At 39.9% G+C, this 127,047-nt stretch overlaps 8 protein-coding genes across 12 annotated transcripts; 6 read left to right on the top strand and 2 right to left on the bottom strand.

The window, feature by feature from the left end:
• The first annotated feature begins 7,177 nt into the window (after positions 1-7,177).
• On the top strand, positions 7,178-10,499 carry LOC113023328 (microfibril-associated glycoprotein 4-like). The gene is made up of 5 exons (XM_026169347.1): positions 7,178-7,358; positions 8,152-8,349; positions 8,683-8,779; positions 8,950-9,117; positions 9,592-10,499. Exons 1-5 carry the CDS (start codon positions 7,350-7,352, stop codon positions 9,861-9,863), a joined length of 744 nt encoding a protein of 247 aa, XP_026025132.1. The 5' UTR covers positions 7,178-7,349; the 3' UTR covers positions 9,864-10,499.
• Positions 10,500-11,884: 1,385 nt separating this feature from the next.
• Positions 11,885-32,481, top strand: trip10b (thyroid hormone receptor interactor 10b). Its single transcript, XM_026171625.1, has 14 exons — positions 11,885-12,214; positions 18,358-18,473; positions 18,581-18,634; positions 19,504-19,651; positions 19,816-19,878; positions 20,237-20,341; positions 20,617-20,745; positions 20,924-21,070; positions 21,825-21,986; positions 28,829-28,938; positions 29,407-29,539; positions 29,635-29,702; positions 30,214-30,335; positions 30,424-32,481. The coding sequence occupies exons 1-14, from the start codon at positions 12,191-12,193 to the stop codon at positions 30,567-30,569; spliced, it is 1,527 nt and encodes a 508-aa protein (XP_026027410.1). The 5' UTR covers positions 11,885-12,190; the 3' UTR covers positions 30,570-32,481.
• A 105-nt stretch (positions 32,482-32,586) lies between these two features.
• On the bottom strand, positions 32,587-50,745 carry sh2d3a (SH2 domain containing 3A). Its single transcript, XM_026171624.1, has 20 exons — positions 50,535-50,745; positions 50,231-50,322; positions 49,993-50,110; positions 48,757-48,786; positions 48,606-48,667; positions 48,339-48,487; positions 41,768-41,807; positions 41,505-41,621; positions 40,737-40,880; positions 40,065-40,354; positions 39,891-39,976; positions 39,081-39,200; positions 38,846-39,003; positions 38,512-38,712; positions 37,457-37,618; positions 37,180-37,295; positions 36,680-36,851; positions 36,455-36,566; positions 33,725-33,910; positions 32,587-33,217 (listed from the first exon to the last, which is right to left on the bottom strand). Exons 2-20 carry the CDS (start codon positions 50,318-50,320, stop codon positions 33,042-33,044), a joined length of 2,529 nt encoding a protein of 842 aa, XP_026027409.1. The 5' UTR covers positions 50,321-50,322; positions 50,535-50,745; the 3' UTR covers positions 32,587-33,041.
• vav1 (vav guanine nucleotide exchange factor 1) lies at positions 46,002-75,264 on the top strand. Of its 4 annotated transcripts, XM_026171621.1 has the most exons (30): positions 46,002-46,270; positions 55,976-56,187; positions 56,442-56,537; positions 56,632-56,748; positions 60,151-60,267; positions 62,337-62,395; positions 64,018-64,083; positions 64,543-64,651; positions 65,268-65,363; positions 65,766-65,834; positions 66,002-66,105; positions 66,202-66,301; positions 66,417-66,512; positions 66,613-66,681; positions 66,771-66,857; positions 66,952-67,037; positions 67,125-67,260; positions 67,363-67,472; positions 68,012-68,113; positions 68,243-68,337; positions 68,425-68,447; positions 68,613-68,649; positions 70,713-70,849; positions 71,626-71,712; positions 71,951-71,982; positions 73,153-73,263; positions 73,998-74,085; positions 74,269-74,398; positions 74,795-74,946; positions 75,033-75,264. In XM_026171621.1, exons 3-30 carry the CDS (start codon positions 56,451-56,453, stop codon positions 75,084-75,086), a joined length of 2,556 nt encoding a protein of 851 aa, XP_026027406.1. In that variant the 5' UTR covers positions 46,002-46,270; positions 55,976-56,187; positions 56,442-56,450; the 3' UTR covers positions 75,087-75,264. The 4 variants fall into 4 exon arrangements, with proteins under 4 accessions (XP_026027406.1, XP_026027407.1, XP_026027408.1 ...); XM_026171622.1 differs by lacking the exon at positions 46,002-46,270 and having other exon boundaries at positions 55,955-56,187; positions 65,271-65,363; XM_026171623.1 differs by lacking the exon at positions 46,002-46,270 and having other exon boundaries at positions 55,955-56,187; positions 71,626-71,691.
• Positions 75,265-77,772: 2,508 nt separating this feature from the next.
• On the bottom strand, positions 77,773-79,943 carry ubl5 (ubiquitin like 5). Of its 2 annotated transcripts, none has more exons than XM_026171618.1 (5): positions 79,884-79,943; positions 79,448-79,511; positions 78,425-78,508; positions 78,303-78,340; positions 77,773-78,049 (listed from the first exon to the last, which is right to left on the bottom strand). In XM_026171618.1, exons 2-5 carry the CDS (start codon positions 79,501-79,503, stop codon positions 78,006-78,008), a joined length of 222 nt encoding a protein of 73 aa, XP_026027403.1. In that variant the 5' UTR covers positions 79,504-79,511; positions 79,884-79,943; the 3' UTR covers positions 77,773-78,005. The 2 variants fall into 2 exon arrangements, with proteins under 2 accessions (XP_026027403.1, XP_026027402.1); XM_026171617.1 differs by having other exon boundaries at positions 79,811-79,887.
• Positions 79,944-80,037: 94 nt separating this feature from the next.
• LOC113024484 (peptidyl-prolyl cis-trans isomerase NIMA-interacting 1-like) lies at positions 80,038-87,750 on the top strand. The gene is made up of 5 exons (XM_026171616.1): positions 80,038-80,180; positions 83,845-83,927; positions 84,709-84,817; positions 84,893-85,003; positions 86,969-87,750. Exons 1-5 carry the CDS (start codon positions 80,123-80,125, stop codon positions 87,076-87,078), a joined length of 471 nt encoding a protein of 156 aa, XP_026027401.1. The 5' UTR covers positions 80,038-80,122; the 3' UTR covers positions 87,079-87,750.
• Positions 87,751-97,210: 9,460 nt separating this feature from the next.
• Positions 97,211-106,609, top strand: LOC113023441 (peptidyl-prolyl cis-trans isomerase NIMA-interacting 1-like). Its single transcript, XM_026169436.1, has 6 exons — positions 97,211-97,230; positions 101,694-101,746; positions 102,711-102,793; positions 103,571-103,679; positions 103,755-103,865; positions 105,828-106,609. Exons 1-6 carry the CDS (start codon positions 97,211-97,213, stop codon positions 105,935-105,937), a joined length of 486 nt encoding a protein of 161 aa, XP_026025221.1. The 3' UTR covers positions 105,938-106,609.
• Positions 106,610-112,521: 5,912 nt separating this feature from the next.
• LOC113024483 (perforin-1-like) lies at positions 112,522-125,775 on the top strand. The gene is made up of 10 exons (XM_026171615.1): positions 112,522-112,586; positions 113,840-114,118; positions 114,208-114,287; positions 114,584-114,596; positions 114,924-115,081; positions 115,160-115,298; positions 115,397-115,477; positions 116,143-116,636; positions 120,052-120,145; positions 125,065-125,775. The coding sequence occupies exons 2-10, from the start codon at positions 113,855-113,857 to the stop codon at positions 125,272-125,274; spliced, it is 1,533 nt and encodes a 510-aa protein (XP_026027400.1). The 5' UTR covers positions 112,522-112,586; positions 113,840-113,854; the 3' UTR covers positions 125,275-125,775.
• The last annotated feature ends 1,272 nt before the right edge of the window (positions 125,776-127,047 follow it).

Raw genomic sequence — 127,047 nt, 5'->3', positions numbered from 1 at the left:
TTATTTTTTTTCTTGAGCGAAGACAAAATCACAGCTTCCGTGGCAAATCCTGTGCGCTTACATTTCCCACAGGGGTGCAGCTTAGTTAGTGTTCAAGTGACCGCTCTGCAAAAGAACGCTGACTGGCTGACTACATGTAGTTATTCAGCCAGAGTGTTGATGTCCCCACATCCACACACGTCCCCACACACTCTCTGCCACACAAACATTAGAGACCACATTACGCACCCATAACAAATACAGTACTTTAGAGCCCGAGCATTTACACTGGCATCAGTCACTACTTTTGCCACTGCAGACCTGAGGGACAGCCTCTGCAGTTCACTTTGTCATTTTACAGCTTTTTAAAGATCACTTGTTAAACAAGGTCAAGGAACTTGATATAACGTGATTTCACACAGATGAGTTATGGGTGGACTCAAGCAAAAGAGGACTCGAGTGTGACTTAGAAAGAATAAAAAAGTACTGTATAATACAATACAGTGGTGTACACTTGGAAAAGCACCAAGGTCACTGCAGTTAAATAACACTAAAATAACTTCTGAAATTAACTGTGGAAAAAACTATTTAGTTTGCTGGCACAAAAACTTGCACAAAAATATATCTGAAACAACACTGTGTGTCAAAATAACTCAAAAAGCATACAGGAAATGTGTCTTCACTTTGAATTTTGCTCATTTTTGTCACATTTGTTAACACAACACTTAGTGCTGCATATGTTTACTTAGAGTGGAGCTATCTGTGTGAATGGTATATTTCAGTCACATTGCTGCCTCCAGTTTCACTCATTTGCATCTTCAGTTGTAAGCTACATGTATGTTACCTGCCCAGCTAACACAGTCAAAGACTAGCTGGTGAACCTATTGGAGCATTAAGTCGGTCTATATTCAGATATTACCATTAAAAGTTGACAGAGTTTAAAAACAGAAGTAAAAAGAGAATTTGTATTGATCTGCAGGCTTGAAACTCCAGATGAATTGTAATGCTGCTCCACATCTACTGAATGCATAATTAAGCAGCTGCTTGCTCGACATTCCACCATGACAGTTTTATAAGGTAATGGGTTTTGGCCACTAAAGTTAAAATGTAAAGTGCAGCCATCATCAGATCATTCGCTCTGAGAATGAATTCCTAGACCTGAATATCAGCATTGCTTAGGAGGTGAGACTACATGCAGGGTCCAGGTACTACCTGGAGGTACCTGGAACTCCTGGAAATACCTGGAAGTGTGCTGCTGATTAACCCCAACCACACTTTACTATTGCAGCTGCCTCAAGTGTGTTTTCTGATGCTAAAAAAGAGGCCCAGTTATAGAAAAAGGGATCAACATAAGGATTTTTTTATTATACTGTCTGCAAAATCAACATAAATCATCATAGGACATAAAACATAACTAACATTGATATAGAACATTTAAAACATTAACAGTGACAAAAGGCAGGTTGCTTACCATATTTGCACTACCTTTTACCTTTTTATCACAGAGCTAAGTCATCCTGAGTGATAACAACCCTTACATGTGTGTTTTTTGTTTGTTTTGTTGGGGTTTTTTTGGACAAGCTGGACTATTTTGAGATGAGTTTTTTAAAGGGTTTTCGATATGTGGGTAATTCCATGTTATGCAGCCAATTTTTAGGACATTTTCAGCTCAAATATCTTCAATTTGCAATATGGTATAAGGTCTGAACATATACAAAGAGTCCTGTGAGATTTTAGCTTCATATATCAAATAGTTTTCAAAATATATATTTCTGAAAAATGATCCTTTGACCCACTTGCAAATTATTTTTTACACTTTGAAATCTGTGGCAACGTTTGAACATGAATATGTCAACAACTATTAAAGATGAAAGCTGATATTTTCACTGGTCTTTTGTGCCATCACAATGATTTACGATCTGTAATTTTGGACAGATACATCACAAAACTTCTGAGCGTTGGCTAATACTGTCTATGGATATAACTTTCTGAAGTGTTTAACTGAGAACTATGGTCATGTTCCAGTAACTCTCAAGACTTTGAAAAACCGAAAAACACAAATATTTTAGAAATCTGTCAAAAACTTGTTTAAAACTAAAAATTATGGAATATTCACAGAACTCACATTTTTATGCTCAAATCTGAGCCGCCACACTGGACTAACAGAAACTAATCAAGCATAACATCCAATCACTGAAATGATTTTTCCTCTCCAGTAAGTAAATAACTATAATTTTTCATCTCAATCAAAATAATAATAATTTACTTTACTATTTTTTCTGCTTTTGGACAACAACAGTTTTAGCAATTAGATTTAATAGCTTGAACAAACTAGATGATTAGCCATTATATAAACATAAATTAAACTGAATTACCAATGCTGGCTTAAACCTTACTTTAGGTGGTGGTGTGATAAATTTCTTTTAAGCACTCTATGTATTCTGAAAGTACAGGTTGGGGTCATCAGAGGTGATGACTCGGATCTCACTGGGTTAAACCTGGAAAAGTGTTGCGTTATCAACTAAGAATGGAAATAAAGAACTTGTTTGCTCACAGTATGTCACGGTTCTGGGTCCGTTGGACCCAGTATTTTGAGTTTATTATGTTTTGGTTTATTTTTGCATTATGGATTGTTTTCTGATGTTCTGGTGCTTTGTTTATTATTATCATTATGGATCTGTTTCTGTTATTCTTGGTGAGGGATCAGTTCTTGGGTTTTGGGTTCTCATGTGTGTTGCAGTTTCTGTTCAGTGTCTAGTCTGTCTCTCAGTGTCATGTCTGCATCTGGTTTAGTAATTCTTGTTTCCTGTCTTATTGTGAAAGTCTTTGTCTTATGTTAGTGTGTGCAGCTTAGCTCCCCCGTCTCGTTAGCCCTGATCTCCCCCAACTGTGTCTCCCTTCTGTTGCCCATTCCCTCATTACTACCCTGTGTATTTAAGCCCTGTGTTTTCCCATGCTCGGTGTCGTGTCGTACCATCAGATTATGCCTGTGTGTTTCTGTTCTCCATAGTCCGTGTTCACTTCATGTTTTGTTTTCGTACCAGCAATAAAGCCGAGGTTTTTGAGTTTCAAGTTAGTGTCTGAGTCCTGCGTTTGGATCCTCCTTTCCGTCTGCCCGCACACAGAGCCCTGACACAGTAGCTTACTTAAGTTGCTTACTAAACAGCAACAAGGAAATACTGTATGTGCTCCACCTGAAACATGCCTCTGTATAAACTACAACAGTTACTCAAAGAGCAAACAGGTAATGGGAATCCCTCAAAATCTTGTGGAGCTCAAACTTAAAGGCTCTTTTAGGTGCACTTTCAACCAATATCTCTAGCTGGATACAACATTTTGGACAATATGTGAACACTCTTAATTTAACACAAACACTCCTTTTCTTCCTTCCTTTCTATCTCCCCTTTTCCTCCAGCCGCATTTGACATCCTCAAGGGCCATTTATTAACATGGATTATTTGTCGAAACGAACAAAACCTGGCAGGAAAATAGCAGCCTCTCTACCGACCCCTCATCCCCACCCCTTTTCTCTGAGCCAATACACCATCAGAAGCCCCGCAGCAAGACTGAGATAAAATGAAAGAAAGACAGAGAGACATGTGAGAACAGCAGAAAGAATCCACTTTTTCATTGACCTTTTCTTGGAACATCATTCACAAGGCCCTGGGTTTGATTGCATCTCTGTGTTTGAGATTAGCCATCAATAACTGTGTCGTTAATGTCAAGCCACCGCTGACCTGACTTCCTCTGGTAGGCAGATAGGAAGGAAAAAAGAGAGAGCAGCTAGCTGTCTAGTAACCCAAGCACCACAAAAGCTGGATCACAACTCCAGTGTTTGAACTGTGCAGGAAATCAAATAAAAAGGAGCCACATCCAGAAAGCACTGGCATTTGTACAGTATAAGACAATATCGATCCCTTTATTCACCACACCTGCTGCTGTACGTCCTACGAGTGATGTAACAGTTTCAGTTCCACTGCAGTTGATTTTGGTCAGAAAATTAGGAATGTTGCCAGGGAAACAGGACTGTAAAATCAGTCAGTAAACGTGACAACATGACACACTGGTACATTACATGCCCAACATTTTTTACATATAATCAGTTACAGTTACATTTTTGTCACTATAACAAGGCTATGTGAGGAATAATAATATTCACATTTACTACTGTACATTCCATGAAATATATTACATGAAATTTTAACATCCTGTTTCCTGCAAATATTTTAGAAATGTTTGTTAATGTAATGTTAAGCTGTTTTGTTTTATAAGCAGTTAATTTGTTTTACTTTACTATTATAAATAAATAGATATTTATTAGCATTACTACATTATCTGTATTTGAAACCACAATATTGTAAATGAAAGAATAATGTATAAATGTTTATGTATGGTATGACGTTGATAAGTTTGATAATACATTTAAAAATTACATTTCTTTACCATATTCCCACAGACATGCATTTGTAGCTAACTGGTATGAATGTGAGAGTGAATGATTGTCTTTCTCTCTGTGTGTTAGCCTTGCATTAGACTGAACAGCTGTTAAAACCATGGTGTAACTAGCCTTTCTCCCTATGACAGCTGGAATAGGCTCCAGCCCCATTGCAAACTTGAATTAGACGAGCAGAAGAAAACGAATGGATGATTTATATATTTTCAATTGTATGATTGGAAGATATATTTGTACAAATTATTCTCAGGTTGAACTGGGTCCTGAAAACCTTGCAGACAGTGAAGTAGATGAGACAGATGTTCTGTAGATATTTTGTATATAAAGCACCAGGTGTTTCTGTGTGACCAGTCACTGCTTCAGGGAGCAGATCAGGGAGACTGGGATATGCTGGAAGGTAATATGTTAAGATTTTGCAGAACTGGGTGAGCTGACTTCAGATCATGACGTTGGGGATCAAAGGTTGCCAGGTTTGCCTCTTTGGAGCAGGAAAGAAAAAACAAGTTTACTGTACAGATGATGTGCGCGCCCTGCACTGTCTGCAGGATGTGAATTCCAAAAAGGCTGACAATCTTGAGAAACCTTAATAATAACATGGAATTTGATCAAGTGTGTTTATTTTTATCATTTTCATCATGTGGATTTTATTTATTAATTAATTTTTATTTTTTATTTATATTAGGGGAAAATCCCAGACCAGTACAAATTTACACTTACACAGTGTGACACTGCTGCCTACCTGTAAGCAAGGATGCAGACCGGGAACACCATGCTAGCGTGATGAGGAGGAAGGCCGAGGCACCAAAGCTACGGTCGAATATGGGGATAGCAACAGAGCTGTTGGCAAAATTGGTATTATACATAAGGAGACAGACGCAGAGGAAATCAACGGCTGCCAGGTCCTTCAGGTAGATCCCAATCCTCCTGGAAGCCTGCTGATGAGCTTGGCAGAAGTGAAACGCCTTGCCAGCGAAGAGAACAGAAGCCGAGGGAGCAGATTTACAACTGAAGGAAAAAGTTTCAACAGTTTGAGATTGGTTTAATTACTCGTGAAATTCTGCAAAGGAAAATAAATTAGGTCCCTGTGTCTGTGATCCTTTTCCTTTAGTCAATTAAAACATAAAACTAATGAGCAATGCTCTGCTGAGCCACATGTGACACACTCTACTGTTTATGAAATACCCAAGATCCAACAACATCGCTAAACATCAACATGAGAATGATGGACTCAAATGTCAAGCTGTGCACAGATCACAGCCGAGAAAATACGAGTCCAACAGAAGAGCCAGACCATCCGGTCCAATTCAAGTTCATTTTTAGAGCAATTTAGAATAAATAAAACTAAAAAAGTCTGAAAAAAAGATTATTAAGTGTCAAATAACTGAGTAGAAGCTAACTCTAATCCCGTGGAGAACATGTTTGTTTTCAAAAGGGATTTTAAAATGTCAAGTGTAGGAGCCAGCTTAATATAGAGAGGCAGTTCATTCCATTATTTGTAACCACAACAGGAAACGCTCGTCCCGTGGGTGCTTCAGTCTTCACAACAAGAAATGACCGGACAGAGGATCCGAGAGATATGTGCAGAAGATGTGCCAGGTAGGCAGGAGCCAGACCGTTTCAAAATTTAATGAAAAGCGGTTCAGGGCACTTTCCCAAAGTGATGGAACTGTTTCCTACATAGCTAATGTGACTTTGTTTTTTGTTTCTCACTAATCTTAGTTACTTTCACATTAACACTTGGTAAAAACTTAACTTTTAATTTCACAGAGGTGAAAATTTGCTTTGCATTCAGAAGTCAATTAAGAAAGCTCATGTTAGTGTCTTAAAAGTTTGAGTTAGGTTTCCCCAAACTTTTACTTACAAGCTCTCAGTTCTGAAAAAGCAACTGAAAATTGCAAAATCTAATTTTTCAAGGGCAGCATTTTTTTCCAGTGGCAGAAGCAAGCTTCTATAGTCAGCAGTATAGCCTGTAGAAAAACTAGGATTGTAACGTATTCCTCTGCCTTTGTTTGCCTGCACAGTGAAGGTTTGTCATTTTTCACTTACAAATAACCTTCTTCCTTTCTAGCTTTGATGGCTAAAAGACTTCACACAAGGCTGATTGGATGCCTGTTTGAGTCGAGTTTTTCAAATTACACTATAAAAAGAGTTTTTTCCTTCAGCGAGTAAAAGAGAAAGCTCTCTGGGCATCTTCAGGGCAAAGAGTCAAAATTCAGTAAAAATCCTTGGATCTTTTTCTTCCTACATTTTCAAATGGTCTTAGTAACGTCTTCATAGTATAAGGGACACATTTCAGAATATTGATTTGATAATGTCAAATATCTGTTTAATAATTCAGAGTATTAAACATAATATTTACATATTTTCTTTAAACTAAAGCAGAATGCTGGGAGCCAAAGGTATAATTTAAGCACTATAGTATAGTAATACTATCCAAGTATGCTAAAACATCAGCATTGTTGCTACTATTACTAACTGGTTTTGCCTTGTTACCAAATCTTTATTTTCACATTATCACCCCCAGTTTCTGGCCACATTTCAGTGGAGTCAACTGTAATCACTGTTCCTACCATGTTATTACCGATAATTAATTAATAATTTAGAAATTTCCACATTATTTCCTTCTTGATTCTAACTTGTTACCGTGCTATTACCACTTTTTAACAATTGTGCTGTGCTGAAAAAAAAGTGCTACCCAGAATGTTTTGGTTTGTCTCATTAAAAAAATAAATCAGAGTTAGATATGTATGTAACAAAAATTGACCAGTATATTTTATCAGACTGTGGGTGTCTACAGACAAACGCCCATGTCACATGACTCCACAGACAGACCCTGCTTGGACTATTTAAAACTGTCCCTCCTCTGAGATCCTTTACCATAGACTGACCTGAACAGGAGACCCACCTCCACATTACGATGATGCAGGTAAGAATAATGCAAGCTACACATTAACGACCCCCCCCCCCCCCCAAAAAAAAAATGTTAAATTTAAAATGATATGATGATAGGGTATGCTATATTCTGCATCTGACAGAATATACCATATATACTTCAATATTGGGGTTGAAGGCTGCAGACATCAACAAAAATGCCAGACTACCTCGTCCTAACAGACAACCTACGTGTGCTGCCTGTAATCTCTTTCTACTGTTGACTTTATCCTGTTACCTGATATTTTTAGTTAACCATTAGCAGGCACTCCCAGTTCCGCTGACAACGTGTCATCAGTTTACAGACGCCTGACCTGTGACCTCACTCTCTGTGACGCATGCACAGAACAAATGTGGGGGAATAAAACAGATTTTGCTTCACTGAGCCCGTGTAACACCCTGTTCTCCAGAGAAGTTACACAAATAATTGCAAAACTTTATGGCAAACATCAGAGTCATCCTGCAGGGAAACCCCAAATGTCATCACTGCTGGATACTGGTGGTATCATAGCAGAGGTGGCAAAATTACACACATTGCTTACTGAAGTAGAAGTACAGGAACATGTGTTAAAAAATATACCAGTAAAAGCTGGTAAGTACTGAAGGATCTTCTTTTCTCAGGTACAAGTGAAAAAGTACAGACTCTGAAATATAAGTATTTTTAAGAGGCGATCAAAAGAACAAAATATCTGCATGATTTTCCGTGATAAATAAGACAAACATTTTTCTAGGGTACAGGAAACCAGTGTAGATACTGGAGGTGCTATAATCTCTTTCCTCTCCTCTAGGAGACATTCCTCGTAGCTCTGCTCGTTCTTGTGGCCTCAGTCCACTCCAGCTCCCAGTTTTACCTTCCCATTGACTGTGATGACATATATCGCAATGACAACACAAGCTCCAGTGGAGTCTACAAAATCTACCCAGGAGGTCCCACTACTCCCCTGCATGTCTACTGCGACATGGACACTGATGGAGGGAGATGGACTGTCAGTATCAAATCCTATCATCATATTTTCAAATAAATGTCAAAGTTTTTTGGGGGGGGGGGGGGTGTCACCGTGCTGCAGAATAAAACATGTATTTTTGTGCTGACAAACATGTCTGTTTGTCAGCACAAAAATACCGAGCTGAATTTCACGAAACCCTCTGGAGTGGTGGCACCTGGGCAAAAATGAAAAATTACATCTTTAATTATGATATATGTTTTTGGCATCAGTGGAGAATGCAGATGTGACCAACTAATAATGTTAGATAAATATATAGCATTTAATGTTAGTAAACATTAAAGGTCTCAGTTTGTTTCGTATTCTCCCTCTCAGGTATTTCAGAGGAGGATCGATGGGACAGAAAGCTTCTTCAGGCCCTGGAGGCACTATAAGACAGGGTTTGGGAATGTGGCTGGAGAATATTGGCTGGGTGAGTGCAGGAAGGAGAAGTGCATTAAATACAAGGCGCTTGTGCTGCTTTTAATCTAAACTTGGTGTGGCGAGATGAAATGATGGAGCCTGGGAAAGAAACAGTGTCAGAAATAGGATGCTGGTGCACGATGCAAAGTGAAACAGAGCTGTGTGTGTGTGTCTTTCCAGGTCTGGAAAACATCTTCCTGCTGACTATGAGGAAGGAGAACGAGCTGCGGGTCGACATGGAGGACTGGAACGGAGAAAGGAGGTCCGCACAGTACTCCTCTTTCTCAATTGAGTCTGAGACTGTTGGGTATCAGCTTCACCTGGGCAGCTTCACTGGCGGTGCAGCAGGTGAGGAGTGTGTCGAGCACAAGAGACTGTGGATCATTTTTAAACCTGGCCAAAAATAAAATTATAATAATGAAAGAACATACTGATTTTTAAAATTTTGTTTAAGTGGAAAAATCCTATTAAAGAGATATGCCAGTGTAGCTTATTAATTTGAATAATGTTTTTTTTTTTTTATCTTAATGGTTTGCAAAGTGCAGTATTTGGTCTGTACAGAGTCATTCTCTTCCTTTGAAAGGAAAAACAGCTAAAGAGACAATTGTTAAGATAATAATTAGGAATTAACTGCTGAAAATAAAGGCTGAGGAAAAGTTCCAAACTATTTTCCTCTACATATTATCTCCAAGTAAATTAACTACTTCTGTCAAACACAAAAAGCCAAATAACAAATACAAACCCGTGTGAGAAAAGTAAAAAAGACCATAGAACCTTCTTAGTCTTGACTGCACTCACATTTTCCCTGTTTTCTTCTTCTAGGGGACAGTTTATCTGAACACAACTCCATGAAGTTCACCACGTACGACAAAGATCAGGATCTGTGGGATAAAAACTGCGCTCAGCATTATTTGGGTGGGTTCTGGTACAATCAGTGTCACATCACTAACCCAAACGGCATGTATGCGCCTCATGGTGCCATTGGGTATGATAACGTCCACGTGATTTGGCATACATGGAAGGGCTGGAACTACTCCCTCAAGACCATTGCCATGAAAATTCGATTAAGACCTAAGTGTTCATGCAGAAATTAACCTGATTTTCTAAAGATAAACAAGATTATGATAGTACCCACCCTCCATTGCACGAGAAGAGCTGGGATGTGTGGGGACACCATCTCTAACACCCAAGTTGTTCTTGCTGAAATTAATTTACAAGCAATAAAGAAACAGTTAAAACACCCATTTATTTCCTTTTTTTTTTAGTTTAGTGCCTTGTTTCAAAAATACAAACTGTAATAATAGTTTAAATCTGCATACATCTACTTTTGAAATTTCTTATTACAATATTATGTTATTTAATAACATATCGACCCAAATATCAGTAGTATTGATACTAACGCTGGTAATGGCATCTGATCGATACTAGCGCTACAGGACTGGTGCTTTCTCTCTATCCTCTAAGATAGAGTAGACTAAGTTTAAAAGTTGCAGTTAGTAGGAGGAGGAGGAGGAGGTGCCATTCAGCTCCTATTAGAAACCCAATGATATGCTACTGGAAAAGGTGAAAGGCATTTTCATTGTGCTAGCTCTTTCATAAATATAATAAATGGTGTTTTTTTTTTAACTATCTCTGTTCTTGACTTCTGTCATTTTTCAAAGAGTCTACATGATTGCCAGGAGACTAACATCAGGGGCAGCAGAGCTTTGAGCTTAAAGCTAATTTCATCTGGCTAACTAGCTAACAGGGATAATGCTAGCATGTTCGTCGATGGCTTTCTGATGGTTTTTTAATTCTTATTTTGATATTCGCTGTTTTCACACTCATTTAAAGTCCATACCTTGTACTTCACCATTTTCATTTACTTACTATTAGTAGCGGCCTCTCACAAAGCACATTATATGTTCCCAATTTTTAGTTGAATCTGCCAAAGATAACCCAGTTAGACAGGTATTAAATATTATATTAGCAATATTTATTAATATTCCCAAGTGTAAATTGCCCTATGGAGTTACAAATCAAAGTTAAAAATTTTGGGGACAAACGGGGAAGTTTGGGAGAGAGGTAGACATCTGTTAAACATGGTGGACGCTCTGTCATGGTTTAGGGCGAAATTTCAGCCTGTGGTATTAGAGAGATCTCCAAAATTTATGGAATTATGAACTCAGAAAAGTACCGTCAGGTTTTGGTCCATTAAGCAATATTATTTAGAAAGCATCTGAATGGCAAATGCTTCACTTTCATCATGACAATGATCCCAAACTGACTGCCAATGCAGTGAAAGCATACCTGGATGTAACACTATCAGTCATGTATGTCAGGAAGAGTTCAGGCTGTGTTGAAGAATAAAGGTGGTCATACTAGATTTGACTCTGAAGCTCATTAGAATTGCACAAACTCTGTTTGTGCCTTATATGGTGCATTTCCATGTTCATTTACATATTTCGGTAAATCACTGCACCTATTTTGCGTTTTCATAGCAAAACATAGAGGAATGTCTAAAGACTTTTGCAGTGGTATAAAAAGAAGAGCCCGAGTGACACTGCCCACTAGTTAGTGAAGTGACTCTTATTTTTTAAAAAAAAACCCAGAAGTCACAGGTTTAGACTGCTATATCATCTGTTTTTCTTTAAATTTGACTATAATTTACAAAATTAACACCACGTTACATTATCAGAAACTAGTGAGATCATAAACACATCTGGAACGTGTGCACTGATGTCATAGAACAACACAGCTGGAGAATTTTTTCCCCAAAATGGGCTATACAAGGGCGCTCCTTGAGGTCGCCCCCTGCTGGCCATTAAAAAACTTTTATACTTTTTAAACACAAAAAAGGGCCCCACAAGGAAGGTGCTGTTTTATGTTACAACGAGGGTTAAAAAAAAAAAGTTTTAAGTAGCTTAAAGAATGTTCTTACTTCCTCTATCAGTGCTGTGGGGGAAAAAGTTAATTAGTTTATTTGGTTTAATCTTATGTGTAATGTTGTGAGTTATCTGACGAGCACTGGATACATCATTGGGTTAAAGTTTGGAGCCCAACACCAGCTTTTATTATGAAAAAAACAACAACCTCAAGCTGCTTCTTTAAGATAAAACAAACAGAAAGGCCGCTTCCTCCTCCTCCTCCCTCTCTCGGACCCAGAGTTGTTTCAGGAACACTTTTTTTTTTGCGCTCGCTGCCTGCTGGAAGAAACAGGACAGTCGCGTCCGTGCCAAGGAGAAGGCGTAGACTTCCTTCAAACATTTCCTCTACCATCTCCGCTTTCGTGCCTCAAAGTTTTGTTACGAGAAGAGTTTTACTTTAAAGAACATACTAATAATTAAAAAAACAATCTCTGCCTGATCGCCTTTTGCCTTTGCTTTAACACACCGAAGAGTCCTGCTCTGCGAATCTTCTCGCATCTGAACTTTTTTGCGACATGGACTGGGGAACACAGCTCTGGGTAAGTTGACAGCTGGCTCAGAAGAAGCGGAGGAGCCTTCTGGGATAAGTCCTTAGAGGACAGCGTTCCGCCTTTTCACTGTTTCTTTAAGTGCGGTGCCCTCTTAATTGTTTTCGTCGATATTCACCGTAGCACACGGTTGTTTTTCAGTAGCTGGCCTTGGCTAAGCAAGACAACAGCGGGAGTCTATCTGTAAAGCCTGCAGCGACAGGATTTCGCAACTCCTGCTGCATACCTTATCATAAGCAGAGGGGAAAGGAGAGGTTTATTACTCTTTTCTGGTGCACTTTTGTGTACACACAGTGAGCTTAGGGTGTGCTCCACCACACACACTGTTTTATCCTCTTCTTTCATATGAGCTCAAACCTGAAATTTTCCTTTGTGACAGGAAGTGTCCTGGCTGCAGATACAAACAGTGCAATGTTTAGGAAAGTATAACCTCCTTGCTCTTGCCCGTGTCTCAGTTGTTGAATCATCAGTACAGTCAGCTCCCTCATCAGTCACGGCACACCAACACCAGCGCCTTCAGTTGGGTGACAGGGCATTTAAGGGACTGTGGCTACAAGCCACAAGATCTAAGGCACTGACTGATAAAGATCTCTCTCAGCGTTTGGCTCTAAAGATCAGAAATCCTCTTCCCCAAAATCCTAAAGCAAAGTTCTGTCCTGCCCGGTGTCACAGAACGACAGGAAATCCTCCCATCTGGAAAGCTCCAGATAGAGATCGTTCACCATCTCTGCTTCTTGAACAGTTCATTGATTATCAGAGTAGTTCCTAGTTAATCAGATGAGTGAAGGTGGCTGCATGTGCCTTTGACTACACATTGTTGTATTTTAGGTCAAAGAAAATGAAAACATTTGGGCACAGCGATCTGAAATGATTGCACAGATAGAGTTAGACTTAGTGAGGCTGATGGCCTGAATCTAATGTGTGTCTGTTCCAAAAGAGTTGAAAGTCATTCAACTGCATTCAATTGCTTGCAGTGGGTTTGGCTGCATACCATAAACTTGGGTGTATGAGGCTTCATTGATACTGGAGCAAGAGTTAGAGGCCTAGACCTGAAACGATGAGAAAAGCGTTATTTATTTATTAGTTTAGTGAGTAAATGTCTTGTAGACAAAAGCATGATGTGACATTTGAGAATTCTTTCCAAAATCAGAAGATATTTGGTTTTTCATGGAACATAGAAACAGGTATGATTCTCACGTTCGAGGATTTGAAACCATAGCTTTTTTGCATTAAAATTGAGATAAGCGGTACTGAAATATGAAATTGAGCCTGCACAGTGCAGTGGTTAGCACTGCTGACTCATAGCAAGAAGTGTCCTGAGCCTTTCTGGGTGGAGTTTGCATGCTCTCCCTGTAGCAGTATGCTTTCTGTCCAGGTGTCCCAGCTTCCTCCCACAGTCCAAAGACATGCTGGTGATTCTAAATTGGCTCTTGGTGTGAATGTGAGCATCAGTAGATATCTGTCTCTCTGTGTGTTATCTCTGCAATAGACTGGGGACTTTTCCATGGTGTACCTCACCTCTTGCCCTATGATAGCTTGGAGAGGTTGAAGCCCTCCCCCTGATTTGGATAAACAAGAGAAGATAGATGGATTGATCCAGTTTTAGGTTAACATGCTCTCTCTCTGTTTGTGTAAACTGAATATCTTGGGGATGAGGAGAGACAAACCCTGGAAACATGTCATGCATTTCTTTTTCAGCTGATTTAATAGTGCTGTTTTAATTCTGGAAGAACTTTCAGCTGTTCCGGCTTCTTGGTTGTGCATCGTCACTATCTCATCAAATTAAATCATAAAAGATTTATTGGGCCTGATTTCAGACACATGCCCTCTAAAATACGCTCAGACATATTAATTGTCTTTGGTGAGCGTTCGACTCTGTGCTTGATGTCAAAATAAAGTCCTGTGGGTTTAGACAATATTTTGTTGCACGGCATAGCTTTGTAATGACCGACTTACTGGCTGCTTAGTTAAAACCACCACCAGTTCTTATTAAATATGACGCAGTCCAGAAGGTGTCGAATCACCGCGGAGCCAAGTCAATCGCATGTTGTTCAAAAGAGAAAAAAATCTTGCAATTTGTAACAAGAACGCATGATGTAAGCAGCGTACTTTGTGCAGAAGGTTCAGCATTTCTATTGTCCTATCAAAGATTTTGATTATTTAAAGCATGAGTTATCCCATTAATAGAAGTGAAACATCTCAGGTCATGTGGATTTAAACTCTTGCTTGAGGACATGCAGCTCTGTCACATTGAAAACCATCTACTTCGCAATCAGGATGATTGTGTGTCCGTGTACGTGCGTTTTGCTTTTTGCCAGTTCAGTTGGAAGAAATCTCCCTGATCACATGATGACACTAAAACAAGCTAGCTGTGGAAAATAGTGGAAACTGACTCGTTCATTTAGGTCATTTTGATAACAAATATTGTACATGTTTGCACAGAGCAGGTAATCAAACTTAAAGAATGATGTTGCTGTGGAATAGTCTCTCTTTGTTGACCTGCCTGCATCCTGCTGATATGTAATTCAGGGACCTAGATATAAATCAGCTACATCACTGCTTCCTCCATTGTGCCCAATTTCTCCTTTATCTTGATCCCAAGTTGTATTGGCATGTAAAGCAATGGTGGTTGTATAAGAAATATTAATTGTATGTTATGCATTTCTGGAAATTACGGCATGTTTATTGATGTAACGCCTATTTTGCACACAGAGCAGTGTAGTACAGTGTTTTAGGACACCACTCATTTCTTTATATTCTACTATGAAAGTTGCAAATGGGTGCAGCGATTTATTAATGTGCAAACATGAATGGAAATACAGTATATAAAGCAAAAGCAGAGTTTGTACAATTCTAACAAGCTTGAAAGTCAATATGTGGTTTGACTACATTTTTTTTAACACCGCCTGAACGGATACACACAAGTATGAAGGCGTAGTAGAGAAGGTATTGCAGGCAGCTTTCTTGTCATTTCTTTCAGCAGTTTTCAGGAATAGTTCTCCAGGCTTCTTAAAGGACTTTCAAAGCTGTTCTTTGGTATTCTGGCTCTCTTTTATTCTGCTCTCTGTCAGGATGAGCCCACACTGCTGGTTGAGGTCTCTGGCGAGGCCAATCCATCACTGATAGTGTTTCATTGTGTGTTTTCTCTATCCTGATATGATTTTAGTGCCTTGGCTGTGTGTTTGAGATTTGACAAATTAAGCATTTGGCAATAAGATGCTTTCCAGATGGTATTGCATGGTCAATCAAAATCTCACTATACTTTTTTGTGTTCATAATTCCATCACTTTTGGAGTTTTGGAAGATGCCCAACACCACTGGCTGAAATGCAGCCCCGAACCATGACATGCTTGACCAATTTTACACCTGTCAAAGTAGGTTATCTTTCAACTAACGAAATGGGAACAAATTCGTTGCAAAGCAAAGTCTAAGTTTTAAATGGTTTCTTTGGTTGAGTTGCCTGTTATATGTAAACACAGCACTGGTTCATCTTTTGAGTTAGGGGCCTTTTTTTTTAATCTTTGAATGATTTAGAGAACAGTATTTAAGTGGCTTAACAAACGAAAAAGATTCCTCTGCAAATGCTCAGTTACATTGACTGCAATTTGCTAAAATATTTAACTTAACTTATTTAACTGTGCATTACGTTTTCCAGTAAATACACAGAATCCCACACTGCATATCTTTAAAGGGTGATTTCTATAAGTCATGCTTTAAGTGACAGATTTCCACTTTGGCAAAATTGACATCCACTAAGCTTTCAGCTTTTTCTTTAATTCTTTGCTGTCCATATTCTAAATTTACATTTATCGTATTTTGTAAAAATAACAACAAAAACAATTCTAAAAGAGCCTCTTTGAAAATCTTTGACTCCAATATGTCAATTAAATTCAACATGTATCTAATATTTCAGTGACAGTGTATTCAGTTTTCTGAAAATGGGTATAACATTTAGATAATTAGCTTTATTTGCACGGACAATTTAACATGAAATTCACATTCAAAAGTTGTATGATTTAAAAAAAAAAAAAATTGCAAAGTAAGTAATAGAATTCATAGTAATGCGTAGTAAACCTGCCTGGACGTGGTCTTTAAACACGAGTCGTACAACCCATTTGAGTAAATTACCACTCTGACAAAAGCTATTAATAACTTAGAAGCTGACTTACAAGTAGTTATTACAGTAAATGTTGTTGGGTGGCTTTTATGAGTAGATGAGGTAAAAACCTGACACCAGATCAGCTGCAGTCAGGAAGCACGGCTGCTGCTGGCAGTACTGTGAGGGCAGGACCAGTCAGACTGGTTCCAGGGTTTAGATAGGCCCCTGGGAGCGTCAGTCACAGGGCGGAGGTTCACGCTGAGCTAATCATTATCTCATTCTTGAACGCTCTTTGTCTTACAATCAGTTTCCTTTTGTCACACAAGCATGCACATGTATTCCAGTAAAAGTGAGGTAGTGCAACAGAAGTGGGAAATGCACGCATTAATCTGTGTCAAGAACTCGTCATACACTCTTTAATCTCTTGCATCGAAACCTGCATTAAATAATTCAATCTGATTTCCACGGTCATTTTACTTCCTGGCATAAACTATGTTGCTTTATCATACTTTCCTATTTTCTTATCCCGTTCGCCTCCTTCATGGCCTCTCATATCAAACTGTGTTACTGTGTGATCTCCATTTAGATTCCCCCTCCTCTGAGGACTCTGTATCTGTGTCTCTGGTCCCAGAAGGCCCTCCAGCACCAACGCATGCACTTAACCACACACACACACCACAACAAAGAAAAAGGTGGAGCCCTCCTTTGTGCTTCACAAGAGACACAACAAGGGACCCACCCGTGGGGCTTTATTACGTGTCCCAGACACTCATGTTTCCATGTAATCAGATTGTTTTCTCCTCCAAGCTGCTTCTCACTGTATGTCATTAAACAGTGTAAATAAAAGCCAGCAGGGCTCCCTTACCGGTCCAACAGGTTTTTGTGTGTGTGTGGATTGATTTGCACAGATGTGTCTAAAGCGAGGGAGGAATGCTGACAGGAGAGTACTGTTGGAGCGCTTTTATTCTCTACTACACCTTCATACTTGTGTGTATCCGTGTGCAGTGAGTTATTCTTAGGCCTCCATTTTCTATTTGTGGCAGATCGACAGCCTGATTAAATGAGTTGCGAAAAGCAATTTAATTAAAGCTCAAACGATTAGCTGAGCCACAGGAAATTAATCAGTGTTCGTCTTAATAAGGGATCAATTTTTGTTGTTTTAATTATTTTTTTAATGCAAAATGGCACAAGTGAATGTTTTCTGCTTATTGTTTTATGAAGGAAATAATTTTGTTGTTTTTAAAAATTTTAATGGGCAAAAAATGAGTTACATGAAGGCATGTTGGACTGTGGGAACTTACAGCCCAACTTACATTGAGAAAAAGACCTAATATTAGCTTGATAGAAGAAGAAAAATTAAGAAGAACAATCAATAATGAGAATATTAAGTTAACTGCAACCCTAAATTAAATGCAGAATATGCGCCTTGTGAAATACATCCCGGGTTGAGCAATGAGTCTCATTTTGTGAACTAATTGTGTAAGTCAAGCAAAAAGGCCAAATATTCTCCAATGTCTGCGCTGTGAGAACTTTTGCTTCCTTTTGTGATTGCAAACTGTGTATTCTGGGCTTTCGTGACCTTGTGTCAGACAAAAGAAACAATTTCATAACATCTGTTATGGCTTCAGAAAATTCTCGTGGGCATTTAAAAGTATTTCCTGACATTTTCAAGACCAAGTCGTCTCACTGAGAAAATACTCAGCAGCAATGATAAAAACAATAATTTTTTGCAGCCCTGCAGCACACGGCGCTGTGGATGTTTGCTTTATCAGAGTGGCTGTTGGTGAAAAACTCTTTTAAGTCCTGTGTCATAGTTTGCTGAAGCCGTGTTTTTGCTTGTGCATGGTCAGCTTACAGAGTTTTAAAAGGCAATCTGACCTACTGACATGCTATGGCATTTGTATAGTTAGGGAAGTAACAGGATGAGGAAGGAAGGACAATTTCAATGGAAGGAGAAGTTTCCATTGAAATTGTCCAGAAACCAAAGGTGATATTTTGATATAAAACATGTTTCTCTGTGCTGTTCTTCTTTCAGGATCAGTATGATGTCATCGACAAGCATACACAGTCGGGCCTTGACCTGCTGGACCGCTACATCAAATTTGTGAAGGAGCGCTCGGAGATAGAACAAAATTACGCCAAGCAGCTCAGGTGTGGTCCTTCTGAATGTTTATTCATTTTTATATGAAATGGGATCTTGAATTTATTTTTGCCCTATGCATGCTAGTCAAGTGGATGTTTTTACACTTTTCCAACAGAAATCTCACAAAGAAATATGCCAAACGAGGAAACAGGGAAGATCAAGACTGCAAGTAAGAAAACAAAAACTCGTTTCCAGCTCCAGTTTGAGTTGCATTGTTACATTTCTCCATTTCAGCTCTTATTTTTTTATTTGTATATAACATTTTCTTGGTTTTTGAGGTTTTTCTGATATAACCTTTAACTATATACTTTAATGACTGCAGATAAGTTGCAAATGGTGCAAAGTTTTTGCAGAAATGACTGAAGATTGTATGTAAGAGAATGCTGTGATCATGTGGGCTAACATTTTCAAGTTTCACGTTTAGCATCTTTTTTTCTTCTTTGCATTCACACATTCGGATAAAAAGCTTGAGCTAGTGGAGTAGCATGGCACATAATTATATATGATACTAAAAATTGTGCTAACTGTGGTTTGGAGGCTTAAAAGATTTTGAACAGATGGTCCAAAACTATGCTAATCAGTAGATAGCTATAGCTTGGTAGCATGGTAGTTAGCTTGAAGTAATAAAGGCTGCATGTCAAACATAGAGAATATGCAAACCATATACGAAACTATATCATTCTGAGTCTGAAAAACAAAGCAAATGAAGAAGTGCCTTATACCTGAAACTATGATGTCCATTATAACCTCACTCATTAGCATGTAGCGCAACTCAGTTTCTCAGTCAGACGTGCTGCTCGCCACGTCTGGTTTAAAAACACACAGACGGCAATGCAAAAACACTCCAACAGGACTTCAGTAACCAGTATGTGACATGTGATGCTATGATCACTATGTCCATTTTTTAATAGTTTGTTTATTACTTTTTTTTTTTACAACTGCTGTTCAGAGTAGGGTTTGTTTTGTTTTTTTACCAAATAGTACGTTAAATCTTGACCTTTGGAGCCAACACTTTATCCCTTTGCCATCTTCTCGCAGGTTCAGCAACCATGCTTCATTCCAGGAGATCCTCAACGAGCTCAACGATTACGCCGGGCAACGTGAGCTCATTGCTGAAAACTTGATAACTGGCATCTGTGTTGATCTCTTGAAGAAGCTTCAGGATTTTAAACAAGAACGGAAAACGGTGAGAGAAGGAGGAAGCGAGTGTGAGAGGGAGATAGGGAGGGAGGGGGAGAAAAAGAAAGGAAGAACTGACGGGAAAGTTTGGCAGGTTAAAGACTGATTTGCACACTTTGCTGTCATCATCTTGAACCGCCTGACATTTATTGCATCCTCTTCCTTCCTCAGCACCTGGCTGATGTCAAGAAGGCCCAGCAGAATTTAGAGAGCAGCTTTAAGCACCTAGAAAATGTGAGTCTTGTGTTGTTCGCGGTTTTAGTTTGTTACTGAGCAGATCACTCAAGTGGTACCTCAAGATGAAGATATTCTTGGTAGTAATTCTTATTCTACAGATGTTACAGCAATATCTCAATGACATCATTGGAGTTTACGTTATTATGATTTTTGCTGTCATACTGTTAATAATTTATTGGTAACTCTTCAGGTGACAGATTACCCGAGGGGCAGTAAAATATGGCCATGACTTTACTCTTAGTATCTCAAGTGGAACTCAGTTCTTTCATTTTTAAATTGTTAATACTACTAGGGCTGAAATTATTAAAAATAAAGTTTGTGTTTAAGTTTAATATGTGTGTGTTTATGCCTACAGACGAAGAAGCGCTATGCCAAGGAGTGGGCGGAGGCGGAAAAAGCCTCACAACAAGCAGAGAAAGCGGAGTGCGAGGTCTATGCCACCAAAGTCGATGTCGAAAAAGTAAACACACACATGCACGCGCTAGCTTTACTTGAGCAGTGTTTCGTTTTTAGTTTGTTTTTACCACTTTTGGATTTTGTGATATTTTCCCTCCATGAACTTTTACTTTCTGTCTCCCGCTCACCTCCTTGTGTATCCTCCCATCACCTCCGTGCATCTATTCCTGCATTCCACTTTGCATTTTGTTTTGTCTCTCTTCATTTCTTTTTCTTGCTGAACCCTTTTATCCTCCCATCTCTTGTTTCTGTTGTTCCATCTGCCCTTCACTCTGAAAGGCCAAGCAGCATGCCCATGCTCGCACTCACACGGCAGAGGAGTGCAGGAATGACTATGCAGCAGAACTCCAGAAATACAACAAGGAACAGAACAACCACTATTACACCGACATACCGCAGCTCCTCAATGTAAGGCAAACGTATTCATAAAAACACTGTGATGATGTAGCACAAGTGGACAAAGCTAATATGACATATGTCAATATAAACAAAACAATTCAGTGAGTTCATACATTGATGAGTGGCCATTGTAGAAATCAGCAAGTCTGATTGTGAAAGGAGGCCCTTTAATTTGTGCTGTGAACAGAAATTGCAAGGCATGGATGAGCGGAGGATCCGGAGCCTTGCGGATGGCTACTGCAAGTTTTCAGATATTGAGAAGAAGGTGCTGCCCATCATCTCGAAGTGTCTAGAAGGAATTTCTGCTGCTGGGACAAAAGTTAATGAGAAACAGGCAAGTGTGAAATGTTTGTCATATTTTTTTTCTGTCAGGTTTAGAGTCATCTCCACGAAAACACAACTTTAAGCAAAACTTGGAGATGTCACTGTTAACATTTTCCTGCAGAGTTTATGGGCTCAGTCACTTGTTTTTGGGTGATTTTGATTAAAAAATTAAACAGTTTTATTAGTTTTTCTCATACTGTATTCCAAAATACAGGATTATCTGTGGTATGAAACTGCATCGATATTGGTTAGTGGATTGGCCAATCGCAAGCCATTAGCCACTGAGTGTGTTTGGGGTCATGACATCAAGGCTGCAGCCATCTTTTATACTGTCTGACTGTCACACAGATAACGGCTAATTATTAAGCTACAGAATTTCTCTTAACGTCTGGAAAATCCAGATCTGTCATGTAAAACGTTAAGTGGAAAAAAAAAAAAAAAACTCTCAGGCTACAAATTGGAAATGAGTCACTTATACAGAAATTCACCTCTTCACTGTTTTTACAGAGGGGTAAAAATGTACCTAAATGCATTTACTTCTGACCAGCGTATGTAGACAGCATCTAGTGGAAGGAATGGTGGTTTTTGACTTTGATGTTGCTTTTTAGCTGTAAAATTTGTAAAATAAAATAAATAATTAAATAAAAAGATTAAACGCCTCTAATTGCTGCACTTAAAAATCCAGTGTCACTGCCAACCCTTTTAAGGTCTCCGTTTGTTGCTTTGATGTGACTGAGTCTATTTCTTTGTTTTGTTCTCTGGAGGACTCTATTCTGGTCATCGAGCAGCACAAATCTGGTTTCGAGCCACCTGCAGATGTGGACTTTGAAGACTACTCCCAGGGCATTAAATCGGCAACCTCAGAGTCCAGCCTCAACCCGCCAAAAGTGCGCGGCCTGATCTGGCCGTTCAGCAAGAAACACAAGGTGAACTTGTACCGCACTCTCCTCTTCTGCATGTAAAAACCTGAATATCATTTCTAATCTGGGCTAAGATGATCCCAACATTTTTAAAAAGATGTGTAGCTAACTTAGTTAGTTTTGTTAGTCTTTCCTAAAATAGTACATGTTTTTACATTATTTTGAAATGAAGACACAGAGTTGATTTCACGATTGGGCATGCTAATCAACTTACAAAGACACTCTTTTTCTTTTGCCTTGAGTTATTTAAATATGGAGCTTGAAATTACAAATCTCATCAGGATGTAACATAAACCTTGTTGTTAGTATTATAGAGAGAATTTTAACCTGACAGGCAGTTTGTTTTTGTGTTGCAAGTCTCTGAAATTGTGATGAAAGACCTTTTTTTCTCTACAGACCTTTATGACCTTTTATACTGTAATACAGAAAGCACAGCCCATTTCCTTTCAGTGTCCCATTAAGCCACTGCATGGAACAAAAGCAGGACCTCCCTTAAGTGGAATGCAGCCATCATTAAGGCATCTGTGTTTTCCCTGCTGTGACGTGTCAAGTTATGAAAAAGGTCTATTATCCAGCAGACTGCAGGAAGAGCTTCATTCTGTATTTTCTTTTCATCAGCAGGTCCCATTCAAAGTCCATTTACAATACAGTGTTAGTCAGTCTCTCAACACTTTTACAGAGTTAATCTCCAAACTCTAGAAACAGAAAACCTGCAGGTGCTCGATGCAGTGTGGGACTCTGGCTCCTGTCAACCTTATCGAGAATTGCAAATACGGTCCTGTCATAGTCTTATAACAGCAGTTTCGAACAAACGCACACACGCATACATCAGACTCAGCTCACATTCCACTCATGTCGTACCCCACTACCCCATTGCCTAGGGGGCCGATTCTGATTCCAGGCTGCTGCACAGACATGCCCCAAACATATTTCTCACTGTCCCTCTTTACACACATTATTTCAAGCTGTGCACCTCTTTCACCCGCTCTCTCCCCTTTCTTCTTTTCTCATTACCATTGTTATTTTATCCCTCCTATTCTCCGCTCCCTTGCTCCTCCACCTTGTCTTGTTCTGTTCTCCATCTTCCCCTCCTTCTTTATTCCACCCCAACCCTCAGCCTCTGTCAAACTCAGGATTTCCACCTTAAAGACATTAAACAAATGTTGCTTGGTGAGTGACGCCCCCGTCTTGGTTCACGTCTGACCTCCATCCCCTCGCTTGCTGTCGTGTTCACGCCCTTGTTTTGCTGTCCTAATCTGTTTCATGTACACAAGCTTTGGTTGATATTGTATCTGTGCGTTCCATGCCATGTGTTTGATGTGTACCTGCCTCTTTGTTTCTTTCTGTCTAGATAATGCAAGCTCAAAAGCAAATGGTAACAATTATGATCACTACATAGAGGGTATACCGGTAGAACTTGATCTGGTGCTGGATTCTTTTCAAGGGGAAGTGATATATAAGGAGTAACTCCACACTAATTAATGCTGCACTGACCTTTGTGGGTAGAAAGCACAGACACCCTTGCTGTCAAGTTATCCCAGTAGCCACTCAGTAAAAAATGTCCCCTATAGACCACCACAATAATAAAAGAGACAGAGAACTGTTAAGAGGACATAATCAATTGCAAAGAAGTTTAGTTTTTACTATTTTGATCGCTCATCGCAGCTGAGGGGCATATCTGTTTCCGTTTGACAGCTTCTGTTCGTGACTGACCCCACTTTCTTGCGCTTAGCTACAGTTCAGTTGGCTTTCAGTACCTTTGACCCCTACAAAGCAAGGAATTTACTTCCTGCTTGACTTTAGATTCCTGACACAGGGAGGCATCTGCTCCAAGTCATGTCATTCAGGAAATAAATGTCACCGGATAGCTGGTTGATGTTGTACTTCCTCCAACTCTTCCAGTCACTGCTTGCAGGGGGATGCTGCAACACATTACACTGCTCATAATTAAGGAACACTTTGAAAATACATCATATCTCAATGGGGGGGAAAGTCATACTGGATATCTATACTGTAATGGACTAGGTAATGTGTTAGGACTGAAAGGTGGCCACATTGTGTGATGGAAATAAAAAATTATCAATCTACAGTGGGCTGAAAAAATGAGGTGGCAGGCGAGTCCATTTTAATTGCAATTTCATTTAATTACAAGAGCTCAGAATGGCACTCAGTAGTTCGTTTGTATGCCTGACAACATCCTAATGATGGGTTATTACCTGGGGGATCTCCTCCACGATCTGGTCCAAGGCATCGCTGAGCTCCTGGACAGTCTGAGATGCAACCCAGCACCACTGGATGGACTGAAACATAATGTCCCAGTTCTGTTGGATTTAGGTCAGGTGAGCTTGGAAGTCAGTTAATGGTATGAAGTCTTTCAACTTCTAGGAACTGCCTGCATGCTCTCACACATGAAGCCGGGCATGGTCTCGCACCAGGAGGACCCCAGCACCCACTGCACTGATGTAGGGTCTGCCAGGTGATCCAAGGATATCTAATAGCAGTCAGGGTGTTGTTGCTTAGCCTGTATGGGTCTTTGTGTCCCTCCATGGATATGCCTGTCCAGACCACCAAATCGGTCATCCTTAACAATATTATGGGCAGCATAACACTGTCATGGCCTTTCCAGTCCAATGGCCTCCTCCTCCTGTTCCTCCTTGCAAAAAGGAGCAGACACTGGTCCTGCTGATGGGTTAAGGACCTTCTACAGCCCTGTCCAGCTCTCCTAGAGTAACTGCCTGTCTGCCGAAATCTCCTTCATGCTTGTGAGACAGTGGTTGGAAACACAGCAAACCTTCACGCAATGGCACATACCGATGAGCTATCGTGAGACTACTTGAGCAACCTCTGTAGCGTCCAGGTATCACCTCGTGGTACCAGTAGTGACACTGACCTTAGCCAAATGCAAAACTAGTTAAAAAAGCAGTCAGAAAAGATGAGGGGAAAATATCAGTGTCCTCCACCTGTGAAACAATTCCTGTTTTTGTAGTATCTCATCGTTGCCCCTCTAGTGCACCTGTTGTTACCTTCTTTAAAAACAGAACAGCTGAAACTGATTAAACCCCCCCCCCACCACCACCACCACCACCCCCCGCTAGTTAACTGAGCACGTCATTAGCCAAGAAGTTTAAATGACTTGATGCTTTTCTCTCATTTAAAAAGTGTTCCTTAAATATTTTGACCAGTATAGATGTAAACTAGAGCTCCTTCCACAGATGGGAACTATTTCCTCCAGTCATATGTGTATATAAACTACAGTTAGGTCCATAACTATTTGCACAGTGACTAAATTGTTGTCATTTTTCTTGATACATCGCAGCTGAGGATTTAAATTAAAAAAAAAAAATCAAGATGTGATTGAAATGCAGACTTAATTAATCCCCTACTTTAACAAAAGTATGGCATTAAGTGTTTTCGAATTACAGACATTTCTTTTTTCCCAAAGCTCAAAAGCAATTGTTGAGTGACAAGCATAGCCACAGGAGGGCAGTTTCCTCTTTATCTTACGATTTAAAAATAAATTGAGTTGATCACAAACATTGAACTTGTGTTCAGTTGTTTACTGGAGCTCTCGGTTCAAAACCAAAAGAGATGTGATGGAACATCATTAGGTTTATTTTGTTTTTTCAGCCTATCAGAGAGACCAGAAAAAAATCACTGACAAACCTATCAGCACATAAAGCCCTGAAAGACCACAGAAGACCACTGAAATGGATGATTAAATAATTTTTTTAATGGGTAAGAATAACTTCTCAATATCTAACCAAGTCACGAACATTCAGAATCCCAGGTGTTCTCAAATGTGTTAGATATGCTTCAGAGTAGCCTTATCTAAGTCAAGAACAAGAGACGCCTTCGTGAATAAAATACGGGGCATTTACAACATAGCGCAAACTACTAGTTACATTCAACAACAGAAAGGCAAGATTTAACTTAAAAATCATTAGACAGATAAAACCAAGATTACCGGAGAGAAATCGCTCATGATCTGAAGCATACACATTATCTCTCAAACATGTTGGGGGCAGTGTTATGGTATGGGCATGCAAGGCTGCCAGCGGAACTGGGAAACTAGTGTTTATTGATGTTGTGCCTGCCGACAGAAGTGGCAGCATGAATTCTGAAGTATACAGAGCCATACTTTGCTCAGATTCAGCAGGTTCACTGAGCAGATAGCTAATAACCAACAACACACTGCAAAAGCAAACCAAGAATTTCTCAAGACAAAAAAATTGGATATTTCTAAATACACAAGTCAGGTACGTGATCTCAAAGCAACAGAGAACGCATTTGAGTTACGGAAGACAAAACTGAATGCACAGAGACCCACAAACAAACAGCAACTGAGTGTGGCTGCACTAAAGAGCATCTCAAGGGAGGAAACAGGGTTTCAGACTCCAGGCAATCATTGACTGCAAAAATAACTACATGGAAAAACACTATATGACTAAAATTTCTAAACATCTAATAGAATACATTTGTTAAACCCCTTTGAATTAAAACTGAAAGCCTGCACTTCAATCACATCTTGATTGTTTGATTGTAAAATCCACTGTGGTGGCGTGCAGAGGAGAAATTACAAATGTTGTCATTGTCCAGATGCTTGGAACGGCCGTACCTTTATAATTGTGTGAGCATGTAGCCTGTTTGAAGAAGAGAAGAAAGGTGCTGTTAGCATAATAGAAACGTGTCTTTTGAATCCTTTGGTAGCTCCAGGCAGTATCCAGGTACAGAGAGGGCGAGACAGCGCGAGTGCAGCTTTCATTTATCACTGACCGTGGGAAAGGAAGCTTCGCTTTGTGGGGTAATTTTCAAACAACACCAGTTCCCCGCGCTCCTAAAGCCACATGCCATTTAATTTACGCTATTATAAAGACGTTCTTATTATATAATTAATAAGCACACTTGTTTTAAAATGAAAGCGCAAGTAAGGAAGTGATGAAATAACTAATTGCCACAACAAAGAGCTCTGTAAAGGTCGGGCTGCATTGTGGGAGTTGGGCTGGTAGTGAAGCTTGTTTCTGGGCTCCCGTCTCATCAGTTCAATAAAATATTTCTCAGTTTTATTAGAACGCCTCTGATGGTGGAATGGCTGTTTTATTGCCAATATTGTAAATGTATTCATGTGTCATTTGCTTCCACCCAGCGCTGACGGATGCACATTTGAACAGCACATCATGTCATAATTTTATATAAACCAGAAAATGCTGTGTAACCTGCAGATCCCAGTCGTCTTCTACACCTGCTGGTGCATTTCTAGATGCTCCACCCTAAATGAGATTTAGCTTTTGTAGGCGATTCTCCAAGAGCAGCAGCTCGCTGCGTTTACTGTCCATTTACTGTTTCTGGACATGGAAAGTTTTGAAACACAGTCGCTGTTATCAGCATTAGTACTGGTGGCACCAGCGTGGGTTATGCTAGATAAGAGATCTGAAAGGAAATAAGTGATATGGCATTACACCTGTAATCACAGTCGGGTGTGGTGTGTGGAAAAAGGCCTAGTGGGCAGTGCACGCAGGGTTCTCAGTGTGGTTGCAGTTACTCTTTAATTCCCCCGATCAAATGCTGTTATCTCATGGGAAAATCGACTGTTTTTGTTCTATTGAGGACGTCCTCTGAATTTTCTCTCTCTGTGATGACATACAGGTATGTAACATTTAAGGTGAAACATTGAAGTAAATTCAGATCAATTTAATTTAAAGATTTATTTTACATACTATTTACAGTATATGTATATTATAGCTTGACCATCCAATCCAGGAAAAAGCTTAATAAAAAGTTACAAAATATGACATTTTAACCTGGAGGTTCACTTCACAAATATATTAAAAACAACAGTGAAGACAGCCAAAGTGGCTTTTATTAACTATCATGTATAACGAGTGCGCATAAAGCAGTAAAGACCCAACATTGATTGTTGCTGCTCCAGCTGTTTCCAAAAATAGATTGGACTAGATTATTGAGTCCAAAGTCCAGATTAACATTTGTTTAATGTTAAATGCTTGTGCATGTAGGCATAAGGAGCTCCTTACCTTTTCTAACTACGCTCCTTCTCCTACTTTTTAGTAGTTTAAAACATATTTCTTTTAAACTGGTGTGCCAATATTATTATTATTATTATTGTCTTACTGTAGAATCAGTAGTGCTGGCACTTTACCTTCCAGTGTAGCTTAACACAACACCTGCTACCTTCACAGAAGTCCTCGCTCTTCGTGTAAAACACTTTTTGATTCGTAAACTAAGAACCAAAACCAGCAAGAAAGTCCCAATATCATAAATCATACAGGGTCATATTTTTCCCAATTAGGCACATTCCTAAAAACGTATAATATAAAACAGTATTCTGTAGTTTGCATTTGCATTGTGTGTCATATTTTACTTGTTTGCTGTGCCTCTTTGTTATATTGTCTTTTAAAATTTACTATGTGTAATGAATTGAATCTTTTCTGCTACTTAAATGCGTACTTGTATACCATCACAGGAGAGAGAGTCGGCCTTGTTCTGTCTGTAAACTGTTCATCCAGTATAAACTGTAAATGCATTATTACTTACTGGGTTTTTACTATAAATGTCTCTCCCTCGTTTCTGTTTCCTTAACTAACAACCTGCATTTGCTGCATTAACCTGTGTGTGTGTGTGTGTGTGTGTGTGTGTGTGTGTGTGTGTGTGTGTGTGTGTGTGTGTGTGTGTGTGTGTGTGTGTGTGTGTGAAGATGTCTGTCTAGAGGTGGGAAAGATGAAGACAGCCGGTGGTCAGAATTCATATGATTGTTGTATACGTGATGCTCAGGAGATTTAACTGTTTGCGTGTGCGTTTCCGTTGTTGTTGGTGTCGTGTGTGTGTTTGTGTAGCAAACTCCTGCAGAAGATTACTCTCACCTTCCTCCGGAGCAGAGGAAGAAGAGGCTGCAGACGAAGATTGACGATATCCACAAAGATCTGCAGAAGGCACAGGACCAAAGGTGAAAGCGTCGGCAACACTATGACAGACGTCTCTGAAAAATGCTTTTGACTGTGACAGACAGCCGAGTGCGAGCTCCTTTGTGCATGAACTAACTTTGAAATGAAACGCGGCTGCCCGAGGCTATATCTCCCACACATGCTTCTTGTTTAAACCAAAACAGCAGCAAATATATAAGAGAGATAGAAATGCAAAGTCATCATTTCATATCTTAAATAAATGTGTACTTCTAACTTTGTGGAAGCTTAAAAAGGTTATTTTCTGTTTGAACGTAATAGTACCTAGAGCTCATGTCAGCTCCATTAATAGATAACAAAATAACTTCACCAAGCTCTGACCCCGACCCCATTCAACAGCTTTGCAGTGATTTAAAACAGCAGCTCAACAAGTGTTCTCAAAAAGACTTCCTTAAACATCACATTCCCCAAACATTAACACCTCTCTCTTCTTGTTTCATCACTTTTGTCAGTGAAGCCCTGGAGAAGATGAAGGGTGTGTATGAGCAGAATCCACAGATGGGAGACCCCTCCAGTCTGGAACCTCGGATCCTGGAAATGACCAAGGACATGGGCCGCCTGAGGGGAGAGCTCGCCAAATACGAGGTTATCGCGCACATACATATGCACACGCAAGCTAATACCGTACTGTATTTTGGGGCAATTTTCATAAACATTTCAAATCTTCATGTTCTTGACAGACGTGGCTCTCAGAAGCTCTGGGAGGAGAGGAATCTCCATTTCCTGTCAACAACAACACAGAGTATGGGTAAGTTTAAAGGAAACGTACGAGGAGACTTCCAGTTTGCTTAGCTTAGCTTAGCTTGATGTAAATAGCACAGTACTAAAGAAATGTAGACCACCTGTCATAAAAAGAGAAGAAACTGTCCAAAACACGTTTAAAACTGAAATCACATATTTATGCTTATAGAAAATCATAATTTTCTAGTTCGGTGATCAGATTTGTAACAAAAAAGTTTGGCTGGGCCACTGAAGATGTTCACATTTTAAACTTGGCTGTGGTGGTCTGACGTTTATGTGACTTTTTTCCCCTCTCAAAAAAGCAAGGCACCTCCTTAGGAGCTATTGCTTGATGTAATTTTAAAAAGTCACATGGCCATCACATGACAGTTGTCTGAATCAGGGGTGCCTTGTGTCCTGAGTCAACTGACTGCTGGCTGTAGCTTGATGTCTGCCTTTTAGACACTGATACCAGTTACCTTAGCGTGTGAACATTTAAAGTGAAACAGAATGAGTAATCTTTTTTTTTTCCATCTGAGGACGAGCATGTCCAGCAGGGTAACACATGATCCTGATGCGAACATCTACGCAGAGTTCGATGAAGAGTTTGATGAAATAGAAAGTCCTATTGGCCAGTGCACGGCTCTGTACAGCTTTGAAGGTGAATTTTATGACTGACATGAAACTTGTTAATAAATAGGTCTCCATTTAGCCTATTATACATCTCTTACTTGGGTGTTTATGTGCAGGCAACAGCGAGGGCACCGTTTCCATTAAAGAGGGAGAGCTATTGAGCATAATGGAAGAGGATAAAGGCGACGGATGGATGAGAGTCCTTAGAGCCAGTGGAGACGAGGGCTATATACCTTCATCCTATGTCAAACTCGCATCCTAACTTCCATCACAGAGCTTGTGATGGAAGTTAACAGCCAAAGGTGAACACAAAGTCATTCCAGATAATTGGAGCTGCTCTCTACATCTTTTATCTCAGCTAGTGATGTGTATGGAGAGATGAAAGTGAGTGATTATAAAGCTTGTTATCGAGGCGGATCGCAATATCATACACTCCATCTCTGCTCGCCGTGGCAGACGTTGCCTCTAAACGCAGACGGACGACACTTTGACTTTTATAGATCTCAGCTCTTTTAAAACAAAAAACCCCAAAACTTTTGAATGTATGCCTGAACATTTTGTCACGTGTGAAGTGACCACTCCTGTAACATACTTTGATATGTTTATGGCAATGTTTGTATCCATCCACTTGACTTTCCCACTAATGATTTGAATTAACCTGCTGAACCTTTTCTTGTTTTAACACCAACTATTTACCCAATTCCTTCATGTGAGAGGATAATGTGAGGGTTTTTTATTATTATTGTTATTATTATTATTTAGAAATGTGATGTTTAATTATTTTAACTGAAAACCACTACTCAGTAGGGAGTGCACAATGACCCTCCCAGTAGACGGTGAGAGGAAAGGATAGGTTTACGTGTGTTTATGGTCTGTTTGGAACAGAACTCGGGCTCCATGTGAAGATTAGTCATTTTTCTCCATGGCTTCACCAACCGGTTATTCAAACACTTTCACTTTGTTGCTGACTCCTCCTGACCTGATTCAGACATGCCGCGACAATGATGGAGACAGTCACGCTATGGAAGTGTAACTATACTTTTGAACATTTAGATCTCGCAGCGATTGTCATGCAGAGCACAGCGTCTCTGTCTGCACGGTGCCTCTCAGAGACCTGTAGCTTGCCCGTCACATGCAGGCCCTGACAGCGAGCGAGATTTCTCTTCTAGATTGGGAATGGGGAAACTGCAGAGGTCTGTCTTAATCTTATTGGAAATTAATAACTGACTTGGCCAGATAACGAAAGCACAATGGTTGTTGCTGTCTGGGGCATTTTCTGGTGAGTCAAGCAACTCACAAAGAGCCTGTGCGCGGTCTAATCCGGCGCACGCTCCTCGGTTAACCCGTGGCATGCGTTCAGGCTCGTGTCGCGTAAAAAGTGATGTTACACATTCTAACATAGTGACGTTTACAGAAGTGTCCATGAAGCTGTCAGAATAAAGGAAGGTGGCTGAAAGGGGGCTTATGCAGGATCTGAGTACTGTGAAGACAGACTTTTTAAACCATGTGAACCTATCCTTTGTCTTCACACCAGACATTGTAGTTTCTCTGTGACAGAGGGTTGGAAGGGAACTTGCTTTGCGGTGCTTTTTGTGAATTAAAGGTTTGTCCGAAGCGAAAGGAAAAGTGCTGGCAATGAAAGATCAAAGTTGTGAAAAAAAAATGCAGAGTTTATTAATTTTTGATCCCTGTGAATTGCTTGTGTTTGAGGGTGCAGCTTCACTGGCTTTATCATATCTGTTAATACAAATGTGGTCTACAGGCAGTTTTTGGCGGTGGTCGGACTCACGCTGGAAGGGTTACAGCTCTCATGGTCAGCTGTTTGCTTTCTGTTTCTCATATTCTCAAATTGTTTAAACTGCATGTTTCCTGAATGTTTGCCTGGTCAGATTGTCTAAAATGAGGTCCTTTAAAAAGCAAAACTCTTTCCTTTTCTTTTTTTCTTTAAACTTGAAATGCCGATGGCCCCGTTCAGCCAATATTATGAAGAATCACGGCATCAGTGGAAAGGAAATGAGTTTTATGATTCACCTCCTCACTGGAATCCCTCCCAACAGCTATCAAATATTTCTAAGATCAAATCTGAAACGTTTAAAGATGAGCCACATAAGGTTTACGCACGTCTTCTCCAGCACTCTGACCCGCACGAGTAAATGTTTTCTCAACATTCAAAAGGAATCATTGTCATTTTTTAAAAGAAAATGTTTGTATTTACTTGTATCATAAAAAAGGAAAAACATTTGTCTCGTTTTATTGCAGTGTTACTCATAAGAAACAAATGGCAAAGGAAAACTTTTATTTATGCTTCGAAACACTGAAGTGAAAAATAGAGTATCCAGTCAGGCTTCTTTAAACAATGATTTTTAAAAAAAGGATCAGAAATGTACATTTTGTAAACACATTCCAGTTTTTGGAAAAGCAATTTTGAAATCTGGCGCAGGCCTATTTCACAATAAAGGTCTGTGCACACATTCCTGTTTAAAAAAAAGAAAAGAAAAAGAAAGTTGTTAAGCTGTTGTTTGACGAGCTCGACATACAGTCTTTTCTCAGCAAGTACAGGAAGAAAAAAACAAAACAAAACATTTTTTTCTCTATTTTATCTCCCAGTAGAAATGTCTCTTCCTTTACCTCCACAGCACGCAGAGGCTCGGCTGAAACCTTTTCTCGTTTTCCTCAAGTGAAGAAAGTGCCGATTTCGCTCTCTGCTCAGAGAAACGGAGGGCTGAGGCTCAGGTTAAAGGTTCGGGTTGTCTTTAGATTCCAGTTTTTTTGAGAGGACACAAAGAACCTTATCAAACTTCTCATATCGCTCCTTCCTCTCTGCTCTTGCGCCCAGCTGACCCCAGAACAGCCGCAGGGCGAACTCTGTGCGGAAAGCCTCGAGCAGTTCGGGGATCGGCTCCCAGCCTCCTGTTGGAACAGTGCGTTGGACACTTAGTCAGATCAGATACCACCAAGATACAAGTTTCACAATGTACACAGTTTTTGAGCATAATGCTTTTTACTTTTCCACTTCCTGTCTCAGCCAGTGTTTATTTTATATTACAATGGGCTCGGTGCAAAAGCTACTCAGATGAACCAATTATCTGTAGCCTGTGGGAGCAATCCACTTCATTTCCATATTTCACAAAACACTCTCTCGACTTACTTAATAAAGCTGAAGGAAATTGATGCACAGTGAATATTCTGCTCACCATATCACCAGGTTGCCAGTTTTGGCTTCAACATTTTCTCGACTTGAATTTCAGCTCAGTAACACAGCTGCCTCCCAGCATCTTTACACAAGCTGTATTTGCCTTAAACGTTTTACTGAATATTATTTCCCCCCTCATTTGAACTCACGTGCACTGACATTTTTGTTTCCTTAATAACACTAATGATAATGTTGTACTGTATTGTGTGGATGAACGTGCATACCTGAGAGCAGAGCGTGTGCGTGCTCCTGATAATCATGGGCATGCAACGCAGCGCTGCGAGCAGATTGGAGGACATCATAGAGTAGCTGACAGCCTCTTTCACTGTCCTCTACTGGGTCCTCACCCTCCATTAGCATCAGCAGTGGAACCAGATGTGGCAAGGCTATGGGGCCCTGGACCACAGAGCCTGCAAACAAAAGCACTGCACCCATTAATCTCACAGGGGTAATGCAAAGATTTTACACATCAGTGTTTGCTTACACATTTCAGGGAATACTACATCAACTGCATATTCATAAGAGCTTAACATATATAATTAAAGCCTGACTGATGTATCAGCCAATATTAGATATTTGCCAATATTTGTATTAGCTGGCAACTGAAAATTTAGTAAAGGGGAAAAAAAAGGAAAGCGATTGACCATGCTATTCATGTTGATGTTGCATAGTTTGTCTGTGAGACGGCATTCTGCAACTTGATGTTTTTGGGACACCACAAACAGCCAGCTGATGCAAGGAGAACTGTGCAGATTGTAAATGACTAATTCACAAATTGTTGCGACAATAAAGGAAAAACTGCATTGTCACATTATCTAAGAAAGGACTGATAAATGATTACATATGTCAAATTTTAGTGAAAGTTATGTTTTGTGTGTTTGCCAAAATACATCAAATCGCCAAATATTAGTATTGGTCTTGATTGTGATTGTTGATTTGATTGTGCTCTATATGTAATTTCACTAGTTGGGACCACATTGTCATTTAGGTTTGACAGCTTGTCCAGTAGATGATGGCAGACGGCTTGACCATGAATTGAGGCTGCGGTTTAGGGAAGGCCGGGCAGATCCTCATGTAGTAATGAGGAGTGGCTGCATTGAGAAAGGGAGGGAGAGTGAGTGGGGCCTGAAAATGAGAATGCACAGCTTTCACACAGGGTCATAGACAGAGAACAGGAAGTGTATGGAGGCGTGGTCCTGCTCCTGAAATCCAGATAAACTATTTCCAATTATATTAAAGTTTAACCAAATGTGCACAGTACTGAGCAGAGTTACATAAAGTTCATTTTCTTGGTAGGCTTTCAAACTTAAGACTGTCCAGAGAAGAGAATGAATGATGCTGCAGGGCTTCTAGACAGGTCTTCATTATCCAGCTGCATGAAGTTATTTCATTTCTTTTTCTAACCTATACATGCTTAGCAACAATAATGAGAAAGTCTTGTTATTAATAAACCTATACATTCAAGAGGACATATTATACTTTCTTTGAATAATTAAAAAAAATATATTATTACTAAATTAGAAAAGCTTTAAATGGGGGAAAAATCCCATGCTGGTTCAGGCAGAGAAAAGCCCTCAGCTCCAGTCTCTTTCTCTCTCTGAGAGACTTTCTTCTAATTAGCTGGACCTCACCAAGCAGAACCTCCTTAGAGTTATATATGAGGAGCATAACAAGCATAACTGGACCTTAAATGAATTTGAATATTACACAGAAATCCTTGTGTTGTGAATTTACAGTGCTGTGCAAAAGTCTTGAGCCACCACTCATTTCTTTATATTTTGCCTCTAAGGAGCCAGACATCATTAATCGTTCTCCAGGTTTTTCTGATGCTCTTTCAAAGTTTCGGGCGTTGGTAGCTTTTTCACTCATTTTCGGTCCAGGCCTTGTACCTGACCACTTTCAGATGAATGGGAGTTTTTGTTTGTTTGTCAATGTTAAGATTCATCACCTAACTCATGTGATGAATCAGTGTTGTATCTGCATGTAACAGACAACTTAGCAAAGATGCACTTTAAAATTGTATCTTTAGGCACTTTGTACAGCTTGTGGGGGAAAAGTAGATAATTGTTCCTATTTCTTTAGCCGAATCTATGAAAAATGCCAAAGATAACAGTTTGACAGGCACAGAGTAGTATTTTTGCACCAGCAAGTTTTTTCCCAAAGAGCTGTTAGCTGTAAACTTGCCATATCTCAGCATTTTCTGCAGTCTCTCCTTAAAAAAGAAAGGAGGAAGGAAAGAAGGAAAACTATGCAAGTGGAGGACAAAAGAAGAAGTGGGAGGCATAAAAAAACTGTCTACAGCAGATAAACAGTCTGATATTCATGTCCTTAAGAAACAGAAAAAATACAGCAGAGGACTGAGACAGGACCTGAGTGATGAATTGATCCATTTACTGTTTGCTGAAGCCTCCTCAGAAATAAGTTAGCTGTCAAGAAGCCATTCTTACGCAAGGGAAATGAGGAGAAAGGGCTGAGGTGTGCCAAATTACACTAGAGGTAGACTGAAAATCACTGCCAACTGCTAGTATAAGGAGAAGGGATACTGCAGCAAAATCATGACAGAGAGAAGAAAAGAGGGACCAAAAAGCTTCCAAAGAAGAGCTTTGATTGTTCTTCAAGAAGCCTGGAGAACTGTTCCTGAAGACTACTTAAAGAAGTTACAAGAAAACCTGCCTAAGAGAGTCTAGGCCAGGTTGAAGAATACGCTCATTAGAAATCTACAAATTCTGTTTTTGCCTTACATACTGTATTTCCGTGCATGTTTGCACAAGTTTCAATAAATTGCTGCACCTATTTCCCCATTTTACAAGCCAAATCTAAAGAAATGAAGGGTGCTCGAGACTTTTGCACAGTACTGTATCTTTGTAACGCCTGATCAAACCACAAGAAACAAATATTTCTAACCGCGCTGAACAAAAGTAACTTGCATAGACGATGTAAACACAGCCACTCACCATCTCCCTCATTCAGCGACTTCATGAACGGTTTGAGATTCTTCTCAAATAAAACTGCGCTCTCTGTGTACTCCCTCCTCAGCTCTTTCCATGTCGCCTCCAGTCGCGTTATCTGCACATTTGTATGTAAACAAATATTCAATATATGCAAGAAAACTTGAACCGCATTTTACTTTGAATAATTTTACATCCAGCAATCACAGTCCTCTGTCATAAATACTCCACCTGAGGCATCTCCAGAGCCTTCATCACAGCTGAGAAAGAGTACAAGTTGTGGGTGTGCTCTTTCAGGGCCTGAGCCAATAAGATTACTTTGTGTAAAACAGATGCTCTCTGTTCCACCCTCCCTGTGCAGCCCAGGATATCCACTGCGACTCCCAGTGCTATTAGATGATGCCTAAAAAATTCACATTGAGTGGATTAGAGGCGTCTGAGTGGACAGAAGATTGAATGCAGTAACTGGTAAGGGACATTTTTCATTTCTGAACACTGGCTTTCACCCAACCAGAGTCCAAGCAAATACAGTTGAGGTGAAACGAATTTTGTGGTACCCAGAGAATTAAAAAAAAAAAAGATGTGCAAAAAACCCCAAACAAAGAAACAAATAAAAACTGATCCTTTTACAGTTTCTGTGTACAGCCACGAGATAAACCAACACCTCCAAGGATGACTGACAAAGTGTAACATTGGATTGATTTTTAAAATAGTGTGCAGGCTGCGTGTACCTCTCTAATAAATCCTGTCTTAACTGGTGTCCATGTGGCAGAGTGACAAGCTCCAGCCCTGAGCCAACTCCCATTAGCCTCTTCTGCTCATCGGTCACCCCGATGATGCGTGCAACCTGCACAATGAGCGATAAATGGCCAGTCAGATTCCTGATCCAAGAATTTCAACAGCTCATGTGTACATAAAGTGTTTATCAAACTACTCAAGATTAGAAACTACTGTTAAATTCAACACAGCTAAAGTTTTAAATGAGAAAAGAGTAAAAACCAGGGACACCTGGCAGTCAATGCTGAGCATGTGCAAAGCCATGGTTTTAGGGTCTGATCGGGTAAAGAGCTCTTTCAGCGTCACCAGGACGCTGTTCTCCAGAGGTCGGTTATTCTCAGGTAGGAGCAGCGACTTAAACTGATCCAACTGAAAACACGACTGTGACTCCATCTGTAATGAAGGCAGAAGAATATCATATACACACATGATACACATCATGCACATTAGTGTGCAGTTCTATATAACTGCACACTAATGTGCATGGATTGAATTTATTGTGAATATGAAGTTAAGACGGCAGAGTCAGGCTTTACAAACTGGCAAATACAATATGATTCTGACACCTGGTGGCAAAAAGGTAGTAAGTCAGTAATTAAAACTGCAGTAGAGAAACAACAGGAAATATGCATGCAATAGTGCAAAAAAAGTGTCACCTTTAATAACAGTCAAGGTCAATGTTGACATGATCTTAGGAACAATGGAAAACTTCCTCTTACGTCTGGGGTGGGGATCTCCAGGCCTCAAGGGCCGGTGTCCTGCAGGTTTTAGATGTGTCCTTGATCCAACACAGCTGATTCAAATGGCTAAATTTCCCCCTCAACATGTCTTCAAGTTCTCCAGAGGCCTGGTAATGAACTAATCATTTGATTCAGGTGTGTTGACCCAGGGTGCGATCTAAAACCTGCAGGACACCGGCCCTCGAGGCCTGGAGTTCCCTATTACTTTTAACTGGCAAGACTGGTACAGATACAGTTTCTGACACTGTCAGCTCTGTGTAGCTGACCAAACACTGATGTGGAAGTTGGAGCTGCTGTGCCTGTAGACGTATGCAACTATATCTAAGGTAAAGCAGATTTGATAGCACTGTGATGGATTACACAACTCCAACAATTTAAAGAGTACTCTTTTCATAAATCATAATCAAATAATTGGAAATCAACAGCCTCCCAGGGGAGCATAAAATAGATTTATGTACAGATAAGAACTTAATAGTTCCAGAAGCCTCAGAACCAATGGGAAATGTGAAAACTACAAACTGGAAGGTAATTATTATGTATACAAACATGTGGTCGTTCAAAGCACCAGTCCTCCACTTCCTTCTCTGCCTTTTTCTGGAACTGTTTGTCAAACAGCAGCTGTGAGGAGGCTTTTCTTTTCTCAGCCTCCAAAAAGCCAAAGGAAGTCTCTGTGAGGCGGGCACGGCTCTGCCACTTTTCTTCCGCACGCAGCTGATCCACATGACCTTTCCGCCGGCTCTGTGGCACCTAAACAGAACAAGAGGAGGGCTTAAGTCTCCACGGAGGATTTAGTTGTAGCTTGAAAGGCCTTCCTCATTTCTGCAAACATAAACAGTTACAACAGAAAGATGACATCAGCTGTGAAATTTTTTTCTTTTACCCGGATGACCAGCTCATTGTAGAAAGAAGAAGGGTCTTCATCCTGGTCTCTGGGTGGGGGAGGTACAGTATTGGAGAAAACAGTAGAAACCCTGAGAGGCTTAGGAGGAGCTCTGGGGTGTAGCTGCCCATCTGAACCTCTTAAAGTTGCACCACCACCTGCATCAGAGAGAGGGAAGCATGAGCTTTGTTTGTTAGATAAAGAAGTTCTCCATGCGCGTGGCTCTCCACGTTACCTGGATGGGAAGGTCGTGCGTGTCGTGGCTGTGGGCTCAGAAGGGGCTCGCTGCCTGTCCGAAACACTGGGGAGATTTGGGCAGGGCTAGTGTCCTCAGACTGAAGGTTCTGTGGAACACCTGTATGAAGAAGGTGACAGAGCACTGAAGATGGAGCGTGGATGAGTCTCCAAGCATGACAGTGACCCAAAACATATCCAAGGCAACAAAGAAGTGGCTAAAGAAGAAGCACATTAAGGCCATGGAGTGATGGAGGGGCTGAAGCTTCGAGTTGGCCTAAAGGATTTAGAGTGTTTCTGTACAGAGGAGGGGGTCAAGATCCCTCCTGAGGTGTGTCCAAATGTATGGTGACCAACTACATGGAACCTCTTACCTTTGAGCTTGCCATCAAATACTAAGTCATGTCGGGGATCAAATACTTATTTCACTTAACGTAAATTCATCAAATCAATTCATAACTTTTATATAATGTGTTCTTTCTGGATTTGTGGATAAAATCCCCCTCTCTCCATAAAACTACCATAAATACAAGAGACTGTTCATTTCTTTGGAAGCACACTTACAGCTTCAGCAGGGGATTAAATAATCATTTCCCCACCACTGTATGTGTATAATGATCTTTGAAACCCTTATCACAATCCAACACAGAAAAACAAAAACATATCAAATGTTTAAATTCCAAAAAAGAATTTAAACATATTCCTTTTTTCTGAGGGGGTCAGAACTGGTTTGGCAGCACGAGTGGTACATCAAGCAGCTGACATTAATGTTGCTGTTCTGCAAATACGCTGCATGTTTGCAATACTGTACCAGTTCGTAGGTTGCTGTCAGACTGTGCAGTCTGAAGTGAAGGCCTCCGTCCCACGTTCTCCAAGTTAGCAGGATGACTTCCACTTCTGCCACACATCAAACAACGCTCAGTAACTTTGCTTTAAATCTCAGTTCTGTGTATGAATGTGCACCACACCAATTACGTTCTCGCACCTCAGCAGCGGATTGGCAACTTCCAGTGTGTCGGCATGTGTGGAGCTGAGGCTGCGTCTTTTGCCGTGCTCGGTCTGTTTTTCTCCACCTGCAACTTTATTACAGCTGCTTTTGGACGTGGCCTGTCGCTCGGTGATGACACGCAGAGGAAGGGTCCGTGTGATTGGGTGAAAGATGACAGCGCCCGAACCCTGGGAGATGGGCCGGCGCCCGCCCACGTGGAAACGAACGAGAGCGGGAACGCTGTCAAAGCGATCCTCCTCAAACTGGAACAGCTCCCGAGAGTAGCCCTGTCACACAGATGGAGGCACAGTCACACACACAAACTTACACACAACGTGTCAAGCAAAGGCAGTAAAGACGTATTGTTAACAACAACAAAAAATGGCTAGTGTAGCTTGCAGCTGTGGTGACCCAGAATCATTACTGTTACTTTTAAGTTGGTATTGATTAAAAAATAATAATAATAATTACAATTTATATGTGTATATATATACAAACATCACACAAGATCTCAAACTTCTTTAGCAGCATTAATATTTTTATGAATTATTTTTATTTATATTTGTTTTTTCTATTGATCTACGGCCAGACATATGGTATGTGCTGTGTGTGTTGTTTGAGACATGGATTGTTGTCAGGTTAGCATGAGCACACGTAGCACAGACACACCTTTTTTGGTCGGAGGACCACTCGTATGACTTTAAAGTGCATGGGGCTGTTCTTCCAAAAGCAGGTCAAAACATAGTCGCCCGCGGAGGAGCTCGATTCTCGGACCAGAAAGTCCCCATCCCTCTCCAGCAGAGACTCGGCAGCCTGGAGAAGAGTCAGCAGGTTAGCTTTGACAGCCAGACAATTACCACACACACTCTCATGTCTGTGTGATAGATACAATGAGTTGCCAGTCAGCTAAAGATAAGTGTTTTAGATGTTCAAGAATGATGTATGATTACTGTAAAGGATATTTATGGTGAGCTATGCTGTTAAACTTAGCCTTCATTTACTTATTCACCTGTTTTTAAACAGGAAGTGGCACTTGAATGAAAACTGGCAATAAGTCTGTATACTGAAGAAAACGTCAATGCTACCTTTATCCAAATGTAATAACAGTAGCAGCTACACTCATTATATCCTGTTTGCTTGTTTGATCTGCAAAATCCAAAAACTGCGAGAACAAGAAACAACTTCCTTGAGGTTTCACTGAATGCCTGACAACCCCAGATGAAGTCACAACTGCAGGAAGTTGGTTTTTTGTGTCTATTTCTGCACTGTCTGTTTACAGTCTTCATGCTAGGCTGACACACAATAACGAGCTACTAGGTGTAACTTGATATTTATTTTGTACAAACATGAAAGTCTAACTTTTCACAGTACAGCAAATAACCATATTTCCAGAGGGGAAGTAAATCTGTTGCTTAAACGTGTAGATCTGATGTGCACCTCTCGGTTCAGCGGTCCGTGGTACCACGCGTGGCTCCTTGGGTCGTCAGTGCTAAGCTTCAGCTCTTCTTCCAGCTCCTTCTTCAGTGAGTCCATCTCTTTTCGACCTCCAAACACCTACAGCACAAAACACAGCAGCCCCCGCAGAGGCCAGAGATACACTGCTGATTTCGTGCTCATATTCTGCATGAACGAGGATTTAAAGGGAAATTTATAGAATGAAAAAGAAAACAGCCAGAAAGGCCATTTGCTTAAGCTCTTACCTTCAGCTGGCTGAAGTATGCAGCGACACTTCTCCTCTTGCTGAAAAACAAGAAGTGATTCGGAGTTACTCGTCTGAACCCCAGAGAGCCACAGATGATGGTGCCATGTTTTTCCTCTGAACAAAAGCAGCACGAGGATGGAAGGTCCAAGGTCTGGGTGTGCGATTAACACCAGAAAATCTGAACAACTTTTAACAGCCTGCCTTCATTTTCTTCCTTCCTTCCTCCCCAAGCTTCCACCTTCCTGCCTCTGTATACACAAGGCTTGCAGATGAAGAGGTCAGACAACTTATAACAGGGCTGGAAAAAGATACCTCCCACAGATTATATTAACTATTCCATAAAAGGTCCATCTGTGTCACTGGAACAAATGATCTGTTTAGGGATTGCTTGTGCACAAACAGTGATGGAAGGTGATTTGAGCCTGGACATCACCACTATCAACATCTAAACAAAACCCGCCAGATTTTTTATGGTTTTCTTTGGTTTATGCAGAGAAGTATATTCTGATTACAAAAACAAATTTAGGATCCTCAAATCATACGAGTGCAATTGTTCTGATGAGTCCTGTTTTGTGTCTTTTAATTGTTTGTTCAGTTTACTGTTAAATTAACCTCATCAAACTGAGTCTTTATTTTCAGATCTATACCTTTGCAAAAACCTTTGCAAACAAGTCATAATTTTATATCCCCAAATCACCAAAAATGTTCTTTTCAGACATATAATCTAAAAAACTAGAATATGCATATTTTTAAATGACAACTAAGTCTTTAACACGAGAGTTATTCAACGGTTGTTAAAAAAAAGTCCACCAACCTTCCAGAAAAAAAAATCATATGACCTCCATGACCTCATCCTACCTGCTTTCACTAGCAATGAAGCCTGACAGCAGCTTTCTCTTCCATGTTTGTCCTCACTGAATTCAAGAGCAGGCGTCCACCAGACTGACAGCAGCCCTTGAAAACTTGCTCCCTGAACAATTTTGTAACATCAGAAATCTTCATCCTGTATGCCTTTTAAATATTCCACTCAGGAGTTTTCTTCTTATTAACTAATCCACCTGTCATTTGATCTATAAATTTTACAAAATGGCAAAATAATAATAATAGTAATCACACTTTCCTAAAGCCAAAAATCCAACTTCCACATAACACAAAGCAAAACAGCAAATCCCCCAAACTGAGAAGCTGCAAAGATCTAAAAACAATTAATTAACTGGGTATGAAGCTCAATCCAAAACACAGGCCAGAGAAATAGCCTTTAATTGTGCTAAGAGGTAGTTTCAGTCTGTGTCTAAACCCTGTGGCAGTGGATAAGTACACTTTAAAAAAAAATGAAAGGAAACACTTAAATCTCCCACATGTTTGCACTGAGGAGGAGACGCTCTGTATCTCATTGCACATCTGGATGGTGACAATAAAAGCATTCTGTTCTCTATTGTAAATCACACATCAGCGTTTGATGAAGGAAATACTCAAACTGAAAATCTTTACTGACATACACTGAGTAATTCAAAGAGAACAAAATGATGTCACAGTGGTCAGTTGGGACGATTAATCATTAACCCCTTGAAGGTTGGAACCACAATCAAACCAAAAATCTGAGATAAAAACTGAAACCACAGGCTGACACACTACAGGGAGTGCAGAATTATTAGGCAAATGAGTATTTTGTCCACATCATCCTCTTCGTGCATGTTGTCTTACTCCAAGCTGTATAGGCTCAAAAGCCTACTACCAATTAAGCATATTAGGTGATGTGCATCTCTGTAATGAGAAGGGGTGTGGTCTAATGACATCAACACCCTATATCAGGTGTGCATAATTATTAGGCAACGTCCTTTCCTTTGGCAAAATGGGTCAAAAGAAGGACTTGACAGGCTCAGAAAAGTCAAAAATAGTGAGATATCTTGCAGAGGGATGCAGCAGTCTCAAAATTGCAAAGCTTCTGAAGCGTGATCATCGAACAATCAAGCGTTTCATTCAAAATAGTCAACAGGGTCGCAAGAAGCGTGTGGAAAAACCAAGGCGCAAAATAACTGCCCATGAACTGAGAAAAGTCAAGCGTGCAGCTGCCAAGATGCCACTTGCCACCAGTTTGGCCATATTTCAGAGCTGCAACATCACTGGAGTGCCCAAAAGCACAAGGTGTGCAATACTCAGAGACATGGCCAAGGTAAGAAAGGCTGAAAGACGACCACCACTGAACAAGACACACAAGCTGAAACGTCAAGACTGGGCCAAGAAATATCTCAAGACTGGTTTTTCTAAGGTTTTATGGACTGATGAAATGAGAGTGAGTCTTGATGGGCCAGATGGATGGGCCCGTGGCTGGATTGGTAAAGGGCAGAGAGCTCCAGTCCCACTCAGACGCCAGCAAGGTGGAGGTGGAGTACTGGTTTGGGCTGGTATCATCAAAGATGAGCTTGTGGGGCCTTTTCGGGTTGAGGATGGAGTCAAGTTCAACTCCCAGTCCTACTGCCAGTTTCTGGAAGACACCTTCTTCAAGCAGTGGTACAGGAAGAAGTCTGCATCCTTCAAGAAAAACATGATTTTCATGCAGGACAATGCTCCATCACACGCGTCCAAGTACTCCACAGCGTGGCTGGCAAGAAAGGGTATAAAAGAAGTAAAACTAATGACATGGCCTCCTTGTTCACCTGATCTGAACCCCATTGAGAACCTGTGGTCCATCATCAAATGTGAGATTTACAAGGAGGGAAAACAGTACACCTCTCTGAACAGTGTCTGGGAGGCTGTGGTTGCTGCTGCACGCAATGTTGATGGTGAACAGATCAAAACACTGACAGAATCCATGGATGGCAGGCTTTTGAGTGTCCTTGCAAAGAAAGGTGGCTATATTGGTCGCTGATTTGTTTTTGTTTTGTTTTTGAATGTCAGAAATGTATATTTGTGAATGTGGAGATGTTATATTGGTGTCACTGGTAAAAATAAATAATTGAAATGGGTATATATTTGTTTTTTGTTAAGTTGCCTAATAATTATGCACAGTAATAGTCACCTGCACACACAGATATCCCCCTAAAATAGCTGAAACTAAAAACAAACTAAAAACTACTTCCAAAAACATTCAGCTTTGATATTAATGAGTTTTTTGGGTTCATTGAGAACATGGTTGTTGTTCAATAATAAAATTATTCCTCAAAAATACAACTTGCCTAATAATTCTGCACTCCCTGTATTGTCGTAATGTGTCACGGTAGTGTGTATTGGCTGTGCAAACCCACAACAACCTCGGTGTGTGGGTCTATTCGGTGGAGTCACCGATACATGACATCCCAGAGGCTTTCAAATGGATTCAGGTCAGGGAAGCATCAGAACCATAACACCATCACAGCCTTCGTACAGGTAGCAGGTTTAGTGTAATATACGAGTTATGTTGAGGGGTGTCCCATGTTGATAATAAAAACAACAACAGCAACAATAATAATAATAATGGACATTTTGAACAGAGTGAAGGAGGTTTCTTCCTGTTATAAGGGAGTTTTTCCTTTCCACTGTCGCCAAGTGCTTGTTCATAGGGGGGTTTTCTGGGGTTTTCTCTTTGTTATTGCAAGGTCCTTACCTCACAATATAAAGTGCTTTGAGATGACTGCTATTGCGATTTGGCGCTATATAAATAAAACCGGGGGGTAAAAAACTAAAATTGAAGGACATCCGAATAAATCACAGTTGTAAGATTTTCTGTGTGGTTCTTAGTTCAACATCCGGTCTGAGGGGCGTTGGTCTGGGCAGAAACACCTGTACAACGCGCTGGACAGCCAGCTATTGAGAAATGTAACCTGACACCACATATTTCTATGTTTGATACAATTTTATTAAAGTTCTCTGGAAATTTGGCACACCAGAGGAGACAGCTGCCATTATATCCTCTAACAGCTCTTGTTGTCAACCTGAACATTCTTCGACAGCGTCTAAACTTGCCAGTGCCTTAAAATTGTGCAACAGGTCGTTAGTTCGCTGGCAGAGGTACAGGTAACAACAACCCAAAAGTAACCACTCTCGACTTTTTGGTTCTAGCTTTACCACTTCGTGTGCTGAGTTCTGAGTACTGCATGTTCAGAAAATGTCCAGAAAGCCTTGCACAATCCGCAATAAAAGGTAAATTAACTGTTGAGAAAACACCCGTCTTAACCTCCAACATCTCGCGTTAGTTAAAGTTGTTCGTTGTTTAAAAAAAACGGCACTGACGGCGGTCAGCGGTCCGTCCTACCTGTCAGCCCGACTCACAGCTCACTCTCCGCGGACATGTTTTACTGTTTGCGGTCCGAGTTCACACCAACAAACAACAGCTGGGAAGTTTAACGTTGTGTCCGTCTGTGCTGCGGTCCCTCCCAGCTCCCCCCTCCTCTCTTCTCCCTCCTGCCTGAGTCGTGCTCAGTACGAGTTCCCACAAGTTGCCCTCAGCTCTCCTCCTCCCCGCCCCTGGCCCCGGTGCTGAAACGCCGCTATCTGTCTGGCATTCCTCGGATACCGACGCAAGGTGAGCTGACACAGCAGCACCTGGGACGACAGGAAGGTGGGGAGCTGTATGGGGGTATATCCTACATGTGGAGCTGGTTTAGATGTCAACTTGGCCAACATTTTATTTTATCACACAAACTGAAGGTCGGTATTGGGCAAAACACGGTCAAGGGCGAGCATAGGATTTAAAAACAAAAGAAGCAGTTGAAGGCTGGGGGGTTACCATGAATAGAAATTTAAAAAAAAATTAAAGTAGAAAATAGATATTATTGTTATTATCATCATTATTATTATTATTATTATTATTGTTAGAAGAAGAAGAAGAAGAAACAAATGGAAATTTGCTAATAGTATTGCATGAAAAATGACCTAAGCAATAATTTGGAATTGGGGTGAAAGAAGTGTTAAGATGATTTACCAAAACATACACATTACTGCACTACAGTCTGTAATATTTGCACAAGTAAAAGTCCCTGCATAGAAAAGCAATACCATCCAATTATGGCCTAAACATAGTTAGTATAAAGAACAGAGCAGTTCACAATGTTGCAGCTGCTGTTTGTTTTATTTACTTTATATACTGCTGAGTAGCTGGTACCTTTTACAATCTGGCATGATTACTAAGTTTATATTTTATATGAATAATCTAAGCAGTATTTAGTAACCAGTGTTACGTGGAGTAACTAGATTTGCCTCTTTATGTGGGAGTGGACAACATGTTTGTCCCTAGTCCTAGGAACATCATGAAGCATTGTCCCACATTTTGACTTGTTTTTGCAGGTCATGCACTTTTCTAGTCAGAAGAAGCTTATCCTGTCTAGTACCATCAGGGAACGCTACAAGTCACCAAAAAGCTTTTTTGTTGAATATGATGGGAAAAAAATAACGTAAACGTAGTATATGTGTTCATTCTTGGATGAAAATGGTTAAAACTGTCAGATATTGCTCAAAACAAGGTATGCTAGTCTATGGATAGATAGAGTAGCATACCTTGTCTATGTACCTGTCTGTCTCTCAGCATTGTTGACATGTCCCACTTTGTCCCACACAGACACAGTGTTTGCCCCACATTCAGTTTATTGGAAACCGATCACCCTGCTATTGTAGCACTCCTGCACATGCTTTCCTCATCAACAGATTTTACTAAGTCTTTCTTAAGCACAACAAATGCTGTTTGTTTTATGCCTCTTTATACTTTAACAGATGTTGATAATAGAAAGATAAATTGCTCCTGACCTGTCACATCCACTGAGGAGGAGCAACAGAAATCTTACACACAGGCATCTCAAAATTTAAAAAGTAAGTGCATGACTGGATGTTATATATTGGATATAAATAGCCTTTGGATCAGTAAAACTGATTACAGGTGAGGTGATGAGCAGACCTATAGAAAGGAGGTGATATGCTAATATGTAAACGGTCACTTCACACATTATAAAACTATCTTTTCACACACACTTGAAGCTGTATTTAGCCGTGCAGGTGGGTTTGGTTTTCCGTGCTCAAATGTTCAAATATCCACATCTACAGCTGCCCTCAGACATAGGATGCTAAACTATTGTTTGTCCATCTCAGATCTGCTGAAAAACTCCATCGCTGCCTGTTTTGAGAGAAAATAACAGTTAACTGATTCTTTTATGGAGATCTTCTTCATAAGGTCTCTGGATGATTCAAACAAACTGGAACAATGGGTTTAGGAAGGACATGACTTGGGTCAAGGTTGCCACTTACCAGGAATAGAGTGAAAATACATGCTTTTTGTAATTTGAATGAACTGGATTTTGTTGCTGGAGATAGTCTGGAGCTAAATCTTCTTCTTTGTAATTGTTTGGACTGTAAGGATTGAACACTTGCAGACGCGTACTTTCACTTTGTCACTGAGTTCTTGACCTTCGTCAGTGGGAGGTGGGACTCAGTGCAGCGTAACATCCTGTCATTTAATATTCATAAAGGCTTTTCATTCGTAATGTCTTTTCAGGCCCATTTATGGATAACTGATTGTTTGCCCCGCCTTACAAACTCTGAGTTAGACTTTGTGAGGTCAAATGTAATCATTAGCCAGAAGGTGGAGGCGGGGGTCACTTTACCTGTGTTTGCTGTCCTGACAGGTGTTGTTACTGATGTTGTCCTCGTCCAGGGGGCGGAGCTGCGAGCAGGAGGCCGACAGGCGATGTTTCTTGTCAGCGCGCTGGAGGCGGGGCAGAACACTCTGACGAAACAGATCCTTCGGCCTCTCCTGCACGCAAAGGCAAATCCCCAGTTAGTGTTGCCTCTGGAGCAGCTGTCTGCATTGCGTTAGGACTTCAGCTGTTTTGTGATGTTCACAGCTTGCAGTGCAAACTTTGCGAGCTCACCAGATCCATGGACGATCCCAGCGAATATTTTCGGCTCACTCTGCGCTTTATGACTTGCCCACCTCAGAGGACAGAAGGACATTTTTAATGGCACAGGTTGACATGCTGGAAAACAGAGTTAAAGAAGAGTTGAAGAAGACAAGATCCGTACCGCTGCCTTGACTGTCCGTTAGAATTGAAGCTGGAATTTTAAAAAAACATAGTCAATGTTAATTTAAATTAATTGGTGATTAAAGTCTGTTAGTTTTTGTCTTTTCATCCACAGAACTGTTCAGCATATTTGTTTATTTCCAAGCATGCACTGTGCCAGATATTAAATAAGTTGTGAGTTCATCATTCGTTCAGAGATCTTCACCTACTTTCATTTATACTAAGCACCAAGAGCCAGAAAAAACCCTAAAAAGATAACATTTGACTTCATAAACCGACTCGTCACGCACTGCGTTAATTATTCTAACAGATTCTGCTCTGTGAAAGTTAAGGATGAATCAACCCAAGATAAGATGTTATCTTTCTGTCTGTGTTCTTTCGTAACAGAGACATACACTCACTGGCCACTTTGTTAGGTACACATGTTGATGCATATATAGCACGGCGTGGTCGCTGCCTCCTAGACAGGCTGGTCTGATTATTTCAGAAACTGCTGATTTCCTGGGATTTTTCCACACAATTATCTCAAGAATTTACAAGTGGCAGTTCTCTGGGTGAAAACGACTTGTTGATGTCAGAGGTCACGAGCGAATGGCCAAACAGCTTTGAGCTGATAGGAAGGCAGCAGTAACTCAAATAACCAGACATTAGAGGCGAGGTACTCAGAAGAGCATCTCTGACCACACATGTCAAACCTTAAATCCCTTCAGAGCACAAGACCACACAGGGTGCTACTCTATTTAGCTAGGAACAGGAAACTGAGGCCTACAGTGCGCTTGAATTCACCAAAATTGGATAGTAGGAGATTAGAAAAAACATTGCCTGGTCTGATGAGTCTTGATTTTTGCTTGGATGCAAGGTCAGAATTTGGCATAAAAAGACATGGATGCAAGCATGGATGCATCCAATAGAGCATGTTGTAGGATGTGATGAAACGGGAAATGTGGTCATGGATGTGCTGCATGTTTATTGGCTGCACATCCATGACCACATTTACTTTTGTCATGTCAGTATGAACCAAAATCTTCCAGGATATAAGTGGAGTGGGATAAACTATTGAAATACATGATTTACCAAAAGAAAGCCTGACAAAACTGTAATCTGTGATGTGATAATGCTCCACTTTATATGCTGTCGTCCAGTACGTTTCAATATTTAATCAGCATATTTATACATAATCTCCAAACTTCCCAGCCCTTGTGTGTACGTGCAAATGCATCTAGCGAATGCATGTCACCGTAGTGTGGGTCCATTCGCTCTCTCTGTTTTGAAAGCTGGTTGAGGATGGTTTCTCTGTGTGTTGCATCTTCTATCCCTGCATCCTTCAACTCTCCGTCCGTCACATTCAGCAAACCCTGTAAACAAGTAAACAAACAAACAAAGCCAGGCCGGGAACATCATTTAAAAAAAGGCAATGATTAGGGTACAAGAAAAAAAAAGAAAAAATATGCATTTTGAATATTTACTGTTCATACCTCCAGACCATAATATTCATTTTCAAGTATCTTGGTGTACTGGGGCAGGCCAATCTGTCTCAGCCACCAGGCGATGGAGCGATTATTCATGTCTGAACAGCAAGTTGGGGGGAAGATACGGATTACATACCAGCACATATGCAAACACGCACATGCTTGCACATGTTTCTGTGCATAAGAGTTTTAGAAGAAACACAAATGAAGGATCAGCCTGATTATCAGCTTACTTCCAGAAAGCAGCCAGCTAGAAACACAAGCAGACAGTCCAGTTTGCCTTGCAGCAGCTACAGTATGCAACGCCTACCTGTTTACTGGGTCCCCCGTCTCACTCTGGGAGTCTTCTCTCTCTTCTCTTTTTAATATCTCTCTTTCATTCTGCTTTTTTCTTTCCTTACTTTTCCTCCCTTCTTTGAGTAGTCCTTGTCAAAGTTTCTTATATCATTAAGTCTGCCTCTCACTTTCTGTTTGTGGTAATAGTGGAAGCCCGCTCCCCCTCAAACCTGCGGGGTCAACAGAAAGCCAATCAGATTTTACACTGGGAACACAGCACCCTGCCCAAAACGGCAAATCACATCACAGGAATCCTCTTGAGTTCTCGGTAGGTGGAGAGCGCAGGTAGAGACATGCCGTGAGATAGATACAGAGTTCCAAAAAACAAGAAGGGGGATATTAAATGTTAGGCAGCTGTCAGCATGTCAAGTCAGAGATAGGCATGCAGGCCCAGCGGTATGTCTTCCAACCTGTCTGACTGTCTGTTAAGGTAGCATGTTGTGAGATACAGTCCCTGCAGGAATACTGGTGCTTTGCATGAGGGTGACACCCAGTGTTGAAGTGAAAAGTGACACAGACCTGCCAGTTTTATACAACAAAAGGCAATTTACTCAACTTGATGGCAAGTGCTCAGCATATGTAAAGCCGCAGTATGTTAATCTGAAAGTAAAGAGTGTCAGTAACTAAGGAAATTAAATGGGGACAGTTTGGGTGTTTACTTTTTCTACAGAGACTATGGAGCATTAAGTATTTTTGAAGTTTCATACAAAATGCTGTTTTGTTTTTGATATGACTTTGATGTGATCGTGTTATATCATCATATGGTGCAATATTGATTTGGCACAGATAATTATCTTGGCAACTGGCACCACTGAGTGTGTTCTTGTTTGCTGATAAGGCTGATTGCATTCAGCAAGGCCAATGCTGGCCAATACAGAGCCAGAATAGTTGTTGGAAAGTGAAAGGCTACCTGCAAAGGGGGAAAGTAAACAGTGCAGGATTAATGTCTTATTAGAACAAGACTTTTGAAGCTGTTTGGCCTCTCAACATAAAGGTTTGAAATCCCTGCTGAGCCGGGTGCTTTTCATTAAACCAGCATGTCTTCCTGTTTCCCTCCCTCTCATCTCTTTCTCTCACCGTAGCTCCTCCCAGCGAGGATGTTTAAAGGCGCATATGTAAGGGAGGCTGTATCAGTGTTTGATCGAGAACCCTCCTCGCTTTTTGATTCATAAAGGGGAACTTAAGGGATTTCAACATCTTCCATGATGGTGGTACAGTGCCAGGTTCTTGACAGGAAACATCCCCCTCTATTGTTGCGTGTACGAACCAAGACTGAAAGGGTTACATTGAACACATCTGTCTTTTAAGTATGGATGACTTTTAGTGAGGTGAGCCCAAAGAATACCAAGAGCCACAATCTGCCACTGTACCACCAGACTTCACAGTAGTTCATTTCCTCAGGCTGAAATCATCCTGCGCGTTTCACCATGAATAAAAGCTTTTTTCTTCTGGATGAATTATTTATTCCAACATTATCTTGCGTCTTGTTTTACAACCTAGTGCTATATAATTAACATGAATCTTAATTTTGGGGGGGAGTGGAGCACAGAGGATGCTATGAAGCATGATAAAAGCATAATGAATTTAACATTATGAGAAGCAGCAGCAGGTCTGTGGACAGAGTGTGAATAGTCAGACGCTGCTGCTTACATTTTGGGTGCCATCATTTATTTGCATAGTCTGGTTTCAAGGCTTCACTCCACATTTGGACCAGTCTCTCCAGCAAGATATGAGTTTGATGTCCGTTTTGATTGAATGTGGATTGTGAGTTGTTTTTTACTTTTAACATCCTGTGAGAATTTAGTTCAATTATTTATCTCAAAGTGCTTTTTGAGATTTTAAGGTAAACACCCTACAATAATACAGAGAAAACCTCCACAATCAGATGAGCCCCTTTGAGCAAGCACATGGTGACAGTAGGAAGGAAAAACTCAGTTTTAACGATATTGTATTACTGATACGGTTACACCCCAGGGATCAGGAAAAAGTTGTAGTCTTGTGACTCGACAGCATTAAATTCTGTTTAGGTGGTAAACTTCCTAATCTTCAGTGGAGTAAAGGTTATCATTTACCATAGTTTCAGTCATCCAGGTCATAGTAGTCTTGAGAGCTTAAAAAAAGGCAACTGTAGTTTCTCTGACAAACTTGCTACATAAAGGACGACAGTTGTTCCATTTGGTATTCATTTTGGTTTCTGACATTTTTTCCTGTGCATCTTTGCTGATTTGATTTAGGCCAACATGTGTGTACTCCTCTTCTTTTTGTCCTCCCTTAGAGATAATGTTCTTCTCCCATGGTGTAGAGGTCCTGATCACAGCTACTTTGAGTTCCAGTGGGTGATGAGAAATCCACTTTTTGTTTTGAGGACTGAAGAAGCCCTGAATGAATGAAGTATTTTCTCCAAAAATGACATCACAACCAGATACAAACTGGTTTGTCCCGAGGGTAAAACACAAGCTAAACAACATAGTGTTTGCTGTGCAGGGCAGTGAGGAGTGCTCGGACCTCTATGTAGATGAAACACCTGCTCTATAAACACAAGGTTCAACATAGAATAGCCTCGTCAACAGGAGAGGACGCCGCAGTACAAACGCACCTAAAGGACAAAGGATACTTTTGAGGATGCCACATACAGCCCACTTAAGTTAGCCGGACCAGTGGTAGTCTATTTTCTGTCAGTGTAAAGAATTTTAAATATACATTAAATCAGTGAGATTAAAAATAAAGAAGAGCAATTTCAAGAATGCACATCAGTCTTTCTACACAACAAAGAAATGCTGCTGCAGTGAATGAAATAAATCTGTCAGCTGTATAAAATAAATGTGTAAAACTAGAGAAAAAGCTCTGGTAGCTCAATGCACTCAATTCATTTAGTTATAAAAGAGAAAGTCTTTGTTAACTGACAAAAAACAAGCAAAAATTATTGTACAACGAGACCTTTTCTGTCATTTAAATTTCTGAATTTAACTGTTTATCTGTTACTTGATTACTTTGGTGCAGTATGAATGGCCATGGGAGAGTCTTTACCTGAAGGAAAAACTGTAAAACATTAAAAAAAAGTAGAGTTAAAAATCCAAAATTTATGCTGTCCTTCACATTTTCCAGAGCTATCCAGTGGGCTGGATCGGGCCTTATGTTTGACACCCCTGATCTATGTCCACTGTGAACAACCAGCGTTGAATACAGGTGGTAATTTATGACACCAGCTATCAGCCCCCGATGATGCAGTCTTCCCAGATGCTTCACCCCCACTCACACCTTGTGTCAGGTGACCTCAATAAGTCTCATGATGGCTTGGGGACAAGGTCTCACAGTAGGTTCGCCCTTAACCACTAGTGATGGTAATGGCCCATGTCTTTTTTTTCCACACCTTAGCTCATGTTATGACTAACATGATCAATAGTGGCTCAACGACCTGGTTCACCTCCAAAGGGGACAACGCCCACTAGGGGTTAAATACCTGGGACTCTCCATATTGCTTTTTAGAGCTGAAGAAGCCTCTTGGACGAGCTGTGAAACAGCCTTACAAACCTCCAGAAGATCTGCTGCCTTTTTTTTTATCTAGCTCTCAACCCAGGGCTTTAGGGTTCCATCATAATCACATCATTAGCACCCGTTTGAAATTTAAGATATGTAATAGCCTTGACTAAAACATGAGGGAGGTGCGTCATACCCTTCATCAGTCACGTCTTCTCTTCTGTTTCCTGGTCTACATGAATCAGCTCACTCTCCCGTCCATATATTTTAAACCAAGACTATGCCACCATAAGAAGAAATACCCATAAAACCCTCCCTCTGTGAACGCTTGGGTCAAATGTGTGTAACGCCTAATGTTACTCAATCATCAGTAATGCTATTACTGTAATCCTGCAATTTCATCTTGTGGCCACAGTGGTTGCTGTTCACCATAAGTTAAACCGACTTTTCTTGCAAAACAGCTCTTCCATACTTCTTTCTTTTTTCCCCTTCCAACTCTAGCCTAGACACTCAGATCATTTTGACACATTTCCTGCCACCTCAGAACAGAGATTTGAGTGAAAAGTTATCGGCCATTTTAAAAATAAATGCATATTTGAAAAAAAGCTCAGCAGTCTCCAAGAAGCCATACCACCAGCATAAATTTAGAAAGATAAATCTGATATTTAAAAATACAGATAACTCACAGTGGAAAGCGTTCCGGACTTGAATAGACCTGTTAATATTGCAACTTTATAGTTCTGAGGAAAGGATTGTAATCTAATTTTATCTTTATTATGATAAGTAACAGTAACTACAATGCCCCCCAAATTGCCAAAATCAACAGTGTTTACATTTTTATGTGGCTCTATCTATTATTTACTATGTGACAAATTTGTAGTCATGTGCACAACACTGCATGAAAATTCAATGTGTGGATTTTGCATATTATCCTTGTGACTGCATAGGCTCTCTGTCTGGGTACTTTGACTTCCTCCCACAGTTTAAGGGCTTGCACGTTAGGTTAAGTGGTGATTCTAAATTCACTGTAAGTGTGAAGCCGAGTGTGAGCAGTTGTCTGACTCTCTGTGTCAATCGTCCTGTAGACTGGCAAGCTCTTCATGGTTTACCAGCTTCCTGTCACTCTGAACTGGACAAACCGTCAAAAAAACATAGATGGCATTGAAATTTGAAATCAACAGTTGTATGTTTTGAAAGTAAAATGTGCAAAAGCCATTCCATTTCCTTCTCATATATTGGATGGAGTAAAAATGCAAAGTACCAGTGGAAGTACTTATATGGATAGCAATATCCCAAAATTGTACTTGACTAAATACTGCTCTCCTGCTTTGTTGTTAATGAGTGAAGGCTTAAATTACTGATATCACTAGACGGTACTTCCACTGTTTTTAGTCGCACAAAAAGAAATTCGTAAAGATTTAGTTTGAGATGTTACATCTGAATGAGTTTTGATTTTGGGGCGTCTCAGCTGTGAATTTTTTTTTTTTTAAGTGCCAACATGAGGGTAAAATCACCCCTGGGTGCTGTCAGAGTGTTTGAGGAGATGTTTCATTATTCATTAGGCAGCTCGAGGATTTTCCTTTGATAGACAGTGTGTCTCTCTGCTGTTGAGCTTTAGGACAGATTAAATATGAACTCTGCAGTGTAATTTTGAATTTCACAGATTTATTGATGTGTGTTTGGTTCCTGCAGCGTTTTACTGCCACAAAAGTGGATAAAAAATCCTTATTGAGGCGAAATATCAGTGCGTAGATGACTAGACAAGTAATGTTTCTTTGTTGACAGTCCAGCGGCTTACTTGCTGCTTTTCTGTCTCATGTCTCACATACATTTTCATCAAGTCTCACTCTGTTTTTTTATCAGCTTGTGCCAGTTGTCACAACAGCAGCAGCAGCAGCTTTTTGAGTGTGTATGTGTGTGTGTGTGTGTGTGTGTGAGTGAGAGAGAGAGAGAGAGAGGGTGCGTCAGAGGAAAAAGGAAGTTGCGGGAAAAAAGTTAAAAGCCTTCAACACAGTGCAGCTCTGCAGAACACCCACCACGGAAGAACGACAGAACAAGAGCGCCGAAGTCTGAAAATGAGATAATGAAAGGAAGACAGGGAGGTTAACATCAGAAAGAACACATAGAAGTGCCGGGAGGAACCAGTGAAGGTAAGGACCGATGGTTAAATGGTCCTGTGTTGATTTGGACTCGTACGATCAGGTTTACTGAGACAGCGGCAACTTTTTTTTTTGTTGCATTGAGTTTCAACAAAGGTGTTTCACTGAATGACGGCGTGATAGGGATTGCTGAGTGTCTGCTGTGCGCCTTTCTGATTGAACATTCATTTTGCTCTCCATTTGATTGAACGCCGCATGTCTAAGTTCTGTCTGTGTGTTTGCCCTTTTTTCTATTTTTCATTCAGAAAACCAAGATGGAGCTGTGGCGGCAGTGCGCGATGTGGTTGATCGACTGCCGAGTTCTTCCAGAGAACCACAGGGTCACTCTGGAGGGTGCACAGGTAAATAAGCAGCGACACATTCATATTCACCTGTGTGTGAATACACAAACTCGTTTCAGTTCCTCAAATTAATTCTGTGTGTGCGCTATGACAGGTGTGCGACCTGGCTCAGGCTCTGAGAGATGGCGTGCTGCTCTGCCAGTTGCTCAACAACCTGCTGCCTCAGGCTGTCAACCTGAGAGAGATCAACCTACGCCCACAGATGTCGCAGGTAAGACACAATGCCAGAGACACACACATACGCACACACCCAGACTTTTTCCTGATGCATTTCCATAGGACATTGCTATTGTTACCACCATGGCTTACTGAGGCCCTGATGCTGCATGATAGGAAAATGCTTCAGTCATTATCGGTACATCCGGGAGCATGTAGTGATCAGGATAATGATAATGAAGGAGAACAAAAGGAGACAACTAGAAGACAAAGAGAAATAATAAATAAATGTTTAAAAAAAACTCTAATTAAATTTTTGTTATTTAATTATCTCTTTATACACAGGGGTTTTGTCAACATTTTCCAATTTAAAAATTTATTCTTCACTTTTATAGGATTTGATGATACCAAATTGCTGCATTGTAATCCAGAATAGTCACAGCTCAGGAAAATTCAGGATTTGTGCTCGAAGCAAGACTCTTTGTGATATGTCAACTATTTTCTTATTTGACAATTAGAAACTTTTGGACTCATATGAACGACTTCGAAGCACCGTAATCGCACTGGCAGCTGGAAAGTGCTTTAATTTGATCATATTTCTACAGAGTATACTCCACAAGGGATATGATAAAAATACTTTCACCTCTTATCGTTTCTCCTCACTTTGAATATGCCTAATATTTTGTGTATACCTTTGTTATAGACAGTCAAATGAGAAAACTGATACCATTCTATGGTTAGCTTAGCTTAGCATAAAGATAAGAAACAGGCTGTTTGTGTGAAATGGGAGCAGAAACAGCTGACTTCAGTTTTTGCAGAGATTTCACAAACTACAAGCAATGTTTTTGAGGTATGGCATGTGGTTAGGTGAACCTTTTTTTTCTGGATTGTAGCAGGCAGAATACTTTCCTATCTTCTTACATTTTCTGCTACACTACGTTAGCCAGGTGTTAGCTCCAGTACATTTACAACACAGACATAAGGGCGTGATTTCTTATATATTGCTAATATATTCATTTTTAATACATACTTAAGCTATGCATTTTTTAAATATAACTCTCAAAAAGTCCTGTTGATTCCTGCCTACATTTCCTCGTCTTTTCAACTTTGTCCAAAAAATTGTTTTTGACAGTGCATGCAAGCTAAAAAACACATTAGCTAAAAAAACAAAACAAAAAACAAAAGGGTTGAACAGCATGAGATAATTAAAAGGGTGGCAAATATGAGTTAAAAACATTTGAAAGACAGGATGGTAGAATATCATAACCTAAAGTAGAGCATGTTGGGCCTTTTTAAGCTGAAATCTTAAGAAGGCCCTCCTTACTGGAGATCTGCAAACAGTGCAGGAGTTAATGGCCTTTGACATATGCATGGGAAACTCTGGGAAATCCTATGAGGTCAAAAGTGGTTAAGAAACATCCGCTGATTAACAGAAGGCCGGACGTGTACACTGTGACGTAGACTCACAGGCGTATACAAATGTGCATACACACACACACACACACACACACACACACACCTGTTGACACAATTACACAATTAGACAATCTTGTCTGTGCTCTTGCAATAAGGATTATTTTAGTAGTGTAAAAACAAATACTTGATTGCATGTTAATGTGATCTCCTGGCAGGGCGACATGATGTGTGCAGCAGTATCAGTCAGAACTAAACGTTTCCCCTTTTCTCAAATTAGAGTTCCGCATTTCCCACTGCTGAAGAGACACAGAGAGAGAGACACACACACACACACACACAGAGAGAGAGCAGGAAGTTATGTAAAGCGGCATATGTCTGACCACCATGTCAGTTGCACTGCACACTCTGCTCCGTGTGGTTTCTTCTGCAGTCATATTTTAGATGTCCTTCGAACTGCTTCTTTTTAGTGGCACACATTTTAGCTCATTGTGCTTGATGGTTACGTGGTCCGTGCTGCTGATGAGTATTTACAGTCTGGTCAGGGCTGTAACAAAGCGTATGTGGAATCTAAGTGTTGAAAGAAAGACAGCAGCTTGTTCCTTCTCAAACAGGCTCGTTGGCTTTGAAGATATTTATTATTAATTTGTAATCTTTCAATTTTCTAAACTTGTCAAGTTTTTATTGATTTGTTACAATTGTAGCTAAAAAAGACGTGTTTTCTTTTCGACTGCTTTTGATTTGCTTCTAAATTATTTTTAACTATTGAGAGAAATCTTTTTTTTTTTTAACTTGTTAATATAGTTCCTGTTTTCATGGATCTGTTCATTAACATTTCTGTTAATATTTTGAACTACTAAATATTACACTAAATATATACTAAGTATTTGAGCACAGTCATAAAGGCTGATCACACGTTCCCAGAGCCCATTGTGGCATCATCAGTTGCTCGTTTCATTTGATTGTCACTTCTAAAAAACACGAGACATTTCGTAACTTAAACCATCTGTGTTTAACAAAGATTGGAGGTTTTGATGGCCTTCCAGTGAAAAATCACTATAACAGTGTTTTTGGGGGAAGTTTGGTCAAACATAAAACAGGAAAATATAGATTTCTGATAAGTAAGATAAGAAATACAGTCAACACCGCTGAAGACCAGGAAAAACCCAGTAGACCTGTTTCATGGCTGCCATTCGGACACAAAGTATGGAGCTTTTCAGATCTTACTAATAATATTAATCAAGAGTTCTTCTCAGATTAAGTACAGAGCCTTAATTAATGTGATTACCAACACCTGTGTTTACCTACATATTTAAATCAGTGAGAAATAAGTCTGTTGAATTATACACATTTATTTAACTTGACTGATTGAAAAACAGATTACTCAGGATCCAGAGTAAGGCTAGAATACACTGTATGGACAAATCTACTGGACCACAGGAGCTGCTCGGCCATTTAAACCCATTACATGAAGCTCCCAGCGTACAGTTTTTGTGTTGATGTTAATGCCAGAGGTGGTTTGGAGCGCTGCAGTTATTGAGTCAGCAGAGTGTTGGAAATTTTAGTGCACCATGTATCCGTGTGTCTCTCAGCACTCTGTGACCTCGCTCTGTAACCTTATGTGCACCGAATCTTTGTAGCCGAGTTGCAGCATGTAGGAGGGAAGAAAACTCACAAATTATTACGATACCAACACATTCAGCGAGCTCTTTAGAACAACCCATGCTTTCATAAATGTTCAAGTCAAAGTCAACTTTATTGTCAGTTGTGCAATATGTGCGGGACATCCACGCGATCGAAATGCAGCTTCACTCTGATCCACACTGCACAAGCAGAATGCATCTAAAACAAAAACAACTAAGTATGAGTTTAAATATTGCACTACTACATATTAAAGCCTAGATACAAGAGGTATGGCCCAATGCCCATATATGTAAAAATTGCACATGTATATTTATGGTTATTTGGTTTATAGATCAGCTGAACTGAATTGAATAATATAACTTATAAAAAAAGTGATGATTGTGTTTCTGGTTTTTTTTAGTTCCTGTGTTTAAAGAATATCCGGACATTCCTGGGAGTTTGTCAAGACAAGTTTCATCTGAAGAAGAATGAACTATTTGAAGCCTTTGATCTGTTTGATGTTCGGGACTTTGGAAAGGTATGACCATGCAAAAATCTATCTTTCGGACATATTCCCTGAGTTAATTTTAATTACTGATTAACTTTAAACAAAGTTGGGTTTGAATCTGCCCCGAACCATCCAGCACGTGTCTTCTCTCTCCTCACCCTTCCTTTCTTCTCTCCACTGCGCTATCACGATGAACGCTAAAAGCTCCAAAGCTTTTAGCTTTACACTAAATGTAGTAAACAGGAAAAACTACATTCATGTTGTGACCACATTTTACGTTTGCTTTTGAAACAAATTCTCCAGGCACTCTTGCACTTTGGAGAATCGCACTACAGTTCTCCTGTAGATTTAGCTTGCCTCAGTGTCCCATCATGCTGCCTCAGGCTGACTCTGTTTGACTGAGTTTGAGATCAGGTCCAGGCCATCATTTGTGGCACTCCTTGCTTCTCTTGTCCCAGAGGATAAGTGTTTATTACTTTGTGTCATCGTCTTTTTACGGTCGTTTATTTGCTGTATCTTGCACGGATGAAATCTCTTCCTGATGGTTACACGATGAATAAAAATTTAAAGATCTGAAGAACCCAAAATTGTACCTGAAAGGGGAACTCATGATGCACTCGTAGCTCAGTCATTACGGCAGACGTCTAAATTGAAGCATGAAGTCCTAACGCCTTACTGCAGCTTGCAGACACCCACAAAGCCCTAACAGGAAGTAGCTTGGTGATTTTCTAATGTGAAGTGTCAGAGCAAAGGCATGAATGCAGTACTCAACAGTTCTCTTTCACTTTCTATGCAGTGCAGCGATTTAAAGCAACCAAGAGTGGATTTGAAATGAGCACTTTTTTTTGTCTGTGCAAGCTAAGATGAAGCCATGTCCTCAAAATGAGTCATCAGGACATTTTATTTTTGGAGGGGGGGGGGGTCATTTCATCAACTTTACAGTGTGTTACTGTCACTAAGCTTCTCGTTTCACTTTGCAGCTTCCACTCAGTCACCCATAACAATTTAATGTAGAAAACATGGGTGTGGTAGATCCTGTACACAAGTAAATAAAGTCCATCGGCACAAAACCTGCTCCGAGAGATATCTTATTATAATCTATTGCTTTATTAAACTGCTAACGCTTACCCGTCGGTGTGTGAGCTCTACTTTGCTGTTATAGCAGAGCTTGCATCACAAATTGCTTTTGATACAGCTTAGTTCAGTGGTTTCTAGCCATCATCTCAAGATTTAACATAGACATTTCTCTTAAGTGGAACTTCTGATAACCTATGGTGGATATAAGGATGAAAGAAGGGGTTGATGCATTTAAACAGAAAGCAAGCAGACAGCAGACGATGGGCTTAGCTAAGCATAAAACATTTTAGTATGGGAAACATCTGTTCTCTCACACAGCTGTTTGGATCTTTTTTAACCACCACTTCATCAGAAAGCTAATTAGTGTTTTCTATTGAATTCTCTGCTACTAAGATAGCAGTTTGAATTAGTTCACTGATTTCTTTTCCACAGGACTTCTCAGAACCACAGACTTTCACTTCTTGTTGGATCTTTACTCTTTTTTTCTGTCTTGAATGAAAGCAGAAATTAGACCGAAAAATGCTGACTGAGAAATGTATTCCTTAGTCCTTTTTTTTTTTTTTACTTAACCAGAAGTTTTGGAAGACAAGTTTCAGCTGAAACAAGTCAAGTGGCATCACACAGAAAGAAAACATGCTGAAAAGTGAAAAAGCGTGTCAAAGAAGCTCAAAATGTGTGACAAAAACAAACTGCCCCTTACTTACTTGGTTAGTAAGTTATAAACCAACATTTAAACTCGCTAATACATGCTTTCCTTTAAACAAAGAGCGTTCACTTTCATTTTAACCACTGTTTTTGTATGTTTCTGATCACATTTCACATGAAATTTCAACACCCACCGTGATTATGCTCTTTTTAATTGAACTGTCAAACAGAGCGAGAGTGAAACTAGGCCATTATTTAGTGTTCACATTTAAAGTGTTAAACAGTTTTACAGTTTCTCTGCCAGTGTGTGTTCCCACACTCTGTACAAGATTGTTAATTGTGTACTATACTTCTTTGTGTGTTTCTGTCTGTGTAAGGTCATAGATACGTTGTCCACCCTGTCTCATTCGTCCATTGCTGTCCAAAGAGGATTTCAGTAAGTACATTCCTGCCTGTAACTAAAATTGAAGTTTAAAGGGACCACTTGTGCTAACTGCTAAGTCCATGCTTGTATTCTTAGACTATCACCTTCCATCCAGCTCTCCTTTTAAGGCGACTTTCTTATGATAAGCCCTCATATCCTAATCATATTCAGGATATCTGATCCAGTGTTGTGCAATACTGGAAATTTTGGTCTTGATCTCATGCCAAATAAATACAGGGCCAGTACTGCCAATACCAGTAGCAATACCCGTAACTTATAAAGGCAGCTCATGTATGGGAGAGCAGTGTGTCATGAATTTTTAGATGAATCATCATCAGTTCGCAAATTCTGAACACATTTTAATGACCACCAAATCACCGTGAGTTTTACTTTCCACAATAATGGGTTAACACAACAAAACACAACTTTCAGCTTTTGGGGTATTTAAATGTGCCAGTCTCCAAAGCACTTTGGGTCATCTTCTGTTGTGTAAATGGGCTATAAGCTATAAATAAAATAGATGTGACAGTCAACACAAAAAGTTTCAGACATTTTTCATGGTGCACGTCTGAGGTATATTCTCTCATTTCCCAAAAAAAGAATTAATTTAAAGCAGTCGATTACATACTGGACTTAGAATCGATACATTGTTTCTATGCTCTATCATGCTACTATCGATTTGATACCAATACTATTGTTGGTGCCGATATTTGGATCGACCTACCTTTAATGCGATCTCACTGACATCATCCAGAGCCAAACGTAGCAACAAATGCCTTTAAATGCAATTGTAAAAAGCTTTATCTGCATTTTTAAATTTGTAGTATTTTATTAATTATCTGATGTGTGTGTTATCTGTTAGTGTGAAGCATTTATTATTTGTCTGTTTGCTTCCTTGAAATATTTGGGGTTTATAGAAATCACACAGACGATTTCGTTGCTGGCAGAAAGAAAACAGATGCGTTGGCAGAGAAGGGAGAAGTAACTTGTTTAAGATGGTCAACTTTTTTTTTTATAATAAATGTCCTAATCATAACTGTTTTCTGTAGAAATGTGGAAATTATGGAGTTTTAAATAACTAGTCTCAAATGGTTTATTGCACAACATGAAATTATACCCTTATCCTACCACGTGGATGTGAAAGTGCTTACTTGGGATTACTTTTTTGTTGGTCTGTGGCCATGCCACCCTAAAAGCGAGAATATAATTTTTATACAACTGAAATTGGTTATATGGACCAGAGACTTGTGGCTGTTTTTTTTCTTAGGCTGAAAGTTGGTGTAGCAGATAACAGCACTTCCTCAGTGCCAGATAAGACTGTTGTTTCTTAACTTGACAGAATGTTCCCGAAAGTTTCAAGTTTTGTAACTCATTAATTTAAGTGGCATTTAATCTTTATATTTTGAGCACAACAGGTTTTTGTTAGATTTCTGGGCACTTAAAAATTTAAATCCTTTCCATTACCATTAAATACGCCGGCTCATCAGGAAGTCAGCACCACAGTAATGGGGTTTTGTCCTTCAGCCTGGAACCTAAATTCATGCTTAATTACTAATATTATATTAACCTTTATTCAGTTGTAATTTTCACTCTCTTTTTTTGTTGCTTTAACACACTCACCTTCCCTTCAACAGGCCTTTTCCTTTAGAGGGATGCACTCTTGATGAGGAGATCTACAGCGGCCTGTCTGACCAGATAGAGTAAGCCTTTTTCTCTATAATGTCTAAATGGAGGGAGAGAGATTGTTTTAAATAGCTGCCAATTTTTCTCTCTCTCTTTTTGTTGTGTGGCTGTATGATTTGAGGATTTTCCTATAAAACTTTAACATCTTCACAAGGAAATGCTTTCATAATGCCACATTTTGACCTGTAGAAAAGTTCAAAATACTCAAACAGAAAACTACCAGCAAAAATTCTGCATTATTTTACTTTTAAGAATTCAATTTAAGAGTCTTGTCAGGACATTTTGAATTTTAATTGAATCAAACTGGGAGATGTGATGGTTTATTGCAAGTGGAGAAATGTTATATTCCACCAGCTATACAGGTGGTGTACAGGTGGTGTACAGGTTAGTGACGCTCCGTATACAGCACAGATATATTTAAGAAAAAAAGCCAAAGGTGATAACAGTAAGTACTTTGCATGTGTTTTGTGTATTAGTGATACAGTGGATGAAGATGATGACTTGTACGACTTTGTGGAGGATGAGGAGAACGAAGGAGATGAGATCTATGAAGACTTGATGAGGACAGATGAACCGCCTGAAACTGTGAGTGGTTCCCATGTGACCTGTAACCTGCAACAAAAAGGAGGGTGTAGCCTTCACTTGCAACCTGCAAACTTTGCAGGTCTTCCAACAAAGTACTTCTGCACTAAAATCTGGGTTTCACTGTGTTTCTTATCACCTCATGTGAGGCTATGACTCGGTAGGCAGAGTAGTCCGCATATCAAAGACTCTTAATCAGATTAGAGTTTTACTTGCAGATGTCTAATATATACACCTTCACCCGAAGCATGTTTTTTTAGATTTTTTAGAAACCTTTTAGTCAGAATTATTCAGTAAGAAAAGAGCAAGAAGGACAGTTTGAAATATTAAATACAATTTTGTGTAGCAGGAATAATAATTTTTCTTTGTCTTTCCAATCTTATTAATGTTCTTAAAACCTCCTTTGGTTTTTGAAAGTCTTTGTGGGTCAAGGAACCGCAGTGCCTCAGAGCCTATGTGCCAAAGTTTTCTGTTTGACTTTGATAGGGGTTGTTTAAACTTCTCTGTTAATGTTTAAATAACTACTGCTACTTAAACACCATAACCCATTTCTTTTGTATAAGGCAAGTACAAACAAAAGCAAAAAAACCCTCATTTGACTTTTTTTTGTGCCCTTTAGCAGCAGAAAACTGGTGTGGACAAGAGAGAGTGCTGCCTGCAGGAGATCAGACAGACGGAAGAGAAATACTCAGAAACACTGCAATCTATACTACAGGTGTGCACACACCCACAGTCTGATCAAAGAAGATCGGTGCATTCATATGGCAATAAAAAAAACGACTCATAATGACGATGACAGAGCCCATCTTAAAAAACATAAAGGAGCTGGGGGAGAAAAAATGTGAATTTCTGAGATCTTTTAAACTTAACACAAAAATGTTTTAATATTTCTGAAATTCAAAGCTCACACATTAAAAAAAAAAAAGAAATCTGAATTTCTGTGAAATTAAAATCACAAATTTGCAAAAAACATTTTTACGTAAGTAACAACATCACTTTTTATACACCTGTTCCACACCTCTTTCAATCCTTCATCATACATCACAAGCACACAAGTATAGAGAACTCATGCACAAAAAAAATTAAAAATAACACTCATACTCGCTCTTCTGTGCAGCACTTTATGAAGCCTCTTCAAAGGTTTCTCCAGCCACAAGACATTGAAAGTATCTTCATCAACGTACAGGTAAAGAAGGTGTTTACCTCTACACCTGCATGATATACCCACTTCATGGAAAACCTTTGTTTACATAGTGTGTGTGTGTGTGTGTGTGTGTGTGTGTGTGTGTGTGTGTGTGTGTGTGTGTGTGTGTGTGTGTGTGTGTGTGTGTGTGTGTGTGTGTGTGTGTGTAGGATTTGAATAAGACCCATTCTGAATTGCTAGAAGAAGTTCAGAACTCTATCCTAAATAATGGAGCCAGGAATCTGTTCCAGGTGTTTGTGAACTACAAGGAGAGGTATATCGCTCGTGCAGAGACACACACACAGATCGACTTGTTTATCTTACAAACAAATGTATGAAAAATATGTTTATGTATCCCATCTCTCGCCAGGCTGTTACTGTACGGTCGTTACTGCAGTCAGGTGGAGGCGGCAACAAAACACCTTGACAAGCTTTCAAATGCGAGGGAGGATATCAGGATGAAACTGGAGGTGAGGAGGAAACACACGCTCCATTTTAGACATATTTAAATAACTTCATGCAAATTTATTTGATCATCATTTCTTGTTGTTTAATACTAGTTCGCTCTGTCTGTCTCTCTCTCAGGAGTGTTCAAAGAGAGCAAACAGTGGACGTTTTTCTCTACGAGATTTACTCATGGTCCCCATGCAGAGAGTCCTCAAATACCACCTGCTATTACAGGCATGTGTTTATACTTCATACATGGTACTTACTGTATCTTCAGTTTCCAGTTGGTTTTATCCAGCAGCTTTAATTTGCCGTGGCTTGCTTGTGTCTGCAGGAGCTGGTAAAACACACCACTGACTCAACAGAGAAGGAGAACCTGCGAACAGCTCTAGATGCCATGAGAGTAAGTGTGTGTATTTGTGTATTTCTACTTGTATGTAACCTGAATGTATGATACTTAATCCTCGTGCATGCATGTGTGTGTGTTTCCAGGATCTGGCGCAGAGTGTTAATGAGGTGAAACGAGACAATGAGATCATCAAGCAAATCACCACATTTCAGCTTTCCATAGAAAACATGGTGCGGTTACACTATTTCATTTTTAATGAGTCTCTCTTTGGTTGTTGTTTGTATTTCCTTTCTGCTCATCCTCCCTCTCGTCCTCCTTCCTCAGACTCAGTCTCTAGCTCTCTACGGTCGTCCCAAAATCGATGGAGAACTAAAGATTTGCAGCTCAGAGAAAAGATCGAAACAGGACAGGTGCGTGTGTGGCTGACGCACGTCTCATCTGATATGTTACAAGCTGTTTTTTGACGTTGCGTTTGTGTGCGCTCTGCTGTTTGTCAGGTACGCGTTCCTCTTTGATAAAGCCGTGTTTATTTGTAAGAAAAAGAGTGGAGAAACTTTTGAGCTGAAAGAGATCATTGAACTACACAGCTACCAGATACGAGATGAAACCACAGGAGAGAAGGACAATAAAAAGGTCTCCAAATCTGCACTGAGACACCTGTTACACACAAAACAAGATCGGCATAAGGCATCTCAATAGGACTGACTGTGTGTGTGTGTTTTTGTATGTGAACAGTGGTCCTATTTGTTCCTCTTGCTGGATTGCTACGGAAGGTCTGGCTATGATTTATTCTTCAAAACCAGAGAACTGAAGAAAAAATGGCTGGAACAGTTTGAGATGGCTCTGTGAGTATTAAATGTGGACGTACAGCTGAGCACTAAAAACAGCAATCAGAGAACTATGAAGAATATTTAGCAGCTAAAGTTCCAGAAACTATACTCAGACTTATAGACTAAAAAAAAACAGTGAGCTCTTTCAAAACACCTCAATATGTCAGCAAACCAGAGCTGGGATAAGTTGCTGCAGGTTTTAGGTTGTTAATTGTTTTTTCCTCCAAAATATTACATTTATGTAATGACGGACTTTTGTGTTGTTGAACATACAAAATAAGAAGTGGATCTGAAAAAGGTTGGACATGGAAACGTTTAGTTTTATGGATTTCTGTTGTTGATTTAATGCATCAACCTGCTATTTGTTACATTATTTGCAGTCTCACTGCACTGGCTTTGACTGCTTTTTCATCGCCAGTCTCTCTAAACGGATACCTTATGATTTGTACTTTTACCAGAGTGAAAGTACCAAAGTATCTGGCACTGAAAAGCAGCTGTTTGAATGCCTACTTCCCCCCAGCTGAGGTCAAAACAGTTTCGCTTTATGCTTACAGGTCAAATATGAGTCCTGAGAACTCCACAGCAAATAACCATGACTTCCAGATGCACTGCTTTGAGGAAACCACCTCCTGTAAAGCTTGCTCAATGTTGTTAAGGTACTTCTGTTATTCTATTATTCCTCCAACTAGTTAACAAGTTAGCTCCTGTGGAACTGTATTAACAAGTTAACAAAAAAAAAGAAAAGGAATCTCCTCTAAAGGTAAAATTTCTCAATGTGTCTGCAGGGGGATATTTTTTCAGGGCTATCGCTGCACTCGCTGTAAGATGGCAGCACATAAAGAATGTTTAGGCAGAGTACCCGCCTGTGGACGAAACTCAGGTCTGTATACGTGCACACATGCATATGTATGTGTTTAAACACCGCTACTAATTAGTCTAATGATCAATTCTGCTTTTAAAATTACAGATCATTCTGTTTCTGCAAAAAAGGTATGTCTACATATATTTCATACTGTAAACTTCCAGCTCAGCTGGTGGATAAAGCCTCTTTGGGCTTTTTATTCCCACTATTGTACGTGCCAGTTTTAATGGATGGATGTTCTTTGGGACTTGCGCAAAACTTTGCTTCACCGTTTCTTTCTTTTGCTCCTGCAGAATAAAGCTCAAAGGTCCTCTGGTCATTCCAGCATTGGTAAGCAATTCATGATATATCAGCTTATAAAGCCTACTTCTACCAGCATGTTGAAAGCATACAGCACAAGACTTTCAGGTTCTGAGGTTATGTTTTTGTTCAACACTCAAATATAAAGCTGTAGCGATGTGTCTTCCCTAGTTATAACCTACATACAATTCATATATCTTGTGAGTTGTGTTATCATAAAAGTGCTTTCTTTGTTTGTAAAGTTATAACCAAATCTATATATAGTGACCATTTTTAAAAGCCTCTCTGCCATCAGCTTTAATCTCTCTGTGATCTTCTCTGATAAAGACCCATACCCTATTATGTCGGACAGCTAGAACTTCAGCAGGGCAATTATCATTTTCTCCTCTATTAGCAGCAGAGTTCACCATAAATAATTCAGATAGTTATATATCACATTATCAGCAAGTATTCCCAGTCTGCTTTTCCTGCCTGTATGGTTGTATTTTATTGTGATGTGTTTAACGGTGATCTATTTTCTATAAGACACTAAGTGCAAAGTGACATAGGCGCTTGGCAACCATGCTGACTAAAATAGATCGCAGCGTGTTAACAATCTGTAACTAATCTGTCTGACTGATTGCAGTCAGTATAAGTTTGACTGTGACTTTTTTGAGAGCCATCAGGTGGATGGTTAATTCAGTTAAGGTTGAGAGTGTTGCACACTTAATCTCTGGTCACCCCAACTGCTTGCGGCTGTTGACCGAGCAACCTGATTTTTTTCCTCATCAAAAGAAGGTATTTTTTTACTGTAGTGTGTCTGTGTGCACGGGGTCTTATTGTTTACATCAGCACTGATTTATATTAGAGGGTATGGCTGTCTCTGTTCTTACATGTGCATAAGAGTAAAGCATAAAGCAGGAAGAACAGCAACAAAAGCTCAGCACAGAACAGAGTAGAGATCGTCAGACAACGAATGAAAAAGAGTGGGGTGGAGGTGGGTTGCAGAGTGGCTTGCTGCAGCTGCAGGATTAAATAACCCCACTTTATGAGGTTTGCCTGCTGAGTCATCTGTTGTTGTGAGCTGGCATAGAAATCAGCTGGTCTTCTGGAAACGCGACGGAACTAAACTTTGCAGCCTGTCTGATTCATTTTCTTTGACGCTGATAATCTTATCGCTAGATGCACGTTTTAATACCTTATCTTTTTGCCTCTTGACCAGAAGAAGATTATTTCCCTTACTAAGAAGGCATAAGCATGGCAGATAGCTCCACCTTTTTGATTCTGAAGATTTTTTCTTTCTGACGCAACCTCAAAGAGATTTATGTTTGTAATGCGATGTCTCAACTTTAGGAATTTACGAAAGCCCACGGAGTGACCAACGGATTTTTAGGTTTCATTTTATGTAATATTTCAAAAGTCATGACTGAACTGTGACTCACTGGTTGTAATGACTGGAATAAAAGCAACACTCTTGTAAATATTTTCATTCTTACTCTTTTTGTTTTGTCAATCAGAGTCCTGAGGTCAATATCTTGGTTTATCTCCCTCCAGTTCTGCCCAGAAACATCACAGCAAGTGATTTAGCTTCACCTGTCAAACATATCAGTGTACTATACCCCCAACCCGATTTATTCAAGTTGCATAACAGGGCTGGTAAATAAATGAGGATGGTTCGCTTACGTCTGAATGAAAGTGCTTTCCCCTCATTCCCTTCGTTTTTTTATTCTTACCGATTGAGCCGTGAGTTCAGTACTTGCAGCGAATGAGATGTTCTCACAGTCTTCTTTTCTGAGCCCTCTTTTAAGGTAGAAAATATCAGAGCGACAACCATTAACTAGTTTGTGGACTATTTTCAACCAATTTATGCATGTTGATGGGAACCCCACTCGTGTGTGGTTAATGGTAGCCCAGTTTAATTTATCTAAACGGAGCATCATGGTAGGCGGGGATAGGGGATGTTTTTGGTAAACTTTGTCTATCTGAAATTAAAAGTTTTTAAAAATATGCAGAGAATAGTTTGATCCAGTTTGATTCGTTTTTCCAGGAGTACTTGCCTTATTGCAGCTCTTCCAAATATCACAACCTCTCCTTTTTCCTCTTTCTGCTGTCAGGATATCCTAAGATGGAGGTAAATCAGGAGTATTATGGCATGCCGCCGCCTCCTGTGGGCTTCGGCCAAGCGCTTCATCTCTCCAGAGGGGACGTCATTGAGCTGACCCGCGCTGACGCAGAGCTGCCCTGGTGGGAGGTAGGCCTAAAAAACATAGCCATATACATGCACTCCATTCTGCATTCAGTAAACTGAAGAAGGGGAGGGGTGAGGGGGGGTCATGCATTATTTTTTAGACTTTTCAAGGCTCGTTTCCTGTGGTTACCGTGTAGGTGTGAGAGGCTTTTGTCTTTTTTCAGTCTCTTTTGACATTTTCCTCTCTGCGTCTCAGTCTTCCACTTCCTCCCTCGTGCCAAACCTGCACTTGTATCTGCATGCAGTCGCGATGCTGTGTGACAGTTTTGATTTGGAAAATAAGCGTAATCTGACGGCAGAAATCCACAGAGCCGCTCAGGTTTCGCGGCCGTGCTTTTTGTTCCCGCTGGCTCACTGTGGCACAGTTTACTGAAAGTTTCATTCATGAGAAAGAAAGCATGCGCTGAGAAGAGTGAAAAACCTTCATGCGTTTGAACCGTCTCACTGTCAGCGCTGCATAAATGGGCTCAACACAGTGTCTGTGATTTTATCCATCAGGACTTTAAAACATGTCGTAGTGAAATAGTTTTTAACATTTTGTTAATAGTTAACCAAAAAAAATTGATTCACAAATCAGGTGTCAGCCAGCTCTTTCATGCTTCACAGTACTTCCTCATTAAACCTCTGCTTACAGATTTTTGATGTGTGACTTACCTCAGATTGCTATCTTTTGTATATGAGTAAATATTTTTACAATTGGGGTCGATTGCTTGATTTACCCTTCAGTGACTGATCGGTTGACTCAGTCTGATCATGTTATTTTCTATTATGTGACATAGGGAAGAAATCTAACCAGTGGTCTAATGGGATGGTTCCCTTGCCAAAAGGTTCAGCCCTACCTCACTGTGAGTACAATCCAGCAGCCAGTAAGCACCCTACCTTTTTCCATTTTGAAAACAAAACAACATTTTCAAATAGATTTAATTTCCCAGAAAGGCATAAGCTCAGAACAGCAAACAAATAACTGACTAAATTTAGCACAGCCAAGTGGTTTTTGTCAGCTTGCATATTCCTGTAAAGAAAACAAACATTAAGCAGAAGGAAATGAAAACTTGTTATCAGCCTTTTTATATGTGACTTTTCTGTGATCTCACTACTTTCCAGAGGCCACCCCAAGACCTATCTGGCTTCAACTGGTGAGTATTGACAGGAACGGGGCACAATTGCTCGCTCGCCGAGCTTCTGCTTACCTTGGTTAACCATGGTCTGATTTTTTTTTTTTACAGTGCTGCAGTGTTTGCAAAACTCAGTGGGAAACACCACTGAGCCGACACATAGAGTAGTACTAGTTAACAGACGCAAAAGCAGAACCCGATACTGAAAATTACAGGCGTTTTAATGGCAGCGTTTGGAACACTCTGTAACGCTCAAACTGATGGGATGTACCGTACACTGTGGTGATATGTGATTCACCCCCAGGCTCGTGTTGATGACGATGACGACGGCATTCTGAGCCCTTAAAGTAGTGATTATAAACAGCTTTTTAATCACACCATTGCCCTCCTGAAGGACAGCGTGTTAGAAAATGTGTCAGTTTGGCGACACCTGGTGGTAATGAAAAGTATGACATTGAGGACAGGAAAGTGAACACGACTGATCATGTACAGTCAGACAACATAATTTTTCTTATAAACAGAGCTTTCCATTATCAAAATAATGGATCAGAGTTTGTAGAGAACAACATCGGCTTAAAGCTCGTTTGAAAGTATTTTTCAGAATTATGTACGCTTGTGCAGGGAAATGCAACCGATACATTTAATTTGATAGCTTTTTAAGATGTGGTTAAGGTGTGAACTGATGGGCTTTCAACTAAAGCATTGGACTAAGTGTAGCCTACTATTTTTCTTTATACAGTCTTTCTGGTAAAAACCCCTAAAGGCAAAGCTTCTTCCACTAGCTGTCAGCGAAGAGTGAAGCCAGAGGTGTTTTGTTTTAGGGCTACCCACTTTAATGAAATATCTCACAAATGTCTTCAGGGGATTTCTTCAAATTTGGCTCAAAGCTTGCCATACTGACCATTTTTCACATTTGTCTGGATCCTAAATTTTTAACACTTTGGTGCTGTTTGTGAAATGATTGTTTCTTTGTAATGACACTCATATTTGAATCATTGTCTGCTCTCACGTCTATAACTGTCAAAGAAGGCCAAGTAATGCTGTAGTGACAAAGTGTGTGTTTGATAGCAGTGTAACTTGATTGGTCTTGTGACTGTTGTCAAAAAATAACTGTGTGAATTAATGTTGCAGAGGCTACAGTATTCACTCAAAATAAAAACTGACGCTCTCGTTCTCTCTGTGTGATTGAAGGTTTGCGGGAAACATGGACCGCACGGCCGCCAAAAACCTATTAATGTCCCGCTCTGATGGTACCTTCCTTGTGCGGCAGAAAGATGGAGGAGAGTATGCTATCAGCATTAAGTAAGACATATATCAGTTAAAGTACTGTTTGATTATCTATCTGTTGATTTGAAGATGGCCAAATTACAAGCAATTTTTTTAAATATTCTATTATTGGTCCGATTGCATTTCAAACCTTAATTGTTAAAGGATAAGCTGCATATCTGCCCTAAAACAATAAGAAAGAGCACTTTTTTTTTGCACACGCTGGAGAGATTATATATCTCGACTGGCCAAGCTAGAGGAGGTGGCTGGGGAGAGGGAGGTCTGGGCTGCTCTGCTTGGGCTGCTGCCCCCGCGACCTGGCCCCCGGATAAGCGGAAGAAAATGGATGGAAGGATGAACATCTTTTTGCATCAAAGGAGCATTTAACTTAATAAAATCATACAAAACGTCATCAGGAAATATACTGCATTGTCATCCTCTTGTAAAATAAACCTCCTCTTTAAAAAGTTCCCCATCCATAAAACGGTTTGGAAATTTGGAGCTGTTTCACCAAACACGTGTAATGTGTAAATGTGCAGTAAACGAAGTATCACTTCCTCTCAAAACCAAGGGAAACAATCCAGACTGACAAAGCATTTAATGCATGATCTGTTTATAATTCATGAGCCAACAAAATCCATTCATCTTTGCAGAAGTGAAAAATTCTCGATTCTGTCATTGGAGAGCCATCGCTATGTTTGCCGTTCAGCCTCCACATGGACTGAGTTCCCAGACTGTGGCTTTTAATATTCACCTCTCTCCTCCCTCAGGTTCAACATGGACATCAGACACATTAAGATCACCTCTAGTGAAGGCCTCTACCGCATCAACGACAAGAAGGCCTTCAAGGAGCTAGTAGTAAGTCATACACAGTCATAAAGCTGAAGCACTGCCTCAGAGCAAGAGAAACCAAACCTACCGCTGAACATTATCTTTAGTGCTGGATTGCTGCTGACCTCAGCTCCTCCTCTCTAACCACAACTAACATCTCTCTTACGTTTCTCACGCTTCTTTTCTCCTCCCGCCCCCCTCCCATATTAGGAGATGATTCAGTATTACCAGCAGACCTCATTGAAGGAGTACTTTAAGGACCTGGACACCACACTTTGTATACCTTTCAAACAACCGGAGCAAAGCAACCTGTCTGACAACATGCCCAATTTCACACCAGGTACAGAAGATCTCCATCACCTCCTACAGTCCTCACTGTGATCACCAAAGTCGTCCTCTGTGACTTGCAAATGTCTGTGCAAAATGACAGAGCAACCCACCTCCTAGTTTTGGAAGTGCAGATCACTACAGATCATGGAGCTCTCATATTCATTTTTATCACGTTTCTTTATTTTGAACAAAAGCAAGAGTCTAGAAATGACTTTATGATAGCCGCATGAGTTCTTTTTGCCATCTCCAGTCTTTATTGTAAGTTAAAATCTGCTTTAACTCTGTTTAACATGAGTGGTGATGATAACGCTCATGAAAACTCCTCTGCGAGGAATGGGGTAAGACTGTTTCCCCAAAACTATTCCTTTAAGCTGTTCCATGCTGCAATGTGGGCTCTGTCTCACAGGGGGCAGCATGAGGAGCTTTGGCGTCGCAAGGGCCAGGTATGACTTCTCGGCCAGGGACCGCTCCGAGCTCTCGCTGCGGGAAGGAGACACCATCAAGATCCTTTCCAAGAAGGGTCACAGTGGCTGGTGGAAAGGAGAGGTGTACGGCCGGGTGAGAGCACGGAAAAAATGTAAAAAAAAATTTTTTTTTTTATTTGCTGTTTTCTTGTCTGACCTGCACTGCTCCTGTGTTTCCAGGTGGGGTTCTTTCCAGCCAACTATGTGGAGGAGGATTACTCTGACTACTGCTGATGTTCCTATGGATGTGATATGTACACTCGTTCTCGATGTGTAGGGGTCTGTGTGAGGGACTGCATTAACCAACATGCAGGAGTGTGGCTGTGTGTATGAACGAGAATGCCAGTAGCTACTTGTGATTATGTGATGAGTGTCTAGTGATGTGAATAAAATCTCTGTTCAGCCAGCTTGATGATGTCTGGTTCATGTATGGATTTTAACCATATCATTATATCTACTCGAAATTTACAGTTTACAACACCACCTCTGTGTTGTTTTTAAGCTCACGTTTAAGTGTTTGTGTGATCTCATGTGAAATTAAATTAAAAACTGAAAAAAGGGTGTTTAATGTACATCGTGTATGCAGCGGATTTCCGATTACCAAAGCAGCAAATGTGACTTCATGTGGTGCAGTCTTAAAGTTAAAGCTAAACCTAAAGCTAACTGACAATTCAGTTCAGCTCGATTTTATTTATAAAGTTCCAACATTTGCCTCGAGGCGCTGTATAATGCAAAGCAAAGACCCAAAAATAACAGTGAGACAGTGAGAAGGCAAAACTCATTTTTAACAGGAAGAAACCTCCAGCAGAACCAGGCTCAGGGAGCAACAACAACAAATAAAAAGGTTTTAAAAAGAGGCCGTGAACAAGACAGTTTTCTTTATTTGGACTGCAGTCTGCAACCCGTAAGAAACCAGGAGACCAAGAACATCAGTAGACCACCAAACACAGAGAAACATAGTGGGAGGTTGGGGGTTGCAAAGTAGGTGTTTAGTGGTTAAAAGGTTTAGCCAGTGTGGAGGACTGACACTAAAACCACTACAAGAGAAACGAGTACATGATGATTTGTTTCTGCCATTGTAGGGAAAAGGTGAAGAACAGTATGTGTGAACAAGTGCCCTTACTCTTTCTTTACAGTGCATGCATGTAACTAACTGCTGTGTTATTATTAATTATTAGTAGTAGTATTAGTAGTAATAGTATTACAACAGAGTATTTTAGGCTTGGTTTGCTGTATATAGTGTGTATTGTTAGAAAGTAATGCATAAAGATTTAGAATATTGTGTCACGTCTGACCTCTCCCTCAACTTCAATAGATACATGTGAAGGTCAAAGTGATAATAATACTATGAAGAGCTATTGTAAACCTTCTTACTGCTATTGTTTGTATTGACAGCATATGGAGAATGATAAATGGGGATTCTAATTATCACATTACTTTGGACGTTACTTTGATCTCTTCTTCAACGTCAAATAAGGTAAAATTTGCCTTTTATTTTTAAAAATGATTCAAATTCTTGTATTGGCAACAATTTGGAAATGATACTAGTATATAGGGATTCTAATTATCACATTTGACGTCTTCCCTTATTCAGCAGTTGTTGTTTGTCTTTCCACAGCTGTGCACGACTGTCCTCTCATTCTTTTCCTTCTTTGATGCAGTTTTAGTAAAAGGTTTACATCAATTGCCAGAAATGTCAGTTAACCTAGAATGACTGTTGGCTAAAGCTCTGAAGTGTTGGGACAGACAATATTATCCATGTCCAATAAGACTGAGTCTATAAGTAAGTGATTTAGGTCTCCATGGCAGCAGGACTTCGCTCTCACTTTGCCAAAAGTGCTGCTTCCACTTCAAACATGTTGGATGGCTTTGTTCAGTGCAGACATGTTCTTACACACCAAACTAGGAAAATGTTTGATTATGGGCCTGGTTTTGTGCCCATATCTGTGTTGTAATGCTAAATCTAAAATCTAAAACAGAGTTGCAGGCCATGGCACTTCTTTGTAGTAGCAGCATTTATTTAGCTGCAACAAAGGTCAAAGTATCAATGCCACGGGCTTCCTGACATGTAGAACTGCAAAAATAGTTTACACAATAGACCTTTTATGAATTCACGCTGATGCAGTGAATACAAGCAGGTGGTTTTTGTACTATAGCTGTCTTATCTGATCAGTACACTACAGAAAGGTTTCTAAAATAAAAGTACATGTTAGATGCACAAAGGTCTTATAATTTCCTCTGAAATGTGGTCCAGTACCAGAGTAATGTGGTAAAGAATGGTTTAACATATCGAGGTTAAACATATAGTGTACAGGGAGTTTTAGCGCTCATACCAATTCCCCCTGGTTGCCAACCCCAGCTCACAGTCTGAGAACTGCTGCCAAAGCTGATTAATCAGTTAGTATCACTTTTTTAAGTCAAAGGACTTTTTTTTTGTTGTTGAAAACAGCATTTGTGTAAATCGAGCTTCTGCAACGCATATATGCGATAAACTCATTAGCTATACTGGTCTTATGTACAGAGGTAAAGCTACGACTAATTAAAAGTTTGTGGAGGAGTTGGAGCAGAAGGCCCCTAGAAAACCTGATGGTCTCTATTTGCCTCCACTGAAATTATTCATATACATCCCCACGTGAATGGTGTTGGATGCACAGCCATAGGCAAATATCATTGCCAAGATCCACTGAGAAGTTTGTAAGTCCCATTGGCACCAATTAATCCCTTCTACTTTCTACCACCAACATCAAAAGCAACTAACTCCATGTTTTTTTACATGCTTTTGCCCAACACTTTACCTTCATCCAGCAAGCTGGAAAGCAAAGAGTAATTTGGAGAAGAGTTAGCGATACATAAGGTTTCCCAGTCTCACCCAGTATGAGAAAATAATTAATGGACAACAAAGACCAGCACTCACTCTCAGTCAGGTAAATATCAGTTTTATTTCCAAAATATCAAAAAACAAAACAAAAAAAACCTCAACGTCTCTTTCACAAAGTAATTTGAGAGGAAAAATTAAAACTTGTTGCTGTGTGAGAGTCGCTCTCGCTCCATCATGTTGTGTGAGACCTTCAATTCCAGCGGCGCATGTGTGTTTGTGTTTGTAGCAAGAAACATCTTTACATCTGTACATCTGACTCGTAGTTCCCCTCTTGCTTACTGGTAGTACAGCTCAAGGTTCATCCCATCGTGGATTTCATCTGGAGAGTTTTTGGTTAAGTACAACAAAAATAATCTTGATCTTTAAATCAAGAAAAAAAAATATTTTTTTTAACCGATTTAAACAATTTATGGATACATTTATGTTATGGATCATTGTGAGTGCAATAAAAAGAACTGCAGTTGTTCTGTGAGGGTGTAATAATGTCATGGTCATTATCATTATTAAATTAAAGGTAATCTAACTAAAACCACATAAGTATAACTACAGGAAAAAAAACCTTTAAAGGATACAGTCACCCAGAGACACGTGGTCCTTGAATATGGTGTACCTGTGGAAAACAAAGGACAACATTTAGGTCCAAATAGATGAGCTTTTGTCATCAAGCACATCAAATCCCATTTGAGCAGCTCACCATTTCTTTAACACGATCTTATCATGCCGTGTTCCTGTCTGGGCAGCTATGAGCTTCTTCAGATCTCCGATGGTATCCTCAGAGCTGAAACACCAAAGTTAAGGAAGGGCAGTGTAACAGCTTGGAAAACATCCAGAGTGTTAACAAATGCGTGGTTAAAAAAATCTGAGCGTTGTCTGCTAATATCATTTTGTTTCTTTTGATCTGCAGATGGACGGCGCAGCAGCTTTGGACGCTCTGCTTTCCTCAATCAAAACACACGCAGGATGGCTAAAGTGTTCTAGCTAAACTGGTCCAACTCTCTCTGTAGCCCCGTGACAGACTGCTCCTGAACCCATTATAGGCAAAACACATCTAACACTTGATCAAACAAGATCCCTTCAAGCTGCGACACCTAGAAGTTACTGAAAATCATCAGACTTTTAGCTGATTGTCAAGTGGCGTTCATTCAAGTGGTATTATATCTGCTGTCAAGAGTTGGCAAGTGGGGGCAAGCACCATTTTTAAGCATCATTTGATGATAATGAACATAAATAGCGTCATATATTAAAAGGTAAAAGAACATGAAAGACCAAAATGTAAGACACTGACGTTTTAAATAAAGTTCACTTACAAGCTGAAATCTCAAATATGACTATTATAATCACCCACAGACTTGCAATTGTGGGATTCTGTATTAACGGAATGAAATAAGTCATAAGAAATGCCAAGATAAACAGTGACACTGAATTTTAGTCTTATAACATACTCTAGAAACTCACATGTTAATAGATTCATTGTAAAACTGTTCTCCACACCATTCTATAATATAAATGAGCTTTACTTGCGTCTTAAAAGTAAGTCCATACTTTCAGAGCAGGGGTGCGTTGAAAGCAGATGCAGATGAATGCTGTACTGTTAAAAATCCTGACTTATGTTAACTCATCTCAAGACATCCCAGATGTCTGCACCTAAAACATTATTTTGACGTGTATGTTGAGAGACAATATTCAGCATCATTTTCAGAGTTTCAGCAAAGGATACTTGCACTTGACCCGGACTTTCTTGCCTAGACGGTCGTTGCAAACCACTTCGATCATCTTTACGTCTGCAGAAAAAAGGAAGAGATGAGACAACGTTAGACAAATGAAGGTATTAGATGATAAAGTAGGTGATAACCATAGTGAGTTTGTTTTATAGAAGACGCGCTGGAAATCACAGGCACAGAAATCTACTGAAATCAGCCAGGTTGTTTTGTTTAGCTAACGTTAGCTGTTGCTCACAACACCACGTTAATGTAACAAACGGGACTTATATTTAAATACACTCATGGGCAGCTTTATGGGTTCAAAATTCGAAACATTATGATACCGTATAAAAACCGCACGTTGAAGCTGTCATCCTTACCTTGAAACGTGCAGCAGAAAAAACAATTATTTCCTTCGCTGATATTTTCTGGAAACCTCTCGGTCCTGCTTACCGTAAAGCTGGTTTAGTTGCGAATTCGCCTTCCTACCAATCAAATGAGGACTACGATGATTGGCGCTCTCACTAGACCTATCAGAGAACAAAAACCCCCACCAATGGCGGACCTAATACTGGAAACAACTTTTACCATAAACGTCAGGCCAACTGTCGTAATCTGCCTAGCTGCAGCTTGGTTCGTCACACGGCTTCTAGATTGAAATCAAATTTGAAAACGCTGCTGCAGAAAGCAACATGGCAGACGAGGAGAACCTACCGCCCGGATGGGAGAAAAGAATGAGCCGCAGTTCAGGTGATAAAACACGAGCCAAAAGAAGCTAAGTGTCCTAAATAGTGAGCTAAACTGCAGTGTATAGTGAACTTAGCTCAGTAGCTAGCAACCTCAGCATCGCGCATTAGTGCTGAAACGAGGTTGGAGTGACGTGTTTAATCATTGCAGTCTAAAAGCAGCGAGGGGTTAGTCGCTGCTGTCATTGTCTTTATTTAATTGTGGCGTTTTCTCAGCTTGTTTTAGGCACTTTAGCTTCATTATCGCGCCAAAGCTGATTCATTCAACCTGGCTGCGGCAGGGCCCTGCATGACGTCAGCCCGCCCCAGCACCTCACCTGCAGACTGAACGAGTCCCAGCAGTAGGACGCTTTTCAGAATGCTAAACTTATGCATCCTCTCTCCTCCCTCCTCACGTGACACAGTTTATCGTCATAGCTCTCGTGCTGTGGTGTTTTGTAAGGACCAGTAAATTCTAATACAGCACAGTTACACGGAGAAACACTGTAATATTTAATATACAGTTAACCTAAATATTTTACCATCCCTCAAGGAAGCTAATTACTTAAAAAAGAAAGAAAAACAAAACAGTTACTGTGAGGTGAAAATTGCTGGGGTCGTTGCTCAAAGTCTTAAAACACTTTTATTTAATTTGTTTTTGTTTAATTTTGCATTACCTAGTTACTCCTTGGAGAAAGTAATTTCTCGTTATACTTTGCGCTACTCCACCGCAACATGACTGACAGCATGTTGTGATGCATTATAAGCCTTAGGCTACATCCCACACAGTGACAAAAACCCCTATCATAACGGAGGCTGTAAGATTTTTTTTTTTTTTTTTTTTTTTTGTAGTGATAACACGTGGCAAAGTTGAAAACCAACTCAAGGAGCCTTCAGACACACACTGATTCTACTGTTGAAACATGTACAGGTAGAAATGGAGGCGGAGCCTGATGGCTCATCACTTCCTTTATTACCTGTTGGGCTCTGGCTGCTGACTAAGGGTCAGGATACACCGACTCTGGGTTCTTCACCGTGAAGATGTTTGTAAAAAGATGTTGCATTAACAGTATACTGCAGCAGTTTCTGCTCTGGATGCAGTTTGCGCTTCGTGATCTCATCCTTTCATTCAATGAAATGGCAACATCACCACTTCTCAAATGTTGTAAACTGCTCCACCATTTTCCTCCTCCCTGCAAAAATCTGAACTCAGCTGACAGCAGCACAGGAAGAAAACTGCTGGTTTGATTTTTTTTCCTCTCTTTTCGTTCAATCTGCCCATTGCTGAGATAATTGAAGAACCTTTTCAATGCAAATAGTGAAATGATGTAATGCAGTTGCTGAAATTAGTACAGTGATATGTTACAGTGCTGCCTGTCTTGTTACCTTGTAGCCTGTTATATCAACGACTAATAAAGATAAGTAAGGAAGTAGCAATAACGCAAGTAAATAAATCAAAGGTAAATATTTGGAAGATATAAAATAAAAAATACTAATATTTTGTTTTTGTTTTTTTTAGCATATCTAAAGATGGCTCGAGAGATTATTATTTTTTTTTTTTTTTTTTTTTAAATTGGCCTGTTAGAGATTTGAATGACTTTCAGACTGTGAAGGAGAAGCTGCTTTAAGCTTTGAAATCGTTCTTAAGTGAGGGCTTGTGTGGGAGTCTGTGAGTTGGACAGGTGGCCCAGCTGTGCACCGTGACTCACTCTACACTGACTATAAAACCACAAAGTTCTCATTTAGCAACAGCAGCTCCTCCATCGACACGTACCTCCTTCACATCTCTCTGAGATGGCTAGGAAGAGCTGTCTCCTAGTGACAGTGCTAGCAACTAGTTGCCAACTAGTACTGGACAACAAGCTAATTGCTTTATATGAAGATGGAGCCTGACCAGAGGAAGAAAGGAGGCATGCTTGAGTCATGGAAAGCACCCAAAGCATATAAAAGCTGGGCAGAGCCACTTTAATGTCACCCCGTGGTTTGTGGGCACCAGCTTTGAAACTTGCAGTGTGGCAGTTGGGCTTTCACCATCTTGGTCTTATGAAACCACACATGAAAATGTTAGCACTGCAAAAGAGCCGATCAGTGAACATTAGCGGTAGCAGGGTTGTGTGTCAGAGCGTATACCATTTAGCAGTTTACCTGGAAGTCTTTATTTGCAAAGATAAAAACAGTCGGGTTTCATGATGTTGGACTGCAGCTTTAAGGTCACATTTGGCCTAATAAATGAATCAGTGGTCCGTGAAAACAGTCTTAAAATAAGAATTACTTTTAAAACAAAAGAAACTGTATAGTTGACTCAGTGTTTGTTAAGTACAATCGAATCCTAAACTAGAGAAAGGTGCTTCTTTTAAAAGTGTACGGCCTCAGCAGCATTTTTTTTCCTTTTACACCTTTTTGCTGAAAGGCCGTGAAGGATTCAAAGGTGGTTCTTCTATGAAGACATCCTGCGATATTTATTTTCTCCTGTGCAGATGGCCTTTAATGTCTAATATAAAAGGCTTTGCTCATAGTTGTAAACTCACACAATAAGCTTTTTTTAGTCAGTTTGGTTATTGTGGCTTTTTGATAGCATCTCTGATGCTTTTCTCTCATTACCTTTATTTACAGTCATGGCAGGAAGCAGTTTGGTTGTTTTTTTTTTTGTTTTTTTGTTTTTTTCTTTTTAGCAGCTCACAACAGTGGCTTACACACATCATCAGTGATCAGCTGTCAAAGAAAGGTGGACATTTAGCAGCTTAAATGATGGCTCTAAGGCTACGTTCACACTGCAGGCGAAAGTGCATCAAATCCGATTTTTCTGACCCTGTGCGACCCATATCCGATCATGCTATGACAGTGTGAACGGCGCAAATCCGATCTGGGTCACTTTCGTATGTGGTACTGAATCTGATACATATCTGATGTTTTAGAAAGCGACTGCTGTTTGAATGGTCATGTCGCATTAAATCCGTCTTTTACGTCACCGACACAAGACAGACGCCAATTATCAGCGCCGGAGAAGCGCCCAATAAGACATCGCGAACGCTTCCTGGCCATCCCGTGTAGATGTCAGTGAAACTGTTGGGAAGACAACGTTGGAGAAACGTGATTATTTTATTTGTACTGTATAATCTGCAGATTCTGACAGAAATCTGCAGCTATCCTTTGAAGCACCGCTCCTCTCTAAAACAGCAATAAGGATCATTATTAAGTTATCTACATTATTATGTAAATAACAAAATAAAGTCTGAAGTCTTTATATTAAGGGCCATCAGTCAAACAATACTGTTTGCTCTGGGTCGAAACAGAGCGCGTTGTGTGTGACGTCTTCTTTTGCGCATGCGGGCCGCTTTGAGCGTTCACACTAGAGCGCGTTTGCTGTCGCATTTTATTTGTAGTGTGAACACGCAGACAAAAAAATTGGATTTGATCAAAAAATCGGAATTGAGCATTAAGACCTGCAGTGTGAACGTAGCCTAACTCTCAGGTGTACTCCAGGATAACTTGTTAGGTTCAGCGTCGGCCATCCCTGTGTAAAACTCAAGTCTTAGACATTTTCGTGTGAAGTGAGGCCAGTTGCTGTAGCACAGTATCCTGTACTGGGTGAATGGGTAGCTGCAGAGTCCGTGTTGTGTTTACATGTGTTTAAAAAGATCTTAATAAAGCTTAATGAATTTACTGGTTCTCTGTCATTACTTCAACAGGCAAAGTGTACTACTTCAACCACATCACTAATGCCAGCCAGTGGGAACGTCCAGTGGGAGACGGACGTGGCGAGCCAGATAAGGTTGTGTGTAATGTTTAGTTTAGTTTTTTTTGTTTGTTTTTTTTATGCACGTGATGAGTCAGTGCTACTTTCCCTAAAGAGGTACTGAAACACGTTTTACACGGCATGTTCAGATTCCAGCTAGGGTACTGGTAATGCCTGCAAATTATTTATGATTCGACAACTATTGTGAAAAATCATTTTGGCCGGGGGATAGCGTTCTCCAGGATAACATTTGAAATGTTCCTGTAAGACATCAGGGAGCTGCCTGCAATATGACACGTATGCATTTAAATAGTGATAGGAGGAACGGTGCAGAGAAATGGAATCCAGTCATTAACAGTATTTAATATTTCACATGATTATTAATAAAGACTCATGGACAACTGTGTGCTTTTACTTAGCTAATGGTTATCGTCATTGCTGATCAGTATGTATCTTATCTTATCACAATACTTAGTTATGAAGCAGACAGGGGGGAAAAAACCATCAACAGCACCACCTGGTGGACTGAAACAGTAATTAATTTTATTATTCTAGGGCTAAGCAGTTTAGTTGTTGTTGTTTTTTTTCTTTTACACTTGCGACTTATGTAATGTTGATTGGTGTTCTTGTATGTTCATGACATCTGGTGGAAGGTCAAAGGAAGAACCAGTCAAATGTAGTTGTAGGGCTGCATGACTTGCTGTAAAGTTGAAATTCTGCCATCCAAATTGTAAAGTGGTTCTGATACTCCAACATCTGGAGTGTTAACACACAAATACTGATATATTTGTATATGTATATATTTTTTAAAATTCAGGTACGCTGCTCTCATCTCTTGGTGAAGCATAATCAGTCGCGTCGTCCATCTTCCTGGAGGGAACAAAACATTACACGATCTAAAGATGAGGCCTTGGATTTGATTCAGAGTAAGTAAGGCAGCATGGAGAGGAGATTTTACGAAGTCTGATGAATGCATTTAATATCTTCTGTCTTCTGTGCAGAGTACATAGAACAGATCAAGTCTGGACAGGAGAAGTTTGAGTCCCTGGCATCTCAGTTTAGCGACTGCAGCTCCGCTAAGAATGGTGGAGATCTGGGACTGTTTGGTAGAGGTATGCACGGCGTGATGTCATTCTCTGTTCAGTGCAGTCTCTCATTCAGCATCTCCTTCATCTGTCTTTCTGAATAAAACAAAATCCTGCACATAGCTCTCCATCAAGTGATCAAACATTCAGTGCATGAATAACTGATAGTAGTGACAAGTTAAACCAGCAGTTTGTGAGCACAGTTTAATTCCATATTTGTCACACGTTTCAAACATCTATCCCTAATTTCCCTCGGGATTAATAAAGTATTCTGATTCTGATTTTCAATATGAGACAAGGATAACCAGAGTAAATACAGAAGTTGCAGTTTTTACCCCTCGGCCGTAAAAAGCCGATGTGGTATTGTCGTCACTCCGCCTGATGCATGGGTGGCATGAATGCACAAGTTTGTGAATGCGATAACTCAAAGCAAAGTTCACACTATAGGTGTATCTCCTAAGAATCTTGGGCAAGTTCAAATTTCATTAACCTCAACCTAAATGTAGGGCTGCTCGATTATGGCAAAAATGATAATCACGATTATTTTCACTGAAATCAAGATCTCGATTATTTGACGATATTTATTTAACAATAACAATGTATTGAATAATGACTTTAAAAAATAATATAAAATAGTGTGCAAATACTGATAACAGTGCAAATGTTTGCAATATAAAAAATAAATGAAAAATGTAAACATCTATGTTTAGTGAACTTTGCAGTGTTGGCCTGTGGTGCAGCTACCACACTGTAGCAGAGTTTACACACTATGTCTACTTGATCCACATCTGACTCTGCGAACCCATAATGGTTTTTTTTTTGTGTTTGTTTTGTTTTTAACCTCTCTTTTCAACCAGCGGCAGTCACTCTCCTCTCCAAATAATTTCTGCTTAGCTTTCCGAGCTTCCCTCGGGTCCTCTTAATTGTTGTGACGCGTGTTCGAAATGCAGAGAGGTGCGCTCGATTTGCCACACGGAGCAGCGCGAGAGTAAAGCACGAGGGAGGGGCTAATAATCGGCTCAGTCATTTTTAATGATCGTTGAAAGCCCAGATCGTAATCGTGATTAAAATTCGATTAATTGAGCAGCCCTACCTAAATGTCAATATTAGAGGTGAAGTTTTCTGAAAAATCTTGTGAATGCGATAAAGAAGGAAGTCTCAATTTTCAAATTTATACCATAGGAGCATCAGCCACGAGGCTTTAAGGCTTTAGGGGTAGCACTGGTGACTGCCAGTTATTTTAAGTGATGACCTCATTTATTATGATCATCTGAAACACCAGCAAGTCCACCTCTGAATGTAGCTTTGTGTTGAGCTGATCTGGCCATTGGTTCTTGAAAACCCTCCAATGTGGCTGAATTAAAACATTTTGCAAAGAAGAGTTGGCCCAAATTTGTCCACAGCGAAGTGAAAAAGATTATTGGCAGTTATTACTAGCATTTGTTTGACCTGAAACTGTACGTTAGGCTTGTAGGAGCTGTTTTTGTGTTGTTACCTTTGTGTGCCACTAGGGGTCACTTTTTGAATGTTTATGGTGTCTTACTTAAGGTATGCACAGGTAATTATCAGAGGGTGTTGTTGTTCGGAAGGAGCAAACGGTTTGTGACACGCTGGAAACTAAGAGAACTGTTGAACAACAAATGCAGCCAATTGAAAGCATTAAAGGTGTTAAATGGGCAAGATAAGCACAGCTGGATTTATTGGATTTTCTCAAGTTTCATTCATAAGAGTGGCACCGCGTCACCCCCGCCATCGAACACCTAAGTGGCTTCAAGTGTAGGCTTAGCCTGTACAAGCCTGTTATCTAGCTGCACAAACTCTGTAGAACTGAATAAAAGAAATTAATGTAATTAATCATGTAAATGAGCTAATATGTCATTAATATGAAATAGTCATACAAATGAATGATTACCTATAGATGCACGTGCTGATGTGCATCATGTTGTATGAGTTTTTATTTGGATAATGGCTCAGTGTGTGTTTCTGCTTTAGGTCAGATGCAGAAGCCTTTTGAAGACGCCTCCTTTGCTCTCAAAGTGGGAGACATGAGCGGCCCTGTTTTTACTGACTCTGGAGTCCACATCATCTTACGCACTGGTTGACAAGAAGACTCCACACGTTGTACTTTCCTCTTCCATCATCAAGCACACATACAAAGTCTAACCCAGTCAATCCTGCAGATTATTTTAATGGCACATAGCACCCCAGTAAACAAAGCTTAAAGCCTGCATCGCATCATTTGAGGCAGGATCCGTTTGTTCCAAGCACCATTAAACTATTATTCTTTAAGATCTTTTATTAACGATGACAGTGCCTGTTGACGTGACCGCCCTATGGAAACTTTCATATAAGTGAGGATTATTTAAAGTCTACTTGGTATGTGCATGACTTCTAAAGGACCACTTACTGTATGTTTCCCCATAAGATTTCCCATTTCCACTGTATGTGTGCCAAAGCAGTTCCTTAACTGTTTTGGAAAATAGGTTCAAATACTTTCTAATATTAGCAGCATCCCTGCAGATGGAGAAAGCACTGTTGTTCTGAGTTTACTAGAGTTAATCTTTGTGTTTTCCATTATTCAAAAAATGGAATTATTTCTTTACACAATCCACTCTGAAAACGCATGATTTCTGGCCTTTGGATATGCCTTGATGGCACCGCTGAAAGCTTGCAGGTTTTAACAATAATCTCCACAGCTTTTAAAACCATCAATGTTCAGATGAACTGTTAACACTGTTGTGTCATTGAGGCAAAAATAAAATCTCCTTTTGTAAGTCTGGTTTTTGTTATTTCCATGATTTAACCACCTTCAAGCGTTTCCAGTTTAGAAACTCTTTAGGAAGAGACAGGAAGTGACTAAAGTGTAGATTGTATATCGGTTTTAAACCTCTGATCTGGTGTTATGTGTTGGGTCTTCAAAACAGGTGTGTATAGATCCTTAGTTTTTGTATGCGAGGCTTTTCTTTTTCATAGCCTATAAAAATAAAGACCTTTCAAACGTGTGAGCAATGCAGCGCATTAAAGGAAAACTACTTCTTGCTTCTCATCCCAACAAAGGACATCTATAGGGGAAAAAAGGTTCCATATGAAAAATATTAAAGGACAAATGGAGAAACAAACCGCATAAAACTGATGTAATTAAAATCTGTAAAAGCTGCTGTCAAATACTCATATTTAGGCTGTCATAAAGCACAATAATAGACATTAATTTCTGGGATGTTAGGTTTGTTTTCAAGTTGATTTATAGAAATGAAAAACTGTTTGGTGTCAACCATTGATTGGTGTAGTGGTTAACACCACACATATGTTTGACCTCGTTCAGTGCCCAAGTCTGTTCTACATAAACCTTAGTGTTGCAATTTAGTCATATCTTTAAATGTATCTTTTTAATGTACCCACAGCCATGTACTGGTGGTTCTGTAGTCTCTAGACGTCTTGACTGTAAAGCCCTGGTTCTCCCTTGGCAAATGTTTTCAACATTTCACCACTATCTCCTTTCACTTTTCATACGTAAGTTGTCTTGGATTCCTCCCAATGCTTTTATGTGTTTCCCATTCTCAGAATCAGCTCTGTTTGTAAACACACCTGACCTCTTTCACAAGCTGTTTTCTGCAGTGAAAATAACAAATCACAAGTTTTTATTGGTCAATTATTGCTTAAGCATGCGTGTCGACTTCACTACGAGGCATGTACATAAAATTAACGTCTAAATCTTTAATCTGAATTTTTATAAATAATCATGCTAATCATGATTGGGCCATTTGACACCATCACATCTGGACAAAAAAAGTTTCTCTTATAGAAAATGTTATAAAGGCTGTGTGGAAGTTCCTCAAACCATATGCATTATAGTGCTGTGAGATACAGCAAGTTTTGGTATTGATCTGATATCAAATACAGTCCCAGGACTGCTGATGCCAATACACATGTGCACATATACACATACTTTTAACATAAGAAGGGCAGCTTTGTTGGGGAGATTATGGAGTGTGTCATGACTTATTAATCATCATTATTCTGAACATATTTTAATGATCCCTAACTCACTGGGATTTTTACATTGCACTTAAATTAGTTAACACGACAAAAAACACCTTTTTGGAGATCTGGCGTGTAAATATGCCTGAAAGTCAGAAATTGACCCATTTCTGTTGTTTAAATGTGCAAAAGACTATTAACATGTGACAGTCAACACAAAAAGGTTCAGACAGTTTTCATAGTGTGTTTTCATTCAGTGGGCTACAGACTGAACTTGGAGGATAGAAATAAAGTATTGATCGTACGTTGCTATTATTGATCTGATACCAATACCTGCATTGGTATTGATACTATCAACTGCTGTGTTCTTTCTAAAGGCCAGCAGAGAAAAACTCCTGTAGATCACATTATAAAAGAATATATGTAAGTAACCACAGAGAAAACTGTGGGGTCCTTTTATTTTGAGAGAAGATGAGTAAAGTCAAAGTATAAGTTTTCGAAATTTATTAGGCGGGTAAAGGTTCAAATTAAGATGGCTGCTGTGCCTCTTCCTCTGTTTAGTGAGCCAAACGGACAAAGGTCACTGCATCCAAGCAGTAAACACTTTTATCATGAGTCACACAAACAGAATATTAATATGATTGGTTAAAAAGTTGGGGTGTAGCTGTGGTTTATACTTGGCTTTTCCCTTATTTGGGATTTGGTCTGGCTCTCGCTCATCATACATCTCCTGCAGTGGGCATCTCCCTGTGGAGAGATGGAGAGAAAACTCCTCCCTACACACACACACCAGAATTTACAGCCTCCAGTACTTTTCCAGGGCACCCTGACTCCAGTCTGCACACGAGTGTGTATTCTGCTGCACACCCTGCACAATGCACAAATAGAGTAAAAGAAATCAATTCCAACAAAACACTAATTTGATTCATGCTATGCAGTTTGAAGCATAAGCTTGTGTCGTTTTGGTCATGTTAGTGTTTTGGAGCCAGAAGTTTGCATACTTGGACAACATGATGGAGTGCTAATTTAGCAGCTCATTCTAGTTACCTTGATTCACAAGCTGTCTTCATAAACGGTGTCGGTGCAACAGGCACACATAAAAGCTATTTAGTGCTAAAGATTAGACTAATATGACACTAAGATGTATAACAATATAAGTATTTCCCCAAAATAAAGCACAAACCTCTACACCACCCAGAAATTTTGTTAATATAACCACAAATTCAGCTCAGGGTACAATTTAAGAAAAAAAATATTATTGACCATTTTGAAAATAGACTCAAAATTTTGACATAAAAGTCAAAATGTGGAGATTACACTTGTTCTTTCAAGACAAACTGCCACAGTTATTAGTGAAATCGTATTTCAGAATCGGTTTTAATAAGGAAATAATTTCTCTTTCAGCACATAAACACGGTGTGGTGATAAATTAAAAAGATTGTGCACGAAGATTCACCTGGTCAGATGGATAAACCACACAAACTTGGAAGAGTGGATTGTACAAAATGAAATGGATGGTAAAGGACAGATGAAAGGCTTTCAGTGGTCACAGCCTCGTGCTATAAAGAGGATGCTCTAGATTAAATATGAATCCTGACTTTATGGAAATCTATGAGAAAATGACCACTTGAATAAGATAAGATAAGATAAGATAAGATAAGATAACCTTTGTTAGTCCCACACGTGGGAAATTTGTTTTGTCACAGCAGGAAGTGGACAGTGCAAAAGTTATGAGGCAAAAATTAGAATACAATAAGAATAAATACAGTACACAACTGTACAGAATAGAATAAAATAAAATACTATATACAGTAGAATAAAATAAAATAAATATACAATAAGATAAAAATAGAATACAAATACAAATACTATATACAACTGAGTAAAAATACAACGATGACAGAAAGGATTATTGCACTTAGTATAGTGACCTAGTGACCTAGTATAGTGACTTAGAATAGTGACCACGGTAAGGAACCTTATTGTTGATGTGTCTCAATTACTAGTTTAAAGTCTCCTTCAGTACAATATAATGTTTGTTTTTTATATTTTGTCTGTCATGTTAGGTCTCATAGTATTCTCTACTCAAACGCCAGAAAGATTTAAATGTTACCTGTGGGTTGACTCTTCAAATGTGTGTGTGTGTGTTTATTTACCCACAAATATTTACTGTTGGTTCTGCAGTTTGTAAATATTTAATCTAAAGTCTGTGTTCTCCAAAGGCAGATGTTTTTACCATTGCTATCTTTGCCCTGTTTGTTTCCCCTTGTTTCACCCCATCTCCTGTCACTTCTCGTACGCAGTGTACTTGGATTCCTCCCAGTTGCCTTTATATGTTTCCCATTCTCAGAATCAGCTGTTTGTGAACAGGCCTGACCTCTTTCACGAGCTGTTTCCTGCAGTGAAAATAACAAAATATAACTGTTTCTTTTACATGTTTAACCCTGGAGAACCCATGGGGTCAGAGCCGACCCCACTGGTTTACTAGGGAAACCATGGGGTCAAATTTGACCCCATGGGTTCTCCAGGGTTAAGTATGCATTACAAAGTGTTATCTTCTTTACTACTTTTAATTAGCATAGCATAAAATCCAAGGTAAGGTCCAAAGATAGTATTTTTCTAACTAATTTGGCCATCAAAAACTATTCTATACAGGCGAAACAGTTTAGAGGCTGATTTGGTTTGTTTTATCAGACTGTATATAAAAGATGGACATGGATTTCAGGTCTGAAACATGAAACCACTGAAAATGTCCTAAATCTGCATTTTTTTGTTTTTGTCCTCTGCATGTAGGTGGAGGGTTTACATTTTTCCTACACGTTTCCTGTAGCTTCTCTCTGACAAGCAGAAGCTGAATTTCTTGCTCATAGGGGGTCATATGATCGTTGGGTTTTTCTCTGTATCTATTATTGTACGATCTACTGCACAATATAAACCGCCTTGAGGTGACTGCTGTTGTGATTTGGCGCTATATAAATAAAATTGAATTGAATTGAATTGTGTTAAATACACTTGAGAAATCAAAGAAAGTGATCCTTAATGTGTAGGTATTGCTATCAAGGGGGAATTAAGGCCTCTAGATTAGATTAGATTAGATTAGATTAGATTAGATTCTATAGAACTTTATTAATCCCTCGGATGGGTTCCTCCAGGAAATTCAGTTTCCAGTTGCAGAATATCGAGAGAAGTTCCATGTTACAGAGTTAGAATATAAATATAAATAGAGGGGGATGTAAATGCATGTAAATGGTCCAGTCATCCACTTTCAGATTTGGCATGTCTGTGAATTGCACAGATGTTTCACCTGTGGTCTTCAGCAGGCTGAGACTATTTTCTCCAGTACCATCATCACAGTGATGTTAGGGAAACAGGTCAATAAATAAGCCAGTGCTGTGAAACTCATCCTGGTTTTTACACTGAAAAAGTCACAAGCATCTCAGTTTAGCAACTATCAACTGTTACATCACAGCTGATGAAAGTTGAGTCATTTCTCCTTACTTTTGATTCATAGCACTGTAATATAAACTGGATCACACAATGGTTCATGCGTGATAATAAATTGATACAATACGGTCACTCTACCCTAAATATGTTGTCAGAGACTGGGTGGGTATTAAAAGGTAAATAGGATTATAAATTGTATCAATAATGCAAAATATTGTATCAACTATTGTAACGGAATTCCTTGGAAATGTTAAATACAGAGTTAAAAAGTTTTGTATTTACTAATTAGATTGTGTAAAACGTCATTCTGACTTAACTCTGCTTTAAGTCAGTTTAGTTTTAGGTTGTTTCCAAAGTGGATTTTCTTGTTTCAGTTTAGTTTTTATTGTTTGAAATGTTTTTGTTTTACTTTATTAGTTTATTAGTTTCTGTGTTTATTTTGTTCTTTATCATTTATTATTTATTATTAGTTTTATTATTGGATGAAGAGTTCAGTACAGCCATTACGTCTTGAAAACAGTTGACTGCAGTCTTTTAGCTAAAGTCTCAATGAACACATTTAAAGCCTCATTAGGCAAGTTGTGATTAAATCCTTACCAAACTAACAGATGGTAAAACTAAGAATATTCCCTATATTTATTTTTTTTTTTATTTTGCTTTTTTAGTTCTCCAATCTTACAAAATTGTTTCAGTTAATTACATTTTCAGAAATGTCAAAAGTCTAGTCTAGTTCTTATTTTTATTTTAGTTAATTAATATGTTTTTTCACATTACAAGTTTATTCACATTAAAAAAAATCATTATTATGATTACTGGTGGCAATTTTGAAAAGAAAACTTAAATGAAAGACCAATTAACTAGTGCAAATGAAAGAGCCAGTGTGACACGCGCGCGCACACACACACACACACACACACACACACACACACCTTTCTCACGCATTCAGCCACTACCTCTGTGCAAATGTAAAAGATACAAATGGCAGTGGAACAATTTTAATTTTTTTATTTTTGTATAAATTGTGTAGGGGAAAAGAGAAAAAAAACATTTTTGTTCCATCCTAGAAAATGTTGCCAAGTCTTCGTTGTTCATGAAAGAGAGGAGATGCGTCAGTGCTCACCACGAATGCTTCCTGGATGCTGGTTCACATTTTGTGTATATGTATGTTTGCTACTGGAGGTCTTAGAGGGAAAGGCGAGGTGATGTTTAACTGCACGTGTATGCACAAGAGACTCGGCATCTGATCTGTTGTTGCAAAGAGCTACATTCAAGTGATTGTCTTTTACCTCCTTGCACAGACTAAAGTTACATATATATATATATATATTATAAATATATATATTTCCATATATATGAACCTATTAACAAAGTGTCTTGAAAATATACCCAGGAATACAAACATCAGTAACAAATAGCAGTCTGTACTTTTTAATGTTTTTATTTTGTTTTTTTAAGTCATTGTATAATTGACATACTTTGTGTCACCGATGAATGAATCATGGCAGTGTGTTAGTGTGCGCTGGATGAAGATGATTGTAATTAAGTCCACATTCCAGGATGAAAAAGCCTGGGATGATATCCGTGGCCTTGGATTAGCCTACTGCAGGACACCCTGGACAGGAGCTGGGGCTTTGTTCTGAAACTCTTCTGGAGTAGAGACAAGCTTCTGTGAATTTCCGGTCATCCTCTAAAAAAAAAAAGAACCTGCGACCAGTAATTAGCCGAGAACGGTTGCTTTCAACTTTTGTTCCTCGTCTTTTGATTGTAAACATACTTTCAGGAAAGGCCAGGGAGACCGTCTGATGGTACGTACTTCTGTGGGAGGTTGGATTTTTTTTTTCTTTCCTTCACTGTATGTAATTACATGGACATGTAATTTAGGTTAATGCTCATTGTTAAGTGCATTCTCAGGAAGGAGACTGATCGGCTTCCTGATAAGCATTCCTTTCTCCATTCCTTTGCTTTGCTGCTAACCATCCGGATTTTTAGTCTGGGAAGTGTGGCTCTATGTCTCACTGCTCACCGTATTGCTTTTAATCACCTCAGCTTGTCAGCCATACCTACCATATCACTGCATGGTGCTCACACACACACAGACACACTTAACCAAGAGGAAACTCTGGCTTTAGTCCTCAAATGTTAACAGTATTCATCACATTTTTTCTTTAAATTCTGTTTTTTTTTCTTGCTTATTTGCTTTTAACATCCTGCTCTGTTAAATCGCCATGTAAGTTGGAACAATCATATTTCATTTGGAGAATTTCTTTAACTGGCAAAAACCCACGTTTGTGGTTCTGATTGTTTTGTTATAATTCGATTTCTTTTTGATATAAGGAATTAAATGGATTTTTATAGTAGAAATGTACGATGGCCGTGTCTGTCATTTGGAAAGATGGAGAGGAGAAGCAGTCTACTTCATACTTCAGTACATTAGGAAATAGCCTCACTTATCATTAAAGAATGAAGAAATAAAACACAAACATGTAGAAAGCACTTGTTTGGATGTTGCTTAATCTGGAAAGGCTTCTGAATTGTAATGAAAGTCTTTGGTCTTGTTACATAAATCATCATATTTATTAAACAGGAAGTGTTGTCTTTCAGTCAACAGACAATCCCAAGAATAGCTTTTTCTTAAAAAAAAAAAGTATGTTTCTTTTGATTTCAGTACACACAAGAATAGTGTTTTATACAATCTTGAGCCAAATTTAAGTAGTGTTAAGATGTATTGCTCCCTTTGTGCCAATGTCATGCAAGTCTCCAAAGCTGTTAGGAGGAATAATCTGTATTAAAACGGATAAGAAAAAGAAGCTTTAAATGCACTTCATCCTTCATCTGTTAATACATTTAGAGCAGGCTAACCAAACAGCAAGTGTGCCTTTGAAACAATAGTCCACCTGGAGTCTCCTTCATGCGTCTGTCACCTCCTAACTGTCACGCACGGTGTGACAGGAAGTGTTATCAAGGCACGTAATATTCTGTTTTTAACCACCACTTGGTCAAGGCACAAAACTCTGGGGACTCTCGTGTCAGCTGTTCTGATGTACTAGAGGTAAAAAGGAACTAACATACCTTTAAGCTTTTTTTGTGCCTTCAACTTGCATATTGTTGTCAGGATTATAAGGCTAATGTTATATTACAAGGCGGTAAAAAATACAATCTTTACCAAATGAAAGATGTAAAATAAACAAATTATGGCTGACTGACGAGAAATAACACAAAAAGGCACTTCTTAAGCGGAACATCAAACTTTGGAGTAATTTGGTTTGTCTAGCTTGACAAGAAGAACCAGTACAGTGATGGTCTTTGCTCCCAGATACAATCAAAATAAACAATATTAAGTCTGATTGAAGGCGTCTCGAAGACTTGGCGTAACGCTGCGAAACAGTCCACGAATGTCTGTTATAACATCGCACCTCCTCTGTTATTTGCAGGAGGCTTTTGCAGGTGTCTTAAAGGCAGGCGTCCCAGCAGCAGCAGAAGAGTCGGCAATTTATCTTGGCTGCCTCCCAGTTTAAATCCTGCTATGACTGCGTAACCTTCGGATATTAATGGGTTTTAGGAATGTCCACATTAAGATCCACATGCTAGCAGGCACTTGTTAGTGAAAGCACAATTCCTCCTCCAGTCCTCAGATGGCCTCACCTGTGCTCTGGTCATCCTCCCAAAGGTCAGTGCCGACAGAGCAGGGAAAGCCTTCTGCTCGCGGTGACGAAGGAGTAGTAGCGCGTTGTGCTTCTGTAATCATGCCTGCTCATTTAAAGTGGTTGTAAAAGGGCATCCATAAATAAATAAATTACCGGGCTAAAACAAGGGCTTTGTCCTGTCCTCGCTTTTCAGTCTTTGTGATCTGCAGCCTCAGGGTTGAGATGCGCCACTGGGACAAAGGGAAGGGTTACAATAGGGAGGGATAAGTGACGAATAAGTGGTTTAGGGTCTCTTCCAACCGCTCCGGATCAACGCGTCCGCTCGCAGGAAAGGCTGGTTTCGGAGATCTGTGAGTAGGCATGGAGAGGGGGGGTGAGAGACAGGGGGACACACATGTTAGACGACCAAGAGGTCAATCTGGACATTTGCTTCTGTTTACATCTCAATTTCTTAAGAGTGTTTTTAAGCAAGAAGAGCAGAGGATGTACACTCAGTTCTCACTTTATTAGGTACACCTAATTTATATCAGTTGTTCCCTCATTTCTGTAAATGAGGTTAAGCTAAAAAAAGAAAAGCAAATAGGAACACCTTACTGTATAATGCAGTACATGAAAACAGCACCACAAACACTTCCTCTTTTTTACAATGAAGATGAAACTATGAAAAGTTGCCTTTATTGCAGGACTGTTGTTAGTCTGCATTAGTTTGAGCTCCCTAATAAACTGACAACTGAGTGTTTATTGTTATAATTTTCAAATCCAGAAAATCTGGAAACACTTGTGCAGTTAAAACTTTGGGTTAAAGCTGAAATTGTCCATAAGAGCTACAAAATTAGCAAATGTGGCAGGAATGCCACATTCCCATAGCCTTGTATTTCAACTGCTAGAAGTTGTGCTTCAAAACGGAGAAATTCAAGGCTTTGAGACGGTGATTTTGGCAAATCAGTAACACTAAACAATGAGGACGTTACAAAGTAACCACTCTGGTTATGATACAGTGGTCAACAAGCTCTTGAGTTTGCAGATTACCAAACAGGATGGCTGTCACAGAGGAAACAAAAGTGTGGATACAGACTGTGTTCACGTAAGTTTGATTCTGTTTTCTTCTAGAGCCTGTTGACCAAATAGCTGTTGAGCACACCGCAGATGACATTTAGCACAGACAAACATGGCGGACGCTGCCGACTGGTGAGAGGTAAATAAACAATGGACAACATGCAACACGTAACAGGAAGGGGTGAGGATGCCATGGGTTACCGGTCCGTTGCCATGGTAACCGGTCCGTTGCCATGGGTTACCTGTCCGTTGCCATGCGTTTACATGCGTTGTTATGGGTTAACTGTCCGTTGCCATGCGTTTACATGCGTTGTTAAGGGTTAACTGTCCGTTGCCATGGGTTACCGGTCCGTTGCCATGGTAACCGGTCCGTTGCCATGGGTTACCGGTCCGTTGCCATGGTAACTGGTCCGTTGCCATGGTAACCGGTCCGTTGCCATGGGTTACCTGACCGTTGCCATGGGTTAACTGTCCGTTGCCATGCGTTAACTGTCCGTTGCCATGCGTTTACATGTGTTGTTATGGGTTAACTGTCCGTTGCCATGCGTTTACATGCGTTGTTATGGGTTAACTGTCCGTTGCCATGGGTTATCTGTCCGTTGCCATGCGTTAACATGCGTTGTTATGGGTTAACTGTCCGTTGCCATGGGTTACCGGTCCGTTGCCATGGTAACCGGTCCGTTGCCATGGTAACCGGTCCGTTGCCATGGGTTACCGGTCCGTTGCCATGGTAACCGGTCCGTTGCCATGGGTTACCTGACCGTTGCCATGGGTTAACTGTCCGTTGCCATGCGTTAACTGTCCGTTGCCATGCGTTTACATGTGTTGTTATGGGTTAACTGTCCGTTGCCATGAGTTTACATGCGTTGTTATGGGTTAACTGTCCATTGCCATGGGTTAACTGTCCGTTGCCATGCGTTAACTGTCCGTTGCCATGCGTTTACATGCGTTGTTATGGGTTAACTGTCCGTTGCCATGGGTTATCTGTCCGTTGCCATGCGTTTACATGCGTTGTTATGGGTTAACTGTCCGTTGCCATGCGTTTACATGCGTTGTTATGGGTTAACTGTCTGTTGCCATGCGTTTACATGCGTTGTTATGGGTTAACTGTCCGTTGCCATGGGTTACTGGTCCGTTGCCATGGTAACCGGTCCGTTGCCATGGGTTACCGGTCCGTTGCCATGGTAACCGGTCCGTTGCCATGGTAACCGGTCCGTTGCCATGGGTTAACTGTCCGTTGCCATGCGTTAACTGTCCGTTGCCATGCGTTTACATGTGTTGTTATGGGTTAACTGTCCGTTGCCATGCGTTTACATGCGTTGTTATGGGTTAACTGTCCGTTGCCATGGGTTATCTGTCCGTTGCCATGCGTTTACATGCGTTGTTATGGGTTAACTGTCCGTTGCCATGCGTTTACATGCGTTGTTATGGGTTAACTGTCCGTTGCCATGCGTTTACATGCGTTGTTATGGGTTAACTGTCCGTTGCCATGGGTTACTGGTCCGTTGCCATGGTAACCGGTCCGTTGCCATGGGTTACCGGTCCGTTGCCATGGTAACCGGTCCGTTGCCATGGTAACCGGTCCGTTGCCATGGTAACCGGTCTGTTGCCATGCGTTAACTGTCCGTTGCCATGCGTTTACATGTGTTGTTATGGGTTAACTGTCCGTTGCCATGCGTTTACATGCGTTGTTATGGGTTAACTGTCCGTTGCCATGGGTTATATGACCGTTGCCATGGGTTAACTGTCCGTTGCCATGCGTTTACATGTGTTGTTATGGGTTAACTGTCCGTTGCCATGGGTTATCTGTCCGTTGCCATGCGTTTACATGCGTTGCCATGGGTTATCTGTCCGTTGCCATGCGTTTACATGCGTTGTTATGGGTTAACTGTCCGTTGCCATGCGTTTACATGCGTTGTTATGGGTTAACTGTCTGTTGCCATGCGTTTACATGCGTTGTTATGGGTTAACTGTCCGTTGCCATGGGTTATCTGTCCGTTGCCATGCGTTTACATGCGTTGTTATGGGTTAACTGTCCGTTGCCAGGCGTTTACATGCGTTGTTATGGGTTAACTGTCTGTTGCCATGCGTTTACATGCGTTGTTATGGGTTAACTGTCCGTTGCCATGGGTTACTGGTCCGTTGCCATGGTAACCAGTCCGTTGCCATGGGTTACCGGTCCGTTGCCATGGTAACCGGTCCGTTGCCATGGTAACCGGTCCGTTGCCATGGGTTAACTGTCCGTTGCCATGCGTTAACTGTCCGTTGCCATGCGTTTACATGTGTTGTTATGGGTTAACTGTCCGTTGCCATGCGTTTACATGCGTTGTTATGGGTTAACTGTCCGTTGCCATGGGTTATCTGTCCGTTGCCATGCGTTTACATGCGTTGTTATGGGTTAACTGTCCGTTGCCATGCGTTTACATGCGTTGTTATGGGTTAACTGTCCGTTGCCATGCGTTTACATGCGTTGTTATGGGTTAACTGTCCGTTGCCATGGGTTACTGGTCCGTTGCCATGGTAACCGGTCCGTTGCCATGGGTTACCGGTCCGTTGCCATGGTAACCGGTCCGTTGCCATGGTAACCGGTCCGTTGCCATGCGTTAACTGTCCGTTGCCATGCGTTTACATGTGTTGTTATGGGTTAACTGTCCGTTGCCATGCGTTTACATGCGTTGTTATGGGTTAACTGTCCGTTGCCATGGGTTATATGACCGTTGCCATGGGTTAACTGTCCGTTGCCATGCGTTAACTGTCCGTTGCCATGCGTTTACATGCGTTGTTATGGGTTAACTGTCCGTTGCCATGGGTTATCTGTCCGTTGCCATGCGTTTACATGCGTTGCCATGGGTTATCTGTCCGTTGCCATGCGTTTACATGCGTTGTTATGGGTTAACTGTCCGTTGCCATGCGTTTACATGCGTTGTTATGGGTTAACTGTCCGTTGCCATGGGTTACCGGTCCGTTGCCATGGTAACCGGTCCGTTGCCATGGGTTACCGGTCCGTTGCCATGGTAACCGGTCCGTTGCCATGGTAACCGGTCCGTTGCCATGGGTTAACTGTCCGTTGCCATGCGTTAACTGTCCGTTGCCATGCGTTTACATGTGTTGTTATGGGTTAACTGTCCGTTGCCATGCGTTTACATGCGTTGTTATGGGTTAACTGTCCGTTGTCATGGGTTACCGGTCCGTTGCCATGGTAACCGGTCCGTTGCCATGGGTTACCGGTCCGTTGCCATGGTAACCGGTCCGTTGCCATGGGTTACCGGTCCGTTGCCATGGTAACCGGTCCGTTGCCATGGGTTACCTGACCGTTGCCATGGGTTAACTGTCCGTTGCCATGCGTTAACTGTCCATTGCCATGCGTTTACATGCGTTGTTATGGGTTATCTGTCCGTTGCCATGTGTTTACATGCGTTGTTATGGGTTAACTGTCCGTTGCCATGCGTTTACATGCGTTGTTATGGGTTAACTGTCCGTTGCCATGCGTTTACATGCGTTGTTATGGGTTAACTGTCCGTTGCCATGGGTTACCGGTCCGTTGCCATGGTAACCGGTCCGTTGCCATGGGTTACCGGTCCGTTGCCATGGTAACCAGTCCGTTGCCATGGGTTAACTGTCCGTTGCCATGCGTTTACATGCGTTGTTATGGGTTAACTGTCCGTTGCCATGGGTTACCGGTCCGTTGCCATGGTAACCGGTCCGTTGCCATGGTAACCGGTCCGTTGCCATGGGTTAACTGTCCGTTGCCATGCGTTAACTGTCCGTTGCCATGCGTTTACATGTGTTGTTATGGGTTAACTGTCCGTTGCCATGCGTTTACATGCGTTGTTATGGGTTAACTGTCCGTTGTCATGGGTTACTGGTCCGTTGCCATGGTAACCGGTCCGTTGCCATGGTAACCGGTCCGTTGCCATGGTAACCGGTCCGTTGCCATGGGTTAACTGTCCGTTGCCATGCGTTAACTGTCCGTTGCCATGCGTTTACATGCGTTGTTATGGGTTAACTGTCCGTTGCCATGCGTTTACATGCGTTGTTATGGGTTAACTGTCCGTTGCCATGGGTTATATGACCGTTGCCATGGGTTAACTGTCCGTTGCCATGCGTTAACTGTCCGTTGCCATGCGTTTACATGCGTTGTTATGGGTTAACTGTCCGTTGCCATGGGTTAACATGCGTTGTTATGGGTTAACTGTCCGTTGCCATGCGTTTACATGCGTTGTTATGGGTTAACTGTCCGTTGCCATGCGTTTACATGCGTTGTTATGGGTTAACTGTCCGTTGCCGTGGGTTACTGGTCCGTTGCCATGGTAACCGGTCCGTTGCCATGGGTTACCGGTCCGTTGCCATGGTAACCGGTCCGTTGCCATGGTAACCGGTCCGTTGCCATGGGTTACCTTACCGTTGCCATGGGTTAACTGTCCGTTGCCATGCGTTAACTGTCCATTGCCATGTGTTTACATGTGTTGTTATTGGTTAACTGTCCGTTGCCATGCGTTTACATGCGTTGTTATGGGTTATCTGTCCGTTGCCATGCGTTAACATGCGTTGTTATGGGTTAACTGTCCGTTGCCATGGGTTACTGGTCTTTTTAGCAGCTCACAACAGTGGCTTACACACATCATCAGTGATCAGCTGTCAAAGAAAGGTGGACATTTAGCAGCTTAAATGATGGCTCTAAGGCTACGTTCACACTGCAGGCGAAAGTGCATCAAATCCGATTTTTCTGACCCTGTGCGACCCATATCCGATCATGCTATGACAGTGTGAACGGCGCAAATCCGATCTGGGTCACTTTCGTATGTGGTACTGAATCTGATACATATCTGATGTTTTAGAAAGCGACTGCTGTTTGAATGGTCATGTCGCATTAAATCCGTCTTTTACGTCACCGACACAAGACAGACGCCAATTATCAGCGCCGGAGAAGCGCCCAATAAGACATCGCGAACGCTTCCTGGCCATCCCGTGTAGATGTCAGTGAAACTGTTGGGAAGACAACGTTGGAGAAACGTGATTATTTTATTTGTACTGTATAATCTGCAGATTCTGACAGAAATCTGCAGCTATCCTTTGAAGCACCGCTCCTCTCTAAAACAGCAATAAGGATCATTATTAAGTTATCTACATTATTATGTAAATAACAAAATAAAGTCTGAAGTCTTTATATTAAGGGCCATCAGTCAAACAATACTGTTTGCTCTGGGTCGAAACAGAGCGCGTTGTGTGTGACGTCTTCTTTTGCGCATGCGGGCCGCTTTGAGCGTTCACACTAGAGCGCGTTTGCTGTCGCATTTTATTTGTAGTGTGAACACGCAGACAAAAAAATTGGATTTGATCAAAAAATCGGAATTGAGCATTAAGACCTGCAGTGTGAACGTAGCCTAACTCTCAGGTGTACTCCAGGATAACTTGTTAGGTTCAGCGTCGGCCATCCCTGTGTAAAACTCAAGTCTTAGACATTTTCGTGTGAAGTGAGGCCAGTTGCTGTAGCACAGTATCCTGTACTGGGTGAATGGGTAGCTGCAGAGTCCGTGTTGTGTTTACATGTGTTTAAAAAGATCTTAATAAAGCTTAATGAATTTACTGGTTCTCTGTCATTACTTCAACAGGCAAAGTGTACTACTTCAACCACATCACTAATGCCAGCCAGTGGGAACATCCAGTGGGAGACGGACGTGGCGAGCCAGATAAGGTTGTGTGTAATGTTTAGTTTAGTTTTTTTTGTTTGTTTTTTTTATGCACGTGATGAGTCAGTGCTACTTTCCCTAAAGAGGTACTGAAACACGTTTTACATGGCATGTTCAGATTCCAGCTAGGGTACTGGTAATGCCTGCAAATTATTTATGATTCGACAACTATTGTGAAAAATCATTTTGGCCGGGGGATAGCGTTCTCCAGGATAACATTTGAAATGTTCCTGTAAGACATCAGGGAGCTGCCTGCAATATGACACGTATGCATTTAAATAGTGATAGGAGGAACGGTGCAGAGAAATGGAATCCAGTCATTAACAGTATTTAATATTTCACATAATTATTAATAAAGACTGATGGACAACTGTGTGCTTTTACTTAGCTAATGGTTATCGTCATTGCTGATCAGTATGTATCTTATCTTATCACAATACTTAGTTATGAAGCAGACAGGGGGGAAAAAACCATCAACAGCACCACCTGGTGGACTGAAACAGTAATTAATTTTATTATTCTAGGACTAAGCAATTTAGTTGTTTTTTTTTTCTTTTACACTTGCGACTTATGTAATAATGTTTGGTGTTCTTGTATGTTCATGACATCTGGTGGAAGGTCAAAGGAAGAACCAGTCAAATGTAGTTGTAGGGCTGCATGACTTGCTGTAAAGTTGAAATTCTGCCATCCAAATTGTAAAGTGGTTCTGATACTCCAACATCTGGAGTGTTAACACACAAATACTGATATATTTGTATATGTATATATTTTTTAAAATTCAGGTACGCTGCTCTCATCTCTTGGTGAAGCATAATCAGTCGCGTCGTCCATCTTCCTGGAGGGAACAAAACATTACACGATCTAAAGATGAGGCCTTGGATTTGATTCAGAGTAAGTAAGGCAGCATGGAGAGGAGATTTTACGAAGTCTGATGAATGCATTTAATATCTTCTGTCTTCTGTGCAGAGTACATAGAACAGATCAAGTCTGGACAGGAGAAGTTTGAGTCCCTGGCATCTCAGTTTAGCGACTGCAGCTCCGCTAAGAATGGTGGAGATCTGGGACTGTTTGGTAGAGGTATGCACGGCGTGATGTCATTCTCTGTTCAGTGCAGTCTCTCATTCAGCATCTCCTTCATCTGTCTTTCTGAATAAAACAAAATCCTGCACATAGCTCTCCATCAAGTGATCAAACATTCAGTGCATGAATAACTGATAGTAGTGACAAGTTAAACCAGCAGTTTGTGAGCACAGTTTAATTCCATATTTGTCACACGTTTCAAACATCAATCCCTAATTTCCCTCGGGATTAATAAAGTATTCTGATTCTGATTTTCAATATGAGACAAGGATAACCAGAGTAAATACAGAAGTTGCAGTTTTTACCCCTCGGCCGTAAAAAGCCGATGTGGTATTGTCGTCACTCCGCCTGATGCATGGGTGGCATGAATGCACAAGTTTGTGAATGCGATAACTCAAAGCAAAGTTCACACTATAGGTGTATCTCCTAAGAATCTTGGGCAAGTTCAAATTTCATTAACCTCAACCTAAATGTAGGGCTGCTCGATTATGGCAAAAATGATAATCACGATTATTTTCACTGAAATCGAGATCTCGATTATTTGACGATATTTATTTAACAATAACAATGTATTGAATAATGACTTTAAAAAATAATATAAAATAGTGTGCAAATACTGATAACAGTGCAAATGTTTGCAATATAAAAAATAAATGAAAAATGTAAACATCTATGTTTAGTGAACTTTGCAGTGTTGGCCTGTGGTGCAGCTACCACACTGTAGCAGAGTTTACACACTATGTCTACTTGATCCACATCTGACTCTGCGAACCCATAATGGTTTTTTTTTTGTGTTTGTTTTGTTTTTAACCTCTCTTTTCAACCAGCGGCAGTCACTCTCCTCTCCAAATAACTTCTGCTTAGCTTTCCGAGCTTCCCTCGGGTCCTCTTAATTGTTGTGACGCGTGTTCGAAATGCAGAGAGGTGCGCTCGATTTGCCACACGGAGCAGCGCGAGAGTAAAGCACGAGGGAGGGGCTAATAATCGGCTCAGTCATTTTTAATGATCGTTGAAAGCCCAGATCGTAATCGTGATTAAAATTCGATTAATTGAGCAGCCCTACCTAAATGTCAATATTAGAGGTGAAGTTTTCTGAAAAATCTTGTGAATGCGATAAAGAAGGAAGTCTCAATTTTCAAATTTATACCATAGGAGCATCAGCCATGAGGCTTTAAGGCTTTAGGGGTAGCACTGGTGACTGCCAGTTATTTTAAGTGATGACCTCATTTATTATGATCATCTGAAACACCAGCAAGTCCACCTCTGAATGTAGCTTTGTGTTGAGCTGATCTGGCCATTGGTTCTTGAAAACCCTCCAATGTGGCTGAATTAAAACATTTTGCAAAGAAGAGTTGGCCCAAATTTGTCCACAGCGAAGTGAAAAAGATTATTGGCATTTATTAGTATTTGTTTGACCTGAAACTGTACGTTAGGCTTGTAGGAGCTGTTTTTGTGTTGTTACCTATGTGTGCCACTAGGGGTCACTTTTTGAATGTTTATGGTGTCTTACTTAAGGTATGCACAGGTAATTATCAGAGGGTGTTGTTGTTCGGAAGGAGCAAACGGTTTGTGACACGCTGGAAACTAAGAGAACTGTTGAACAACAAATGCAACCAATTGAAAGCATTAAAGGTGTTAAATGGGCAAGATAAGCACAGCTGGATTTATTGGATTTTCTCAAGTTTCATTCATAAGAGTGGCACCGCGTCACCCCCGCCATCGAACACCTAAGTGGCTTCAAGTGTAGGCTTAGCCTGTACAAGCCTGTTATCTAGCTGCACAAACTCTGTAGAACTGAATAAAAGAAATTAATGTAATTAATCATGTAAATGAGCTAATATGTCATTAATATGAAATAGTCATACAAATGAATGATTACCTATAGATGCACGTGCTGATGTGCATCATGTTGTATGAGTTTTTATTTGGATAATGGCTCAGTGTGTGTTTCTGCTTTAGGTCAGATGCAGAAGCCTTTTGAAGACGCCTCCTTTGCTCTCAAAGTGGGAGACATGAGCGGCCCTGTTTTTACTGACTCTGGAGTCCACATCATCTTACGCACTGGTTGACAAGAAGACTCCACACGTTGTACTTTCCTCTTCCATCATCAAGCACACATACAAAGTCTAACCCAGTCAATCCTGCAGATTATTTTAATGGCACATAGCACCCCAGTAAACAAAGCTTAAAGCCTGCATCGCATCATTTGAGGCAGGATCCGTTTGTTCCAAGCACCATTAAACTATTATTCTTTAAGATCTTTTATTAACGATGACAGTGCCTGTTGAAGTGACTGCCCTATGGAAACTTTCATATGAGTGAGGATTATTTAAAGTCTACTTAGTATGTGCATGACTTCTAAAGGACCACTTACTGTATGTTTCCCTATAAGATTTCCCATTTCCACTGTATGTGTGCCAAAGCAGTTCCTTAACTGTTTTGGAAAATAGGTTCAAATACTTTCTAATATTAGCAGCATCCCTGCAGATGGAGAAAGCACTGTTGTTCTGAGTTTACTAGAGTTAATCTTTGTGTTTTCCATTATTCAAAAAATGGAATTATTTCTTTACACAATCCACTCTGAAAACGCATGATTTCTGGCCTTTGGATATGCCTTGATGGCACCGCTGAAAGCTTGCAGGTTTTAACAATAATCTCCACAGCTTTTAAAACCATCAATGTTCAGATGAACTGTTAACACTGTTGTGTCATTGAGGCAAAAATAAAATCTCCTTTTGTAAGTCTGGTTTTTGTTATTTCCATGATTTAACCACCTTCAAGCGTTTCCAGTTTAGAAACTCTTTAGGAAGAGACAGGAAGTGACTAAAGTGTAGATTGTATATCGGTTTTAAACCTCTGATCTGGTGTTATGTGTTGGGTCTTCAAAACAGGTGTGTATAGATCCTTAGTTTTTGTATGCGAGGCTTTTCTTTTTCATAGCCTATAAAAATAAAGACCTTTCAAACATGTGAGCAATGCAGCGCATTAAAGGAAAACTACTTCTTGCTTCTCATCCCAACAAAGGACATCTATAGGGGAAAAAAGGTTCCAAGTGAAAAATATTAAAGGACAAATGGAAAAAACAAACCGCATAAAACTGATGTAATTAAAATCTGTAAAAGCTGCTGTCAAATACTCATATTTAGGCTGTCATAAAGCACAATAATAGACATTAATTTCTGGGATGTTAGGTTTGTTTTCAAGTTGATTTATAGAAATGAAAAACTGTTTGGTGTCAACCATTGATTGGTGTAGTGGTTAACACCACACATATGTTTGACCTCGTTCAGTGCCCAAGTCTGTTCTACATAAACCTTAGTGTTGCAATTTAGTCATATCTTTAAATGTATCTTTTTAATGTACCCACAGACATGTACTGGTGGTTCTGTAGTCTCTAGACGTCTTGACTGTAAAGCCCTGGTTCTCCCTTGGCAAATGTTTTCAACATTTCACCACTATCTCCTTTCACTTTTCATACGTAAGTTGTCTTGGATTCCTCCCAATGCTTTTATGTGTTTCCCATTCTCAGAATCAGCTCTGTTTGTAAACACACCTGACCTCTTTCACAAGCTGTTTTCTGCAGTGAAAATAACAAATCACAAGTTTTTATTGGTCAATTATTGCTTAAGCATGCGTGTCAACTTCACTACGAGGCATGTACATAAAATTAACGTCTAAATCTTTAATCTGAATTTTTATAAATAATCATGCTAATCATGATTGGGCCATTTGACACCATCACATCTGGACAAAAAACGTTTCTCTTATCGAAAATGTTATAAAGGCTGTGTGGAAGTTCCTCAAACCATATGCATTATAGTGCTGTGAGATACAGCAAGTTTTGGTATTGATCTGATATCAAATACAGTCCCAGGACTGCTGATGCCAATACACATGTGCACATATACACATACTTTTAACATAAGAAGGGCAGCTTTGTTGGGGAGATTATGGAGTGTGTCATGACTTATTAATCATCATTATTCTGAACATATTTTAATGATCCCTAACTCACTGGGATTTTTACATTGCACTTAAATTAGTTAACAAGACAAAAAACACCTTTTTGGAGATCTGGCGTGTAAATATGCCTGAAAGTCAGAAATTGACCCATTTCTGTTGTTTAAATGTGCAAAAGACTATTAACATGTGACAGTCAACACAAAAAGGTTCAGACAGTTTTCATAGTGTGTTTTCATTCAGTGGGCTACAGACTGAACTTGGAGGATAGAAATAAAGTATTGATCGTACGTTGCTATTATTGATCCGATACCAATACCTGCATTGGTATTGATACTATCGACTGCCGTGTTCTTTCTAAAGGCCAGCAGAGAAAAACTCCTGTAGATCACGTTATAAAAGAATATATGTAAGTAACCACAGAGAAAACTGTGGGGTCCTTTTATTTTGAGAGAAGATGAGTAAAGTCAAAGTATAAGTTTTCGAAATTTATTAGGCGGGTAAAGGTTCAAATTAAGATGGCTGCTGTGCCTCTTCCTCTGTTTAGTGAGCCAAACGGACAAAGGTCACTGCATCCAAGCAGTAAACACTTTTATCATGAGTCACACAAACAGAATATTAATATGATTGGTTAAAAAGTTGGGGTGTAGCTGTGGTTTATACTTGGCTTTTCCCTTATTTGGGATTTGGTCTGGCTCTCGCTCATCATACATCTCCTGCAGTGGGCATCTCCCTGTGGAGAGATGGAGAGAAAACTCCTCCCTACACACACACACCAGAATTTACAGCCTCCAGTACTTTTCCAGGGCACCCTGACTCCAGTCTGCACACGAGTGTGTATTCTGCTGCACACCCTGCACAATGCACAAATAGAGTAAAAGAAATCAATTCCAACAAAACACTAATTTGATTCATGCTATGCAGTTTGAAGCATAAGCTTGTGTCGTTTTGGTCATGTTAGTGTTTTGGAGCCAGAAGTTTGCATACTTGGACAACATGATGGAGTGCTAATTTAGCAGCTCATTCTAGTTACCTTGATTCACAAGCTGTCTTCATAAACGGTGTCGGTGCAACAGGCACACATAAAAGCTATTTAGTGCTAAAGATTAGACTAATATGACACTAAGATGTATAACAATATAAGTATTTCCCCAAAATAAAGCACAAACCTCTACACCACCCAGAAATTTTGTTAATATAACCACAAATTCAGCTCAGGGTACAATTTAAGAAAAAAAATATTATTGACCATTTTCAAAATAGACTCAAAATTTTGACATAAAAGTCAAAATGTGGAGATTACACTTGTTCTTTCAAGACAAACTGCCACAGTTATTAGTGAAATCGTATTTCAGAATCGGTTTTAATAAGGAAATAATTTCTCTTTCAGCACATAAACACGGTGTGGTGATAAATTAAAAAGATTGTGCACGAAGATTCACCTGGTCAGATGGATAAACCACACAAACTTGGAAGAGTGGATTGTACAAAATGAAATGGATGGTAAAGGACAGATGAAAGGCTTTCAGTGGTCACAGCCTCGTGCTATAAAGAGGATGCTCTAGATTAAATATGAATCCTGACTTTATGGAAATCTATGAGAAAATGACCACTTGAATAAGATAAGATAAGATAAGATAAGATAACCTTTGTTAGTCCCACACGTGGGAAATTTGTTTTGTCACAGCAGGAAGTGGACAGTGCAAAAGTTATGAGGCAAAAATTAGAATACAATAAGAATAAATACAGTACACAACTGTATAGAATAGAATAAAATACTATATACAGTAGAATAAAATAAAATAAATATACAATAAGATAAAAATAGAATACAAATACAAATACTATATACAACTGAGTAAAAATACAACGATGACAGAAAGGATTATTGCACTTAGTATAGTGACCTAGTGACCTAGTATAGTGACTTAGAATAGTGACCACGGTAAGGAACCTTATTGTTGATGTGTCTCAATTACTAGTTTAAAGTCTCCTTCAGTACAATATAATGTTTGTTTTTTATATTTTGTCTGTCATGTTAGGTCTCATAGTATTCTCTACTCAAACTCCAGAAAGATTTAAATGTTACCTGTGGGTTGACTCTTCAAATGTGTGTGTGTGTGTTTATTTACCCACAAATATTTACTGTTGGTTCTGCAGTTTGTAAATATTTAATCTAAAGTCTGTGTTCTCCAAAGGCAGATGTTTTTACCATTGCTATCTTTGCCCTGTTTGTTTCCCCTTGTTTCACCCCATCTCCTGTCACTTCTCGTACGCAGTGTCCTTGGATTCCTCCCAGTTGCCTTTATATGTTTCCCATTCTCAGAATCAGCTGTTTGTGAACAGGCCTGACCTCTTTCACGAGCTGTTTCCTGCAGTGAAAATAACAAAATATAACAGTTTCTTTTACATGTTTAACCCTGGAGAACCCATGGGGTCAGAGCCGACCCCACTGGTTTACTAGGGAAACCATGGGGTCAAATTTGACCCCATGGGTTCTCCAGGGTTAAGTATGCATTACAAAGTGTTATCTTCTTTACTACTTTTAATTAGCATAGCATAAAATCCAAGGTAAGGTCCAAAGATAGTATTTTTCTAACTAATTTGGCCATCAAAAACTATTCTATACAGGCGAAACAGTTTAGAGGCTGATTTGGTTTGTTTTATCAGACTGTATATAAAAGATGGACATGGATTTCAGGTCTGAAACATGAAACCACTGAAAATGTCCTAAATCTGCATTTTTTTGTTTTTGTCCTCTGCATGTAGGTGGAGGGTTTACATTTTTCCTACACGTTTCCTGTAGCTTCTCTCTGACAAGCAGAAGCTGAATTTCTTGCTCATAGGGGGTCATATGATCGTTGGGTTTTTCTCTGTATCTATTATTGTACGATCTACTGCACAATATAAACCGCCTTGAGGTGACTGCTGTTGTGATTTGGCGCTATATAAATAAAATTGAATTGAATTGAATTGTGTTAAATACACTTGAGAAATCAAAGAAAGTGATCCTTAATGTGTAGGTATTGCTATCAAGGGGGAATTAAGGCCTCTAGATTAGATTAGATTAGATTAGATTAGATTAGATTAGATTAGATTAGATTAGATTAGATTAGATTAGATTAGATTAGATTAGATTAGATTCTATAGAACTTTATTAATCCCTCGGATGGGTTCCTCCAGGAAATTCAGTTTCCAGTTGCAGAATATCGAGAGAAGTTCCATGTTACAGAGTTAGAATATAAATATAAATAGAGGGGGATGTAAATGCATGTAAATGGTCCAGTCATCCACTTTCAGATTTGGCATGTCTGTGAATTGCACAGATGTTTCACCTGTGGTCTTCAGCAGGCTGAGACTATTTTCTCCAGTACCATCATCACAGTGATGTTAGGGAAACAGGTCAATAAATAAACCAGTGCTGTGAAACTCATCCTGGTTTTTACACTGAAAAAGTCACAAGCATCTCAGTTTAGCAACTATCAACTGTTACATCACAGCTGATGAAAGTTGAGTCATTTCTCCTTACTTTTGATTCATAGCACTGTAATATAAACTGGATCACACAATGGTTCATGCGTGATAATAAATTGATACAATACGGTCACTCTACCCTAAATATGTTGTCAGAGACTGGGTGGGTATTAAAAGGTAAATAGGATTATAAATTGTATCAATAATGCAAAATATTGTATCAACTATTGTAACGGAATTCCTTGGAAATGTTAAATACAGAGTTAAAAAGTTTTGTATTTACTAATTAGATTGTGTAAAACGTCATTCTGACTTAACTCTGCTTTAAGTCAGTTTAGTTTTAGGTTGTTTCCAAAGTGGATTTTCTTGTTTCAGTTTAGTTTTTATTGTTTGAAATGTTTTTGTTTTACTTTATTAGTTTCTGTGTTTATTTTGTTCTTTATCATTTATTATTTATTATTAGTTTTATTATTGGATGAAGAGTTCAGTACAGCCATTACGTCTTGAAAACAGTTGACTGCAGTCTTTTAGCTAAAGTCTCAATGAACACATTTAAAGCCTCATTAGGCAAGTTGTGATTAAATCCTTACCAAACTAACAGATGGTAAAACTAAGAATATTCCCTATATTTATTTTTTATTTTATTTTGCTTTTTTAGTTCTCCAATCTTACAAAATTGTTTCAGTTAATTACATTTTCAGAAATGTCAAAAGTCTAGTCTAGTTCTTATTTTTATTTTAGTTAATTAATATGTTTTTTCACATTACAAGTTTATTCACATTAAAAAAAATCATTATTATGATTACTGGTGGCCATTTTGAAAAGAAAACTTAAATGAAAGACCAATTAACTAGTGCAAATGAAAGAGCCAGTGTGACACGCGCGCACACACACACACACACACACACACACACACACACACACACACACACACACACACACACACACACACACACACACACACACACACACACACACACACACACACACACACAGTGCAAGGACTTTTTTAGTCTTAAGATGTTCACTGTTCATTGACCTGCAATTCACTTTTTCTTTAAATTGAAGTATCTGAGAGGAAACAACTTTGAGACAGCAAAAATCACTTTAAAAAAATTCAATGAATGTAAATATCCTGAGTGACGCAAGCGTTAATTTGAATGCTGCTGTTGGACTTTAACACCTGTGGCAGACTTTAAATTCTGCCGCTGCTGCAGTTCACGAACAGAATTTCACTTTGCATTTGGATGCGTTTTTCATAACAGCTTGCCAGTTCATGAGAACGTGAGTACTAATTACATTTATTTAAGTTATCTATTAGCACACATAACCTCATTCTGAGTGGTTCTCTGGCAAGTGGAAGGATATTAACAAAATAAAGGGATTTTGCCTTCCAGTAAAACTGCTAACGAGCTGGATCTGGAATTTGGGTGCGTTTCAGGTTTGGTGGTGGGTTGTTGGATCCACTGCCAGTAGTCCAGTGGATCACTCCTCAGGCAAATCCTTCGCTCCACACTCAGCCGAGTCTACTACACTTGATCTGTCGGCCAGCACTGCAAATTGCAAATTTACCTCTCAGCCAATCATATGCCAACTTGGCCTGACCTGGCTCCATGTCTTTGGGCCAAGTGTTTTTGTTCTGGCACGCAATGTTAGGCTCACAACAGATAAAATTTTGTTATCTGTAGCTTTAGCTGAGAACAGTCTGAACCGATTACAACAGCGTGACTCTTAGTGAAAGACTCAGGGTTTCAAATGGACCTGCCAGGAGTCCAGACTTATCACCCTAAGCAATGCAAAAAATGGCTGAGGAGATGCCAAACTATCTGGCAGCAGAAACCCTTTCAGAAAATATGACAAAACCAACTAGTGAACAAAAAATATTTGGATTTCAAAACCCAAAAACAAAGAGTGCTATTGAAAGATGAGGTGATGCAACACATGCTGCATGTGCTGTCCATAATTTTTTAACACGTGTTTCTGGCATGAAAGTAAATATTATATTTTTTTACATAAAACATGTCTCAGTCTTTTAAATATGGTACATTTACTATTTTCAGTTAAGCATAGAGTTTAAATGGTATTCACTCTGCTTTCATTAAATTGTACACAGCTTCCCAGCTGTTTTGGAAATGAATTTGAACTATTGTTACAAATACAGTGAAAAGATTAAAAGATTTTTTCATATACAGGATAATATGTTTAAATTGAGCTTAAGCTTAGTTTGGTTTCAGCACACCCTTTTTCATCTATAACAGCTTCAACTCTTCTAGGAAGACTTTCCACCAGCTTCGGAATGCTTTTATGGTAATTTATATCCAATCTTCCGGAAATGCATTTGTCAGACACTGACTTGCAGTATCTGCTCTAATTCAACCCAAAGATGTTTTATCAGAAAAATAATCCCACAAATTTCAACTTTAGTATATTTCATAGCTATGCATTTTTGGGTACAAAACTAAAGTTACGAAATATGTGTTGCTGTCTAAAAGAAAATATGGAGCTAAATGAAAATCCTTCTCTCTCCCACCTTTCAGTCTGTGACTGAAGCCATGCTCTTCTTTTCAACCCCACCTCCTCTCTGCCTGATCCTCCTTCTGTCATACATCTCCCCTGTTCTCTCCTGTCAAACTGGGAACAACAGCGAGTGCGAGTCTGCTCCCTTTGTACCAGGTCACAACCTGGTGGGGGAGGGATTCGACTTGGTCACCCTGAGGCGAACATCAGCCTATGTGGTTGATGTGAGGACCTACATGACTCCAAACGGCCACTGTACTCTCTGTACCAACCCCCTTCAAGGCAACAGGCTGCAGAAAGTAAAATAAATAATTCTGTGCAGTGAGTTAAACATGGCTTACACATAGCTTGTACTTATTAATCATGGTATTCTGTCTTCTATTTTCAGGTGCCAGTCTCTGTAGTGGACTGGCGTGCATTCAGCCAGTGCAGCACTCCGGTTGACAGCAGTGTACACGACAATGTTGGGTATAGTATTATAACATGTTATAATTACTAAAAGACTAACAGCCTTCATGTCTTTGATGTAACACAGACTTGTGCCTCACCATAAAAGCTAGCATCAAATTTGCCATGGACAAATAAAATAATGTAACAATATTCTTCTGGATCCTAATTTGTCTTTAATATCTTTAATAAAGTGTAAAAGCTAAATGTCCCATTAACATTCTCTGTCAATTTATGAACAGAAAATTTGATAAACTGTTTGAAGAAATCAGTAGTGAAATTTAACAGAGATCCCTTCCTTTGCATTGTATCCACAGCTCACTGATGACGGTATGAAACATATTACACCTATTATTGACATACAATTAATACTTTAGTCAATTAAATAATAAAACACTGCTTGCTGATTTTTTTTAATCTCCAGCATGGCACTAAAGAAAACATGAAATCTTAAATAATTCATATCTCAACATATTTAATTTCACCCAATGCTAAAACGTATCTGTTGTTAAATGAAAAATATAATTTTCTTTTAATAATGTGATCAGGAATCCATGACAAATGAGATACAGCATCTGAACAAAGGAACCTAGAAAAAAAAGAAGTGATTATGTTACGTTCCCCTAATTGATGTAACTTATAATGTATGTAATGCAGGCTGTGCTTGATCACGATGGCCTAAATTTGAATATAGTTCTGGGTGATCGCTTGTTTGTGGGAGGAACACGTTCCGAAGCATTTAAATTTGCTGTAGCCAGGGCTGAAGAGGATCGGTACACCTTCAGTGTACATGGCATCACCTGCAAATATTATAGGTAGGCTCTGAAAATAAGTTCCTGTCAGTTAGTTTGTTTCAGTTAAGATAATTACCTAATTAGTCTCTTTGTGTCTAGTTTCCGTGTAGCAAGCAGACCACCTTTAAGCCCAGAGTTCAAGAGGGATGTGGACAATCTGCCAAGTCACTACAATTCCTACACCAGCGATCAGTATGACAGACTGATAAAAACCTATGGCACGCACTACATCCACAAGGTTAAGACACACACGCACGTGCGCACGCACGCACGCGCGCACGCACGCACACACACACACACACTTTTTTTAAAAGATAACAATATACCAAATTGCAGGTTTTCCTTGGGGGCCAACTAAGAAGAATCACAGCTGCACGAACCTGTTTGTCCACCCTGAACAAGTTCAACTCACATGAGGTACATGTACATGAAGCAGATGTGCCTGTCCACAGACTGCACACACTCCACTTACACACATTACGTTACCACTGCCATGAAAGACCCGGTGCGCACAGATTTACAGTAATGGCAGTCGTCTGTGTCTAGTCTGTGTCTAGTCGATGATTAAACTAAATTGTTTAAATTACATTCAATCATTGTGGAATTTCACATCCAACAAATCCAACTATGAATAGTGGTGCACATTGAAAACAATGCAAGCTCAATAATGATTTTAGTTCTGTATGTAATTGTTCTTTGCCCTCAGTAACCTTATTAAAAAATCTTATTCTAAATAAAGTATACGCAGATCAGTTAGACCTTCAGTTAGATGATCTTTTCCAGACAAAATCTAATGTATTCTGTCATATAACATGCTGAGTATGATGAAGGAAAAAACATCTTCTGCTATAAAACAAGATAAACTGGATCAGATCAAAACATAAATGTCTTTAATTTTCTGCATTGCTTCCTGACTGAAGAATTGTAAAATTTTATTATGTCTATAGTTAAATATCTACTATTTTACCAAAAATCTTCTTCTAGCTGCCAATGATAAGTGGTGGAGAAAACCATTATTTTAGGAAAAGCAGCAATAAAATACCGAAATATAGCTACATGGCATTTGTGTTTCTCTCTTTCAGGTTCACGCCTGTTTATCGAAGGGATTTTCGGTTGGCTTGGGGAAGGAAAAATTATATAGTGTTGAACAGTCTTGTATGAAGGTCCTACAAAACCAGGATTACACTACTAGGTATGGTGCTGGTCTCCATCAACACCACACTGAGGTGATAGGAGGCAATGATTGGTCAGGGGATTTTGCCCTCAATGTTGATGACTCCGTGGGCTTCAGAAACTGGCTGAACAGCTTGAAGAATCTCCCAGATACTGTTTCGTACTCCCTTCTGGCACTGTATGAGCTGATGCCAACTGAGGCAAAAAAGGAAGGGGTAAAGACTGCCTTGAATGCGTACTTATTTGATAACATCGCGCTTTCCTTAGAAAAAAACCCAACTTGTCAGGACCTTGATAACCTGGATACAAAGTGCTGTCCTATAAAGCATAAGAGGGGAGTACTGGTTGTGAACAAAATTCAAGCCTGGGATCTGTCGGGAGACACTTGGGGTACGTCTGACAGGTGAGTAAGCTGAGGTCAGGACCTGAAAGTTGATAGAATGTTTTTAAATTCTCAGAATACCAGGACATCTTGAGTTGTTTCCTTATCCAAAACCAGGATAATTAAATTCACAGTTTGTGTCCCTGCAGAAGGACTGGCCTGTATCCCACCTCAGTGGGCTCACATCTCATGTGCTACCCACTGCTTTGGCACGATGCTTTGCCCTAATAATATGCCCTAATAAATATAGGAAAGTACAAGGAGCATCATTTTGGTTCAGTTTCAAGAATTCAGCTACTTGAATCATTGTTAAAATCATCTGTAATATATATATGTACTGAGATTGTAGATTACATTTGTGTAACTATAGTCACCAGGGACAATCCTGTACTGTTTGTTAGGAACATTTGGGGCTAAAATACATAAATGATCTACACAGCTTGAATTGGTAGTTATATCCAGTCTATGTAAGCTTGGTCAGTTTAACAAACATTTTATGAGGAGATGGCAGTTACAGTGAATTTACAGTGGTTAGACAGTGATTAGTAAGCAACAGAGCCACTATGACTGAGCTTGTGAGAGTGAGTGGATTTAAGAAAGTAGGTGACTGTTGCTGTTTGTCATGTACCTGCACAAGGAAAGTCAATGCACACTGTGTGCTACCACTTTCCTCTTCCAGTCTGGAAAGAGATAACTTTCATTTTGTCAGCCGTTCATGTAAAGTCAGGTTGTTGAATGAAGCAATTAAAAATGTTTACATGTACAGTCACTGCAGATTTCTGTGCACAAGTCTTAGCTGTGGATCGCTGTATGTGTTCATGTGTCCTTCAAGTACGCCAGTGTCTTTAAAGTGCAAAGGCATGCAGGTTACCTGAACTATACGTTTTCTGTTGGTGCATCAAAATGGCATTTTACCCAGTGATGTTGAGGTTCCCCATTCAAGGTGATTCAGTCTTAGGTATTGATTTGGTCATCTTACCCACTCATCATTGTCTGCACCAAAGCTTCTATCGCCACATGCAAACCCACATGGAAAAGATGTATATAAATCTTCTAAAGTTTATATCTGTCTTGTGTGAAACTTGTATGAAAAGCATACAAGAGTGAAAACAGACATAAGATCCCTTAAAAAAATCATATAAATGAAACTTGTATACTTACTAGAACAATATATGAAAGTGGCCACTTTCATGAGTAAATCACATAAGCCTTATATGATGTGATTCTAATTACAGTGTTCTATCGCCCACCTAAAGATAATGACTTTCCTACTTAATACTAGCTGTGTATCAAAAGATTTATTAGAATCGAGAGCATACAGACAAGATGTGAACTTTCATTATACAGAACTTTATTTAATGTGATGGATGTTCTTGAGCACAGGCACACAGCTCTTAAATGTTTGGCTCAATTTGGGAAAGGTCTTAAATTGTTTTCCACAGAAAGTCTTCTTCTGTATTTTGTTTTCATGTTTGTTAAAGCAGAAAATCCACTTTTGCATAAGTGTGTGGTGGCCAAAGGCATCAGTCTTGACAGCACGCTTAGCCAACGCAGGGTTTTCAGTGCACAGTACTATCCAGAAATCTGCCAGGGTCTTTTGAGCACATTCAACTTTTAGAAACCTATCTCAGGCGATCTCAATCAGGCTATCCTGGTCAGCCACTGATAATAAAGTAGGCATGGCCTTGAATACGTGACACATCCAGTCATTTGACCCTTCCGTTTCTGGAAAGTATTGGCATAACTGCGCCACCAGCTCCTCAAGGTGCATGTTACAGTTGTGCTTCACACTGTGTGAGTGTGAGATAATTTAAGCACAGAAAATCATGCAGCACGGGAAAGACTTCTGTGTTGTTTGTGTCCATGGAGTTCTTCCAAAGGTTTAACTCCTTTATCAGGGCCTCAACTTTATTCTGAACATTGAATATGGTTGCAGAAACACCTTGTAATCCGAGACGGAGCTTGTTCAGACAAGAAAATGTGTAAGCCACAGATAAGCCAGGCACGTAAGGTACTCTTCATTATGCAAATGTTCAGGCAGCTCAGAGGGATAGTTACAGAAGAAAACTTTAAGTTCATCCCTCAGCTCAAAGAAATGGGTCAGCACTTTCTTGATAGCCAGTGAACCTCTCTGTGCAGTAATAAAGTCTCATGTTCCCTGCTTATTTGTTGCATTGGAGCCTGGCTTTCACAAAGTTAACCATTTTTACAGTGGTGTCCAAAACATGTTTCAGATGGACGGGTATTCAAGGACTGCCTTTTATCACCTAAGAAGCATCGCTAAAATCATACGAGTTTCATAACTTGACACTCCAGAGGTTCTTGTCCGTGCATTTGTGTCTTCACGCATTAATTATTGTAACGCTGTCCTTTCTGGGCTACCAAAGAAAAGTTTTTGACGTTTACAGATGGTACAAAATGCAGCTGCTCACATTTTAACCAAAACTGGGAAATATGAGCACATTACTCCGGTACTGAAATCTCTTACTGGGTGCCTTGTCAGGTTTAAGAAGATTTTAAGGTGCTGTTGCTCACCTAAAAGGGTTTAAATGGTTTGGCACCCTCATATCTCTCTGAACTTGGCACCTCTATGTTCCTTCCCATGCTCTCCAATCTCAATACTCTGGCCTTCTAAAGTTTCCTAAAGCCAGGAGAAAAACTGTTGGGACCATGCTTTTTCTTTTTTCAAAGCTAAGTTAAAGACCCACTTGTTCACCCTATTCTACGTGTCATAATGCAGATGAATAATGGCTCAAACCCTACAGCCAAAGCAACCCAGCAGTTTATTAAAGCGAAAAAGTGGAATATTCTTGAACGGCTAAGTCGGTCAAGTAATCTCAACCTAAGTGAGCATTTCACTTCAGACAGACTAAACTTTGGACACAAAGACCCACAAACAAACAGCAACTGAAATCTGCTGCTGTAAAGGCCTGGAAGAGCATTAAAAAGAAGGAAATCCTGTATCTGGTGATGTCAACCAAGTATTAGAAACAAATATTTTATCTTGAGTTATTTAATTTGTCCACTTACTTTTGAGCCCCTGAAATGAAGGGATTGTGTTAACAACATGCTTTAGTTTCTCACATTTTCTGCAATCTTTTTATTCAGATACTGCATCTCAGTTGTTTCATTTAAAGTTTATTGTGGTAATGTACAGAACCAAAAATGGAAAAAAGCTGTCTTTTTCTAAATATTTATGGATCTAACTGTACCTTGTTACCTTGCTGCTTAGCTGCTTCTTGATTGCTTTGGCAGATTTAAATTTTTTTTAACCCAAATGGTTTGTTAGCTTTCTCTTTTCTTTATCGCCTGTTCTACTCTGCCCTCTTCATGCCTGTGAACTTCTTGCACAGGATGCTTCACAATGCTAAAAGCATTTCCTTCAAGCAGTAATATTTAATCAACTTGTCCTCTTTGTTTCTTTACTTCTTCACAGCTATGTTGTATTAAAGATTGATTCCGTCAGAGGCAGGACTAAAATGATCGAGTCAAACGACCCTACTTGGACTGGTGACTATTTGCTCGGCACGGTCAGTAAACTTTTTTAAGGAAGATTAAAGCTGTTTTTCATATTTGTGTCTTTTTATCCTATAATTATTTCTTTCTGTATATTTAATTGTCAAAAATATCTTATTGTCAGATGTCTGGGTCTATGACCCAGATATTTTAGCTTATTTTCTATTTGATTCGTTCTTTGGGTTTTAATGATTTAAGTTTTATACATTTTAGTCTTGAGTTTACTTCTTGTTGTGTCTCCAAGTTTATATTCATATTCTGGTTTATTTTGTTCTTGTCAACTAGGCCCCTTTTGTGTCTTTGTCTCTCATGAGAGTCTGTCATGTCATATGTCTTTACGTCTTCCTCTGTGTGTGTGTTCAGGTCTCTCACTTTCTCACTCTCAGTTTGGGATTTTCCAATTAAAATCAATTTTTAGCTTAAATAACACAATATTCATTAAATCCTGAATCAATTTTTAAATCTAAATGTATTTTGCCAGAAATGCCAGAATCTCAGGTTAAAACTCACAAAACTATTTCAACAACCACCAAACAGCTAAAACAGTGAGAGCAGGGCCCTATTTCAGGAAGCCGGTTTAGAGCAAAATCTGAGTAAGTATACCCTGAGTTAACGAAAACTCTGGGTTTTCGGTTTCACAAAGCGAGTTTAGATTAATTCTGAGCGAGTTACTATGACAACACACTCCGTGAAGCTAACCTGCCCCCTAGCAGGTTTACTTCAACTAACCCTAACTTTCTCCGCCTCTTTGTCGGAAACCTGACTGTAGGAAGTGTCAGACATGGCGTGTCTCTTCCTTGAAGAGCCAGTAGATGTTGAAGCCCAAATTCTCCGCAGAGCTCTCCGCCGGGAGAGAGTGATTAGAGCGCGTTTGGACATTTTATCATTTCCTGATGATTTCCTGTGTGAACGTTACCGTTTTTCAGCACAATCTATAATTTATTTGAATAACATCCTCAGGCCTAATATTGCTCATGTGACACATCGCGGACATTGTCTCAGTTCTGTACATATTATTTGTATTGCACTTCGGTTTTTTGCAAACGGGAGCTTTCTGTATAATATTGGTGACGCTGAGCACGTTTCCAAGGCTACCGTCTGTCGGGCAGTCAGGAATGTTACAGCTGCACTGAAACGTCTCCTGTACACGTTTGTGGTGTTCCCCGGTCATAGACCCACAAGATTTATCAAAGAGGGATGCCACAAAATTGCAGGTATCAGGATGAACAAAACTTAATTCATGATGTGGTGATACTTGAACTACTACTTAAATTTTACATTTATTCCCACGGTTCCCAGGCGTGATTGGCTGTATAGATGGCACTCACATTCCAATCATTGCTCCTTCAGTAAATGAAGGAGACTATGTGAACAGGAAGTCTTTCCACAGCATTAATGTACAGGTACATAGTTCCCTGTAGCATTTCAAACTAACAAATTATTTCATTATAGTAATGGATGCTAATTTGTGTTCTCTGCACTGTGAAGATCATATGTGATGCTGCCAACATTATCACAAATGTGGAAGCCAACTGCTCAGCCTCTGTGAGTGGTGGTGGTGGACGACCCCCACCTGTTTTTCAGGCCTCCGCTTTTTTTCTGTTGGCTATAACGGGTCACATTTGAGCATACAGAGTAAGCAAATATGTACTTGTAATGTGCTCAGATAATTTCAATAAGTGCTTACAGAAAGAAAATTAATGTAGCCTCTAACTGCAATTGATTTATATAGGACAAACAGACCAAGCACTATGGCTCATAATACAATTACACCTTACCTGTTTGGACTATATTTTTATATTTCATTTTTACTTGCTGCCAGGAACGTTTGGGGCCTGTTGGGTTGCACCTGCGCTCACATCACATCACAAAATAAAATGTATGAAATAAAAAATAAAATAAAATATAATAAAATAACGTGTTAAATGGGTGGAAATCCCTAGATCAATGTTTAAATTAACACTCATGCATTGACTCTGTCGGCCATGTTTTGCCATGCATGCTCCCTTTCTTTTGCAGCTGAGGCTGTGTTACTTTTTTTCCGCAAAATTTGCATGTTATCGCCCACCCCCGTGACATCACGCTCCAAAGCCCTATACTGCCATCAGAATTTCGGCCTCAAGCGCTGTAAAATACATTGACCGCGCCTTCTTTCCCTCCGTCTCCATGGTGACTCGCTTAATCTGTGCTCCACTAATCAGGGCTTTATGTATCCTCGTGCGTGCGCTTAACTTGGGGTTAAAGCAACTCCGCGTTGATTGAACTAATTGTTATCAGCCTTTCTGAAACCGAATATTCCGAGTTGGACAGTTCGGGGTTACTCAACCCTGAGTATCGTTTTTCACTCTGTTTTCTAAACCGGCTTCCTGAAATAGGGCCCAGGTAAACGGATTCTGCACAAAGATGTAAACACAAAGCTTGGACGCGACACATCAGAATCTGTGAAATGTCTTTTTCTCAACCAACAGACTCCTGTTTTTTTTTGACAGTCACTCTTCCTGTGTTCAGTGTGAAGTGAGCTTTTGAGTCTTACAGTTTTTTCTGATTGCTTAAGCACATTTTTTGTAACTATTGGCTAATTTTGCAAAACTCTTCACACAAATAAGAAAACCTGTCACCCAATAATCAAAACATTGTAGTTCTCTTGCAAAAGCAAACACAGCTAGATTAACTCTTCACACCTTCGTAAAAATGGTGTTTCCGTATCAAACAGCCATAATGACTATATGGGTTACTTGGTCTGCAGTGAACATGCTTCCTCTGCCCCCAGCATCTGGTCATCTAGCAATTCTGTAAAGTAACAATTTCAGTATTTTTACATCAATGGTATTGGTGTGTTTCTCATTGGCATATGGCAGTGCTACAAATCTTTGTGCGAAGTGACTGTACTAACCGATTCTCATTTCAAGATGTCCTTATGGTACTTGCTACAGTGTAGCGGCTCGAGTTAGGCTGGACCCGTTGGCCAGCTACCCTCAGGGTCATTCCACGGTTGATTACATGGTCCACTATTGTAGCTCTGATGTCATCAGCAATTCTATTTCTTACTCTTCCTACCCTTCCTCTCCCCCCTCCTCATCTTCCTCTTGCTCCTCCTTGTCCTTGTCGTCCTCTTCATCCTACTTCTTCACCTCCACGTCCTCTTCCTCGGCCTCCTCTACTTCTCACTCTTTCTGCTCCCTCCATTGTACTGGATTGGATTGCTGATTGCAAAGTGAACTAATTATCTAAAAAAGTTTTCACATGTGAAAGTGTGCCAGACAGTTGGCAAATTAGTGTTAATGATAGCCATACATGTGTATACTTTTGCTAGGAGTGTGCTGGAAATTTGGTAATTGAGTGTTGTGCAGTGGATTGTGCCTACAGTTTTGCAAAGTGTGTGTTACAAAATTGCAAACTGAGTGCAAAGCAGTTTTTGTGCTTTTAGTTTTGCAAACTCAGTGAGTGGTTTTGCTATAAGTCTGAATAGTTTTAGAGATAAGATAAGATAAGATAGAACTTTATTAATCCCTCGGGTGGGTTCCTCTGGGAAATTCGACTTCCAAAAAAAGCACAGCAACGACCAAAGTTACAGTTACAGAACTGTTATATATATATATATATACACACACACACACACACACACACACACACACACACACACACACACACACACACACACACACACACACACACACACACATATATAAATACAGAGACAAATATAAATAAAATATACAAAGGGGATAAATAGAATAAATAGGAATAAAAAATAAAAATACAAGTGAATTGCACATTTCAAGTATTGAGTCTATTGCACTGTTGACTATTTACAAAAAGTATTGCACAAGGTATTGTACAGTGAGGTGCAGAGGCACTACAGCTTAGTTGTTCCCCCCTCCTTTGTCCTCCTGTTTCCCCTCCCTCTCCCCTCCAGAGAGGAGTTAAACAGTCTGATGGCGTGTGGGACAAAGGAGTTTTTAAGTCTGTTAGTTCTTGTCTTGGGGAGAAGCAACCTGTCACTGAACAGACTCTTCTGGTTGTTTATGGCCGTGTGCAGAGGATGCCCAGCATTGTCCATAATGTCCATCAGTTTCTTTAATGTCCTTTTCTCTGCCACTGTCACCAGAGTGTCCAGCTTCATGCCGACCACAGATTGTGCTACAGGAATCACAGTTAGGGTTTAAGCATTCAGAAAAAACTGTAAACTGTTTTGGGAACATTACAAAAATGGCTTTAAATACAGGAGAGCAGGGTGTGAAATACAGTCTGAAGTTCTTGCACTTCCTGCACCACTGAGGAATCAAGTGTAAAAACAGCAGTATTGTCATCATAGACTAGTTTTTTGGGGATGCCCATACCCAAATAATTTATAAACATAAAGAACAAAATCGGTTTAAAATGATTTGCCATATTTGTTTATTTCCAAGCATGCACTGTGCAATCCCGTGGGAGCTTAAGAAATCAGATAAATGGTCTTTTTTATGACATCGACACACTGAATTGTATTCATAGGGAAAATTCTGAACCAAATAGCAGCCTTAGAATGAACACAAGCATTAATACGTTTATTCAGCAGCAATTAATGATCCACTGCATCCAGCACCTTAGACAGATCCACAGATAATATGGTACAATGCAATTCTGTGCTCAGAGCAGCTTTGTCTCTGTATCTGTATTACCTATTTGTTTGCTGTACTGCACAAGGTTTTACTTTACAATGGGACAGCTATATTTTGGTATCACAATTCATCAAACAGACCTTCTAATTTGGGGTGTGTATGAGAGCATTCATGTGTAATTGTGCAAAGAGTATGCTTTCAAGAATCAGTGTGATTAAATATTTTGCCCTTTAGGTCTGCTCTTCTCACCATTTCTATAACCCCCAAATCTCAGCTGAATATTTAAAGTATGAGTAAATCACATCTTGTTTTAATTTTTTTTTCTTATCAAGGTAAACACAGAGTCACTTTTGGAGGTCCAGATTTGGGACGAGGACCCATCCTATGATGATCTTTTAGTATCATGTCAGAAAGACCTGTGGGCGGGGAGCAACACATTTAGATGCCCATCCAGTGGAGGTCGCTTTGCGCTTCATTATACTCTGATCTGCGACCCTCATCTGACAGGAGAGAAGTGTGAGCGCTATAAACCTTCACCATAGTTACAAATGCTGTAACTAATATCTGTATCAGATCTGTTGAACTTACAACGTAAAGGATCACATGAGTTTATTTACAGATGAGTGTATGTACTTGATCTCTTAGCACTGGGATATGATATGATTCAGGTTTACTTCATGTAATGTATATTTTTATCACTTAGTTATTCATTGATCAAATAAATCATGATTATAGTCATTCACTGACTAGCATTACATATAGTTGAAATAAAAAAAGCACTTTCTAAATTTCAACATGTTAATTTTAAATATAGGTCTGTGAACACACATATCTAGAAAAGAAACCATCCATCATTTATATAATATTTTTTTTCATATAAATGAAGTAATTTACTGAAATGTGCAAACATACATAAAAATATAGTATATAAGACTGAAACAGATTGCATATTTAGGTTTGGGCTGTTTCTGGGGTTTCGGGGTACCTGAGGATATTTTAATTCTCATTCTAAAAAATAAAGCAATGGCTTATCAGACACTTTCCAGATGCTATTCCATGACTCCTGAATCAATGATGATCATTTTATGTGTTCATAATTCCCCAACACCACAGGGTGAATGCAGGCCCAAACTCTAACAAAAGAATTGCATAAATTGCTTTTGGAATTACAGCCACTTTTGTTTATAGTCCATTAGTTCAGAGATACAAATATAATTGGGCTATGAATTGAGAAACAATTTCAAGACCTTCTATTACTACATAAGACCTGGTTCATCATCATCATTCTATGATTAACAGCAATTACAATTAAGAATGTAAACCATTTTTAATTGACTCCAAGTGTTGCATATGTATTCTGCAGTTTTCCACAGGAACTCTCAATATGAGGGCCAAAGATACAGTTAGGTCCATATATATTTGGACACTTAAGTCAGCTTTATTTGTACACCACACTTACAAGACATCAAGTGTCGGCTTAAGTGCTGAACAGAGGGAAAATGCAGTCAAAAAAAGAATTAAAATAAATGGCGTAAAAAGATACACATACATACATACATTATATATATATATATAAAAAAACACCCAGCACGCCCCTGCGGGCGGTTTTATCCTTCAAGCTCGGGTCCTCTACCAGAGGCCTGGGAGCTTGAGGGTCCTGCGCAGTATCTTAGCTGTTCCCAGGACTGCGCTCTTCTGGACAGAGATCTCCGATGTTGTTCCCGGGATCTGCTGGAGCCACTCGCCTAGCTTGGGAGTCACCGCACCTAGTGCTCCGATTACCACGGGGACCACCGTTACCTTCACCCTCCACATCCTCTCGAGCTCTTCTCTGAGCCCTTGGTATTTCTCCAGCTTGTCGTGTTCCTTCTTCCTGATATTGCTGTCATTCGGAACCGCTACATCGATCACTACGGCCGTCTTCTTCTGTTTGTCTACCACCACTATGTCCGGTTGGTTAGCCACCACCATTTTGTCCGTCTGTATCTGGAAGTCCCACAGGATCTTAGCTCGGTCATTCTCCACCACCCTTGGGGGCATCTCCCATTTTGGACTTCCAGGTTATACTCGGCACAGATGTTCCTGTACACTATGCCGGCCACTTGGTTATGGCGTTCCATGTATGCCTTGCCTGCTAGCATCTTGCACCCTGCTGTTATGTGCTGGATTGTTTCTGGAGCATCTTTACACAGCCTGCACCTGGTGTCTTGCCTGGTGTGATAGACCCCAGCCTCTATGGATCTTGTACTCAGAGCTTGTTCTTGTGCTGCCATGATTAGTGCCTCTGTGCTGTCTTTCAGTCCAGCTTTGTCCAG

The sequence above is a fragment of the Astatotilapia calliptera genome, chromosome 6 (genome assembly GCF_900246225.1).
Source record: "Astatotilapia calliptera chromosome 6, fAstCal1.2, whole genome shotgun sequence".
NCBI classification, from domain to species: Eukaryota; Metazoa; Chordata; class Actinopteri; order Cichliformes; family Cichlidae; genus Astatotilapia; species Astatotilapia calliptera.
This window is presented reverse-complemented; position numbering and strand designations above follow the sequence as displayed.

Excerpts from the sequence above, each read along its gene's own strand:
- vav1 (XM_026171621.1), top strand. The coding sequence starts at position 56,451 with ATGGAGCTGTGGCGGCAGTGCGCGATGTGGTTGATCGACTGCCGAGTT. Across the intron at positions 62,396-64,017 it reads GCTGTCCAAAGAGGATTTCA|GCCTTTTCCTTTAGAGGGAT; the intron begins GTAAGTACATTC and ends TCCCTTCAACAG. Across the intron at positions 66,513-66,612 it reads AATACCACCTGCTATTACAG|GAGCTGGTAAAACACACCAC; the intron begins GCATGTGTTTAT and ends TTGTGTCTGCAG.
- LOC113024484 (XM_026171616.1), top strand. The coding sequence starts at position 80,123 with ATGGCAGACGAGGAGAACCTACCGCCCGGATGGGAGAAAAGAATGAGC. Across the intron at positions 80,181-83,844 it reads AAGAATGAGCCGCAGTTCAG|GCAAAGTGTACTACTTCAAC; the intron begins GTGATAAAACAC and ends TTACTTCAACAG. Across the intron at positions 85,004-86,968 it reads TCTGGGACTGTTTGGTAGAG|GTCAGATGCAGAAGCCTTTT; the intron begins GTATGCACGGCG and ends TTTCTGCTTTAG.
- LOC113024483 (XM_026171615.1), top strand. The coding sequence starts at position 113,855 with ATGCTCTTCTTTTCAACCCCACCTCCTCTCTGCCTGATCCTCCTTCTG. Across the intron at positions 114,119-114,207 it reads AAGGCAACAGGCTGCAGAAA|GTGCCAGTCTCTGTAGTGGA; the intron begins GTAAAATAAATA and ends TTCTATTTTCAG. Across the intron at positions 120,146-125,064 it reads GTGACTATTTGCTCGGCACG|GTAAACACAGAGTCACTTTT; the intron begins GTCAGTAAACTT and ends TTTCTTATCAAG.
- LOC113023441 (XM_026169436.1), top strand. The coding sequence starts at position 97,211 with ATGGCGGACGCTGCCGACTG. Across the intron at positions 97,231-101,693 it reads ATGGCGGACGCTGCCGACTG|CAGCTCACAACAGTGGCTTA; the intron begins GTGAGAGGTAAA and ends TGGTCTTTTTAG. Across the intron at positions 103,866-105,827 it reads TCTGGGACTGTTTGGTAGAG|GTCAGATGCAGAAGCCTTTT; the intron begins GTATGCACGGCG and ends TTTCTGCTTTAG.
- LOC113023328 (XM_026169347.1), top strand. Across the intron at positions 8,780-8,949 it reads GGCTGGAGAATATTGGCTGG|GTCTGGAAAACATCTTCCTG; the intron begins GTGAGTGCAGGA and ends GTGTCTTTCCAG. Across the intron at positions 9,118-9,591 it reads CTTCACTGGCGGTGCAGCAG|GGGACAGTTTATCTGAACAC; the intron begins GTGAGGAGTGTG and ends TTCTTCTTCTAG.
- sh2d3a (XM_026171624.1), bottom strand. The coding sequence starts at position 50,320 with ATGAATAATCGCTCCATCGCCTGGTGGCTGAGACAGATTGGCCTGCCC. Across the intron at positions 48,668-48,756 it reads AACGGACAGTCAAGGCAGCG|GTGGGCAAGTCATAAAGCGC; the intron begins GTACGGATCTTG and ends CTGTCCTCTGAG. Across the intron at positions 48,488-48,605 it reads TGGGATCGTCCATGGATCTG|GAGAGGCCGAAGGATCTGTT; the intron begins GTGAGCTCGCAA and ends CTTTGCGTGCAG.
- ubl5 (XM_026171618.1), bottom strand. The coding sequence starts at position 79,503 with ATGATCGAAGTGGTTTGCAACGACCGTCTAGGCAAGAAAGTCCGGGTC. Across the intron at positions 78,509-79,447 it reads AAAGTCCGGGTCAAGTGCAA|CTCTGAGGATACCATCGGAG; the intron begins GTATCCTTTGCT and ends TTGGTGTTTCAG. Across the intron at positions 78,050-78,302 it reads CCACGTGTCTCTGGGTGACT|ATGAAATCCACGATGGGATG; the intron begins GTATCCTTTAAA and ends AAAACTCTCCAG.
- trip10b (XM_026171625.1), top strand. The coding sequence starts at position 12,191 with ATGGACTGGGGAACACAGCTCTGG. Across the intron at positions 18,474-18,580 it reads AATTACGCCAAGCAGCTCAG|AAATCTCACAAAGAAATATG; the intron begins GTGTGGTCCTTC and ends CTTTTCCAACAG. Across the intron at positions 19,652-19,815 it reads TTAAACAAGAACGGAAAACG|CACCTGGCTGATGTCAAGAA; the intron begins GTGAGAGAAGGA and ends TTCCTTCCTCAG.